General features: G+C 41.0%; 6 protein-coding genes, 1 long non-coding RNA gene and 3 other non-coding genes across 18 annotated transcripts in view; 5 read left to right on the forward strand and 5 right to left on the reverse strand.

Moving 5' to 3' along the window:
* The first annotated feature begins 8,375 nt into the window (after positions 1 to 8,375).
* Positions 8,376 to 11,552, forward strand: LOC122883498. Of its 2 annotated transcripts, none has more exons than XM_044212258.1 (2): positions 8,376 to 8,822; positions 10,936 to 11,552. In XM_044212258.1, the coding sequence occupies exons 1-2, from the start codon at positions 8,744 to 8,746 to the stop codon at positions 11,538 to 11,540; spliced, it is 684 nt and encodes a 227-aa protein (XP_044068193.1). In that variant the 5' UTR covers positions 8,376 to 8,743; the 3' UTR covers positions 11,541 to 11,552. The 2 variants fall into 2 exon arrangements, with proteins under 2 accessions (XP_044068193.1, XP_044068194.1); XM_044212259.1 differs by having other exon boundaries at positions 8,381 to 8,822; positions 10,939 to 11,552.
* Positions 11,553 to 12,623: 1,071 nt separating this feature from the next.
* On the reverse strand, positions 12,624 to 13,868 carry LOC122883499. The gene is made up of 2 exons (XR_006379649.1): positions 13,364 to 13,868; positions 12,624 to 12,959 (listed from the first exon to the last, which is right to left on the reverse strand). It is a non-coding gene; the product is annotated as an uncharacterized LOC122883499 (long non-coding RNA).
* Positions 13,869 to 21,731: 7,863 nt separating this feature from the next.
* Positions 21,732 to 54,016, forward strand: snphb (syntaphilin b). Of its 5 annotated transcripts, none has more exons than XM_044212260.1 (7): positions 21,732 to 21,887; positions 36,544 to 36,675; positions 39,130 to 39,288; positions 43,856 to 44,035; positions 44,669 to 44,776; positions 45,418 to 45,567; positions 45,719 to 54,016. In XM_044212260.1, exons 2-7 carry the CDS (start codon positions 36,626 to 36,628, stop codon positions 47,706 to 47,708), a joined length of 2,637 nt encoding a protein of 878 aa, XP_044068195.1. In that variant the 5' UTR covers positions 21,732 to 21,887; positions 36,544 to 36,625; the 3' UTR covers positions 47,709 to 54,016. The 5 variants fall into 5 exon arrangements, with proteins under 5 accessions (XP_044068195.1, XP_044068197.1, XP_044068200.1 ...); XM_044212261.1 differs by lacking the exon at positions 21,732 to 21,887 and adding an exon at positions 21,960 to 22,330; XM_044212262.1 differs by lacking the exon at positions 39,130 to 39,288 and having other exon boundaries at positions 21,733 to 21,887.
* A 166-nt stretch (positions 54,017 to 54,182) lies between these two features.
* On the reverse strand, positions 54,183 to 73,263 carry sdcbp2 (syndecan binding protein (syntenin) 2). Its single transcript, XM_044212266.1, has 9 exons — positions 73,108 to 73,263; positions 69,207 to 69,258; positions 68,160 to 68,256; positions 62,248 to 62,348; positions 59,997 to 60,161; positions 58,936 to 59,111; positions 56,863 to 57,034; positions 56,218 to 56,309; positions 54,183 to 55,910 (listed from the first exon to the last, which is right to left on the reverse strand). Exons 2-9 carry the CDS (start codon positions 69,255 to 69,257, stop codon positions 55,856 to 55,858), a joined length of 909 nt encoding a protein of 302 aa, XP_044068201.1. The 5' UTR covers position 69,258; positions 73,108 to 73,263; the 3' UTR covers positions 54,183 to 55,855.
* A 2,894-nt stretch (positions 73,264 to 76,157) lies between these two features.
* On the reverse strand, positions 76,158 to 82,493 carry fkbp1ab (FKBP prolyl isomerase 1Ab). The gene is made up of 5 exons (XM_044212268.1): positions 82,341 to 82,493; positions 82,142 to 82,189; positions 78,832 to 78,944; positions 77,889 to 78,052; positions 76,158 to 77,560 (listed from the first exon to the last, which is right to left on the reverse strand). Exons 1-4 carry the CDS (start codon positions 82,375 to 82,377, stop codon positions 77,924 to 77,926), a joined length of 327 nt encoding a protein of 108 aa, XP_044068203.1. The 5' UTR covers positions 82,378 to 82,493; the 3' UTR covers positions 76,158 to 77,560; positions 77,889 to 77,923.
* Positions 82,494 to 85,670: 3,177 nt separating this feature from the next.
* nsfl1c (NSFL1 (p97) cofactor (p47)) lies at positions 85,671 to 103,125 on the reverse strand. Its single transcript, XM_044212267.1, has 10 exons — positions 103,064 to 103,125; positions 98,560 to 98,697; positions 97,636 to 97,736; positions 95,894 to 95,971; positions 93,179 to 93,344; positions 92,848 to 92,943; positions 91,763 to 91,872; positions 90,715 to 90,852; positions 88,782 to 88,952; positions 85,671 to 86,926 (listed from the first exon to the last, which is right to left on the reverse strand). Exons 1-10 carry the CDS (start codon positions 103,097 to 103,099, stop codon positions 86,764 to 86,766), a joined length of 1,197 nt encoding a protein of 398 aa, XP_044068202.1. The 5' UTR covers positions 103,100 to 103,125; the 3' UTR covers positions 85,671 to 86,763.
* Positions 103,126 to 118,801: 15,676 nt separating this feature from the next.
* trnar-ccu lies at positions 118,802 to 118,872 on the forward strand. The gene has a single exon. It is a non-coding gene; the product is annotated as a tRNA-Arg (tRNA).
* Positions 118,873 to 119,490: 618 nt separating this feature from the next.
* On the forward strand, positions 119,491 to 119,561 carry trnag-ccc. The gene has a single exon. It is a non-coding gene; the product is annotated as a tRNA-Gly (tRNA).
* Positions 119,562 to 120,130: 569 nt separating this feature from the next.
* trnag-ccc lies at positions 120,131 to 120,201 on the forward strand. The gene has a single exon. It is a non-coding gene; the product is annotated as a tRNA-Gly (tRNA).
* Positions 120,202 to 137,954: 17,753 nt separating this feature from the next.
* wu:fa11c10 (protein FAM110A) overlaps positions 137,955 to 144,179 on the reverse strand; it is a 23,749-nt gene continuing 17,524 nt past the window's right edge. For all 4 annotated transcript variants that reach the window (XM_044211357.1, XM_044211356.1, XM_044211358.1 and 1 more), the window contains 2 exons: positions 141,455 to 141,864; positions 137,955 to 141,098 (listed from right to left, as the gene is read on the reverse strand). In XM_044211357.1, the coding sequence (XP_044067292.1) occupies positions 139,691 to 141,088 (1,398 nt within the window). In that variant the 5' untranslated portion in view covers positions 141,089 to 141,098; positions 141,455 to 141,864 and the 3' untranslated portion in view covers positions 137,955 to 139,690. The remainder of the gene's footprint in view (positions 141,099 to 141,454; positions 141,865 to 144,179) is intronic.

The following is a 144,179-nucleotide window of genomic DNA, read 5'->3' on the forward strand; positions in this document are numbered from 1 at the left end:
TACACAAATATGTGGATGATGTCTATTTTTTTTCAATTGAGTTGATCTACTCCCCTACCCCCATGGGGTACAAGTACCACCATCTATTGGTTATCATTGTATAAATTAATAATTTATGGTTGAGCATCAAGTAATCACTTGTAGATAGCAGCTGCACAATGTGAAAGTGTTTATGAGTTTATCGATAAAAGAGACGTGTTTGTTTCTTGGGTTGTTTGTTGTTGTGTGGCTTCCCTTAGGGGGGGGTCTGAGGATGGAGGGTGTCGTATGCTGTACGGATTGTAAAGCTCCTTGATTTAAATTTGTGTAATATGGGATATTGGGCTTTACAAATAAAATTGACTTGATTTGACTTCAAAACCTTCTTGCAAACCAGACTAAACAGCCTAAATATCAGCACATAGCTCCTTGGCCAGCTCTAGTTATACCACTGCAGCTCAACACCAAATAATGATTTAATTTATTACAGTAAATGAAGAAGGAAGACATTAGATACAATAATGTCATACTATGATGAGGAGGAGGAGAAAGAAGAGGATCAGTTACAGGCTCAACTTCGTCACCCATATCATTGATTATTATTAGCAATTGGCACTGAGAGTGGATAAACAGGTGACCTTAGGTAAATTAGTTACTTTACAAAAGCAACAAACAACCAATAAACAGATCAGTGATAAAGCTTTCCTAAGCAATGTTGCTTTAAATATAAGTCTGGTGAAATTCTTTTTTTCCCCCTCCTGTTTGAGTAAAGTTTTCTAAAACTACATTGCCCAGCTGTTTTCGTAAATTATTTAGTCTTTTTTTTTTTAAATTAAGTATATATTTCTGGAGCACAGTGGTAGTGGAATGGTTACAGCACGTGCTACAAAACCACAACGTCCATGATTTGATTCCAGCCTGCTGTGTAGCATGTCATACCCCACACCAGGGGGGAGCCCCCCTTTTTTTCTATCTGCCTCTTCACTATGAACTGTCCAATAAAGGTGAAAATGCCAAAACATTATAAATATTTGGGAGCCGTTTTTAAAGATTTACGTCTTCAGAAGGAACCAATAGGCCTGAGCTGAGAGCCACACACAGGGTATGTAAGTCAGAAAGTATTGAAAGACGAAGTAACACAGTGTTGATGTGAGTATTGGCTGAGTGGTGGAGGAACGAGGCAGGAATAATCTTCACCTGGTGTATGATTTATTTGCTCTTTTCACCAGACAATAACAGTACAGAGACAAACCCATGTTGTAGTTAATTTATCCATGCACATAACATTTCTATGCAGAAACAATAAAGACAGTGTCGAAACATTATTCTAACGGAAGTGTCATTAAATGTAGTGGTGAGGTTTGAATGAAGAGGAGGAGTGAAAAAGATAGACCCACTGAAGTTGACAAAAATCATCAGAGACCAGGTAGGGGAAGTAAAATATGCTAGCGTTTAGGAGGGTGGAAACAAGCTAATAGGGTGTAACAGTGAGGCCCATTTTGAAAAAGCACTGAAGATGAGCAGGGTTGACAAAATCAAAGTAACTAAAGTAGTGAGAGTGGGGGAACAGAGGACGGCAGGGTGTAAGGGGTCGATCTATGGAATTTCTCTTTATTAGCTCTTGGCTCTTTATTAGTCATTATAAAGCACTTATTACTGCCTTATTCTGCATGACCATATTCCACAACTACTAGGCCATTAGCTTTCCCACAATAACCTCCTAATTACTGCTTATTGATACTAAGTAAGGAAGTTGTTGTACATGAATTACAATCTTAATATGCTTTGCACAGTTTGGGCCTTATAAGGTGGTAGTACCGCAAGAATAGTCATTCTCCCTTAATAACACTAATAACTATGGTCTATTCTTATGTAAAAAAAAAACAAAAAAAAAACACAAAACTACAAGTGTTGGGTCTCTGTAAATATTATTTACAGGAAAGAGAACATACAGTAGCACAATGCAAATTCAACATAGAGATTTAAAATAATAGTAATGGTAGTGGTAATAATAATAAGAAGAAATACTAATAGAAATAATAATGATAGCAATAATAATAAGACTAATAATAGTAATTGTAGCAGTGGCTGTAGAGCAGGAACATGGGGGCAGTAGATGGCTTGCAATCACAGATCCAGACTCTACAGCTCTGGAGGCAGAAATACCTTCTGAAGGCGACAGAAGGAGAGACGAGAGAGACGAGAAAGCACAAAACTACGGGAGAGAGAAAATGTCAAGTTACAGAGGAAAGATAACACACAGGACAAGTACAATGGCCCATTTACCTTGGGGGAGCTAAAGAGGGCTCTGGCCAAATGCAAGAACTCAACTCCAGGGAAGGATGAAATATGTTATATAATGGATTTTGTAATGGATTTTCTGAATGGTAAAAGTATCCAAGTTAAAATTGGTTCAGAAATTTTCAGTAAATGTGTGGTGGAGAATGGATCTCCCCAAGGGAGTGTAATAAGCCCTGTTTTATTCTCATGCATGACCAATGATATATTTGGAAACATTTAGCCAGGGATTGGGCTGTCGCTCTTTGTGGATGATGGGAGCCGACGGAAAAGAGGGAGAAGTGTAGATTTTATTATGAAGAAAACACAACAAGCGTTCGACCAGGTGGAAGAGTGGGGAGGGAAATGAGGCTTCAAATTCTCTGTAGCGAAGACAAAGGCTGTGTCCGAAATCATCACGCATTCACTAATCCCTATTCAATATCTAGGGAGTTCTATGTAGAAGACCTATGTAGTGAGCTCATCGGCAAAATGAAAAAAACACTTTCGGACACTACTCGGGTCATTTTCTCTGTGGCATGAATTGAGTCATTGCTGTCGCACAATCAAACCAACATTAAATCTAAATTTAGTTTTTCTTTCAGCGCAATGCATGATGGTATATACTGCTTGATTAGTGATCATCGGTTGTACACTACTTTTCACGATGCATTCTGGGATTCTTCCACTATATGGGGTAATAATTCTCACTATACATTTGGACAGCCCTACAAAATGGCGAACTCACTATATAGTGGACTATATAGTTGGACAAAGTTCAAGCTCTTAGAGTATGTGTAGGGGCTGTGCCTGGTCCGGTTGATCTGGCTCAAGGTCCGATGCTCTTTAATCCAAACCCCCGGCTTCCTTTTCCGATGACAACAATGGTGTATTACTGTAATAGGTAATATGTGTTTCAGGAATAAAGTTGAAAAATGAAAAAAAAAAACAGATAAAAAACAAGAATGTAGTTACCAGAGTTTGAAGGAGCTACAGGCTGCAGTCATGGTCAAAATCTTCTGATCCAGTCGATTTCAACAATTTTGGCTTAGCCCTTTAAATCAAATCCAATCAGACATCATTCAATGATGTTTCAGCAATAAAGCCGAAAAAAATAAATAGATTAAAGCAAAATTGTAGCAAAGTTTGATGGAGCTACCGGCCGCTGTGTCTGTATGCAGTAATATACTATTGATGCATGAAGCTAAGTGGATAAATGAGTGCAAATATCAACCTATATTTAAAGAAAAATTACCTCAGCTTATGCAATGCCATTTTTAATGTTAGGGCCTGATGAACACGTTGAAACACTGATAAGGTCGAGGACTGAGAAGCAAGATCTCTTCACAGGAAAGAGGAATGCTGCCGTTAAAAGTTTTGAGGAGTAACACTGGTCTATCTAGGAGGCCAAGTGGCGAGAGGAGTAGGCCAGGTGGCGAGAGGAGGAGGCCAGGTGGCGAGAGGAGGAGGCCAGGTGGAGAGAGGAGAAGGCCCGGAGGAGAGAGGAAGAGGCCCGGAGGAGAGAGGAGGAGGCCCGGAGGAGAGAGGAAGAATTTAGGGCAAGAGAGGAGAGGTGGGAAGAAAGGTTTTTGCTAGATGCACTAGATATTAAGTAGTTTTGTTTTTGTTGTTTTATTGAATTTTAGTTATGTAAGTTTTGTTTAATTTGCTTCAGTTAACATCGTCTAATCAACAGACCTTTAACAGTATTTATGTTGCTCCAATAAATGTTGTTTGACCAGCACGTCATGGAGCGGGTGGGAGACACTGTCCAAGACGGCATGTAGTTTGGCCAGCATCCTCCTCTCTGACACCACCTCCAGAGAGTCCAGCTCCACCCCCACAATGTCACCGGCCTTACGGATCAGTTTGTTGAGTCTTTTAGCGTCCACTACCCTCAACCTGCTGCCCTCAACCTGCTGCTGCCCCAGCATGCAACAGCATACAGGATAGCACCGGCCACCACAGACTCATTAAACATCTTCAGCATTGTCCGGCAGATGTTGAAGGACCTCAGCCTCCTCAGGAAACAGAGGCGGCTCTGGCCCTTCCTGTACAGAGCTTAAACATTGGCATCTTAACATTGGCATCAAGCTTTGGTAAATAAATGATGGGGTATGATACTGTGTGTGTATGTCTCTCTAATGTTGTATGTAATCATGTTCTTGAAGACTATCTGAAGATATTGTGTTAATGTTGAGGAAGTGATAAATATCCATTTTACTTATACTGGAACAAATTAGGTGCATTTATACAAAGTGAATGATTTTATGCTATTCAACTGTCCAAAGTGTCCAAAGTGAGAGAGTTGCTGTGCGCATTTACGCATTTGGCACAATAGTGTTAACTTCATAAATTATTTATTAATTATTAAACAGTCGGGATCTAATGACATTCTGTACTTTTCTGCACTTCAGAGAGGTTAGTTGTCACACACAGATTCCAGTTGTTACATAGCAGCCGTCCTCAGTTTGAGTCCTGAGCTCCATCAGAGCTGTCAGGACATTTTTATTTAACTGTATATGTTATACTCCGGAAAGTCAAAAATATTCTTCTGATCTGTCAAGTTTATTATTACGAGGATTTTTCCGTTTTGCTGCTTAAATTCAAAGTCTCGCAGTATTTTCAGTAGTGGCATTATTCTGCACATGGATGCGTCCCCATATACAGGACTCGACTAAAGTAAATAACAAAATATGGCAACAGGATGTAACAATGAAAACTCATTTTAGATAAACCTTTCATTACGCATGGATAGGATTTAGAAAATCATAAATTCAACTAATAATAAGATTTTGTCAGCAACACAGACACCACATTTGGGGTGATGTATATTAATTATTTGGGGTATTATTGTGTTGTGGGACATGCTTCACAGAGATTAACTTTTTTCCCCTCAAATGCAGCTTCTCTCCTCTCAGGCTATTTAAAGGGTCAGGTCTCCCAAATTACTTCTCAAATTATTATTTTCTTTATAACCTCTAGTAGTATCTCTCCATCCAGATAGTTTGGTTTTTTCTATCCAGGTTTTGTAGGTTTGTAGATGAATGGGATTTCATTTGTGATGCTCACACCATTTAAAAAAGCATTTAAAATTCAACTTCTTTTTTCAGAATCAGTACAATGGAATACAATGAATAGATAATCCACAGAATGAACTGTCTACTATTTTCATGGGAATATTTTCTACTGAAGAAACAGTCTGTCCACAGGGAGGTCTGCTGAAATTTGCATCCCCATTGTATGGACAGAATCTCACTCCAGCTGGTAGTTGAAAGTTGGCAACCCTGCTTGCGGCGTGTCCCAACTACATACTACTTCTAAGCAGGTTTTTAGTACATTTTGTCACTGGAAAAGTGACAAAATTAATTATACTCAAACCAGACAGAATGCATACTAAACATGGCCAAATTTTGAGTGTGCTATTGATGGATGCTTTTCTCCCACATTGTAATGCACAAATGAAATGGAGAAGCTGCTCACAGCTGGAAAAAAATAAATTGTGGGTGGTGATGAAACAGCTCGAGAAAGATCATGGAAAACAAAAATAAGTAATCAATCTTAAGAAAGACATTTTGCTTACTGCTTGGGAGGTTTAACTTGCAGTGACCTTCCGAAGTCGCAGATTGATAAGATGCACGTACTGTATAATTTCCTGTTGGCATAAAGTGGTAAGGTATGTTGATATTTGTGTACACTAAGTAATAAAACAGAATACTATGACAATTAGTAAGCAGTATACACTGTGTAGAATTAGTGCGTAGGATGGATTTGGGTCACAGCTATAGCCTAAGAGGCTCTGGGCTCCACAATACAATTGAAAAGTGGTACAGACCAGGAGAACAAATAATATGTTGCTGGTAATGATGGCTTTCCTGAAGCAATGAGGCTTTGCAGCCAATTGTATTGCCAAAAGATTTATTACTCAAAGCCTCATTTAACACAGTGTTCAGTGTTTATTTATAAACAGAAGTGTCTTCACTGTGTTTGGGCTTTTTTGATATTACATCTCCTGCCGTGGCCTCTCACACAAGGGACAGAGGAGGCTGATGTACACAAAAACTGTATAATGGCTGCTGATGTTAAAATAATTGTACTTTCCATGTTTTTACTAGGTGCCATGTGTACACATTTTTGGGTTTTTTTTTCTTTTCTTAAAATAGATGACAGATTAAATCTGCTTCATTTTGACACTGTAGCACAAGTGTCTCCATGTTGCATGAGATATAAAATAAATAAAACAATATCCACCCAAAAAACAGTTTTCTGTCAGAGAATATAGGACCATTTATTGTATAAAAGGTTGTGTATGTTTATTTGATGGAATATGCTCTTCCCCTCAGGAACCAATGATCCAATCAGCAGTGCATGCACTGGTGAGCGCAATGTACCCCACAAAGGCTACAGAACAGAATCCTACAGACACACATTACTGAGAAAAGAGATACATAAAACCAGAGATGCCATCAGCGTATTGTAATAAGAACACAACAGGGAGGAGCAAATCAGAAGCAGGCAGCATAATGAGTGAGAATGAAAGCTTGTCGGGGTGACTCGTTAGCTGAAACTGATTGCTGACTGTGTCTGTGACGTAACTGCTCTGCCAGAACTAACACTTCTGATTCAGAGTTGTTAATGAGTCAAATTTATGATGTTTGAAATATATGCTTCTTTGCACATTTTACTTTCAGTGACTATTCACTGATTTGCCAGAGGTAACCATTAAAATACATGTGAAAATCTGATGTAAAACAGTGTTGGTGAATGACAACTATGACAGTATGATCATAAAACCAATATATCAGATAGTATTCTGGGAGCTTAAAATTATGCAGCAGACACAGTGAGCAGAGGCAATAACAAAAAGTAATCTCACAAGCACTGGCAGCCCACAGGGGAATTGCATCTAACGTAGCAGGTTATGCAGATAACACAGATCATTGGAACCACCAATTAATTTGCAACCTGGAGTACTATACACCGAACTTACAAATAAAACTTTCACACCTGGCTGGAATAGATACTGTAATTCGCAGAGGAACGATGTTATGATGCTTTCTTTTTAAGCAGCTGAAGCTGGTTTAGTATTGCAAAGGCTTGCAGCCACGAATGAATCAGCATCAACCCAAAATCATCTACAAATTTAAAAAAAAAAAAGAGATATAAAAGCAAATCATTTCAGATTTCACACATGCACCTGCACACCCCTTATATCACTTCTCTCAGTCTCCACTAAATGTCAGAAAAAAGCCAGATAAAAACACTTGCTAATTGGACCTGCCCAAAGATGCCAAATAACTTCACTGCCAAAAATCAGCTGTTCCATATTAAAATGTAACATGCATGAATTTGAGCTAATATTGGTAGTATGGCAGTGGCAGATGTGAATTGTGATTGAATTAAATGCAGCTAAATCACTGATCACATGTTGGATTCAGGCACCTAAAAGGTACACTGAAAGGTGCACTGAAAAAATAATCTGCTGGATTAACATGAAAGATGAAAGTAGATTGATTGCAGATATTAAAATTATGTTTACTTAATATACTGAATTCTTATTTGTTAATCTAGCATGACTTTTTCATGTCAATTTAAAGGTATTTTATTATGTTCAGTATATGAAATTACTGTTATATCTGTTAAAGTAACACTTCTTTATGTATTGTATGCACCATGCTTTCATGTTTAAATCAACATAATCTGCATAAAAGTAGGTCTCATGCCATTGAGTTATAAAGCTTTAACGTTTTGTTTATCAATTCTCTATGATCATTTCTAGAATCTCATTTCTAAAAGAAACACCCACAAGTTTCACTCCAGAAGATCTATATAAATGTAAGCCAATGTTTACCACATACCTTCTGTGCACCTGGTCTTGTAAAATCCTTTTAAGTACACCATTTAGTGCTGTACATGTTTTAAAGCAAAAATATGGCAATAAGCAAAAAACGAATTTCGAGTACAAAAATAACTTGTATTTGGTCGAAGAAAACTGTACAACTTAGGCACTGGACTCCAAATCCACCCAGAGCCTGAATGCAAAACACTACAGTATTCAAACAAGTTTTGGGTCTTTCCCCTCCCCTCCATAGTTGACGATGGAGGTGAAAGAACTTGCACAAGATAATCTATACAAGTTAAGACCTTGTGCGCAATATATGAATATTAAATATTATCTTTCGGGAAAAAATCAACTGTAGAAATAAAAACCGGACAATTAACTTTCTCTCTCTCACACACACACACACACACACGCGTGCGTCAGTAAAAGTCATGGAAACAGAACGGTGACACGCGACAGAGGTCATTTAAGGTCCGCAGGCCTTTTCCACTGTCTCACTTTGCACTTGGGCTTGACACGAGTTGACCTACTGCAGAACCGGAAGGCTGGAAAGCTGAACTCTGAACATCTGAAGCCGTAAAGCATCTGGAGAACTAAACCAGTGAATAACTGATTGAAGAAGGAAAAAAGCTAACTACATGAGAAATGCCTGTTAGCAGAGCACCAATTAAAGAGGAACACCTGCTGATGGGAGGCCAGCGAGACCCGGACAATCATCATGGAGGTACGACAACAAGCGAAATTCATGTTTTTCCTGCGTCTAATTCATGAATTAACCTCCCTGAAAACTTTGAAAGCTTTTCAAGTACAAAAATGAAACTGGCTAACTTGTTGAATTAAAGGTGGACAAGTAACAGAATATTTGATGGCCTGTTTGAAAAACACAAATTGGGACGTTTTCTCGGTGTCAAATTGTTATTAGTTGGTTTGAATGTATTAAAAGTCCCGGGAAATGAGTGGAATATATTAACAATGGTGTAGTGATTTTATTTTGGTTTGAGTGCATCAGTTCTGTCGAATTTAGCATCGAAAGTTTTTGGGGGAAAAGATGGCGACTGGGCCATTTTTTCATAAAATTCATAAAATGTATTTTTTTTGTAACCATGGAAACGATGGAACTATTAGGAGCAAACGTCAGGAACTGTTAGAAGCTGACGTCAGGACGTCAGAACGTGCAGGTGTAAACAAACCTGGGCCTTTTTCTGTGTGGACAGCTGAGTCTACTTGTTTTAAAATGTGTCCAGAGCTGTTGTCGGAGCACTGGGTCCTTTAAAGTTCAAAGTTCATCACATTTGTGAACTAATTTTCAGATCCATGTTGTTATGAGCTTGTTAAAAAGGAGATAGCTAGCTAAACTGAGCTACAAGTGTCTGACTGTGGTTGGAGAAATAAACTGATGTGTTTAGTCATCAGTTCACTATCATTTAGGACCCTTTCACTTGACATATTGTTATTTTCACAACAGAGAAATGTATTTATTGTTCAGAGTGAAAAAGGAGTGGTGGTTTGTCATGAAACTGTGCGTCCTGCATCCAGGATACACCCGTGTGTGTGTGTGTGTTGTATCTTTTGCTTTATTGTCCTGAGATTTTAAGAGGTTGCCCCTAAAGTAGTCTTGGAGAAGTGGAAATAATTTGTGGTGTCTCAACTGAGTATATGCCAATGCTTTCTTATCGTCTGTACACGTGTGTCTGTATTTTTACACACTGATGGTGCAATGCTCTGTGATTGAAAGATGTAGTTTATCCTTTCAGTTGCTGTGTGTAAACAGTCCTCTTGATATCTTCTCATACAAAATATTTTCCAACATTATTTGACTTTTGTTTTGGATGTCACTTTCAGAGGTGGAAGTCCTTCTAACCCCTTTTATGTGTGTATAAGATGGGATGATGTTTCAATCTGTTTGTTTTCTATTATTGTTAGTGACCGATTGCAATCTTTTTTTGCTCGCGTTTAATCATGAGAAAGCATACAGTGGATGTATGTGAATAAAGATCCACATACCTGCGATACAGCCTGCCTTTTTTGGTAAATGTGTATCTTCATCACATGGTTTCATAATCAGAGTTTGGTCCTTTATTATTTGTTGTAATGCCTCTGTTTGGTCCCTTGTACAGTTTTTATTAACATTTCTTGTTTAGTAGGTGTGTGATGTCATCTTGTTTTCGTGGTTTGTCTTGTTCGTGATTCAACTGTCATGTTTGTGCTTATAGTGGGAATTGGCAATGGAAACTTGTTGCCTGGTACCAAATATGTATATTTTTTGTAAGGTAAGGTTAAGATAAGAATTTGTGAAAATCAACATGTTCTTACAAAGTTGTGACAGTGCAAGCTCCATGTCTGGTACCTGCGTTCTCCCCTGTTCTCTGTCGAAGTGTGCGTTGGGATCTGAATCAAGATCTAGAGAGAGAAGAGCCGTTTGATGTGTTTTCTTAATCACCTTCTCATATGAGTGATGTGGTTGTTTGTGGTTATTTCACACGAGAGATATTTTTGTGTGTGTGTTTTGTCTGTGCTCTTCTCACCATTTTGAAGTGGATGGGGCTTTGTTTGAAAAAGGTAATGTTTGGTATTTCTGCTATTCAACAGCATAAGAATCAGAATAATTAGTTGTATGGTTGTTTGTTGAAGCTGCCAGAGAGATGTTACTGTATATCAAATCTGATCGCCACACACACACACACACACCATACTGATAAAGCATAAAGCATTATTTTTAAGCTATTTATAACTTTATAACTAAATACATGTTTTCTAAGTTTAATTTTTATTATTGCTTATTTAGTTGCAAATAATACATTTAATGAAAAGTTTTTCGTGCTTTAACTTTTTCTCAGCAGGTGTCTCCTATATTGTAAATCATCCTGCAGCCGAAGGGATGCCTGAGCTGATCAGGAAGAATGAAGAGGAAGTCGTGGTCATTCCCATACTGTCCTCTGATGAAGACGATGATGAGGCAGTCCTTAGTGAAAATGAAGGTGAAGGCATCCCCCCTCTCTCCACTGATGAGGATGAGGATGAAGAAGGTGTGGGCATCCCCCCTCGTTCCACTGATGATGAGGAAGAAGAGGTTGAGGAAGAAGAAGGTGTGCGTGTTCCTGCACGCCCTCTGATGATGAGGATAATCTTGGGAATGAGAGTGACGAAGAGGGCACTGATGAGGACACCAGCGATGACTGGTCTGAATTTTCTGACTGGACCAGCGATGATTCTGGTTATGACACCATGTCATCCGAGGAGGACGAAGATGATGATGATGACATGGATGATGGTGATGAAGAGGATGAGGATAAAACTGAAGATGGCGAGTCTGGTAACGATGATGACAACTTCAGACCTCCTCGCTTTGAGGATCTCCCACCACCAGAACTTTGGCCGGGCTGGGAAGAATCGGTTCCTCCTGCATTCATTCAGTTTGTGCAACAAGTTTTTCAGCAACTGAACGGCAGAACCTGATCGGCACCAGGAACCTGATCAGCACCAGGAACCTGATCAGCACCAGGAACCTCCAGCGCGCATCAGGAACTTCCTGAGGAAGATCCAGAAGGATGGAGCTCTTTGTCTGAGTCCTGGAGTTGCCTCGTAGACAGCTCTGAAGAGTCGACTCCCTCAACCTCTGGCCCTAGCTCCTCCACAAAGAGAAGCAGAGAGGAGAGCGACGAGGAGCAGGATCCCGTCAAGAGGCAGAGGAAGAGTTGTGAGGACAGCCTCAGAGAGGAGGAAAGCCCTGAAGAGCAGACTCCGTCAACTTCTGGCCTCAGCTCCTCCACAAAGAGCAGCATGGAGAGATACTGGGGGTGATGCCAAAGAAGCCAGGGTGGTATAATGACAGCGACTCAGATTAGGATTGTCAGCCGTGTGTGCAGCAGGACTGACAATCCATCTGCAAACAGTCGAATCTGGTGGATTTTTCTTTGTAGCTTTGAGGGCTGGTCTTGGCGTCTGGCAGAGCTGGTGAAGCCCCAGATAGTCTTGGTGCCTAGCCCCCTAAATATAATATACTGCTGTTATTAATGCTATTATTAATGCCATAATAATATGTAATATAATAATACTGGGAAAAAGGTAAGTACAAGATTCTGACTTTGAAAGAAAGTGACCTACAGTAGTCTATTATATGTAAAGACACAGGAAATAAGTATGCTAGCTTACATATGAAATAACTATTTATTCATTTAATATCACTTATTTACTCGTTTGTACTTTGATATCTTCCCGAGATGAGACATGGGTATGGAAATCATTCATAACATTATCAAGAGTCTTGCAGGTCTTATTAGTAATTCAGTGATTCTTTATCTCACTCACTGCTGTATGTTTTTACACAGGTGCTGATGGCTGGCAGAGGTATGCTCATAATTAGTAACAACATTAACAAAACTCTCCTGCAAATCTGAATAAGTCTATTTAATAGTTCAAAGATGAATTATATCACTTATTCTTCTGTACTTTGATGTTTTTTTTGCAGGTGGCTGTGGCAGGTAAAAGTATGGAAAGAGTTAATAGCATTAACGCTCGTCTCCTGTAATTCTTATTATCGCTTTTAATTAATCATTCACTCTGTTGTAATTTTATGTTCCCTCAGCTGCTGCCACTGGCTGACCCCAAACACCGTCCAGAGGTGAAAAGGGGAGCAGAGTCCTCCTGTAGACTCCAGAGTCTACAGCCGCTCCACCACCAAGACCCCTGCAGTGCCTCCCTGTGGTAACACATGGTAACTGTAGGGGACCTTGGAGCAGCATTGGACCACCAGAGGTGCAGCGTGCAGGCCCACTGGTGAGACCGAGACTCCCGCAGTACATCCAGGGTTTCCCTGACGACAAAGAAGAAATGCTCACTCCCGACCAGATCAGAAGGACGACTGAAGACAGGACAAGATGGAGAGCATGTGGCATTTCAGTCAACAAAGTAAGTAAGCCCTTTATTAAGACTACAAAAGTAGCTATTGTGACATAAAGTTGTGAGAAGCTAAAGTTAACATTACATACTGTATATTGATGATATTTTATAATATTGTATAAAATATTAATGAGTTGTTTTTATGTCAGGGCAGGACTCCTCTGTCTCCTGGGTCACCTGAGAGTGGATGTCAACCAACCGATCATCCCAGGAAGCTCAGCACCACAGCAGTCCACTGAACACACTGAACACCTTTCAGCACCAAACTTTCTACCAGACCGTGTCGGAGGGGTTGGATCCCTAAAGTTAGAAGTAGAAGAAGAACGACAGCCCCAGTCAAGAGGATGAGGAGCGTCCTAAACCCACCTGTGCAGATGAAGTTGTCACTATGTGCTTCCTCTGTGGCGGCAGGTTTGTGAAGCTCCTCACACACACACTGAAGAAGCTCTCATCTCAGCATCTGCTCGCCTCCATGTGCAGAAATCAAGACGCTGAAGAAAGAGACACTGACAGTTCAGACGGAATGAGAAATAAAATGAATTGGAAAAAGTTGAACTCAGCATTGAAATGTTTAAATTGAGTCCCCAATTTATTAGCATTCTTAATTGCATTTAATGTAAAAATAACTAAGTTTATTTCCTAAATCTTACATAGTGATGTCAAGATAATGTAATACTGTTCATATTAACTTTGTCCATATCATCCACCCATATATATGTAAATGAATGGTTATTATGTATAGGCACTATTTTATAATCATTATTTCACCTACAGTTGTTTCCATGTACTTTGGAGCTGTGGAGTGCCTTCCTACATACAATATTTCTCCTTTTTTAAACTTAGTTTGAGCTTGAATTCAATAAAATGGACTATATGTTACATGATCCATTATTCTGAGATCCTTTACCTTGGTGATGTTGTTAACATGAAGCTTCTTAAATACTTGATCCATTGCAGGTGACAGTATTTCTATTGGCTAAAATACAAACAACACTTTTCTATCAACACAAATGTATGTAGAAAGCAATCATGGGTAATAGGAGGTTTAGAAATCACATTTTGGATATATATATATATATATATATATATATATGTAATGTCTGGACTGGATAACAATAGTTTATCAGCATGTATCTGGATTATGATTTTCATGATGCAAACATCACAGATCAAATGCTGCTGCTGAAGAGTCCGATATTTAAAGCAGGGCCATGCTTCTATCACTGCTCTCTGAGCTTTCATCTTGGTCTTCATCTTGAAAGGTAACAAAATCCACCTACCAGCACCTCTAAAGCTCATTAAGTTTAATTTTGCAGATTTTGTTACTATTGGACACAGCAACGCTAGCTGCTTCCCCCACGTTTCCAGTCTCTAGGCTAAACTAAGCTAAGCTAACCGGCTACTTTTTTTTTTTTTTCAACTAAAAAATCTATACAAAGGACAGAGGAATGACCCTCCAGGCAGCATTAATAGATAGCCTGAACTATACTAATCAATCAGTCAACAAAAGGGGAACAAAGGGCAGTCTGACTCACCCTTTAGGCCGCCTGATATTTGTGGACAAGCTACTGTTAAAATGCTGGGTTATGGCCACAGCTGTTCAGGTACTGATCCAGTGAGGTGAGGTCAGGTGAGGTAGCTTTGTCATGAGTTTACAACTCTGCTTAAGACATGTGGAATGCTTTGAGGAAGGCCCTCTGTAGCTGTGTACAATTCTGCTGAAAAAACAGCAGTTTTTTTGCCTTGTTATCTTTTTGTTGTCTCATATCATTTTTCCTGTAAACTTGGACAATAACAGTTTCATCACATTATAGTTTAAAGTAAAATCACAGGACAGGTTAAGGTGTAGGCCAGTTGACGGGTCTTCCTCGCAGCAGACATTTCGACTCGTCGTAGCAGAAAAAGCACAGGTGTTACTAATAACATTAACGATGGCTCAGTTTGTTCCAGATTGTGACAGTGAGCCAGCATGCACACTGCCAGGACTCTAAAAATGAAGCAGCTAAATAGAATTCAGCCATCATTAACAGGTCTTTTACACCTGTGCGTCTCCTTACTGTGACTATCAAAATGTCTAGTGTTAAAAAAAGATCTACTGAATATATGAATCAGCATTTCAGCACATTGCCTTCATCAAGTCTGTCGTCATCTGAGTGACATCTGAGCAATGTAAAAATACTGTATTACAAGTAAAGGTTCTGCATTGACAATGTCACTGTGTAAGTAAAGAAATTAATCAAAGTATCAAAAGTACTCATAATTCAGAAAAATGTCCCTGTGAGTGTTATATATATATATATATATATATTATATTATTGGATAGAATTTAGTTTAGTCTTTGTTTACACTGTTGTTGCAACCTTCGCTCAGTTGCGGGTTGAGCTACTGACTAGCTGTTATGAAGGTAATACCTCAGCACAGCAGGTCCTTGGCCGGTGCCCACTGAGCATTTTATCGGCTTCTTCCTGTTTGAGTAAAAAATAGCTGGGGCTCCTTATGCTGAGACACTCTTTATGACACCATCCATGACTACCTTGTTCAAGCACACATTTTTTAGATGCAATTCATTCCACCGAGGACCACTGCTGCTGCTGATTTATATTTCCATAAAGCAATATGAATATAATGGGTTTATGGCACTGATAGCTTTAGGACCGACAGGAGAAAGACCCACTGCTGACACTGGCAGGGGTGATTTGTAGGGCAAGGCAACGATATGGCATTAGTTTTTACTGTCTTTAACCATTTTGAAATGATGAATTTTTACAATGAGGCCTAAGATTTATGACCATTTGAGGGGATTTTTGTATCCAGAGAAACACCTCAGTGCTATGGGATTTATTCAGAGAAGCAAATGACTGAGTGCACCAACAATGAGTTGCTTACAACTGCATTACTAAATGGCTAAAACTCAAATAACTACACTTGCAAGCAAGTACAACAAGGTCTAAGGCAATCAGGGAGCCGAGATCGACGCTGAATAGGGGCTTGAATAGGTGTTGGAACTCAGGTTTGTACGTTTGGGCAGGCTCACACAAGCTCAAAATAAATGTGACTACATGCAGTGATAATATGCCTTTTCACATTAGTATGACCTCCAGCTGTACATTAATGACTAGTCCTGGGGTGGTTTCCGCTGAACGTGTTGGGCAGCCTCAGCAGGAGATGAAGTAAATGTAAAAAAGAAGATTTTTTTCAAGAAATCAAACTATTTCAGAAAGACATTTAGTATCTGCATTTTCCAGTTTCAACTGAATACATTTAGAATCTCCCTTATGCCTTTACATAAGAATCATATTACTGTTTTGCTTGAAATACAAAGCTTTTTTTCCAGTATTGTTTGAGTGGCTCATTATAATTCACTCTAGGAAATCCAATTTGTTTGTATACATTCTAATTTCATCTTGTATTAACTGAGTACAACTCAAGAATACAAAGTGTAGTAACATGAAGCCGGAAGTATGAACTACTACAACAGAAATGGTCGTTAGTTAGGAACGTTATTGTTCACATTGTGGCAAATTGTTTTTGGCTTCACTTCATAGCGTTAAAACAATACAGGACAGTTGGCGATACAGGAAAAAGATGAGGACAAACAGCAGGGACACAGTATGAACAAACAGCATGATTTAAAATGCATAAATACAGTAAAAATGAAAAACAAAGTACATAAAATAAAATGGGAGAAGGGCTAGTAGGTTATGCATTCAACATCGTATTTGCATTTGGCAAGAAATACTTGCTGTACACACTTTTGGTGGCTCTTACTTGTCTCCAACGCCTCCCTGAGGGTAAAAGCTTAACGTGTGAGTGCAAATGGTGCAAAGGGTGGGAAGGATCTGGAAAGAGTTACTCTTTATATTTAATTCAGATTTCTCACTTGGTCGCATCTGGAGCTTTGCTGTAATTTTACTAGCTATATTTACTGTTCTTTCAGCAATTTCAGTTTATTCCTGACATTCAGATTTCCATACCACATGGCCATGTTGGAGAATAAAATCTCTGTGTGGCTTTCTTAACAATGCAGTCAGTATTCTCTGTGCAGTTAAGGTGGCCATCAATCACTTTTCCAAGATATTTAAAACTGCTGACAACTAATCAAGTTTTTATTTATATATTTAAAAGATGTGTGTCTCAATCAAAGTTGATTAAGTGGACATGATGCAGATCATTTGGAGAAAGTAAAGATGTAGTGACCTCTGCTGGTGAATGTTTAGCATTACAGTCAATGGAATTGAATAATGACTAATGATGTGAACAGTATCTTTGATCTGCAGAACATGTTGTCTCCATACTAGATAGGTAGATCACGGCAAAGCCCCACCCCATCCTAGTTTTTGGATGCAGGATCCGACAGGCAAAGAAATACACAGACACCATTTCTTACTCATCACAACCATTGTGTTTTTCATACTAACATTTCCATCCATTCAGTTATTTATTTATTCTTGTTTACACATATTTCACCACATGTACTGTCCATGACAGAGTGTTTCCTTAATATTTCCACTAGACCGCAGCATTGAGAAGAAAGAGAAGACATCCAGGCTGAGGTATGACATCACACAGTGACAAAGTAAGTGCACCGTTTTACGTCAGTGTTTTTTTAGGCTGTTTCCAGCACGGCCAACTATACTGTAAACTTACTGTTATTGCGCTCTGTAGCTGTAAGCACAAGTGTGCAGGTTAGCCTGTTAATGGTCCCACGTAATTAAAAGCAATGGAAGATTTATTTATTGGATGTCTTTGTTCCTTTGGCCACTAACAACTAAATACTTTTTCTTGTTTCAACTGACCACACATTTTTTTAGAATTTTGAGCCTCTACCAAACAGTTAAGACGTCCATTTACGAAAAAAGTGCACTTTCTGCATAGATGTGTCTCCATTAAAGTGAACTAAAACATTTTTTATGGACAAGAATAATGTGTAAAATCCCCAGAACAAAACATTTTAAATGTAAGATAACTATGAAACTTGATGTCATCCTTGAAGGATGAATCAATAGAAGAATTAGCTAATGGCCATATAAAAACACCAAAAATTCATAACATGCAGTTCCGTCTTTAGAACCACATCAGACTTGCTCATCTGTGTGGCGGTGGAACAGCTCAACAGATTTTTGGGCAATTGATCCTCTTCTGATGGTTTTCTACAAACCAACGTGGGCTTAAATTCAAATTCAAGAAGACTTGACTTTGCTGAATCATTATTACCAGTATCAGCAGTATCACCTTGGAGTATTCTAGTTAGTCACTGTATTTTCATTTAAACAAAATGTCTGAAAAACCATACTTATTACATTGTGTATTTGTTGAAATTATTATGTAACATATCATATTGACAACAATTTTTAGAAAACTGTTATTAGAAAACTTGTATTTCACGGCAATATTCTGTTTTGGTAAAAAAAAAAAAAATTGTTAGCCATACGATCTTTACCATGAATACAGTACAAATTCGTTTGAAACTAGACTACATAAAATTATATGATTACCTTTTATATTTATTTTATTATATGAACTCTTTGAAAACCGCAGTGCACCCTGGGGATTTTTTTTGCAGCCTAACATACTTCAGCAGAGCGCTAGAGATCCTCAGTTACACTGAGTTAAGTACAACAAGATATCACAACTCAAAATGTGCTCTACCAAACAGTAGAGAAACCATTAAACGTAAGTGAGGCTGTGGAGGCTCTGGGATGGCAGAGGAGCTTATGGAATATAAGGTACACACATGTTTTATAGGTATTCCCTTGATCACACTGTTGCCAAATTTAGAGCAAATCATATTGACTATAGTGTGTTTTCTGTGTGTAAAGGCTGCCCTGTCTTCATACAGCTTAGATCAGTTGGAAGATACTTGCTGTGATGTTTAATCGGAAATCAATGTTATAATGATAACTTCATTTACATAGCACTTTTCAAAAAGAAAGTTACAAAGGTTCAGCAAGAATTGCTGTGATGTGGTCACTTCTCTTAGAACGTGTTAAAAGCATGGCAGCATCAGATTTATAAACTGTTATCTTTGGATATATTATATATATTACTCTGAGACCAGAATAAAGTGTGTTACAATAATCAAGTAAGTCACGTGTTCTGTGATTTATGCTTTAAAGCTGTATGCTACACAGTAACTGTGGATAAACTATCTGCAAGTAAAGGTAGCAACACTGTTTTTAGCCATAGCTCTAGGGATGGCAATGTTGGTCTGTCTGTCTGTTGGTCGGTCTGTGGGTCCTCCACTTTGGTCCAGACTGAAACATCTCAACATCTACAAGATGGACTGGCACATAATTGTACAGACATCCGTGGTTCCCGGAGAATAAAGCCTAATGACTTTGATGATCCCCCGACCTTTCCTCTAGCGCCACCATGAGGTTCACATTTGTTTTATTTGTGAAATCCCTCAACAACTATTCCATGACATTTTATACGGACATTTATGGTCCTCCTCAGGATGAACTGTAATCACTTTGTGATTCATCTAGCATTATCATCAGGTCAAAATTTCAATTTGTTCAATACTTTGGTTTATGACCAAATACCTGCTAAATGAATGACCTTCCCATCAGCCTCAGCTGAACTTTGTGTTTAGTGTAATTAGCAATTGATAGCATGCTAAGACGCTAAACTAAGATGGTGGCCGTGGTAAATATTATACCTGCTTAGCATCAGCATGTTAGCTTTGTCACTGTGAGCATGTTAGCATAGTGACGTTAGCCATTAGCTCAAAGCACCGCTGTGTCGACTCAGTCTCAGGGATCTCAAAGAGCGCAGCGGATCCACAAGAGATCTGATGAGGCTGCTTTCTGTTTTCATGGTCCTGGTCTGTGGAACACCCTCCCCCAGGGTCTTAGAACAGCAAACTACCTTGTTATTTTTTTAAAGAAATTAAAGATCTATCTTTTTTGATCTGACTTTTAAATTGGAGAAATCCAACACTGTCATCTTTGCTATTTATATAATTTTGTCCTGGTAGTTTTATTGTTTTGAAAAGTTTACTCACTTATTGTTATTGTAATTTCTATTTTGTAAAGGCTGCATCTTCGCTAAGATGCTATTGAAATTCTATAAGTTATTATTATTATTATTATTATTATTAAGGCTCACAGAGCTGCTAACACGACGTAGTCACCTTTCACCACTGGTTTTCAAAGCTACATAGAATATATAACATAGTTTAAAGAGGCTAAATCATCTGTGCCAGAGACACCGGTGCAAATACTGCATGCTAGTCATGAATCATGACAACACGTGCCACACATTGACAAACTGTATCAAGTACATTTACTCAAGTACTGTACTTAAGTACAGTTTTGAGGTTCTTATACTTTACTTGAGTATTTCCATTTGATGCTACTTCTCTTCCGCTATATTTTAGATTTTTTAGGGAATTGTGGGAAATAAATTGTAAGTTTAACAGCTAAAAGGCCTAATATTGTAACAGTTAATCAAAAAGTACGTACAGTTTACTGTAGATCTTACTGAGTGCTTGCCACATATGTGTGTGCTTTGATGTGGGAGAACGGGGAACAGATATTTGTGTCAGTTTCCACCTTGAGCTGTCTAGATAGCAAAGCACTGTGTGTGTATGTAGTGCCAATTAGAAGTAGTCATGTTGGGAGATTTTGTTTTAGAATTATGCGACAGCCACCAGCTCCCACAGATTATGTAAATTTAGTTTTTCTCCTGGTTTTCATTATAAGAAGGATGGGAAATTCCTGAGGGACAGAGACAACTCAGAAACGGAGTCCTCTCTTGTATTCACAGATACGTTGATTTAGAGTTTTCTACAAAAGAATATTGTACTTTTTACTCCACTACATTTTTCTGACAGCTGTAGTTACTAGGGATTACGATTTTATCATTTTATAAAATATGATGCACTGTCATAGATAAACAATCCAACAATAGGCTATATAAAATAGTTCAAATTAGCTCCACCATGACCAGACTTACATGTTAATGCAGCATTTATAGTAACACAATAAAAAAATAATATAGGCCCTTTATACTAATACAGCAGTCTAGAGGGGTCATTTTGCATTATGAGTACTTTTTATACATTATGCTAAGAATACTTCTGTTCAAAGGTCCAGTGTGTAACATTTAGGAGGATCTATTGGCAGAAATTTAATATAAGTATGTTTTAATTAGTGTAGAAACCGTTGTGTTCTCATTACCTATTTATCTACATAAGGAGCGAGTATAACTGGAGTGTAACTGGATTCCAGCTAGTTTGATGGCACAGAAATGAATGTATGAAATAACTGTGAATTAACACTGATTCATTGATAATCCATTACATAAGTGTTAACCAATCACATAGTCATAGTGACTTAATCATTTGATAATGATAAGCAATAGGAATTCATTTTACATCCATTAATTCAGGCTCTAAATCACCATGAGTCATGTATTAGTTAAGCGTTAATTAAGCACTTGTTTTGTACCCTTATTATACAGTTTTACCATGTTTGCAGTGTTCGTTTAGTTACTTCAAAGTTGAATTCCATCTTCACAAAGTGTTACTGTTTGATCCTGAGTTATACAGTAATACAGTAGGTTCCTGTGCAGGCCAAAGCAGCCATCTTCAACAAACTGAGTGGTGTTTCCCTTTAAAAAAAGAAAATCCGACGTAACGTGACGCAGATGCTTCCATCCATATACCCTTGTGCCTCTCCTCACGCGGCAGCCATCCAGCGCACCTCCTGCATCCCCTGGCCCAGCCTCCCCCCCCCCCTCCTCTCCTCCCCTCCTCCCCGGGTGTGTGAGCCAGGATCACCGCTCCATCCAGCGGAGCTCTTGGCGAAGAACCGCAGGGAAACAATGAAAACCGGGGCGCTGGAACCGCGAAAGGACTAACAGCGCTACGGGAAAGGGGGCACAGGTAAGTGAGGCCTGGCCTTGTCGCTGAAATCATCAGTGCCAGTGGCCGCGGCAGAGCTGTCCTTCTGCGGAGGACGCGCCTGTGGAGTGCGGAGAGTGTGGCGAGCATCAAGGACTAGAAAGAATACATGAAGGAGTAACCGTGCATGTGTGGAGCTTGGTGTTTATTTGAAGCGGTGCGGATTCCGCAAGGCTCAGGCTATTTCCTGCTGTGTCTGTTTATTTTGGTGCAGCTGACGGAGGGGTGCTGCGCAGTGCGCTCCGGCAGATGTTTGCGCGCCTTGTCATCCTGTGCGCCCATGTTTGAGCGTGTTTGGGCGTCACATACATGTTGCCACCGGAACCATAACAGCCTAGATATTTACCGTACTTTTTCTTGGTGAACAGAATCGCAGCTTCCCTGGCTCTGCATGGAGAAACAGCTCACTGTGTCTTAGACCCAAAGTAAGTGACATCCATGTTTATAGGCAGCAGAGTCGTGACAGGTTGCCTGGCGCTGCTGTTTGACCTTGCAGCATTTCTGTTTTTCAGGAACGCACGTCCCACCTGACAGATCACAGAGGCACAGCTTTTTTTTGCATGGCTTTCAAGTGTTGCGGCTGAATTACTCTAATGGTATCAAAGCTTTATCCAATTTCCAGGAGGCTGTTTCGGGTTAGCTCACTGTGGCTCATTTTTCTTCGACATCTTTAAAATAAAAGCCTAGAAGCCTTAACGTAACAACACAGTGCACAGTCCGAAATGAATGCATGTAGTGTAGGGCTGAGTTTGGTTGGATATTCTGTCAGATTTTCCTTAATAACCTTGCCACAAAAACACATGATTTATTCTGACAACTAATACTGACTGAGGGTCTTATAATCTACTTCTCCTGTACACAAAAATGCTTAACTATTGTAAGAATTAAGCATTTGGATACAGCAAAGTGCACCACATACAAACCACTTAAATGAATACATATGAACATGGATGGATTATGAGACAGTGGGCCCCTGGGCACAGACATGTAAAAGGCCCCCCACTCCATTCCAACATAGGAGCAAGACACCCAGACTGAAAGAGACGCTTGGTAGTCTTTAGGAGTCTCCTTGTAGTCGTTTTGACCCCTTTAGCCTTGGGCCTGTGCCTCGTAGGCCTGTTCAGTAATCCTCCCATGCATACGACCCTTTATTTACTTATGAGCCCACATACGGTCTATACAGTGTCTGAAATGCGCGAGTGAGGCGAGCAGAAACCCAACATGCCTTGACTACAGAGGCAAAGCTCTGTGTTGTTTACTGTCCTTTGGTACAGGTCACTTTTGCCCTTTGCAGCATGGCCATCTTGTCAGCAGCAGGCGCCTCCATCCTGTCCCTCAGCAATCAGCCAATGGCAACTCTCTTTCTGCTCACGTTCCACACAAGTAGTGGACTGACCGTTGCCATGGTGACTTGGCAGTCATTTTCACAGCATGGTGTTTGCTCAGATGCACACACATGGTGTGAAAATCTCTAATTCTGCCTTTTTCCTCACGTGATAATTATAACCGCAAACATAATTATTGATCCTTAAGAGTGTAACACCGCAGCAGTGGTCTCACAGGAGTATGTGACACAGTTCATTTCAGTTCTTTATTTTTGCAAAATCTCCAGAGTCTCCTCATTGTTGTTTTTTGTTCCTCTTTAGTGCAGAGCATGTAGCTCTCCGCCTCGTCTGGACTCTAGTTGTAGTGCTAATCACACCATTTAACTACATGGTTTCTCTCGCTGCAGGGGAGGGAACAGCATTTCCATCTAAGTGGTTTTAGCCTGTTTGAGCGGCAAAACACGTCGCTTTCAATCTCAGTTGTTTGCTCTATACGTTAATTGGAGTTGTAATGGTGTTACTAATAGCTGAGTAGCTGTGAGGGGGAAAGGACAGGTGTATGGGTGTACCAGACATTTGAAAATATCAGGAAGCTCAATGAGATGGTTCAGTTATCCTTCATGGTATAGGACAGTGGTTCTAAAACGTTTTGGCTTGTTACTCCTCAGAGAAGCAGTGTCTACTCGTGACCCCTTGTCACAGGTTGTATATGTCTGTGAGTTGTGAGGTCATTCAAAGAGTGGCGTTCCATTCTCAGACGTTTTAATTTGAGGAGTTTGTTGAGGCCTGAGCGGGTCAAACTATACAGTCTTTTACAGTTAAAAAAGATCAGAGAAAATCTGAAAAATTGTGCAGCAGCAGTAGTTTTTTTTCATATTTCCTGTGATCTGCATCACTTGTTTGGGATGCACTGATATTATGATGTTTTGCCCATGCTAGGTTTCTAACACCTTCCCAGCAAAAAATGCAGGAAATGTTTATTCCTGCATTAAAAGATTTGACCTCTTGGGGACAACGGAAACACGCTGTAACTTGTTAGCAAACAGTTTATCACCTTTTATATACTATATATTGATATGAGAACCTGTTAGCCAACAGTTGCCATCCTGCAGATATGAAGCATTCATTTGGAGCCATGTTTCTGGCCACCTGATGAATGTAAGTCCAGTATTCATCTTTTAGCTCTGTTTTTGGTCTCCACCAACTCCTGTCCTAACTGTATCTGTCTGATGCTGAGCAGGTAGTGTACAGTGAAAACAGCTGCCTGCTGCAGCTGAAAACGCTCTTTGAGATCCCTGAGACTGAGTCGAAATATTAAAGTTGCGGGCCAGAAAACCAAAACAATGAGCCGACAGCTGGTATAAAAGGTCTGAAGTGCTGAGGGGAAGTGCAGAGGCAGGTGATGGTTCTCTGTGGGGTTGTCACTATGAGCAGCTCCTTTCACATACAAGTAATCATGTGATCTGTTGTTTATGTAAAAGTGTTGGTTATAGCCGCTTTAAGCATTTTTCACATTTAAACCCCAAATGTCTCTCGGTTTTATTTGGGACTTTTAATGGCCAGATTCAGGACTTTAAATGCTAATGTTGCTCCATGTCTGCTGGATGTGTAGCTGAAATAGGCAACTATTTGCTAACATGTTCGCCATATCATAAGAAGGATATGGTACTAATTTTAACATAAAGAAAAGGATAAAAAAGATCAGTGCATCTTCATCCTGAATGAAGTCTTGTAGACAGAGAGTGAAAGAGATTCATGTGTGTAGTCTTCAGTCTCCTCCCGCATGGTATTAACGTGGTTGTGAATATTGATTTCCTGTTTTTATCAATGCCCTTAATAGTTCACACAGACTATTAGCATGATCACGCGCCATCGCTCTGGCATGCTTTTAATGGCTGCTGCTTGGCTCGGTAATGACGAACCCATAGTGAAAGATATTTTGAGCATTTGACCTGATTAAACGTAGATAGTCCTTCAGTCCTTCCTTCAATTAACGCCATGTGCTTTTTACCCAGAACATGCAGCCAAATGAGAAAATCCAGTGAGATCATGGTGTAATAAAACCCTTTGCTGGGCTTAATTTCAAACTAATAAACAAGAAAATATAGACCTAAACCCTGGCTAATAACTGACATTTAAATTTTAGTAAAAACTGCTATATTAGATTCTCCTCTCTGTTTTCCCTTTCACCCTCTGTGTTGATTGATGGTCCAGTAAGAGCTGTGCTGTAGCTTTATTGCTGTGCTCTGCTGAATCGGAGCTAAGCTAGTCTGCATCCGCTGCAGCAGTAGGGTGACTCTGCACGATTGGCCTGATCTGCGTACACTGTGAAAACCAAACGTTTGTGCTCTTTACTGAACGTTATTTTCAGCCTGTGTTTACTGAGGAGAGATTTGATCACTGTGTGCGTATGCTTGACTCTTCTCCAGCCATCCAGCCTGCTTCACATTAATGCACTTTCATTCTTGGACTACATTTGTGTTGCTGTCCAGTCTGCTTTTGTGGTTTTCCATTAGAAGTGTAGCCACTTTGGTGGCTTTAACAATTGGGTAATTGACAGCATGCATTACGCATGAACTGCTCAAAACCGAACAGTCAGAGTGGCTCAGTGTGGGGAGTGAGTATGTTTATGTGCTTTAGCATGAGTTCTTTATCATGCTTACTGACTGCCAGTGTTTTTGCTTGCTTGATAAATGTGCAAACACAACACGCATACATGCACTGCATATACGACAGCTGAACAATGGCTACTTTTGTGTGGATGGAAAGGGTCAAGCAAACCCCATATTAACTAGCTAACATTGGCAGCGGTGCTATCTGTGTCTCTCTTGTTCTGCTTGGCAGTGATTGTATTTAATTATCTTTGTAAAAGGTTTCAAGCCTTCACATGTCAAACACGAGAACACAGTAAACGTCCACAGTGAAAATCACTGAAATGTTGTGACCGAATGGGCAACTGGAGCTCAAATACTACCAGTCATCTCTACCTGGCAGCTCTTTTTTTGTCATCCTGGCAGGGGACAGGCCTGGCACTGCTGCTGCCAGGCAGGCTAGACACTAGCCCTGTTTGGGACTGTCTTATCCACTGCGTGGGAGACAGCAGTGAAAAGCTACGAGAAGCGGCTCTGCACTGCTCTTTATCAGAGGTGAACCAGAGGTACATTTGCCAAACCAATCAGTTACTGTAGTCTTCATCCTTGAAGACTTCTCACCAAAACATACTGTTTCAAACCCATTCTGATAAAGCGTAAATCTCACCTTTGTGTAGCTTGTCCTACTTTGCGTTTGAGTGTGGGCTCATTAGTTCCCCCTTGTGGCTGATGGGGGTTAAACACCCACCACACTATGGTTTCTCGCTAACCATAATTGCAATGTGCCCTCCGGCCTCAGGGGGCAGTGAAGAGCCTGTTCCGGCTTGGCGAACCACACTGAGCAGAAGAAGACAGCACACTCACAAACGTACTCGGACAAGCGGCACAAAGTTGAAATGTATGCGTTATAGGAAGCGTTTTCAGACTGTATGTTTTGTTTTTACAAAGCTCCAAGGATGAGGACTAACTGGTTGGTTTGACAACCTGGTTACTCACCTCTGATGAATAACTGTTCACATCCGCCTCCCTAAGTTTTTCAATAGGAAGTGTCAAACTGGGCTCGCTACACACAAGCTGGCGTCAAAACTGAATAACTGCTCCCCAGCTGGCTGCTAGCTACTGGCCAGGAGGCAGCACTATCAGTGGCAGCCTGAGCCTCTGCCTCTTCCACATATGTGAATGGTCAAAGGCTGCCAGCTGCTTCAGCGATGCACAGAACACTGACAACTATGGTCAACATAAGACATGCTGCAATTCCTCAAAAAATCAAGGCGGTTAGTAATGTCATTTTTGCTTGGCTGACAGTTGTTTGTTTACTGGCAGTGGTGGAAGAAGTAAGGGCAAACACACTGCAACTTAAGAAAACACATGCAAATAGACAAAACACAAGCAAATAAAAAAAACATTTGACAACACATGCACAGCATTTAGAAAACAAGCTGCAAATACAGAAGCGCGCTGCAAAAACACACAAAACAACCAAATACACCAACGCGCTGCAAATACAAAACGACAACGGAAGTGTTTTCAGACGACACTAAAAAGGTTTGTGACTCATGAAGTCGGTATCACCTGTTCATTGTTTTTCTGTTTTGTTTTGTACTGTTTCTCCACTTTCCCCATGTCTGATCTGCAGCGCGCACTTCCCTCGCGGGAGCACGCAGATTTAAATAAAACGTTTGTGAAGCATTTTTGAAAAATTTGAAAAATTTTTGTAAAACTACTGTTCATCATAATAACCAGGTTCATCAGTGATGACAGACGGACTGTAGCCTGTTATGAACGTTGGAGTGACCAAGCGGCGTTTCCTACAGTCTGCAAGGTTTCCTGCATCAAAGTTTTTAAGCACGGGAGTTTAGACAGTTATCCTGTGCTGCTCTGTGAGGAGACAGTAAAGCTCTTTGATTTGACATGCTCAGGTCGCACAGCGGCGTCAAAGCAGCTTCATTAGTGATTTAATACCTGTAAGATCATTTGGGGATGTCTTTCCAACCCCCCCCCCAAAAAAAAATAAAAGTGATACTGTGTGATGTGTAACTTTTTAAACATCAAAGCTGAGGTCATCTCTTTATCATTACAATGCTTGGCCTCCTGCAGTCTAGACCTCGGGATATTTCTGGTCTAATAATGCCAACATGATTATCATGCAGGCTACAGGTCATCTGTCACCACTGGTGGTAGGACAGTAAAGTATCTGTCATAAACACTAAATCTCCTCACTGATTCCACTTTTTCGCTCTGCAAGGTCTTGTGGGGCACATGCTGAGGTCACTTTCAGCGCATGCGCAGAGAAGATCAGTAGCAGAAGTCAGAAACCCACAACAGAAACATAAACGGATGATACACAGACCCGACTTCAATAACTTCTTGAGTCACAAACCGTGGCAGCAAACTTGACAACAAGCGCGTTCAAGCCGTGTCCAGCACTTGTTATTGTCCTCTGGAAACACTTTGTTTTGTGTCTTTGCAGCGCATTTCTGTATTTGATGTTTTTTAAATTTGCTTGTGTTTTGTTGCAGTGCATTTGCCCTTGTCGGCCACCGTAATTCAGATCCTTTACTTAAGTAAAGGTATGTAAGTATTATCAACAAAATTTACTTAAAGTATCAAAAGTAAAATTACTCATTATCCAGAAAAATGGTCCTGTCAGTGTTTTACTATTATATATGATGTGTTTGGATTAATGTTACTGTTGCATTTTAAATAGTTTATTTAGCTTAAGAAGTAGGAGAATTTTCTCAACCCTCAAAGGATCACTTTAATTTGACTTTTTAGTCTTTATCAGTAAAAATAATTTAAATTCAAAATCCGCACATTTGGAGATACATGGTTTTCACTGGACAGGATGGTATGAAAAATTGTAATCTGCAAAGTAACTAAAGCTGTCAGACAAATGCAGTGGAGTAAAAACTGCAATATTTGCCTCTGAGATGTAGCGGAGTAGAAGTATAAAGTTGCATAAAATAAAAAATACTCAAGTAAAGTACAAGTACCTCGAATTTCTACTTAAGTACAGTACTTAAGTAAATGTACGTAGTTACATTCCACCACTGTTTACTGGAAATTTAAGACAGATAGCACATTTTTGTTCCTATTGTTGTTTTCAGTAAACCATATATTATCTCATATTAAGCATTTAGGCTTAGTATCACTTGACAGTATGAATTATAGACTGATCATTATGCATGCTGCCCAGTAGTGTTGAGAGTCAAACGTAGTGTTTAGGATGATGTCAGTTAGACTGATGTTATGTGTCACAATCATATCTGAGTTTTCACTGGCCTTAAATCAATATGTGAGGAAAAATAAACAGAAGGAGTCTGGGCGAAACGCGCTGCTCTGATCAGTGTTGATAAAAGACCCTTAATCATGCATTCATAAGGGCCGAGTCTGCGGACACTACCACAAACGCTTGTGAGTTGCAATAGACCTTTTTCAGAGAAGACACTTTGACATGTCACAGTAGGAAAAGCACAGGTGTAAATAATAAAATGAATGATGGCTGAATTCCATTTAGCTGCTTCAGTTTCAGGGTCCTCCTGGTATTGCTCACTGTCACACTGTCATGGCTTACTGGGACACTTGAATAGAACAGAGCCATCGTTAATGTTATTAGTAACACCTGTGCTCCTCCTACTATGACAAGTCAAAATGTCTGCAGGGTAAAAGACTTATAATATGTTCGTTTTATCTTGAAATCAACAGCATAAATCCAGTAGTAAGAGAGGAAGATAACATATAGCTATGCTACTGCATGATTCAATGTGTTTTATAGTTTTATAACACTTTAGTTGAATAGAAGCAGTTTTCAACCACAGAGCATCTCATAATCAAATACAGCTGATACAGCTTTTATCTGTAACTTACTGTCGTGTGTGTTGAATAGGAAACAGAGGAGTCCCATGTGTCTTGATTTCTCCCTTTAAAGTTGCCACGGACTACAGGGACCAAACCTGGCTACAGCTAACAAACAAACATGGTCACATACAATTTCTTTTAGTATTATTACAGTAGGCTCCAAAGCTTTTTTATTTGTTTTAATGATCTCCTTTCACATAAACTGTTCACACACCAGATAGTAGTTTACCAAACTAAACAGGATCTTTTGTGAAGGAAAATGTCAGCTTCACAATTAAAATTCCTCATCTTGTTCTCGCACAATTGTGAATATTTATAACACCTAGAGCACCACAAATCACAGTTCTGTGCTTGCCAGGCAGCATGCTAATAGAAACTGCTGATCTATCCAGATAAGAGAATGAGTCATCATCATCATCATCTAGTCAGATAGAGAGACTTTGCCTCCGAGAGATGCAGCGCCGCATTCAGCGCTCAATTTATGGAGTTTGGGACATTGTGTACAGGAATAGCAATGCTACGAGCTTGTTTGTAGTACCAGCTTGCTTAGCTAACCTTTCTTAGACCAAGGGAACACCAGTTGGATATCACTACTTAGGATTTATTACATGAGCTAATGAAGAGGTCGTCCAGTATAGAGTCCAAACATTTTAATCCCAAAGAGGTATTTAACTTTTCACCCATATCATCTAGACCTGGATTTTAAAAAAATTCATAAAATAAGTAAAAAATTGCTTAATTGTTTTAGATTCAACTGTATTTAAATATTTATATGAGGTGTTAAAGGAATAGTTCGACATTTGGGGAAATATTCTTATTCACTTTCTTGCTGGGCGTTAGATGAGAAGATCAATACCACTCGCATATCCGAGCGCTAAATATGAAGCTGGCTCATGCAGCCGTTAGCTTAGTTTAGCATAAAGACTGGAAACAGGGGTAAAGATCTAGCCTGGCTCTGCCCAAAGGAACAAAAATATATAAGGGTTAAACAAATAATAAGTTTGAGAAAAGTCTTTTTGAGTTTACTCAACTTTAGGGCCAGCCAGTTGTGTCAACTCACTTTGATGATTCTGTGTTTCTATGTACAATTACTCTTTCCGTCAGCTGATTTATCACCTGATTTTATAACTTAAAGTTTAAAGTTAACAAGCTTAAGAAATTAAGTTGAGCCAGTTTGAGGCTCAATATCTAATTGTATTTAATTTTCACTGATATAGCAGCTTCAAGTTTGATTCCTCAATGCAACATACTGTCCAATCTGCTAACAGCCACACTCAAATATCAGTGGACCCTGGTTTGAAACCTGCGGCTAAAATGTGTTAGAAAGACAGAGTATGGGGAGTTATCTTCATCGTAGCTTGTATTGTTTTAATTTAGATCAGAGAGAAGACCATGACACATAATAAATCTCCATAATAACTTTCCTCAAATTAGTACAAAGAAGGCTTTCTGGAGAATTTTAACCCAACCACAAAGCATGCTGGGAAGTATGGTATCAATCTAACAGTGTTTCTAAACAGCTTGATTTGATGAGTTGACTGACAGTTCAGTCAACTTGTGCATTGTATAAGTTCAGCAAACTAAACAGCACAAGTTCACAGAACTTTCTCACTTTGTAATAAGTCACAGATAAAGATTCTAAAGTATCAGGACTCACTCACTGACAAGCAGCAAAGGGCCCGGGTTCTGCAGCAAGGACTCAGCCCCGACACATGGCACACGCTCCACCAGGTGAGCCACCGGGACACCCCAGATTAAGCAGATTTTTTAACTTTGGACAGAGCCAGGCCAGCTGTTTCCTCACTGCTTCCAGTCTTTATGCTAAGCTAAGCTAACCACCTGCTGGATCTAGCTTCATATTTCTCATCTAACTCTCAGCAAGAAAGTGAATAAACATATTTTCTAAAATGTCACACTATTCCTTAAAAAAATCTGACAGAAAATATTTTCTGGTTGGATCTGTAATATCAAAAAAAAAAAAAAGAAATTGTAGTTTGTTAGACTAGAAAATGTAACATTATGTCCTCACAGCCCTGCTGATTAGGTTCATTAACATTTTAGAGTGACATTTCTAAAATGTCTTATGGCATTTCTGTTACGTAAAACTGTAAACATTGAATGGTGACAGCAGATAGTCAGCTAGCTACACGATGACAGGACGCTGATGTAAAACTCACCACAGCACCCTGACTCAGCACAATGTTGACCTCTGCATGATATAACGTGAACACAAAGAGGATAGATAATACGCAGTAGGTAAAAAAAATCAGCATTTATCCATGATTCAGTGCATCTCACGGATCTAAACACAGGAAAAGTGTTGAAAAGGACCAGAGGGGCTTCGGATGAGCAACACTCAGCACACAAACACATCCATATACACACAAAACAGCAGTGACTCAGTGTTGCAGACCCCAGGGCTGTCTAACAGTCTGCAAACCTCTGTTTGCCAACATTTGCCTGTTTGTCAGATGGGAATGCACGGGGTACTCAAGGAGACCCTCGAGCGTAGCTCGTGAGTCACGCTTTCCCACACACACATACACACCCTCCCTTCCACACCCTGTCCGACCGAATGCGGTGCATTACCACCGTAGTCTGCTCTGTGCAGATGAGGAGGGGAGCTTTATTACTCCTTTGTGTCTCTGCATCTAAACTCTTTTCTTGCATTTTGTTTTGTTACAACCAATATTTGTGCTCTCAACTCAACTGTTTGTCACTGGTTTATACAGTATATGGACTTTCATGGAAAAAACATGCACGCACGCTCCGACTCTGCAGAACATTTGTTTTAGATATACGGAGATTAGTCAGAGTCACAAGATCATAGATAGCAAGGGCACACTGTTTTTCATGAGAGGAACCGCAGTGTCTCCTCTGCTGCAGTCACAGAGGGGGATGAACAATGGCCGTATGTGTGTGGGTGTGTGTGTGTGTGTAATCATGTATTTCCACAGTTCTGCGTGTGTCCAGATTATCACACTTCACAAAATGGTGCTGTCCATCTTCACTCTACCTAACATCCCTTCCTCATCTACTCCTACTCCACCCGTCTGTCTCCACTTTCTCACCTTCACAAGGTCCCTGACACGTGCCGCCTCCTCCTTTTATCTCATTGGCTTTCCTCTCTCCTCTCCTCCTCTTCCCTACGTTCTCCCTCAAACCCTCTTTCTCCCCTCTCTCACCCCCCAGTGTCTTCTCTCTACCTGCTCTGTGTTTCCGTCTTGTCAGCACAGAAGCTGCTTGCGTGTCATCCTCACTCAGGCTGCCTGTGGCTGGGGGGTGGTGTTACATAACAGGCCTAACCTAATAAATCCTGTATGATGTGCTGTGATGTGGTTTGATCTGTTGTGACAGTGGCCAGTGACTGGAGAACATGCTGCCTTCCTGAGCCTATGTCACACTGTGTAGAGTAAAACTGTAAAATCGCAATTCATGAAAATAAATCTAATACAGGTTACACAATAGACAATAAATATTCATATACTGTTTTTCCAAGTCATGCTAATATAATTTGTACATTTGATCTAGTAATAAATAGACATGACTGTCATTTTAGTCTGTCAGTTCAATTAAATTCTATTCATTTGAGCTTTATTGGCATGGGAAACAGACGTTAACATTGCCAAAGCAAGTGTGAGATAAAAACATATACATGAACAGAAGAAATGTGCTATTCAAATATATACAAGTCTGTCTTTGTCTGGATGCCAATCAGATTTACAGAAAATAATGGCTGCAGGTTTGTCCCTATTCATCTCCCCTGCGTCCTTCCGCTTTCATTCACTCAGTCTGTGATCATGACTATTCAGTTAGTTTGTTACATCATCTTATTATAGACTGATTAAGCAGATTGATAATTGATTGAGAGACATTAATTAAACAGGATTTGGAGGCATTAGGCCCTTTTTACTCTGGATTTAACTTGGTAGAGAACACGTGCAAGCTGGACAAACTGCAGCACTCAAACCTGTCTGACATCTGTGTGTTCATGTGCACATTCATGTGTGTATGTTTCCCCATGCATATTAATGCAAGACCTCGAGGTGGAGCTGCTGTAACAGAGCAAGCAGGGGGTGGGATGTTTGGCTGCTGTCACCCAGAGTGACACCTGCACTGTAACAACCAATCAAAATAACGTTTTTTTTTTGCTTTAAAAATGGTTAAAGTTTTATGAAAACATTGGGTTTTTTTGTCAGTGAGAGTCTTCCAGTCATGTCCGTTGGGATGCATGTGAGGCAGCTTGCTTCACTGTGCATTCACAGAGTGACTGGTCAGTGTTACATTTGTTGTCTGTCTGAAATCTATAACCTGGATTATTGCTAATGTGTTTAAATTAGATTCAACCCAAGTACGCATTAACACGTTGGCCACTTCAGCCCAAAAAACTGTCAAACTGTAGAAAAGTTTCTCTCCATAACAGAAAAAGTCAATTAATGAATCAGGGCATTGAGGATGACTGTGCAGAATGTTGATCATCTGCCTGTGGGCCAAATCCGGCCCTCCAACAAAAATATTTGGCCCCTTGATGAAACCTTGAACTTTCCCTTTCATAGTTTATGTCAAAACTGCGCCTGCAATTTCATCTTTTTTTAACTTTATTGCTGAAACACATATTACCTATGCCAGTAATACATCATCGTTGTCATCGGAAAAGAAAGCCGGGGTTTGGATTAAAGAGCAGCGGACCTTGAGCCAGATCAACTGGACCAGGCCTGACGGCGGCTGCTGTGATCGCCCTGGAGGAGAGGAAAGACAGCCGGGATAGGAGCCAAGCTGGCCCAGCTTGGACTTAAGGCTGCTCCTGGCTAATGTCAGGTCTGGACAAAATGGGACTCAGGCCGGCCAAGACTGTTGTGCCCACATCTTTACAGAGACCTGCTCCACCGAGATCCCGGATCGAGCACTCGACGGGCGGGCCGCGTTCCAACCGCAAGACTCCGGCAAGATGAAAGGAGGAGGACTCTGTGTTTACATCGATGATCCTTGGTGCTCAAATGCAGGCAAAGTGAACGGAACACTGTCTCACAAATGTCGAACTTTTTATGTGAAGATGGAAACCATATCATCATCACTATCTCTATCTGCTGATTACAATCCATCAGACGCAAATTTAAATGCGCTGCAGAATTATTTCCTGGGTGTAATATGTGTAGGCTATGTATATACGTATATAAATAAGTGTATATGTTGTTTTATTTCATTTTATATTATATGTTACACTATTTTAATATTAATTGAATATTAATATTAATTAAATGATCTGTTCTGTGTGTGTAGCAAGAAGGGACTACAAAGTTTCGTTTCATTATACAACCTTGTGTTTTAAAATGATAAATAAATTACCTTGTACCTTGTAGATAACAACATGGCTCATTTAAATCTTAATAAATATGACCTGCCCCATGTGAAGAGAGGAATGCAAACCTGGATACTGTGTCTCGTTCTACACCAGGCTATTTGAACAGCGCATGGTGCTGAAATTAAGTCTTATAAACTCAGAGTCTGATGTATAATAGTATACAATCGTATACAGTAGTGCCTAGACACACACACACAAGCAAACACAGACACACAGTTCCCATCTGGCATCTGGTCATTCTTTAGAATCTAATCAAAGCTGTAATACAGTTAAAATAAAACATGAAATGATAGAAAGCAGAGGAAAGTTGCTAGAGGAATTAAAGCAGAGCTCAGATGTGGATAAAGTTATACAGGAGGTAGCTTTATAGTATTTACAGGATTTGAACGAGTAACCTGTTATTTAAGTGACACAGCAGAGAGATAAGAATGTAAGGCTTTATTTCCATTAATCCACCTAGGTCCTCATTCACTGACTGTAGTGGGAGAGCGTTTTCTGAGTCAGTCGTGGTTGGCAGAGAGACAGCACAGCATGTAGAGGTGTTACAGCAGGAAGGTGACTTACAGCAGGTGCTTTGCATTTACACACATACACAAACCTGACACTCAAGAGCCCACTAAGTTGTGTGTGATGATTATTGACGTGAATAATCCTCCTCCTTTCGCCTACATGTGCTTTTTCCTTCTATCTCTCTTCAGTGTCTCACTCTTGACGTGCCTCTCTATCTCACAATTTGCATTTGGCCTTTCCAGCAACATAAAGCCAGGGGAAGCTTTGTTAGGTCACAGACAGGGGTAATGATTAAATATGTATTAGACGTTCATCTCTCTGCATCCACACAGCCACGTGAGTACTCAAAGAGGCACATTGGGAGCTCTCATACAAAGCCACACACATGAACAAGCACACACCTTACAACACAAACACACACTCACATACAGATGCAGATGCAAATGTCACTTCCCTTTGCTCACTTCTGCCACTCTTTTGGCCTGAGATGAGACAGATGAGTGATGATTGGTTAGTTCTCCCACATGGCTGGGAGGTGATTGGCTCCTGAATCCTTATGTCAGCTAAGTGTAAGCTTGAGTCAGCAGCCCCATGCTGCATGCTGAGGCATCCAGAGCTGAGCGCAGAGGCAGTCAGCGAAACTCATCCCTTATTTGTGTGTGTGCGTGTGTGTGTACTTGTACTTGCTACATAGTGAGGACTGAAACACATTTTTTACCTACAGAGTGAGGACATTTTTGGAAAGTGAGGACATTTTGGCCAGTCCTCACAACTTCAAAGGTCTGTTTGAAGGTTAAGACTTGGTTTTAAGTGTCACAAAGTCCCAAAGATAGAAGTACAAGGATATGTGTGCGTGTGTGTGTGTGTGTATATAACCTCAATAAACCCTGTTTTTTGTTATTTTCTCAGGCTGCTGCTGCTTTTGTTGATCACTCTCTCTTCTTTCTGGGTGCATGTGGTCCCTCACCGGTCATATCTGTGTTTTCCTCCAGGCTCTCAGTGTTGAGCTGAAGAACAGAGAGACAAAGTGAGGACAGAAGAAGCTAAAGGTTGCACAAGAGGCTGCCGGGCCCCATGTCTGCCCCTGCTCCAGCCAATCGGAGGTCTGGGTTGGGCTCTCGCCGGTAGGTAGCCAGTGAGGACCTGTTACCTGTTTTTTTTTATGTCAGTGTTCACTTGTGATATTTGGGGTATTCAGTGCAATGTAAGAGGATTGTAAGAGGAATGTAAGCTCTAGTGAAAAAAGTTTTAACCTCCATCATTGTATATTACAGTGCGAGGGGACCAGGACCTGTATTATCAAGTGTCTCAGAGCAGAAAATCTGTCCTAACTGGCCGTGATGCAATGCAACTTTGGTCCTACTTTTGAGACTAGGAGTAAAACTATTTCAACTCTCTTAACTTTGGAAATGACTTCTATCTCTGCTGATATTCAAGGCAGAAACATGTGCGTGTTCTGTGGGAGGAGAGACATTTATTGATGACATTGAGCTTATTGATAGATAAAGTTGTGGCAAAAAATTAATTGTGCACGATGCAAAAGAGAACACATGCTCTCCGCAAACAAAGAAAGAGAAGAAGAGAGGATTCAATGTTTTCCATGGAGATAAGCGGCACAGCCCACAGTGGCTTTGCAACATCATTGGCACACGTACAATATTTAAATTGGTAAATATCATTATCACATATTTTTGCATATACAACCTAAATAACTTAGTTACCTATATTTGGCCGTACACATAAAGCCTAAACATAAAATGTTGATATTTTCTGCATTTCGAATTGCACCACTGTCTAATATCTCAAACCTCAACTGTCAGAAAACTATAAGACAACATCATCATTTCTACTCTGCGGCTGAGAGTTTTGTAAAACACTCTTAAGTCGCACACTCAAGTAGGAGTTTTTCTGGTCTTAGGTTAACTTTCAGCGTGACTCCTAGGAGTGATTCTGAGACGCTTGATAAATACAGACACAGGTGGAGCTTCACTGATGCTGCAAGTGTATTAATACATCCTAGTTATTCACATTTTCTACATTTTCTCTTCCTTTCATCTGCCTTTGTTGAGTGTCTATCATTTTTCTGTCGCTCGGTTGCTCCTTGTCAAATTAACAAATTAAACCCTGTGACATGACCTTTTCAGTAGTATAATTTTGTGTGTAAAAGCACACTGTGTGTGCTCTGTGTATGTGTGTGTGCAGTATGATTATTTCTAAACTTAACACTTTCTGAGCACAGATTTCCTCCAGTTGAACCAGCTGTTTTAAGAACTCAGTACCACTTTCTAGGGGCCTGTAATAAAGGGATTATGAGTTTTAACCAATGGCTTTATTAATGGTTAACAAATCATTTCCTAAAGCTTTATAGATCAGTTATTAACCATTTATAAGAACACATTTTGGGTTGCCAGGTTTTGAAAAATCTCTCTGGCTGGTGTTTATTCTCCTCCAGCAGGACACTTGCTTTGTCTTTTTACCATTTTAGTTCATCAGGCAGACTGCTCCAGTGCACAGTCTGACCTCTGACCATCTGGAAAAGTGCTGCACAGCATCTGGATCAAAGTTATTAACAACTTATTAACATTAATAATTACAGACAACTTACTATTTTAATGTGGGCTTTACAGAAAGCGAGAAACCTGTGAATCTTAATATTAATGACTTATTAACATCTATAACTGCAGACTTCTTGGCGTATTAGAAAGTCAGATACTCCATACCCTTTATTAATAAATTTATTAATGACTTTAATATTAATGACTCAACAGCCAACCAGGCAACCCAAAAGTTCTTGCAACTAAAGGAATATATATTTTACTGCGATTTGTTTCTGTACTTTTTTCAATTAGCTCTAATGATCCTGATGGAGGAGCGGTGGTATTATTGACAAGAAGATGGGCTTAAAAGAAAGTAGATGTAGTCAGCCACTTCCTACAAACTGACCAGTGAACAGCAAGTGTACTGCAACCTGAACACAGTTTATTGAGTATATCGATGTGTTTTCTCCTACAGCTACTGGACTTCCTTTGCCTGTTTACTGGACACAGGTTAAAGGATAAGACCATGTTATTGAGGTTTCATTGTCTACTGGGACCAGTGACTTTTTCCACATCCATTAATCCGCATCCGACTTGAATGTTCTCACTTTGCAATGCAAATGCTGCAATAATGTTGCATACAGAATGTATGTTTTATACCTAATGTATGCAATATGATTGTTGGGCATTGATTTACTAATGTGGTCCAGTTTTACACAGTCACTACTTAAATACAATGGAGAGCCTTTTTGGCATTATTGGCTGGAGAGCTGAAGAATCACCACCTAAGTAGTTCTACTGCATGTTGCCAAAAATCCACTTATAATAAATAACTGTGTGTCAAATGATTTGAAGTGTTTTAATCAGTAGTCTCATTCAGATGTTGCAAGCCACAGGGTGGGTCACAGACAGATAAATGCCTTCCTAAACTGAAGCCAAGTCGTGTGGTTAGTGGCTGTAGGGGTTTTTGTGGTATATGAAGCTACAGACGGTTCAATCTGTAGCTGTGGTGTCCTCCTCTCTCTCGTCTCTTTTCCTCAGATTCAACCCTTTGAAGGCGCTGCAGCCCAAACGCCGCTTGCAGCAAATACTGGCGTCCTCACCCGTCCCGGTGCCCAAGCCGGTGTCGGGGTCGGGGTCGGGGACGGCTGCGTCAGGTGCCACAGCGCCGGTGGCCATTCCTGTGCCCGCGCCCCCTGCGTGAGACTCACTTTAGTTACAGTCTCAGAGAGCATGCTCCTTAGCTGTAGCTGTAGCTCCGGCATGCATTGTAGCCACTGAAACAAGACCAACAACAGCACACAGCCAACATTTATGCTACCTGTCTTAATTAGACACGGTTTTCCCGCCATTCTCCAATTGTCCGTTTGCTAAGCGCCGCCCGCCTTGGTTACTGTTGCTAAGCTTGTCTAGCTTTACATTCTAGCATGGCACATATGCTGTTTGGCACGATGGCAGATTTTCCATCAAAATGCTCAGCAATTTTTGAAACAAAGGGTTCTTGATTTCCAAAAGAGGCAGGGTACCTATTTCTAGCCACGACGTCAATTTGCCAGCTGAAATGCCGACTGTCACTGGAAAGTTTTATCAGCTGTAGCTAGCAAGCTAATTAAACCTTATCTCCATGAGTTGGTTAAGACTCTATCTCAGGCTGACTGCATGCTAACAAACTGCGGCTAAAGCTACATGTCCCAGGCAAAAAGTAATTACGCATCCTCACAGGTTGATGATTCATGTAGAAGACATGGAAATAAAGAAGCAGCATATTCTTGTAGAGCAGTGAAGAGCTAGTTAGTCCTGATATGCTAAGGATAAATGTAACATCAGAACCCTATTTGGCTGCTTAGCTTACATACTTTTTCTTATTTTCAAAGGCTTTTAGGATGAGGACTAACCAGTGTGTTCGACAAATGTAACACTGTCTCAGTTAGCGTTGGCTGTGGAGTGTAAACTTCCCCAAATACAATAGAGCAGGACAGAGCTGCTAATGTTAGCCTAAACTCTGATAACATCCATGACCGGCTTCCACACAGTGGGAAAATACTTCACAGTGGGTGTGCTGTAACCTGTAACCCCACAGACTGTTGTGGCCTAGTTAACTAGTGATTTGCTCCTTGGCCTTTGAAGTAACACTCAGTTACTAGTGTAAGTATTAAGCTTGCTAGCCAGACATGCTAATCATTGCAGCTTACGTTAAAGCATATAAACACACTGTTAAATCCATTCCCTACACTTTTGCTAGACATGGCCCTCCACTCCAAACTCTTTAAATGCAGAGTATCTTTGTCACTACACAGCCCCATATGCACACCACTTCAACTTGTGGAGAAATCCCAGGCCTGCCATGTCTAGGTACGGTTGCTAAGCTATGATTGGCCAATCGCTGTTCAAGGGCGGGGTTTAGTGAACGGTCAGTTGCTGCAGTGCTGACCTGCCTACCTCATTTAATGAGTTTGAAATGTAACGGATAGCCTTTGCAGTTTGCAGTGAAGTCACAATCCCACTATGATTAATATGAAAATAACACTGAGGTCCCAACTGGAGCTCTCATTGTTCATATTCAACTTAGAAGTTGGCATCAACAACAGCAAACAGCACAGCCTTGTGTGTGTGTGTTGTTGTGTCACATCACCTCTAAGTCTATTGATGTTCTGGCAGGAAAAAACAAGGGAAACCCTGATGAACGGTCATGTACTGACATATGTAGGCTACATTAGCAGAGTCACTAGGTAAATTTGAACACTAGAAATTGGGGATTTGTAACACCAGTTGGTCCTGGTTCCATGTAATTTTTCATAGCATGAAGTTTTGTTTAGCGGCTACATGCACAGTAGAAATAGTGCTAATGTTGGAATGTGGAAGCATACTGTGATCACAAGTGATCACTGGTTCACCACAGCCGCTCAATCAACAGCACCATGTTTTTTTACAAACACTAACCAGTTCAACAGCAGAGAGTTGGTGAGACACCGACATTGCAGGAAATGAGAATGTGCTTTTTGGTTTATTTCGGTTTATTTAAAAATTAGATATGGTTTATCTAAAAGGATTTCAGCTTCATGAGCAAAGTCTCTGTCTCTACCAGACACAAACCACAGCGTAAAGGAATATTTCTGTACTGCACCCACTCACACTAACCAACACCTGACTCCTGGGCAACAGTCAGCTCCTACAGCCCACCTATGACTACCTCCACCAGACTGTCACCCACCACCCACAGTCCAGACACAGCTTCCGGATGGGATAGACTGTCAAACCTGAAACACTGTTGTACTGTGTAGCCTCTGGGATCTCACTGCTTTAGCTGCTTCCCTCTGCCTGTTTCTGTCCTGTCTTGGCTTTTGTCATATATTGATCTTCGAAGAACTACTGAGTAGTCAATATCTGGCCTCCTCCCCTATTGTATCACACAGAACACGTTTACTCAGCACAACTCTTGCTAGAAACCTGGGGAAGTTCGGGTAGCACGAAAAAAAATAGATGTATATGTTTTCACAAAGAAGTGAGAATTACACACCATTGTGTTAGCGTGTCAAATATAGTGACCGTCGTGTAATGTTGAACACTTGCAAACCGTCTCCAGTGAGTTAATAAATATGCCTGGTTTGCCCGTTTGATTGGAATTATGCTTTCAGGAGGTGGTTGTTGCTCAAACATCCAAATACGACTTCAGACTTAAACTGACTTAATGTAACTTTTGCTTTAACAAAATGTAAAAGTAGTAACTGTAATGTCCTTTATACAGCTATAGCTAGCTAAAGTTTGCTGGCATTAGCTAACATTAATAGCCACCATATGCTACTGGTCATACCAGACCATGTGAGGCTGCAAACACCCTGAGTGTATTGAATTAAGCAACAGTGCGTTTTATGGCTTATGAATTGAACTTTTCCTTTGTAAGATTGAGTTATTGTTTCTTTCAAAAGTTACATAGTCTCATATGATTTGGAAAATTTTGTTTCCCTTATTTGTCAGATAATTCTCTTGTTTCTGTTGTGACATGAGACATGAGCTTGCGTGGTGAAAAAGTTCCAGCAGGTTGAAGTTTAAGTATAAATACATTGAGTTGGGTGCAACACTGTGTCCAGGTTTTGGATTTCAGTGAGGTGGCATGGAGTTATCGTGTCCTGTGTGAAAATCCCTCGTGGCTGCTCTGATTGGTCCTGCTTGTCCCCTCCTCCCTCTGTAGAGGCCAGTGATTGGACAACAGTCATGTTCTTTTAAAGTAACAGGTCATTACAACATTCGGTATGTGCCACTCAATATCACTGATTATAAAACCTTACAATATTTATTACAAGCAAGGAATGTCTTAGCAGAAGTTGCCCATCACAGATCACCCTTCCTTTTCCTGGCTACCACTGATATAACTGTACTGTGCTACTCAACAACTTTATTTTCTTTAGCAGTGTAGTAGCAATGGTTGCATTTGAAAATATGTGTATATTTTACTTTTTTCAATATTTATTTTTTAAATGATATATGTGGTTTTACATGGTTTCTAAGATGATTTTGGACTAGTCCATGTCAGACAATGGACAGATTTTTGCAATGTGTCCATTGTCTGACATGGAGATGAGAAGATCGATACCTCTCTCATATTCAGAATATTCCCCAACAACTTTTTTGTTGTAATCTTTACTGTCTAAAACTTCTACAGCGCTCAGACTCTATATTTCTCTCGGGACGCGGTGACATACTGGATTCTCCACTAGTTGTCTGGCAACCTCACTTTGGAGTGAACTAGGTTAGCTATTTCCCCCTGCTTCCAGTCTTTATGCTAAGCTGAGCTCATCGCCTCCTGACTCTAGCTTCACATTTAATGGACAGACATGAGAGAGGTATAGATCTTGGCACAAAAATGAATAAATGAAATGAATCTACCCTCATAGTGCAGGATGAGGTTGTCTATATTATGGGCAGAGGGGGGAGCAGAGAGCAACTTTTTAGTCAAGTTATTTTCAGCAGTGGTTACTCTACAGAAGAAGAAGAAAGACATCTTTTCTGGTGGTGTGTGGAGAGAAAGACTAGCAGGGATGTTGGATAGCCCAAGGGGTTGGATTGGTCTATGATTTCACATGGCTAAATATGACTTCATTTTGACAATTGAATGGACCTGTGTGTCCTTTAATAGTCCATCCAGATTTTAGCAAGCAAATATAACTTGTCCTGATAAGAGAGATGTTGTTCGGTCATGTTCTGACAATCTTTTGGGTTGTAATCAGATGTGTCAGAGGATGAATTTATGTTGTATTTGATGTTTACCTAAAGCTTGTTTGGAGTGAAGTGATCTTGATGATGAGCTGTTGCCACCGCTCCCCTGCTTCTCTAATCATTAGAGTCTCAGAACATTTTATCTCTTGTGAATTATGTTTCAGGATGCAGAGCATTAGCTTGTTGTTCTGTGCCAGTAAAGGCCTCATAGCTGCAAATTACTTCACATAGATGTTTCATATGGGAAGCCAAAGAGAACAGCCTAAACTATTAAAGCAGAGCTATCTGTCTTTCCTTTATGTGAAGCTTTTAGAGAGCCACCTCTCTTGGGGCCCTTCAGTGGTTGAGTGCTTGTTGATATTTAGAATCTGCCTGCCTGCAGCTCAGGCTCTGAATGAATTACCTGAACCCTAAGACATGCTATATGCCAGACAGCTTTATCTCACCTCAATAGTAAAGTGTGCATACACTTGTAGCATGCACATTGTATGGTTCTGGTGTGGTCCCTTGCTGTCCTCTGTGATTTAACACCCTGTTGTCTCTGCCTGGTCAGGTTTGACTACTGCAGGTTTATAGAGCTAGACTACGTTCCCATGGAGACAGGCTATATGGTCTCAATGCGCCCGACTAAAGGCTATGCACCGACCAAGTCGCCGACTAAAGGATACACTGCCACCAAGTCTCCAGATCGCCACAGCCGTTCAACAAACTCTCCCTCAACCCCTCGTTCTCGGTCTGTTCTGACTCCCTCTTCTTTCCACCCCATCAGTGTTGACTCTCTGAAGCATGGGAATGATGAGACCCTTTGCACTGTTGTGAATGTTTCATGTTACATTGTGGAGAACAATGAGAGAAAGAATTGTTTCCATGGCATCATGTCTAGTCTGACCTGTTACTCCCTTCTTCTTTTGTCTTTGTTTGTTCTTTCCTCACTGTATTTCTTTTGATGAATGATTCTTGAAGTTATATCATTGAGTGTCTAATTTGTTTTGATTTTTGGTTTGGTTTTCATCTTTGCAGAGCAAATTCTCTTTTTGAAAAACTACAACATCACTGTCAGTGCCCAAAGGAGTGTGTGTCCTTGTTTCTAAAGCAGAACCGTTGTCTGTTAGCAGTGACTTTAGCCTCTGTATTTGTAATGTGTCTGTGTATAATTGTGCATTTCTGTGGATTCTGTGTACTGGCATGTTCGTGAACCTGGAATGACATTTGTTCCATTCATGTCTATTTTGATTTTTGGTTTTGAACAGTGTCTTGATGGTTTTGCTCAGCAGCTCACAGAATTCACTGTCACCTTGTTGTCTGGAGCGTGGTTTCATGGTGTTACCAGGAACAGGTTAACATGTCTCTTCTTACTTTGGACCAGGCGGACGACGGCCGCGCCCAGTAATAGAGATCCCTATGGCAATGCCTCCATCAGCAGCAGCAGCAACTCAGGCTCTTGTAAAGGCAGTGATTGCAGCCCCACCAAAGGGTAAGACATCAGAAACTGCATGGCCCGTTTAGTAATGGAGATGAAAAGCTTCTCTAACTCAGTCCTCTTTTCTAATATACTCCCTAGAATGATTGATTGCACTTATTTCAAACCAAACATGAAAGTTACAAACAGAAACTGAAACTTTGTATGACTTCCTCACCTCAGTGAAAATCAGAACTTGATATTCCTACATTTATTTCTATTCCCATTCCCTAGCTGTTTCATTAGCCTGATAATCAGACTGAACTGCCATTTCATTTTCACTTCATCATCTAAATCACTGAAAAAGAGATGTGGGCGGCAATTCAGAGGTCTGGAATCAGGCTCCAGTTCTATAGCTTTTTCCTGTTTCTTTTTTAACACAAGCAAAATGATTTACCCCGCTTGATTTCCTCAGTGTCCAAAGTACATTTTCAGTCTTTTAAAGCTGCTCTAATCAATATCTTTATAATAATCGTGGATCAAACAACTGTGTGTTATGTATAAGGTGTTGCTTGTAGTGACAAACCCACAGAGAATTATCTCTTGACTCTGCAGTTCCCCTCAGCTCTATGGGGAGTTTTAGTGTCTTTTAACTCATTGTAACTGCCTAGTTCTAAAGAACTCGGAAAAACACCTTTCATATGCTCGTGTCCTAGACGTCATCAGAAGTACACGTCATGTACAGACAACCATGGAATCCGGCCCCCTCCACCAGAGCAGTACCTCACACCCCTGCAGCAGAAAGAAGTGTGTATCCGACACCTGCGGGCCAGACTAAAGGAAACCATCAACACTCTACAAGACAGGTGAGATACTGGGATAGGAATAGAGATTATCAATATTGGCCAGAAAGTTAGTTCTCATATTGGTCCCTAACCATCACCCTAAGCCTAGTATAGTTTGTCTTTATTTGTTCCTTCCTTCTCCTTTTTCTCTTCTCCATTTTCACCCTCTTAGGGACACAGAGATAGATGCGCTGAGAAGCCAGCTTTACAGGATGCAGGAGGACTGGGTTGAGGAGGAATGTCACCGTGTGGAGGCTCAGCTGGCCCTGAAGGAGGCGCGTCAGGAGATCCAACAGCTCAAACAGGCTGTGGACACTGTTCGTGCCAGTCTCAGTGATGCTGAGGGGCTCAGCGGGGACATAGGGGCCCAGAAGTACTTCCAGGACATCAACGCTCAGAACCACAAGCTTGAGAACCTTTTAATCAACATGGAGCTAGCCCAGGCTGGATTAGCCAAGGAGGGGGAAGCCATACCAGGCTGTCGGACCCGTGTTGGGGGTTCGGCACCAGCATCAGTATCAGGGGAAAGTCCAGGAGGAATACCCAAACTGCCAGTAGGAGGGAGGGGGTCTTGCTCCTGCGATGCTTCCCCAGCCCGTTCTCTGACCCGGAGCTCCACCTACACTAAGCTGAGTGATCAGGCGCTGGCGGACCGGAACGGCAATGGCCCGGACTTTCCTTGTCTGTCAGGTGACGGCACCCAGGACAGCGGCTTTGTGTGCTGTGGGGAGAGCAGCGTCCCCAGCCGGGCCGACCTGCTGCTGGAGGCCGCCTTCCTCTCTGAGGAAACAGCATCTTTACTCAGCTCCTACACGCAGACCTTTTCCCACTCTCTGCCCAACTCTCTGCCCAAGTCTCTGCCTCATACTTTCTCCCATACCTTACCTCATTCTTTCCCTCACAAATTGTCCCACTCTGTGCCCCACACTATTCCGCACTCCTCCACCTATGAGAAGCTGTGCACAGGGGAGCGGCTGGCGCCCTTTCGTTGCGGCCTGGGTGGAGGGGGCTGTATGAGTCATCCCTGCCTGTCGCACCACCACCTCTACCTGCACCCCCTGCGGGAGACGGGCATTCAGACCGAAAGCTGCCCCATCCCTGCAACGGCAGGTTACCCCTCTGATCTGGATACCATTGCGGAGCAACGCACTTTCCGCTCCCAGGCCTGCAGCCCCACCTCCACCTGGATGTCTGATGAGGGGGAGGAGGAGCTGGACTCTATCACCACCACAACTTCAGCAACCACAGCGACGGTCATGAGTATGGCAACAGAGCCGATCCCAGTCTCCAAAACACCGCTGGTCCCTCCCTTACCGCGGTCTGCTACTGTGGCGTGTTCCATGGAAAGTCCTCTGTGTGGGGAGGAAGAGGGTGTGGAGGAAGAGGAAAAGCAGGAGAAAGAGAAGAGAGAGAAGGAAGCTGCGGCAACAGAGAAGCAGGAGGGAGCAACAGTGATCAGACTGGCTGAAGAAGGGCAGCAGATGCAGATGGGCTCAGTGGGAGGAAATGAGGTGGAAGTTCAGGGTGCAGTGGAGGAGGCAGCACCAGGAAAACTGTGCGATTTAGCAGAGACATCAGCAGGGATGCAGGGTGAGCTTAAGTTCGGAGGATGCTGTGGAGAAAGCAGACGGAGTGGGACAACACTGGAAAACCTCAGCGTAGAAGACAGGCAGCAAGGAGTAGGTCTGTCAGCAGGATCAACCCAGGTAGAGACAGCAGAGCTGAGTCCAAGTCGCCCAGGATTATCACCAGGCGTAGAACAGCCTCACACCTCCCAGCCGAGGAGATCTACTTCCCATGAGGAGATAGCTGGTGTCATTGTAGTTGAGGTGCATGATGAGGACGATGATGAAGATGAAACTAAAGAACAAGGCGCCACAGGGGGCGCTACAGCAAAGGAGGGAGATTTGTCTGGCGATGGGACAATTCAGAAAAGCTACTGGAGTCGTCACTTCCTGGTTGATCTGCTAGCAGTGGCCATCCCTGTGGTGCCAACAGTGGCATGGCTCTGCCGTGGTCCAGTCCGTGGTGGACAGCCCATGTATCATATAGGGTCGCTCCTGCGAGGCTGTTGCACTGTGGCGCTGCACTCGCTGCGCAGGGGAGGTGGGTTGAGGCATTACCCCGCAGGCGGGGGAGACCTGGGCGGGTCACTGATATAAGAGGAGAATCTGTTCAGCATCTCTGTCGTGCTTAACCTCGACCTCTCCTGTATGGATCTGGGTCCTTAGCTTGTTGGAAGATACATGTAGTGTGAGGAGAGCAAGATGAAAAACATGTCCTGCATTTCTCATCAAGGTTAATAGCTGAGGGGAGCATCAGGAACAGGAAATGTGCATTTATGACTAAACTCTTTTCTGTTTGGTCCTGCTCCTTATTGTCTCTCACCCACTGGTCCTTGCTGTTGCTACCAAGATGTCTGCTAACACAACTGACTTGTGCAAAACTGAATGAGCTAATTGAAATGAATGATCTATGCTTGGATGTTTAACGCTGATTGGTTTGTTTTTAAATGCAGGAAAATGTTAAAGGATCATTGATCTGTCCAACCTAACAGTCTGACTCAATTCTGACATGTTCAAATGATCACATGTTGGTGACTGTGTACATGAAATATAGTATGTGTATAGAGTGTGTACATGTATAACTAAATGATCTCGTCTGCAGTAGACGAGCTACACTCTGCTCATTGACCAGTGACAGAGGGAAAATGCACCCTAATTCAGAATTCAAGCGTTTCCTATGGTTTGAGACAGTTTGGGCTTTTCTTTAACATCTTTTACATCTTCAGGACTGCAAACATAGAGCTTATCTACTATCAAGAAACAACAAAATAGACACAGAACTACACTGATTCTAAGGGTAGAAACACACCAAAACAAACTGCAGCAAGCCTGCCAAGAACCATAGACACTTCCAATACGCTGTTGGACAGCAGATCAATCGTGGTGTCAAGCCAAACGCTTCCACTGTTATTTCTGTTTATGCCAGGCAGACACTGTGTAAAGCCCAATTTTAACACCAAACTGGTCTCCTCTGACTTATTTTAGAGTCGGGCCGAATATCTATGAGATTGGTTGACGTTTGACGTTCAGTTTGAGGGGGTCACAATGCCATGAAGATAAGATAACATTAGATAATCCTTTATTAATCCCAAAATGGGTAAATTTGCAGTGTTAAGTATAAAGGGATTCGCGCAATAGCAAGAAGCATCAATAAAAAAGCGAGATATAATAAAGAAGTAAACATGCACATTGTTTCACATAGGAAATATTGATATTGCACGAGTAAATGTGTCAGTTTTGGTGTGTGGTCTACTGGGAGCAGTGTTTATTGTAACGTCTGACAGCAGCAGGAAGGATGGACCTGCGGTATCTCTCCTTTACACACGGGTGGAGCAGCCTGTCACTGAAGGAGCTGCCCAGTGCTGTCAGTGTCCTGCATGGAGTGAGACATGTTCTCCATCAGGGATGATAGCTCAGCCATCATTCTACTTTCTCCCACCACCTCCACTGGGTCGAGGGGGCATCCTAGGACAGAGCTGGCCTTCTTAAGCAGTCTGTTAAGTCTCTTCCTGTCAGCAGTCGAGATGCTGCTGCCCCAGCAGACCACTCCATAGAAGATGGCTGATGCCACCACAGAGGCATCAAAAAGGTCCTCAGGAGTGCCCCCCTGCACTCCAAAAGACCAGAGTCTCCTCAGCAGATAGACTGATCTGGCCTTTCTTAAATAGTGCATTTGTATTGTCAGCCCAGTTTATTATTCATATGAACACCCAGGTACCTGTAAGATTTCACCATCTCAATGTCCATTCAATGGATGTTCACTGGTATAGGAGGAGAGTGTATGCACAAGCGGAAGTCCACCACCAGCTCTTTGGTTTTCCCTGCATTGATCTTGACGCGGTTCTGCCGGAACCAACCCACAAAGCCCTGGGTCGGTTCTCTGTACTTCCTGTCGTCCCCATCTGTGATGAGGCCGACGATTGCGGAGTCGTCAGAGAACTTTTGCAGGTAGCAGTTAGCTGAGTTCTGCAGTGTAGAGAATGAAGAGGAAGGGAGCCGAGACTGTTCCCTGCGGGGCCCCCTGTGCTGCCGACAACCATGTCAGACTCACAGTGGGCATTCAGAGCAAAAAACAGCCCTGTATTAAAACAACAGAAGGGGCTGTGTTGTTGGAGGCCTGTTGAGACATGAAATATGATCCAGGAAATCTGGTTTGAGTAACAGATCCATGAGTCTGAAGGCTTATCAAACACTAAAATAATGCACAGTGGTTTATAGTACTCTGAGACAGGATTTTATTACTCTGGAGTTGGCAGCAGTTATTTAATCTTTTGTTGCGATGATCATGAGGTAAACAGTAGAAATATAGCATTCTTGTTAACAAGTCTAAGTCTAATCTACCAGAAATGTGTGCTTGCACGTGTGTGATTGGCCAATGCAGCATGGCAAAAGTTGAGCACCTCAAATTTTTACAAATTATCATGTTACATCTCGCCTGTTTAATCCGTACACAAAAAGAAATGTAGAAACAAGCTGTGGTTTTACAGGAAGTTAGGTGCGGGAACTATTTCTTGTTCTTAAAATTTAGAGGTGCTGGTAGACACCTTAACAAGGATATTTCACTCTTGGCAAAAAAGTGAAAAAGCGCATTACCCAAACTATTCCGTTAATGTTAGTAGTTACTTTACATGTTGTGGCTGGCTGTGGTCTTGACTGAGACTGTGTTGTGATAGAAATAAAACTGAACTTGAAATGAATTACTTAAATCACAGTTGATACACTTGGAAGTAGACCTGTATTGTGCAGGAATTGAATAACTGCCTTAGCAATCAGTTGTTAGTTCTCATATTGGCCAAAGAAAGATTTGATAGAAACACAAAACACTCCTCCATCTGACAATCACTTGAGTTTCTTCTGAATTCCGCTTTCCCAAGGGATACAATCCATTAACATCTCTTTGCAGTAGAATCTGCTCTTTCATGTCCCTCAACCCCAGCATGCCCAGGTACCCAGGATAGCCTGACTTCACAGCCCATCTCCCCAATTCTAAACAAAATAGTCATTAATAAGGTCAGGTCCTGTGAGGGATTCGTTGCTTCTCATAGAAAATGAATGGGAGCTGGTGGCTCCACCCAGCTCACATTGGTGTGTTTCTACCCTGAGAATATATGATTACATCTCCAGAAATCAAACAAAGCTGATTCAGATGCAAGCGTAGAGCGTAATGACAACAACACGGACATTATGTTTTAGGGTGGACTTTTTCCTGCACTCAGTCCTGTGGTCGGTCCTTGTACCCCGAGGCTTGCATTGAAATCAAACTCAGCTGAACTATAGAATTATTGAAAATAATTGAACTCAATTTGGGTTACTTTCATTTCACATAACACACATAGAAAATCTCGATTGGATTCATCAAATCTAACAGGAAAGTCATAAAATGATCAGACACTTTTGTTAGATACTCACTGGCTCAGTTTGACACTTTGATGTAGATCTGAATGAAGTGAGTTGTGCTCAGTCTGTGCTCTGTGCTGTATATTTCCGCTAACTTAATGTCAGTCATTGCAAATATTTCAACTTTATTTGTTTAACAGATCATTCTGCAAAGCATTTCTAGACATGGGGTACTACATGTCAGTTGACACTCAAAATGTAAATCAAGATATCTGGGTTGTAATCACATTTAGGTCAAGGTGTTTCCTTCCTGTGTGAATGTGGCTTCTGATGGCAATTCCTTCTGTTTGCTGATCTTGTGCAGATGTTTAACTTTGTGTGTAATAAGGGCAAATAAGCACCCTGCAACTTTAAAATCAAAATTAATCTGACTGTCAGATTAAGGAGCTAAACGTGGATCGAGAGACACCCCGACACAACCAGCAAAAATCATCTGACACCAACTGAATTGTTTAGTTCTTCGGTGAAGAAATAAGCAGCATGAATCTTTTTTTTTTGTTACTGTTTGGTTGACATATTTTTGCACTATTATTCACTTTATAAATTTTAAGCAATTACTTGAAGTTGAGATTGTATGTGTATCCAAAGTGTTGTATGTCCACTGAGTTCTGACTGATTGTTCTGCAGTGTCAATTAAGTTTGACGTTGTGCTGATAATGTTTAAGGCAAAAATGAAACAGGTGAAGTGTAACTAAGATAATGCAGACATTTCAGGTAGATCCTTAAAAATACTACAATACATGCCATGATTTCTGTGAATACTGTAAAGCAGTTGCCTTTCATCCACGATCAGAGCTATTGAGCTCAGCTCTTTACATTTGACCACAATATGTATCTACAGGCCATACAAAATAATGGACATTTAAGTCTAAATCCTGTTTTAAAAACACACACTGGTATAGAATGAGCAGTGTTTGTGCTACGTGGTCAAATTATGTAATTGTCAGATGTCAGTGACAATCATTACAATCCCTGTCTGTGTTTGGTTTTCACTTCATCGATCTGAAGGATCCACAAAAGCAGCGGCCATTATTGATGCATTGAGATCCATGAAAAGATTGAATGAATGCCTTACAGACACACAGGACTGTCTCTTCTCCACTTAGCCACATTTGCTCATCCATAAGCTTTCCTCATCATCACTTTCATTATCATGAGTTGTGCACTAGTTCTGTTCCCATCTCCTGACTGAATGAACCACTTGGCTAAAGTGGATTAGGAGGCTAAAACAATTTTCATATTTGACAAAAAGCCATATAATCCTGTGAGGTACAGGTGTGAGAATGTGGGAGGCAGCCTCCTCCTCTCAATATTAATGTATTGTGAAACTACATCTCTAATGATGAAAGTCATGTGAAAGATAGCTACTGTATATCAGCAATGTACTTTGATTTCAGTCAATCAAACTCTCCGCTGTCATTAAACACAGGCTATTGTAACCAAGAGGGTGAGAGAGGAAAGGAAAGGGTAGATTTAGTGAACTTGTGATGCTGTGTTAAGAGGTTCAGGTTTAGGAGTTCAAGCTTGTTCTAGGTCGCAGCAATCATCTCAACCCCCTTAATTTACCTCTATGCACAACAGTCTACACTTTAGCTGCATTATGTGGTCATGTATGTGAGTGTCTGATAGGTTTATTACTAGACTGTAGTGCATTGCTATTATTGTATTATGGAGCTCCACAAAGTCCTTAAAGATGATTTTTTTAATCTTGTGCACAAAAGTTATCACTCATTATCTTGTGCCCAGATGTTATCTTGTTCACATAACATAACATTCTTGTGCATCCATGTTCTTGTCCTGTTCGCACAAGACACAGTTATATATCTTGTCAGTTATGTATCTGATGTATCTTGCAAACAGACGATCCACAAGTTATCATTTAATACCTTGTGCACTGGACTTAGGGGCCTCCATATTCAGTAGCTTTTTGTCTTTTGCTTTAATATGTTTGCAGGTGTTTCTAACAGGCTTGCATTACACCTTTGTCTTCACTTCAGAAAAAGGACGTTTTTCCTTGCCACTGTCGCCAAGTGCTTGATCATGGTGGGATTTGTTGGGTCTCTGTAAATAATATTATAAAGAGTGCGGTCTAGACCTGCTCTATAGGAAAAGGGCAATGAGATAACTTCTGTTATGAATTGGCACTATATAAATAAAATTGAATTGAATTGAACTTACTACTCCTAATAGGGTTTGGTGAACATAATCACATCCTTGGAGTGATTTTGCCCCCAACATTTTCCTGTTCAGTGGGTAACGAGCATTATGGCGTGCAGTGTCCTCGTTGAGGATTCTGACTCAACAAGGGTTGACTCATCAGGGTGTGATTGATTTATTCATTAAAAGTTTTATCTGACTTTCCTCCGATCAGTCTTTACCATATAGCACTTCATCAAAACCCATTCCAAGATTATCACAATGCCAAGGAGGCCATTATCCCACGAGTGTCCTACACTGTCTCTGCAAGAACGTCATTGTACCTCACAGTGACCCTGTTTTCTTTTTCTGTCCCATAGTACACCTGAACTTCCTGCTATAGTGTAAGGTTGTGCCAGTGTACTGTTTGTGGGTGGAGGGGGGGGTGACTGAGTGATTATATACTACGTATATCCTTAGACACACATGATGCTGAATATATCTTGGGGAACACATGGGGAGGTGTTTTTTTTTTAATTATTTTTTAGATTTTAATGTGTATTGTCATTATATGCTTTATTCCTTGTCAGATTGTCTGAGTATGTGTTCCATAGCCTATGTAATGATAATTAGCATATAGAGGTTATACCAAGTCCTATAACATCCTACTATTGAGGACATTCAATGCCTTGTAAAGGAATTCAGCTGACATCGCTGATCTACAGATAACTTCATGTAAATTAACTATTTTAATGGCAATAGTAGTGTGTACAGTAAAAGACATCAGTAGGCTACTTCTCCATTCACACTCCCGACACACTGTATAAAGGAAGACCAAAAGCCCCTATATTAAACAGCATGGAGGAAACGTTTCTGTTGTCTTCATCTGTGTGTTTGTCTGAATTTAGTATCTCTGGATGTTTTTCTTGCTTGATATTGTGACAGTGTTGTATTTTTTCCCAACCACACGGATTCTGAAGAACATTATATGTTTGTATGAGATACATGTCCTGAGGGGAGGACAAACACCAACAGGGCTAATGTGAACAGAAAGACTGTTTATTTGTTTTACAATATTATCTTGGTTACATTCTTATATAAACTTTTAGATCTTTCTAATTTTCTTACAGAATGACAGGGATGTTTATCAGATTGCATACCTAGAAAAGTAAAGGAATACATGCATCCAAACATGAACAGCATTAAAAGGAGCAACTTTATATAACAAGTAGAAATTCACAACTGTGAGCTCTGCTCAGTCTCACTGTGGTCATCAATCAAGGCAGGAATATTACAGAGGGACGTCCTCTAACAACACTTTTGCAGAGGAGAGCAAGTTCATTGGCTAAATCCATGATGTGGAATTTAAATGCTTTCAATTTGAGCGGACGATTTTCAGCGCCAAATTTGAGCAGTTTCCTATAGTTAACATACACATGTGTTTTCATGAGTTCTCTCAATAACATGAGGCACCACAGACACAATAATAAAAAAGCACAACTGTTGAATTTAACTGTTGAAATGGATACAGGAAAGACAACCTCTTAAAAGGAAGTGGAAAGTGCACTTAGTGGGTCTGCACAGCACAGACCCTGTCCAAAAAAATACCAACAATTCCTCAAAAATTAGACCATATCCAACAAACACTTTTCAACTGCCCTCCAGATAGCTAATCACACACTGCACTGTGATCTTGCTTACTTGTGCCTTTCATCGTCTAACCCTCTTATGGTGTTTGTGGACAGGGTTAAGTCCCAGCTGCATAGGGCAACAAACACCTACTGCTGCCCCTTTCCCTACACTTTCCCCTGGAATGTGCACAGTGTTCCCAGTACCTAGAAATTCAACACATCAGTCTCACCATGACGTTTGCCTGCAGAGACAGGAAATGTGGTACAATGATACAGCGCCATCTCTTGCAGAAGATGGAAACTGCCTTGGAGTAAGTCTCACTTATATGTTAGAATCCAGGGACCATAAATGTTGGGTATCCACAAAAAACAACACAAATTTTCACCAATATATGGTATAAACTAAAAACAACTTCTTTGCTAAAACCTATTAGTTTTACTGGCAGTAAAAATGACAAAATAAATCTAGAATCAAGTCAGCAAACTTTTTCACATGAGGCCCCAGGTGTTTATTCAGCTCAGATTATTTACGTACACACATTAGGGCCAAGTGCAGGGGCTGGGAGCACAGCCGTGATCTACGTGATAGGGCTCTGATGACTGACCATCGGCTTTTACAGCATTCTGACAAGATGAAACGTCATGTGCCAATGATTCATCTCCACAATAAGGAGGAAGCTCTGGACTCATGATGTGTGCATGGCTTAAAAAAAAAAAACATTTTGTACTGTCCTTGATCTCAAACACAAAACAAGAAAACAAAACATGTAATACTTAGACTATGAGGTTAACATAAAAAGTACTAGACATGTCAACAGAGATGATGAAAATGTAGAAAAGGCAAAGAATATACTGAATGACTGAAGAATAGAAAAAAAGGCATTTTAAGATAACGTTAAAGATGAGAAATGGCGACGATGATGATTGTGACGCAGGAGCTGATTTGGTATGAGGGAGAGAGAGAGAGAGATAAAGAGAGAGAGAGAGACAGATAAAGATATGAGTAAGGAGAGAGAGAGAGAGAGAGAGATATCTCTGTATTGAAGACATCCTGACAGTTTACAGTCCTCCTCCTGGTCTTCAGACCTCTGGGACCGAGTGATCCATGGATGACCGCAGGAGACCGCTCGACATCCTGGAAAAAATAATCACATCCATAAGCATGTCAGTGAAGAGCGTCATGCTTCACACTGGGTTCATTTAAGGTCACTTTCACACTTGTAATTCATTTACACCAAGTCATATGAACCGACATGTAACTCATTGATTGGACAGTTTTGGTGAAGTCATCGTGCATCATGGATCCACGTGAGACAATCTAATTCTGGTGACTGACAGCAGGTCATGCAGCACTTCAATGCGCTGTATGTGTAGTTACTGTGTCAACACCTTATTAATGATAAGGTAATGACACTAGATTAACTAAAATGTTGAAATCTTACCTCTTAATCATGTGTTCATAGATGAACTTGGGCATCATGGTGATGGTCATGGCGGTCGGAGAGGTGGACAGAATGTCCTTGATCTGAGAATCCTGGAATTTTCACACAGGAGCAGTGACATGTGAGGACCTCATGTGGTTAATGAATTATCATCAAACTTAAACATTTAGGCAAAAAACATATTCAACGCATTCATCACAGGGCAGAATGAAACTACATGCCTACGAAAGCAAACACTGGAACAAAAGCAAACTATGGCCACATTACTGATGCAACCTAAACAACGTTTCATTTCACATTTGTACAGACTTAGAGCTGGTGAGTGCCGCACTTACTTAAAAACGCTGCACGTTCCCACGTTATACTAAATTCTGCCAGTATGTATGCAGCCATCCCGATGCAAAATTCAAGTTAGCCACCAAACATTTTATTAGCATCACAGATGTTGTCATGTTCTGTATTTATTCTAATTTTGGATCATTTTTAGTCCATGTTTTTCCACAATGCCACATCAATGGAATTCATCTTGTCTTACAGTGTACACATTACTTCTTCACGTGATGACCTCTTAGTTAACAGTTTATATCCATCAATGACCAAACTATTGGTGATGAAAAGACTCATATACAGAAACAAGTGTCTGACCTTGAGTCCAATTACGTTTTGCCCATTGATTTCACAGATGTAATGATCAGTCAGCAGGCCGTTGCGGGCAGCAGAGCCATCCTTGACCAGTGAGGTGATTTTACCAGACTTGTAGATAAAGCCGACGTGGCCTGAGCTGTCTTTGTGCATGGTGACGGTGCGCTGAAAAGGTCTAGAGACACACACAGACACACAGAAAGGATTAGGAATCCACAGGGTTAGTTTTGTTATAAAAGAGCCGATCCTAAGACTTTTATTGAAAATCACCACGTGCCAGTATGTCTGTAAATTTATAATTATGATCAAGAAAACAGAAAACTCAGAAATAGATGGGAAAATAAAAGATAGTAAAAAAACTCTTTTTGATTATGTTGATCAAAACAAAACTAACAGGAGAGCTGAGCAGCAAATGATGAACTGCCAGCAGAGGGAGCCAAACATTTCAGCTTCTAATGAGAAACCATGAAACTGTTCAGAAAACAGATGACAGACACCTGTTTAAATATTATAGATATACACATATATAGTCATTTACAATCAAAGCTTTTATGCAAATTGGTGATGCCATGTTTATAGCTGAGATCTGCTTGCACGATATGAGTCACGAGGCCCTCGGCTCATCAGGGAGCAGCCTTTTCAAAAGCTGGGAAAGTGGAGTTCAGCAATTAACCAGCCTTTTTCCTTTGAACATGCTGTTGCAGATGTAAGTTCAAAAGTGCCGTGTACATACATCCAAAATCCTGACCATTAGAAGTCAACTCACTATGAAAGGCAAGATAATAAAATACAATACAGGTATGTGTACATTAGACAAATGGATGGAGTAGTTTATAAAGCAATGTAATACCACAATTGCTCCATGTCATGTAAAAGACAAGTCAGAGATGAGGTCTACACATTGGAAAATAATCCCCTGAGGACACATTAATCCTATGTATGTTTCCATTCTACATTTTAACGTACAATATATTGCAATCTGGAGGCTCACAAAGCACATCTGTGAGCACATTCCCAGTACTTGGCTCTCAAAACAATGCAGTGTTATTAAAACTATTAAGAATTAAAGCTTTTGTCCACAACAAAAATGAGACTGAAACTAAATAAAAACATAACCTTTGACAACAAAAACTTAACTCAAATGTGCAACAATTTCATGAACATATGAAAACTAAATGATCATGTAAAAGACAGATTAATAGAAAAACTAACTAATTACGGTTTTAATGCAGGCGTATTCAAAGTCCTGCATGCATCTACGGAATCACATTGTACACTTTTGTCCGTTTTGCCTCTGCCACTAATGTTAGCTAACGTTACTGGTTCTTGGAAGGAAAAAAAAGTAACAAATTTATAGACTAATTGAATCTAAAAATCACACTGAAAATTAAACAAGCGTTAACAAAACAGCTGGGACAAACCACAAAAATAGGCAGGCCTGCACACCGACAGTTTTAAAAAGGTAATGTTAACATTAAAATAACATTATCACAGGATGTTAACGTTACTTTCAGTTGGCTATCTTTGATGTTTATAGGCTATTGGGAGGAGTGAGTGTAGCATTAATGTAGTCTGCCAACTATGTAAATCTCCACCTACAGTGGATATTACTGCGTTAATGTTACTGGATGTTTTAGCTGCTCGTCTCAGGCTAAACCTGGACAGTGAACAGTATTTTAGTGAACAAGCGAGTGAATCCAGCTTCTGAATGATCATGGTGCTCCGCAGTGGAGAGCACAGGTACATGCAACTATCCAAGTGCGAGTGAGCAGGAAACAACAGTGAGTGGCCAGTTTGGGAATTTTAAACTGTATTTAGCTAAGAAGAGTGAGTCTGTTGTATTTCTGCTGAGCAGAGCAGCATGGTCACTGTATGTGTGAACCATTACAGTCTGGTATAAACAAGTTTACCTTTTCCTTTAACACAAGACGAAGACTAAAACTAAATCAAATTCAGGTGCCAAAGTTAACACTGGTACAATGGTCAAACTGGGCCCAACAGAAATACAGTGAGTCCTGATAGGTTTAGGACACACTGTTATAATCGTAAGTCCTCCGTGTATTAAATACTCCTCACCTGTCCCTGACCACGAGCTCAATGCGGGTCTCGGCTGCAGCCTTCAGGGCCTTGTGGGCCTTGTCTACGCTCCAACCGGCACAGTTCTGCCCGTTTATTTGAAGGACCTGGTCTCCAAAACGCAGCCCGGCCAGGGCCGCAGGGGAGTTAGCCTGCACCAGCTGGACAAACACTCCCTGAGAAAGGAAAGATGAAGCATTCAAAATTAGTCCAAGGAATGGAGGAAGAGAGAAGACGGACACTGATAGCAGAGGAGAGAAAATGTTATTGCTAAATATTTGAAACAGTGAAAGGAATTAAACCAAACAGAACGAGCAGATGGCTCATGTCTGAACAACTCTTAAAATAATTAGTTTACTGTTTTACTTGATGTCGATGCACTTTAATGAAATTATTTGATTGGAATGATGTCATTAATTTTGAGGATTCAGCACCCTGTTAAGTCAAGTGTGCTGTGTCATTTCAGCAGTCCATCGCCAATACACTGAATCTTCTGTTTTTACTAACTCATTTCAGTCATGGCTGCCCACTGTGTTAGTGCAACAGTACAAACTGAATAATTACCGACATTCAAGAGCTTACTAGCGCTCGCAAGCTGGTCAAGTATCAAAAGAGATCACTCACTGTTTGTTTGTGTCGCTTGCTCTTAGTACTGGTAATTAACACCACCCAGTCCCTGTTTTAGTTGCCAACTTCAGCAAGTTACCAAAGCACAAGTGTTCCAGAAATATTACATGTCAATAAAAACAGGTCTGTTAGATGCAGATCAGTTTAAGGAGGTATCATCAGAAGCAGATGGGTTCAACCCTAGTGATCAACATGTCGGATCACTTGATGCTCCCGATACAGAGTAAAACAGGTTAAGCATTGAATGTTTACACCAAGTGAAGCAGAGTTTGACCCAGATCTCAACCCTGATCTTGTGTGGAAGATTAGAAGAGGGGGTGTGGATTTCCTCAGTCATCAGTATGCCGTTAAAGGGGTGTTAATGACAGTCAGTCTGGGCGGAATAATTAATGAGAGAACAGGTGCCTGTCAAAGAGTTTGTGATGCTGACTCACGTTGTCGATGGCCCTGAGCCGGAGTCCCACCTTCCCGTCCTGGTCCTTACAGAGGATGACCTCCCGCAGCCCTGGGCGGATCTCTGCCCTCCTGATGCCGACGTCTGCCCCCGTCACCGGCCGCACCATCCCCCCAACACCTGCACTGAAGGGCACTGCCACTTGCTGAGGAAGGGGGACGGAAGCCAGACAGCAAGGAAGGTGAGAAAGTGCAAGAGGGAAATTGAGTGGGGGTGAGAGAGAGGTGAGAGGAAGAAAGGATTAAAGAGACATGTTGCATTAAAATTCAGCTGGAGATAAAAAGGAATGCTGCATAAAATAGGGATATGTGGGAGGATTCAATTTCATCTCCTCCTCCACCAGTGAACGAGATCAGAATTTCAATTCAATTCAGTTTTATTTATATAGTGCCAAATCTTAACAGAAGTTATCTCAGGGCACTTTTAATATAGAGCAGGTCTAGACCGGACTCTTTATTAGAAATGCTTTAGGCACTGCTCTTGAAAACTTCATCATTAATATGCTTTGCACAAGCAATGAAGAAATTAAAAACATTAGAAAAATAACAGTAGAGGTGAAGCCATCGGCAAATGGCAGAGAACACAGATGGTAAAATGCCAGCTGAAAAGCTAGGGTGCTGTGTGAGCCTTGACATCTGCAGAATCCGCATGTACACATACACACACATGCAACTGGAGGGGAGTGAAGAGTTCACACCCTCCCACACACTGCTCCAGGCCTGCGGTGAGTCACTCCGTAATCTCTGGCAACAGAATACTGTAGTGCTCTGATATATCTACTAAAAACAGATTTTGAATCACTGAGGGCTGATGGTTTGAAGTGAGAGGCTTTAATGTGACCTGAAATTTAAGAAGTTGTTTTTTTTAACATGGGTCTTGTTTTATTAATCCAAATTATATAAACAATTATTTTTGGATGGAATGAAAAATCACAGGGGAACTCCACCAATTTTACACATCAAAGTCTGTTCACAGGTGTTGGGGAGTACAACTGCATATGTGAGAAAAGTTGCATAAAACCTTTTGCGGCTCCAGAGGGAGCTGTGTGAAGTCTGATAACTTGTTGCGCGGTTGGGCTACAAGTTTGAAAAGTGATCTGCTTGCATTGTGGGTAATGTAGGCGCCAGGTTTTGACAAGGAAGAAGAATGTATGGAATACAAGATGATATTTCTGATTCGATTTTCATCCTTTTTTTTGGTTTGTTTTTTAACTGTCCACTGACAACGTCAGGAGCACAAAGCGAAATCGGTGGAGTACGCTTTCAGATGTTTGCATGCATTAACACTCATCCCCAAGGACCAGTGTTGGGGATAACTCACTACAAAGTAATGTGTTAGAGGGATGTAACGAGAAGTAATCAGTTATTTAGTTACATTTTCAAATAAGCAACCCGTTACTGTTAAAATTTTACCGGATTACCTTGTTCCTTTTGTTGCCAGAAAAAAGGAAAAAAGAAAATCCAGTACTCGCACTGTTTCTGTGTCTTTCCTCCTTCTTGGAGGGTAGCTGCGTACTAGTGGAAGGTATTCAACCCTACGGTTGTGTCAGTGCTCATGAGTAGCTCAGCTAAGGAAGTGAGATGGCAGAGAGGACAGCCTTTCCGCCGTGGAAGTAAGTAACTAAGCATTGATCTAGTTAACTGGTTGCATGTTGAAACATGATGTACTGTAAGCTATATGAGCCCGTGTTTTATTGTTTTCATGAGGTAGCTGTGCCTAATAAGCCTCTGCCCCGTTTGCTGTCAGATCGTTAGCAGCGAAAAGACTGCACAGGTCCCACCTGTCAGGTACCCTCAGTTTCTATTTACTATAATGTACTTTATTATTTGTACTTTTTTCATTGCAGTTGAAATGCAAAAAAAAATTACATGTTGCATGAACTTGTTAGGTATATGCATTGAGCCCCTGTACCCTACTGATATATACTTGTATATACTTATATCTGTCATTCCTGTTATTAGCCTGCAGAGTTATGGGCTGTAGACTAAGCTATACAATGACAGTAGAGTCAATACATTCAAAGGTAGACGTACAGTAGGCTACGTGCCCTCTGGACAATGTAACTAACATCATTTTTGGTAACGCAAAAGTACTCTAATGAGTTACCTTTCTCAGTAAGTAACGCTGTAACGTAACAAGTTCCTTCTTTTTGGTAGTAATGTGGTAATGTAACAAGTTACTTTGAAAAGTAACGTTACCCAACACTGCCCAGGACGCACACAAACACTTACATTGTCAGCCGCAGGCATCAAGGCCAGGTTCCTCTGGACTTCATCACTGTTGAGGGCCAGACCCATGTAGTCTCCCAGCTCCTCCAGGTTCGGGTACAAGCCTAGGAGAATGGAGAGAGAGGTGGAAGGAGAAGGAGAAGGAGAAGGAGGAGGGTGGGTGAAAAAGGGAGTCGAAGAATGAAACAGTGAGACCGAGCAGGTGGGAGAGGTGGAGAGTGAGAGACAGGTGGTTGGTAGGGTAGAGAGGCCAGAGAAGATAGAGAAAAAAAGGAACATACCAAAAGGTTACATAATGAATAAATGAGTATATATGGTAATATATACAGTCTTGCTTAAACCCCTACCTCTGCTTCCTACCCAGGTTTTCTATTAGCACTTCCCCTAAATTACAGCACTGAAGACAGGCCATTTAGCCCCCATCAGATTCTATATTTAATAATGTTTTGAATTCATAGCTGTGAAAACATTGTTATTTTAGCCACACCTACGTTGCCTTTTCAGGTGATCACATTTTTTTCCTACACTTGTATTTTACAGCATTTTATTCATGCCGTCAGTAGGGTCGTGCTTGAACTACACTGAGCCCTCCATTGGGAGAAAGTTGATAATGAGCACTCTGTGTTGCAATGCAGTAAAACTTTCCTGGCATCAGTATTCAATTCCTTGCTATGATGGAAAGGCCACTCTAATCTCTAAGTGTTAGCTATGGTCTGTGTGTGTGTCCATTCCTCCTATTTGTCTTCCTGTTTTATCTGTTTGAATATTACACAGATATATAAATATAAACACAAAGTTGCTGCCACATAGCGCTGGAATCAGCTGGTCATGTCATTATAGTTAACAGCTAGTCGGAACATGCTGATATTTGTGTTTTAGCCATACCAGCAGCGTAGCTCTAGGGATGGCAATGTCGATCCACCACTTTGGTTCAGACTGAAATAACAATTAGATATTAGATGGATTGCCATATAAAAAAAAAACATGACAGACGTTGTCTGACTGTGGCAATTCAAATGTGTGTTAAGACAATATTTCACTCTTCTTCATCAAAGACATAGAGTGCACAGTGGAGACTCAGTTGGTTTTTAATGTAGTTACACTATTACACTACGCAGGATTTTCATGTGAACTTTTTGTGATCTAATCAAAACTCTTCCTCGCTTGTTTGAGGGAAAACTTGTTTACGTTTATCAGATGTCGGTATGTGCTTCAATAAATCAGATATAAACAAAATCAGTACAGTTCTCCAACAATAGGCAGTATTGTGTAATGAGCTGATTATTCCAAATTATATTATAAATAATATATGTACTATATATGATACAATGAGTGAAACGTTATGTTTATAAATCAGTTTCCAGACCAACAAAAGCAAAAATCAGCTAGTTTAGTGATCGTGACGTATTCCGAAATCATAAATTAGCTTGTGAATCAACAATTAGCCGACTGCACGTAGAGCTGACTCATTGCCGGCAACCAGAAGTTAAGAGACAACGGTGGAAATGGAACAAGGCAATGGTCAATACGCCAGGCAGTATGACAACAGTCAAACACACAGCAACCAACAAGATCTACATACAGTCAGGAGGTAGCTCAGTGATTTTGATCTAAGTCAATACTTATCAATACATTACTCAGTGAGTTTCTTTGTTTCAACAACAATGTACCAGGTGGAGTCAAGTCTAAAGTCAACACGGTTTGAGTAAGTCACTTCAACCACATACACACTCCACCCAAGTACTCAGAAATCACCCACTGTACAGCTAAAGGTGGCAGCTCCGGTCATGGTACAAAAAATGAAGAGAAAAAACACCCACACATTGTTGGCCAAAAATAATACAAAAATGCAGATCATGATTCATCCTGTACTCCTACACTAGGCCATAATAAAAAAAAATATATAAACATGTTTCATAATTTCAGAAAACTGAGAATGCCTAGTCATAACAGTTGCCCTCTCTAGTTTCTTCATTTATATTTTTGCGCTCTCGTGTTTTATCAGCGTCTCTTTCATTCAACTCTCCCACACACTCCTGTTCCACATCCACCCACATAAGCAAATCAAAAAAAAAATTAAAAAAAATAAAAACTTTTGTTGGGTTGGGAATGACCACTGCTCTTGCAATTTACCCCTCGCCTGACCCCTTTCTTCTCAGAAGACTATCTTGAGCTACAGTATTTGTGAAACGGCCCTTGAACTCAAACCCCTATTTCCAAATCAGTCAGTAAATGTGGACCCGGATTTATGTCTCCTGAGAAATTCCACTGGCTGATTATGAATCTGGCTTTACCAGGCAAATGTGTCTTAATGTTGTTATAAAAAGGTAAGGAAGAGTCATATCACAATATAAATTATTTTGCAGCTATGAAAACGCAGATGCAGGCTGTGTATGAATTTTCTTATTATCAGATCAAGCGTTTAGTGTGTGTGTGTGTGTGTGTGTGTGTGTGTGTGTGTGTGTGTGTGTGTGTGTGTGTGTGTGTGTGTGGGCGGCAACTAATGATTATTTTTATTATAAATTAATCCGCCGATTATTTTCTAGATTAATGGATTAATCGCTCGGTCTATAAAATGTCAGAAATTAATGAAAAATGTCCATCCCAGTTTCTCAAAGTCCAAGGTGATGTCTTTAAATGTCTTCTTTTGTCAGTCCAAAACCCAAAGATATTCAGTTTAATATGATATAAAACAGAGAAAAGTAGGAAATCTCCATATTTGAGAGGCTTAAAAAAAGCATTTTCTGCCATTGTTGCATGAAAAATTACTTAAACGATTAATTGATTATCAAAATAGTTGCCAATTATTTTTCTGTCAACAAATCGTTGCAGCTCTAGTGTGTGTGTGTGTGTGTGTGTGTGTGTGTGTGTGTATCTGTCCTAGGGCTGGGCGATCTATAGAATATATTCGATATAATCGAATATTAATTAATGTGTGACATAGCAGATGACTATATTGTCATATTCAAGTTTCTGCTGGTCGCTGCTGAGGAGTAGTTAGGTTACTTCAGTCAGTCATAGTCATCAGTCACAGTCTAACGCAGGTGCAGTTAGACTGTAGGTGTGCTAACCAGAGGTGGAGGAAGTATTCAGGTCCATTACTGAAGTAAAAGTACTAATACCAACCCCACTGTGAAAATACTCCACTACAAGTAAAAGTTCTGCAAGTACTCAGCGTGCCGTAAAATGGTCCCTATTAGTGTTTTACTGTTATATCTGATGTTTCTGGATTAATATTACTGCTGCATTAATGTGTATGTTGCATTTTATTGCTGTAGATGTTTAAGGTTGAGCTACTTTTAACTGCTTTATATACTGTTGGGTAGTTTAATATACAGCAATGCATCATATTCTACAAGAATTTGAGAATGTACAGTATGTTATTTTAGAGACAATGTGTATATCGAGATATATATTGTATATCTCGGCATAGCCTAAATATATTGAGATATTATTTATAAGACATATCGCCCAGCCCTAATCTGTCCACAGCTAATCTCGCATAGTCCTGGACCCATCAGCCTAATATTTTTGTGCACATTTATGACTGTATGCTCAAGAACCTCTCATGGTTGCAGTGATTCACAATATTTGAAAAACGTATAAACTCATTGACTGCTCTGTTTTATACCGCCATTGACTGCTGACTCCTCACTCCCCTTAAGCGGTCGGCGGGGGCCGCAAGTGAACAACTGCTTCAGTTAAACTATGGAATCTTGTTTCCGCTAGGGACAACGTACGTGTTAGAGGAATCTTTCGTTGGCATTTTTACTTTGAATTTGAGTTTTGGAATTCTTAAACAAATTGATATTGAAAGCTTGTCTACTACGATTACATCTTGATAAGGAAAGGACGAAGTCAGGTGACCTTTGTCAAGTAACCTTCGTCGCCTTGGTAACAATGATAAGCATGTGGTTAATGTTGTGAAACAGTGGCAGTTTGGTTAGGTTTAGGAAAAGATCATGGTTTGGGTTAAAATAAGTAAGTTAAGATACGTACATAAGTTACGTACGTGATATAAGTTAAAAGCCGTTGTGATAACACGCGAAATGACTTATGACATTGACATGTTATTCATAAGCCATTTGATACCAGGCCTGGCAGAGATCTGCACTCTACTGAGTTTGTTGTTTTTGTTTGAACCAAAAAATTAAGAAACAGAAAAACCATGTGTCGTTTTTGCTATAAAACCAAAAGGGAAAACAAAGCCATTTTTCCGCCGGCCTGGCACGCTCACAAACCCCGCTGTGAGCGGGCTAGAGCGGAGTACCAGGGGTTGAAGGCTACAGGGCCGAGATCCCTGCATGGGCCTGTGGGGACATGGTTGTGTGAGAACAATGCAGATAACCACAGGTTCCTGTTAATTTGATAAATTTATAATGGACATTTGTGTTGTGATATTTAAACAAACCATCCGTCACCAGGGAAATAAAAACCTCTTGTCTATGACACCGGTCTCTTGAGAGAGCTCCAGCAGCGGGGGCTGTGAGCGCGACTGGCCGGCTGGCTTTAACTAGTGACCCCCGCAGCTTAGGAGCTCTGAAAACAAACTCACATCAGAGATTTCATAATGTTGGCTATTTGGTCTCAAGAGTGACTGTGCTATATACTGTGTGAACACTCTTTCTATCAACACTGAGTTGACTGTATAAGACTGAAACATGGATAGCACAGCTGCTCTAAGGAGATGTGCCAGATCTTTCTTCTCCCTACACACTCCACTGAGTGTGACTCCAGTCTGTATAGTAGACAACAAACACTCCCATTATGTCACACAAGTAAAGAGAATCCATACACATTTGAACAGTTTATTCAACATATATAGCGCATTCATACTTTCAATGGCATTAATAAACATCATATTATGAATTAACATAAATCATGCCCCAGTCCAGGTTTATTTATTTTTCTTCTAACTTCATCCTGGGCACTATCCTCATGGCTTTTATTTTGATGAATTTATTTTCACTTCTGGGTCACATGTCTTACTTTTCTTATTTCTTCAAAACGGAAAAATGAAAATAGGAATTTGTCGTTTTTCGATTCAGACAACAAAAAGGAAAAACGGCTTTCAAAAACTATCAAAACATAAACAGACCCCCCCTCGTCTCTCCTCTAGCTCACTCTTACACCCCTGGGTCTCTCCCTCCTCCCTCTCTCTCTCCTCCCTTTTCAAATCAACTCCTCCTCCTCTCTCTTTCTCCCATGATGCCCTGTCCCAGCACAACTGCCAGAGCCAGTCTCCATGGTGACTCATAGCTAGCTCTGCTGAGGTAAAAACAAAAGACCAAAAGCCCACAGGACTTTGCATCCAAACAGAGAAAAGAGAAACTGAATAAGTGGGAGAATGGGAAGAGGGGGAGAAGTAAGTGAAAATAAGCAGAAAAGTTATGTTCTGTAATCTCTAAAGGGCCCCTTGTCCATCTTTTACCCACTTTCCTCCTTTCTCTCTTTTCTTCCATCTCGGTCTCAGAGTTCATGTCTACTTTCACACAAACTCAGAAAAACATAAACCCCTGAGCAGAAATGCCATGAGAGAGAAAGAAATAGAGTCACAAACAGGGCTGGAATGGGGGGCCCATTTACTCCTGTTATTGTCCAAAGACCCCATAACTCCTCCTACCATCCCTGTCCTCTCACTCCACCCGTCTTTATCCATCGCTAATACTACAGAACTGTTCCATCTCCTAAGAATAGCACAGACTCAGAACCACAGACCCCCCACATAGATACACCAACAAATATCCAGCATAAGAAATGAGGGAAAAAGGAAAGCAGATACAGGTGAAGGTGTTCCTGCTACAACTTAGAGAAAGAAGGGGCTTTGCTGATTTTCCTGAGTGTAGATTGGTTTGTAAAACAATAGAGGGTTAAAATACTTTCTAAAAACGTTCCACAGTATATGTGAGACTCACTTGATCCTGGCATCCCAGCAGTGGCAGGTTGAGGCTGATAGGTTCCCTCAGTGATGGCTGGCATGGGGGCGGCAGTCTGGGCAAACTGGGCCTGTGCCTAGAAAGTAATCAGATGCACCAGTCAACTGGAAGTGTACTTAAAATGGTAAATACTGGATGAAAGGCAACTGTCATCAGTACAAAACAATTGAGAAGAAAGGAGAAATGATTAAAGTAGGGTTGTTAAGGAAAAATGCATATTCATTACAAATGCATGTCCTTTTTAAAAAACGTATTAAGTCTCAAACCCTGAATGAATGGTATGGTGTACCTCCATGCACTTCGAAATTAAACAGCGTATTGTGGGCCTAAGCAATATAACTATTGGTAATCAGATTAAGTGATTGCAGAATACTTCTTCCTCCACAACAGTCTACAAATTACTGCATATCTTCAATGACATGCAAATGTGACGCTAAAATGACAAAGTTAAAGGGTACTCCATGATTTAGTACTCAGTAACTTTCTTCTGAGTTAAAGACAGAATGGTCTAAATCAAAGCAGCAGAGGCCAAGACATCCTGACTTTTGGTACCTAATATGGGTCAAGCTCTAAAAACACTGGTTCCTACATTTCCCATAATGCTACTAGATAGAATCATGTATTAGGCCCCCCTGCATCCTAACTGCTAACTTCTTTCAAATCCCACACCACCAGCAGGCGTGCTGTTAAAACTAACTCTCGAGACCAATCTGATATTTTTGAAACTTTTGAAAGCTCTAGAGCCACAGAAGACATTATACAACTGTTTTCTGTGGCTGTGTGACATTCCTTGTGATGAGTAAACTGAACTTCATGTGTTAAATCAGTGGTGTGCCCCCTTTAATACTAGCGTGTATTTTTGATCCCCCTGCGATTTTGCTATATTTGCTTTTTGCAAACATCTTGCTTACTGCACATATGATCAGGAAGCATAAGCTATTTGTAATCATGCCAAATGGCACTACAGAGCTAATAATCTTCAGATAGATGTCTCTGTCTCAAAATCAATTCCCCCGACACACTTACCTTGATAACCTTGTCGACCTTGAGGTCCTCGAGGGATGGATACAGGGACATCCTAAGGAGAAAATACAAACAGTTGTGAGTGGAGGACCTTGGGAAAGGGAGGATGGCATACCTGTCTGAGATAACATAAACAGCCAGCTAAGCATCACCAGACTACTGACCGGAATAACCTGTTACCTTAATGACATCCATTACCTTTAAACTCCATTAAGCTATATTTTATATTAACATTGAATCAAATGACTGTGATGTGAAAGGGATGCTAGTGCTGCTGATTCCACTGAGGATGAAAAACAACTCTGTACCTGTATGCGGCTTTCAGCCACATCCCGCTTACCTGCCTGGCATGAAATGGCATGGAGATGATATAAATGACTGACTTCTTATCTAATATCTAATGAACTTACAGTGTATGTGCGTATTGACTTTGACGAATATATGGATCACAATACCAGGTGAGAGGAACACAGAGGGTATGCAGGCAGAAGTAGCACAAGAAGTGAGAAGTAAGGTACATTTAACATCTTTCTGTTATATTTTCTATATAAGGTTTTCTGTTGAAGTTCAAACAATGACATTGCACTGAAAAACACACTGAGTAAACATGGGCGGCGGGAAAAACACATGAGAGCACGAAAGCACAGACAGCGGTTAATGGCTCTCAGGGTCCCGTGATGATAATAATGGTGGTCCACTCTAACCAATCTAGACTCAGAAGTATTCAGAAGAACTCATTACCACGGCACATAAACAAAACAGCAGCCTGATGTGGAAAGAGGAAATGAAAGTCAGGTGACTGAGATTATGCACACAGTACAGTATAACAGGCTGAGTCTTGCTGTTGCACAATAGCAGGTAATAAACACAAATATGTCTGAGTCTGATATATGTTTGTGTAAATCCAATTCATTCATTAGTTTGCCTTGATATACACTAATGCTCACATTTCTCCCTGTGCCCTGGTGTCTACAGTGATTTGCAACAAAAAAGAAGGTAGTGGCTGCTTCTCAAGCACACTGACTACATCTAGTGTGAACAATAAAAATGCTAGTGGTCACCCTCTCTCCAACTGTTTTCTGTCTGTCTCTACTGTCAAATAAAGTATGGATGCACTGATTTCTCTCTCCTGGTTAGGGCTTCGACTATTTTCATTATCAATTATCTACTAAATGCAAGAAAAGTGTGAAGGTGACGTCTCTCAAATGTCTTGTCTGACCAAAGTACAACACCCCAAAATACTGGGAGACCTGAAAACCAGATAATATTCACATTTGAGAAGCTGGAAGTCATACATTTGTGCCATTTTTGCTTGTAAAACTACCTAAACGACTACTCGATTAGCATCTAATCACTGCAGCTCTACTCCCGATACAGATTCCAATACATCAACTCAGGGTATATTCTAATACCGAGTAGCGATCCGATACTCTTTTTCCCCAATGCATTTAACTTTATTTTACTCAATATTTGACCTGGATGTTCTCTGTGTTTCTTTTTCTTTTTACCAACAATATACCTGTCTCTCTTTCATGAGAACCCCCCCTCTTTGCTAGTCTTATCTTCTTTAAAAGACTCAGAGATCTGTACAAGGAATCCAATGTGCTTGTACTCTGTACACAAATAAAGTTACCTGAACTTGAAAATCTGCATACCTCACTGCACGGAACCTATTAGGTAATATGACTCCAAACTGATCTGCCACGACTGAATGAATAAGATGATACAGGAAACACTAACTTTAATAATAACAATGACACAGAAACTGTATTTAATGTGGATTGGTCATGTCATCACCACTACACCAACCACTTGATAAGGTCAGTATTGGCACTGTCCAATCCAGTGTATTTGAACAGTGAGTGAGTTCCTAAAGGGGTAAAAATGCCAAAACATTATCTTAAAAAGCAAACTGATTGCACTTTAGTCTTCCCAGTTTTTCTACTTTAATATGAAAAATGTGATAAGGACCGAAGCATAATTTCATAACCATTTTCTTCCCCACACTGTGACAAATGTGTGTCACAATCACAAGACATGTGAACCCATCTCTTGCTCAATAAGGAACACAACAAAGTCAGGAGGATGACAGTATAATGTAAAAAACAACAGACATTATGACCAACCTCCAAACAGACTACGGAAATCCAGAAAGCTACTGATAGACATGATACAAGACACAAAAGACAAAATAACTCATCATAAGAAATGTTTTAAAGAGTACAAAACATCACAAACATGAGAGGCCACACTGATGCCATGTGCATACAGTGGTAGGATATGTGGTCAAACATTCATTTTGACACCAGTAAGGGGAAAATGTGCCCCTAAAATAAGCAAATCATTCTGACCACAATCACATTACTGCAACATCTCACTCTCCCGGCTACTCCAGCCACTACTCTATTCTGTTATTCTCGGTCCTCACAGACAAGTGCATCACTGTGTTAGTGGACACAAAGGGGCATTTTAATACCTTCTAGTGTTTAGGCTCCTTTTCAGCTGTGTTTGCTCGCTTTATATTCCTCCCTCATTCAGACTAGCTGGCTGGAGGCATAAGCGAATAAGCCTGGAAAAAATTAGTGTTTGGTCAGCCCTTGCAATGACATAACCTAATCCTTGAGTCACTTCTGCAACTGCAGTTCAAATGAAGTGGACAAGTGACATTCTTTCAAATGTAAAAAGGACATTTCCTGCATGGTAAATGGTAAATGGACAGCATTTATATAGTGATTTTCTACCTTGACGGACAAAGTGCTTTACAAAGCACCTCTCATTCAGCCATTCACACACACTGATGGCTGCCATGCAAGGCGCTGGGCCTGCCCATCTGGAGCAACTTGGAGTTCAGTGTCTTGCTCAAGGACACTTCGACATGTGGGCAGGAGAAGCCGGGGATCGAACCCCCAACCCTGTCATTAATGGACCATCCACTCTACCACCTGTTTATATACATTTGTATATAAACAAGCCCATAGGTAACAGAGACAGGGGTAAAAAGCTTGGCGAGGATCCCATAAATGTATTGCTTTACTGAGGGCAGTTCAGAAAGAGGCTTGGCATCACTGTTTGCTATGGTGGAAACTGGAAAGGAAAGAGGGCTAACTTCAGTAAGCCTGAACCAATTGGTTATACACAAGAATGTGGTCTTCTGGGCAGCTTATTCCGGTCTATTGACACGGCTGGGAAAGAGACAGAGGGAGTGGGAAGAAGAAGGAGGAGGAGGAGGAGGAGTGACAACGGTTAAGGGAACAGAGGTCTGTATTGCTTTGAACTGACCCACACCCTTTCTACTGTACCCATTAAATGGGCCACATTATAGGAGTTCAGACGTTATAGACAGATAACATACCGTTATTCTTTATAAACAGGCACCATGGGCTACTGTATTAACGCTGTAACAACACAGGAACTGCATTTGGCTCAGAGATAACACGTAGGGCTTAATTGACGTTATCTTAACTAGAATAGATTTCCTTTAACGTTATCTTCTAATATTGAGGCAAACGTCTGTGTATACTTTTTAGTGAGGAACTCCTGTTGTGTTTCAATCATGTGACTGGTTAAGTTACGACTTAAAATGCTGCAAATCAACGTTAGCTAACGTGACGGTGCCTCACTGCACAGTCATTAAAAATTAACCCACCGCACCGCTTGTTAAAGCAGACAGACAGATCTAGTAGTTAGCTGAAATTAGAGCTGGTTTGAAAGGTATATGAATGAAGACAAAACCAGTGTGTCTTTTAGCTGAGCCGCTAAGCAGACCGTCTTTGTTCCGACATAAACAGCAGGGAAGCAAACAGCTAGTTAGCCGTAACGTTAGCTTGTTAAGTAAACGAAACCTGGATGTAACCGTTACCGTTAGAGAGGGTTTGGTACAAACGTTTGGTAGAGACAGTCTCACCTTAATGTCTTGGTTGTAAAATCAGCTTAATCCGGAATCTCAGACAGCAGCAAACTCCTTGCTTTTCTTATTTTTCTGTCTTCGTCGCTCTGGCTCTCTCTTTGATGAAGGGAATTTCTGGAAAGTGATGTCACTGCTGGCTTCCTGGTCGTGCAAACCGTGACGCCGAAAGCCACGCCTCGTATCGGTCACATGACCTTTGACTCACCATGACCATTTGTTTTATACAGTCAATGTTTTATACCTATGAAACAGACCTACAAACCTCATGATAATCACCTTGACCTACCTAACCTAGTTGGACCTAACCAAACGCTATTTTGTGTCGTGTGCTTTGTTTTGCTTCCCTGTGTGTTTGCACTCTGTCAGGTAAAGGTAGAGTAGACCAGGCCTCATCTTTACAAGCTATAACTGCAAACCTTTCCCTAGGGAACAATTATTTATTGTATTTTTCTGACTGCCTGGCAAAAACTGGGACTAAATGTATGGCCCCTAACCAACTCCCAATGGTTATTTTTCATTGATTTGATTGATTCAGTTGATTGACTGAAGTGTCCACCATATGGTACCCAGCCCATATGGGTTTACAAGACACTAGACAGCAATAACAACCACGATGCTCCCATGGCAAATGGTAATGTACAGATCCACAAATTCAAAAACAAACAACACCTCATTGAAAACCCAACCCAACATATTACCTTCAGCCACCAAAATAAATTTAAAAGATTTTTTCAAATAGCGGGCCGCTCAGGTCACTGCACTGTACAAACACAAAATTATATTCATCCTCAACAACACCAAGATCACAAAAACACATAAATGCTGCTCTTCAGGAATGGCTTTATATCTGCCTACCTCAGTCACCAGTGGTATCAGTTCTTGATTGAACACCCAAGGATGTTTGCCTTCTCTGTTAATTATATTTAATATCTAGTTCTGTGTTGTAATCTTGATTTGAACATAATTCCTAAACTTTGGTTTATCCCAGATATCCTCCAATGGAAATTGTGCCTTAGAAATCTTTATTAATGTGTGTTTGATTATATTTAGCCTAGATTACACTTCAAATTGTTCCTGAAAACAAAATGCAAGTCATCTAGAGAAACACTGTAGCACCATCCCTCAACCAAGGATAATTGTGTGCTCTATCCCAGTTAAAGATCTTAAAGGCCAGCCTTTCCTCTGGCAATTGGATGAGTATTTCATATCTCTCCTTGACAAGACATGGCTCCCACCCCCTGTCCCCTTAAATTGCATGCTTTACTTTAAGTGCTTGCACCCTTAGAAAGCACGTCATTGTTTGACTTGTTGTTTGGACAGAAATACTATTGAAGGCACCATTTAAACCCCATACTCCTGCAGCATAAAATTAATTTGATCCTGCCATTGAATCATAAGGTTTTATGGAAAAAGTTGATGAAACAACATCAGGACAACTGATCTCTACAGTACAGAATGCAAATTTCAAGTCCTTTTCCATTATGGAAATCATGTACAGTAGTTCAACTGTGGCTTATTTGGACTTTTGTAACCCCTTTGATCCCATTGTTCCTTTAAGCTGAAATGTCAGGATTTACAGTGACTTATTAAAAACCATATCATTGTAAAGTTTTGATTTTTAAGGGACACCGCAGCGATTCAGTATTGCGCTTCCATAAAGTCGGGTGACTCACAAGAGGCAGATTTTGAAAAAGAATGGCCAAAATCGAAACCACAGAGACGAGATATCCTGATTTTTAGTAACTTTAGTATCTTTAAAATCTGGTTTCTGCATTTCCCATAATGCAACCAATAGCTGATGACATCGTCAGTGTCATTTTCCCAGACTTGACAAAGCTCCCCCAGAGCCACAGAAGACATTACACAACTGTTTTCACAGGCTGAGTAGGCTGTGAGTAGTACTCCTCGTGACGGGTAAACTGACCTGTATGTGTAAAATTGGTGGAGGGCCCCTTTAAGCAATATGATCCCATTTATGTCAAAAGAAAAACAGCGATCATTGTTCACTATTTTGTCGTTGCCAAGGACACGTAGTTTTACAGTTTTAGTGCAAATGCAAGGAGCATGGCTGCAAATCCTGCCTACTGGGCTACTTTGAGAGTCGGCACAGCACTTAGCAGCAGATCTTTTAAAATCAAATGCTTTTAATTAGCGGCGGAGGAAGAGGTACTTAGATTATTGACTTAACTAGATGTAGCTATACCACAAATCAAAAGATTGTGATTGTGTGAATCAAAAGAAAATTGTGCAGAAAGTTTAATACCAACTAAGGTGAGTCCTGGATTAGTATCTCATCTTTGTGGCCCTATCCTTTAGAGGGGCCCTCTGTTTCAAGACTTCATTTTAGTGTCTATTGTGCTCAAATGGTGCATATCCAAAGTTGTGTTTCAAAGTGATTCAAAAACAAATAACTAACCTAAAAACAAAGACACACAAAAAACCTGGGTCCATTTAGTGTTTGGGTTTCCAGGTCCTCAGGCATAATGAAGGAGGGGGTGCAATATGGCCCAACAACAAACTTTTTCCCTGGAGCCCCCTAACAGGAAAATCGGGCCATGCTGTTGGGTATTTTAATCTCTAACAATTCATCAGATTTTATTAGATGATCATGTTTTATATGTTAAATTTGATTTCTGCAAAGTAAGAGTAACTTAAGCTGTCAGATACATGTAATGGAGTAAAAAGTACATTATTTCCCCTTGAAATGTAATGTAATGCATCAAATAAAAATCCCTTTAGTAAATACAAGTACCTCAAAATTGTACTTAAGTTCAGCATTTAAGTAAATGTACTTAGTTACTTTCCACAACTGTTAATTAGCTCGTGGCATGACTGCTTTGTTGTCTACAGTATGTTTTATCCCCATGTAGGCAGGGTGCACGACGATGCATTAAAGCTTCAAAATATTCAAACAATTGCTCAATCAATGTAAAGCAATTCTTTTTAGTAACATGAGTAGCGTTTCAAACTTCAGCGTGGTTTAAAGATCCAAACCACCACCATTCCATGAATGTAAAAGATTAAAAGCATAAATACAAATAGGCAAGTGGAGAGCACTTCTTTTATTTTAAATATCTCATCATTGGTTTAGCCTGCATACAGTAACGTATCAGCAAATAACTACACAGTACAGAGGTGGACTGCTGCCACACCAGTTGCAGCTTGGCCAATATGTAACATCGACAGCCACGGTCAATATCTGACAGCCAGGCAGCATATTCCTTCATTTAAACTCCATTTAAAACTACTTATTTGAGATACAAAACCACTAGGATGCCTGTGTGTCAGCATTTTTTTTTTCTACCACAACACAGACTTCAGTTAGGCAGTGTGGTACTTTACTGACACTGGCAAAACAAACAAAGAAAAAACATTATCTTCCATCATAGGTTACACATTAGCTTTGTTGATTCTCAGAAATAGAAAGTTGGCATCTGAAAAATACATGATTGTAGTTGTTACACAAAATAAGGTTGGGGGAGGCCACAATTTGATTGATTCCTCAACCCCCTTTTGTAAATTTCAAGCATTTCCCCTTTTTTCTAAGAAGAAAATAACAAACTCCAATTCATGTGCATCAACGCAAATCCTGTCTTCGCAGTGTTCAACCTGTGTATGGCTTTAAATGGGGTTTAAAGACTTGGCGAGATGAGAAGGCAATAATAATTTAAATCGGATGCAAAGCTTTCAACATGTACATACTAGGGTTTCCCCTGGGCCTAAAACATGCAGACAGGGCAAGGTAGTAACCACGTGCCTGGAGAGAATATTTAGGCACACATTAGAACTATCTACATGTGATTGGTTCTCCCTTGCGCCAATTACCCCTCTCTAGCTCACACGCCGGTTCACAATTTAAATGAAAAAGAAAACACAGTGGTACTATAGAGAAATGGGCATTTTATGTATCAAACTCCGTTCCTGTGTTGCACCATTAAGGCCTCCCATGACTTCACATTTCACTACAGGTAGCCACTAAATTCAACACTAAGCTTTATCTCTCTAACAGAAACTCATTTCATTTGTTCTGATTTAAAGCTGGATAGGGATACAAATGTGTGCTTTTCATTTTGCTTTTCTACACTTTTTTGTTTCTGTAATAAAACAAGCACCAGCTCTCAAACATTATAATACTAAATGTCGCTGCTAGTGATTCATTGGTATTTTGTACTTCTCAGCGAAACCATGCACAACCAAACACAAAGAAAAGTAAAGAGCAATTCAAAAAAAGATTCAAGATTAAGAACATGGAGGTTTGTAAGGTTATGGCCCATAGTTTTTAGGAGGAAGAATATGATGGAAAAATATAATTCACTCAGTCACAGAGATAAAATAAAACAAACTGTCATAGTTTGATGAAATAAGTTGTGGAACTATAGACTCGAGCCTCTTATAGAATCAAGTGCAGACTCTCCTAGCTTCTCTCCAGGTCACCCAGGTAGGAAGTCACCTGTGAAGACAACAAGAGGGAATATTCTGTGATAAGATTGTGATTTGCTTCACAGAACTGAGCTTATAGAATTAAAAACCAATTTTAACTTTACATTACTAAAAGGTTTGTTGTCATACTTTAACAGCACGGTGCAGAGAAAATGTAAAAACTCAGACCGTTATTGTGACTGACTAGCACTAGCAAGTTCCCAACTTGCTAGCATGTTAGCCGTTAGCTTGCCTGCTACAGTATATCACCACCTATTTCATGCTCATGTCTTTCGCTGTGTCACAGGATAAGCTAGCTAAGACAGACAGCACATTGTAAGTTGTTGCATATTACTTACACAAAACAAAACAAAAAATAGGCAGTGAATTTGTTTCATTCCAGACCCAGCAGCTCAACGTCAAAGATGAGGGTGGCGTTAGGAGGAATGATGCCCGGGTGGCCTTTGTTTCCATAAGCGTAGTCAGGTGAGCAGGTCAGCTTCGCCCTTTGACCAACACTCATCTGGAGACAGACGATACAAACACAGGAGAGAGAAGGAGACAACAGGGGTCATGTGGAACAGCTAGTCTGCAACTTAAGATAATGCAATCTCTGCAGGCCCACTGGATAATAAAACCACAGGGGACAGTGAAAGTGAAGGAGAAAACATCTCTCTTACTAATAATGCTTCATTATTTCTTAACCTAACCCTCCAGTCTTTATTTCAGAATATTTTATGTTACAATCATCAAAAGCTTTTTAAATAGATGCCTTATTAAATATTAAAGACTGATGTTCTAACCCACAAACACAGTATATAGAGAACATGAAGCCACAGGACCTGCACACAGGCAGCACCATTCACCAGCCACCTCATCTAAATGCTGCAGGGCTGAGTGTGTGAGATATAGAGCTGCGTCCGTGCTGTATTGGCCCACTGTTTGCAGTGTTAATGGAAGCCTTGGTCAGTGAAAACTCGATAATGGAACCATGTCAATAAATTAATGTATTTCAGCAGAACTAACGAGCAGCAAAATGCCAAATGCTTTCTTGCAATCCCAATTATTTCTGCCTCTGAATCATGACTGTTGAAGCTGCTCACTTGCATGACGTTTTCCTAAAATCTGTCTGTTCCAGTGGCATTAATAAATACACTGTAACATGTCAAGTATACCCTTCTCTGAGCGGATGAATGAGTGCAACCTGCAGACTTTGTAACAATTCACAAAGCTAACTTGAGACTGACTTAAATGAACGTGCATATCTTATATGTGCAGTATGCTTGCAGTTCTCCAGCCTACCTGCACTACACCCTCTTCCCAGCCTCGGATCACTTCCTGCTTGCCGATCTTGAACCTGAAAGGCTTGTCCCTATCACGAGATGAGTCAAACTTACGTCCGTCTGTCAGGGAGCCTGCGAACAGAGTCAGAAAGAAAGTGGAGCAGCTGCCAAAGCACAACCTGATTCTGTGGGTGAAAAAGTCAGCCATTACCTCTGAACATGCACAACATTACAGGATTTAGCACTAAGAGAATTGCTACTGCAGAACTTGTTTAAACATGTACACACGGGCTCTCTGCGCAGCAACATTCAGCATGAAGAAACTGTATTTATAACATTTCATAAAAACATTGGAAACAAATACATCTTCCAAGCTTGTCTGACATCCATGTTCCCTGCTCTGTGTATACTGAGAGCGCAAATGAAGGGATTCCAAGGATCTCAGAAATAGCCGCTGCAGCTGCCTGCAGGGTGGGTTTCACTGTGACAGTCAGGAAAACGCAAGCATCAATCCGCAGAACAGCATCCCCCCCCCAAGACTATTTACGCCAGCGCTATTACAGTTATTTGCACCAGCAAGGCAGTATGTGTGTGTGATGGTTTGGTGTGATGTGTGTGTGTGTGTGTGTGTGTGGGAGAAGAGGTAACATTGCGCATGTTGTTGGGCACATAAGGGGGCGGTTGGCAAGATGCAGCCTGTAATCCAGGCAGTGGTGTGGGTGTCCTGTCCTCTTCTGGACATCTAGATATCAGCCTAATGGAATTATCTGTAGGAGCTGGAAGGTCCTATCCAAGTATCAAAGCCACTGAGCATCGATACACTACACTTCCCATTTCACCACCAAACAACAGTGTTGACGATTTCTTCTTCTTATGGTGTAAAGTGCTTTGGTCAACTGCGGGTTGTTTTTAAACCGTGCTACATAAATAAACTGACTTGACATGACATTTTCACACACCAACCATTTCCTGCAGAAAGAGCCTTCCAAAAAAAAAAAAAAAGTAAATCCCAGCAAATCCAACTTTTGATCTTCACTTGGACGTCTAGATTTAAAAAGGCTTGTGTAATGGAATATCCTGTTTCATGTCTGATTTCAAGGCTGTTTTGTAGGCTGACAGGAAGGGAGACCACCCAGAGAGGAAATCCTGTAGTTTGTGTGATAGAAACAAAACAAAACAAAAAAGGCTCATGCCTAAAAAGAAATTAAAAAAAAAAATACTTCACTGTGCGAGGCCCAAATTGGGTCTTACTTCAAGTTACATAATATGGAAGCAAACAGGCTTGTATTACACAGTGAGTTATGTCTGTCTTACCAGGCAAGAGGACTGAGACCAGCTTTGCCAAACTAAGAACAGGTGCAGACAAATATACAGTCTAGCATGCTGGGAAGCAAAATCCATCTGAAATCCCATTTTGCTGCTGATGCTACATGTTTCAGTTTTTGTAATGTGTTTAAATTGTTGTCTCTTTCGATACATTTCTAGCCATGCTGGCAGAGTGGCTCTGGCAATGTCTGTCTGTGTGTCGGTCGGTCCACCACTTTAGTCCGGACAGAAATATCTCAACAACTACAACCAGAGGATGAATCCTAATCACTTTGGTGATCCCCTGACCTTTCCTCTAGCGCCATCATCAGGCTAAAATGTGTCTAATACTTTGCTTTATGACTAAATACCTGCAAAATTAATGACATTCCCATCTGCCTCAGCTGTAGTTTGTGCTTAAGGCTAATTAGGAAATGCTATTATGCTAACACGCTAAACTAAGATGGTGAAAATAGGGAAAAACTTTACCTGCTCAGCATAAGCATTAGCATTGTCACTGTGAGCATGTTAGCATGCTGCTGTTAGCATGTAGCTCAAAGCACAGCAGCCCATAGACCTTATATAAAGATGGACGACATGACAGCTCCCCAAAAGTGAAGCCAGAACATCTCGATCGCCCCCTGGTGGCGTGACTGATAAGTTATTAATTAGTTATTTGATGGTATAAAAAGATAAAAATCACGTCATGATTGACAGCCGGCCGGCTGTATGGGCGGGACCTCGATACCGAGGCTCCACCCAGATCACTACTGCGCAGACTCTGGCTCCAAATGACGTCACAGAAAATTAATCGGCAAATGCTTTGATAATTTAAATAATTTCTGAAGCAAAAATGGCAAAATTTCTCCGGTTCCAGCTATTCTAAAATGTGTCCATTTTCTATCCTTGTACTGTGATGCTAACCTGAACTTTGGGTCTTTATAGTCTACGGTTTTGGGCTGTCGGTTGGACAAAACAAGACATTCAAGAAGTCAACTTTGTCTCTGGGAAACTGTAATGGGCTTTGTCTTAATTTGGCATTCTATAGCCCGAATGATTAATTGATTAGCCTAATCGAAACAATCTGTACATTAATCAATCAATGAAATTAATCAATAGTTGCAGCCCCATAATAGGCTACTGTATGTTGGTTCTATAGATATTAATAAGTGATACCATTCCTATAGGTGGTGTAGTGGGAATACTTCAAATATTGTGTGTCTCTGGATAAAATATTATAGGAATAATACAGTGAGTCTGCCATTATTGAAGTCGGCCAGACGGCTTTAATCCGCTCAACTAAACGCCACTAACCCCCAAACTCCAACAAAGACAGAAAAGCGCTGGAAATCAGACGGGATTTAAAACGCTGTCTGGGCCTCTGCGTGAACCCTACGGCGGCCTCCTGTTTTTTTTTTTTTGTGTGTTTTTTTTTTAATTATTATTAATTCTCCAGACAAGACACATTACCACATTATCCATTGGTCTTGATGAGACTGTAACGGACCGCTCGGCCCAAACCGGAGCGCGCATTATTCTGCGCAGTGATGAATCCGGTCCCCGGGACACGCCGCCGCCGCCGCCGCCGCCGCAGCCGCCGCTCCTGCTACAGACATGATCACATCTTCAACACAATTGTGCTTCCAGGGAGCGAAAATGCGGTGAAGGGGTTAAATTTTCACGCAGCCCGGTCGGTGACTGACAGTCATGCTCTCTTTGCCCCACTGAGAAATCACTGCCTGGAAGGTTGGAGGGTAAAACGCGTCCGCTGCGCACAGTGCATCGCACTCCACAGCTTTTAGAAAAGTGCTCTAGTATCACTACAACCGTCTACCTGTGAGGATTTTCAGTTTTTGCCGCGATCCTTACAGCATTACCACGCTTGGCTATTTTTCACACGGGTGTAGGAGACAGTTGCCCACAGCCGTCACTCCATGGGTACAAATAACCAACTGGAGCCGCTAAATGTGCAGAATGTGTGCATGCATGCATGCAGAGTAATAAGTTTCCTATTTAAAACTCACCAACATAATGCACCACACACGTCTGTCCTTTTTTGGGGAAAGTCCTTCCTGTGGAGAAACGAAAGAGGCGCTTAATATAACGGGCATGCTCCGCAATTAAAGGCGGTGTTTCTGCGGCTGTATTACACGCAAACAGACAAGTGCAAACATGCACTTAATAATTAGCACAACACGTTTCCTTTTCGTGCAGTCGCCTTACCGTCGCCCGGGGTTATAGTCTCGATTTCGACTCCCATTTCAGCCGTGTGTCCTGGAGCTGTCCGTGCACCCGGCAACACTCCCGCAGTCTGTCTGTCTGCTCCTCCGGCGGATGTCTCAGCTGTCTCTCTCTCTCTCTCTCTCTCTCTCTCTCTCTCTCTGCAGGGAGACCAGCGTCAACCGCCTTTATTATACAAGAACACTTCCGCCCACTTCCTCCAAAATAAAACCCGTACAGAGGGATACCAGCCGGACAGGACCGGCCCCCCTGGCGGCCATAGCGGAGGTCCACGATAACATGAAGCATTTAGATTACAATTAATGCATTGAAATGATTAAAAAAAATAAAAATCACATGCGGCGAAAACAGCTGCAGTACTCTATAAAACCATCAAACAGGCTGTTTTTTTATTGAACAATATCAACAGATATACACATTCAGCTAGTGCATGGTGCATTGAGTAGGCCAAAAGTGAAAAGTTAATGAAATATTAATCAAAAAACACAATAAGTAAAAGGAAAATAAATAAGTTATAATTGTTCAGGGGACTCACAAAAACAACTCTTCATTAGTCCTTACACGTTTTTTGTTTTCGGTTGCTTGTGCTGAGTCTTAAGGAGTTTATCAAAAACAGATTCATATAAGGGGAAGACTTTTGCTCTGTGTATGCCTACGTCAAATCTACCCATTAAGAGTATGAGATTTACAACCAAACACAAGAGGGTTAATGTTACATTAAGATTTAGTTATAATGTAACAGAACTCCCACTGTACCTAAAAATAAATTCTTTATCTTCTCTTAAAAGCTTGTTTGTGCATTTTGAATCCGTTATTTTTATTCCACCAGCTTTTACACAGGGCTCTGTTGTGTTTACATTTTGGCAGCATGTATCATACTGAAATTAGTTTGTATAATATAATATAAAGAGCTCTGTTCTATTCAAGTGTCCCAGTAATCCATGACAGTGTGACAGCGATGTACAATACCAGGACCCTAAAACTGAAGCAGCTAAATGGAATTCAGCCATCATTCATCATCATTCTTGCTGCATTTCTCAGCCTAATTCAAAACTTTGACATGGCATGGTCACCAGCTTACCACTTCTGGAGCCCTGATAGGAGTTGGGTGAGAAAAATGCTTTTATTTTGAAAGCACATTAAGTACGTTTTTCTTGTATCCGTGACTAACTTGACATACGACAGGCAGTGTGATAACACTGTGCAAAGTGTGTGTGTGATGATGTGTGTTTTTCTGCTCTGAGGTCTATTCCACTGAATAAAAAAAACTCTATTCTCACTGATTCTTGTGTCCCACCTCTGAACCATATTCATAAAATATTCAAAAATACAGTGCACTGACTGTACTTCAGCCCATTCTGGAGAGCACTGCAGTGTAAAACTAATGAAAAGAGAGTGAGTGAAGCGAGCAGCCAGAGAGGGAAGTTGCAGTGAGAGATGGGGCTAATTTAGGTGAAGAGCTCTGAGTCAAAGCATCCTACTGTCCCGGCAGACACTCGGATACACGCTGCTCACATCTCCACAGCCAGTTTGCAACCATAGCAACACTTGCATCTCCCTTCCTGTTGAAACCATTATCAATAACAGCAAGTGCTTCTAATACCCACAGGGACAATTATAAGGTAGCAAGAAATTAACTCTGACATTATGAACCCTATTTATGAATCATATTCTAATCTATTCCAGCTGGCAGAGCAGTGGAATATACTCACTGTTTTAGCTCACGTTTCTTCGTGGCTCATTAAATTGCAGCTGGATAGTTTTCGGGGGTGTTATGCTGAGGTCACAAGAACAGATGATTGGCTCCAAGTGTATGGCCATGGAGTGGCCACATGGCCACAGGGATAGCTCAAAATACAATAAACTGAAACAAGGACTACAGATTACTTTTGTGTTATATTTTGTGCCTGTAGTAATATCACATAGTTAATTACAACATTGGACACAAATACTGTCAGTGAAGTAATCTTAGAAACAGACACAGCACAGTGAGTCACATTTAAAGCCTAAAACTCTGGAGAACTAGAATCAAAAGGAGGGCCAATAGCAACATGTCAGACCAAGACCTCCACATCTGACCAGCACTCAAAGGTTACATAAAGTTTGAAACACACTTGGTCGTCACATGCAGCTAACGTGCAAGTAAAGATGTGTTTTTCGTATTTACAGTAGGTGTAGTGAAGCACTCACATAACGTACATAGTCCTGCATTGAAAATGTTACTTAAGTAAAAGTACATAAGTATAATTACAAAAATGTGCTTGAAGTATTAAAAGTGTACTTTTAATGTGTACTTAATGCAGAAAATGTCCCCTGTTATACAATTATATATCATTAGATTATTATTACTCATGCATTAATGTAAAAGCAGGATTTTACTGTTGTAGTGTATATGGCTCTGCAACTAATGATTATTTTCATTATGGATTAATCATTGAATGTTTTTTTAATTAAGAAAATTGTGAGAAGCCCCGTCGCAATGACCCAGAGCGCAAAGTGACAGATAAATGTAGTGCAGTAAAAAAGTACAATATTTCCATCTGAAATAGTAGTGGAGTAGACGTATAAAGTGGCACGAAAAGGAAATACTCAAGTAAAGTATAAGTAACAAACATGAAAAAGTTTATATCGTCCAATTCCCGACATGATGGATTAAGCATGAATACTAACAAATGTTTGTGTGATTCTTCCTAATGTTCACATTATAAACATGTAACAATTACAAAATGTGCATTTCAAATTATTTTGGCTGGGCTATAAAAGAATTCTGCTGAGTTTCTGAAAGCGCTGCAATGAATATGAAAACAGAAATGACAAATTAATCTTATTCTAAATATACAAACTAGGACCAACTTTAGGACTGTTCTGAGGGCCATTTCTTTCTTCCAAGTTTTCCCTGGTTTCCATGAAAATGTTGTGTGTTGTTGGAATGTAACCCATCTGCTGCTAACAGCCTCTTGGCTGTGTCCTCTCTTCACTCGGTCTTACTTGAATTTCATGGCTCGACTGTACACATATAAAAAAAAAAAAAGATATACCAAGGAATCAGGTTTCCACAGAAGAAAATAAACATTTCTGAAATGTGGCTACTGCCCAAAGTGATCTGATTAGTATAGTTCATGTAAATTCACTGAATAATGAAAAAGGTACACTGGCTGAAATACTGACACAAAGACATTTGGACAGAACTACAATATCACATTTAGAAAACAATCCAAAAAGTTGACATTGTCACTAGAATTCATGTTTCTCACTTTATGAAAGTGATAAATATCCTTTTTCCCACCTATAATAAAAACACGAGACGTTGAGTTCTTTATACATCAACCATAAAATGGATTTATTTTACCAGAGGTCCAAACATATTTTTGTTGCCCCAGGATGCATAGAAGATGTCAGTGTGTCATAGGAATTCCACTTCCACTACTACAAGCCAGTGTTTACAATCTATATGTTCTTTTGCTCAACCATTGGTTTGATAAAGCCATGTGTAACTCTTTTTCATGTTACACAATATCAAAATGCCTCTGTCTAACTGGGACAATCCTACAATCTGTGAAGGAAAAAAGAAAGGGGGGGGGGGGGAAGGCAGTTTAAAAAAATAATTCCATCTTCATTTGAACAAAAGGACAGGTGTGGTTCTGGAGGTGAATAAGGAAGTGTAAGGCTACTGGGTATAGGTTGGTTTGGAGAAAAAAAAAAAAACCCTCAGTGTTTTGTTACATCATTACACTTCTCTCTCCAAGACAAATATGTGGAGAGAAATGGAAACTTGTACAAAACCACACTATCAACATGTACTTTTACCTTAATTAGACTAGTATTCCTTATGTGGTTCTGGTTTGTGCTGTTGAGACAGAAACAAACTAGGAGTCTGCCGCTGCATGAATCTGGTGAGGCCCCAGCACCTAATAGTAAACATAGCTGAAGGGCCAATGGAAGGTTAATGGAAGAGGAAAAGTAGGGAGCAAGTTAATGGAAGTGGTGTAGTGGACACCTCTGCAACCAAACTGCTCTTCAGAAAAGCGGACTGTTACTGTGTGTGTGTGTGTGTTTTTGGGTTAAACCATCTACTGCTGTCAGGTAAACACATCTCCATCAAAACCACAATTCAACAGCATCTGTAGGCCTTCCAACGGCTCTTAAATTAACTCCATTCTGGAAGATTTTTAGTTTCCCCCTCATTACCACCCATCACAGACCACAGGAGGGGGGTGGGTATTAAGAATGAGGGTAAGAGTGGGGATCTGGGGAGCAGAATGTCATGTTTCACTTTAGAAAAACAAAAATCAGAAATTAGAAGTCCATACATAAGTCTGTTTTCTCCTCCCTCAGAAGGGGCAGCAAGTTTCACAAGGCTGCAGTTACTCAGCCACACCACCAGGGGAGTTGCTCTGTCGCCCCCTCACTTTAGCAGCTGGACGATGACAGCGTTGAGGAGGTTGGCCTGCTGCAGCGTCTGGCTGTCGTCCGACAGCTCCTTGTTGGGGAACGTGGTCATGAGAACAAACTCTCTGGCAGCCATGGTGGGCCGGGCCGCCACCACAAATTGGCGCAGGTCAGACACCCTGAGGGATACAACAAGACATCATGACAGGAAATATGGGTTTCAATTATGTTTGTGTGACAGGATAAAATGTGGTCACCCATAGCTGATCCAAACAACAACAACAACAACTACCTGGGGATTGATGTTTTCCACCTTCCTCAATCATTGACATAGCTACATATATATGCTGAAACTATTAGTGCATTATCTGTTTGACGAATCAACAGCAAAAATGTATCAAATGTAATTGGTTATAGCTCCCAAAATGCTAAGAAATGAATGTTTTTCTGTTTTAGGTCATGTAGCGGCTGATTAGAACAGGGGTCTTCAAAGTATTTATGTTAATGTCAAAAAATACATTGATAGTGCAACACGAAAAAAGTTAATGTTTGTTTCCACTCCTATTATTATTCTGTCGTCTTTCTTCATTTTGGGGATAATCATGTTCTAAGTTTTGGAACTTCTTTTAATGCTTTGGGTATGTAAACAGAAGGTAGATTGTATAAATATATGTAAAGCATAATGTTGCCATGGAGTCAGTTTGTTGTGGGCAACAACTTGAGTTTTTAGTCTGTATTTGTTTGCATTTTGGCCAACTGGCACCATCAAACGTATGCCGAATTAGCTATTAGCAGTTCCTGTTTGCAATGTACTGACATACAGACAACTATTCCTGGATTATTCTGATATTGAAGATTACTTAAAAACATGATAATTCTCAGGCAAGTTCTGGAGTTATCAGGAGCATTTTCCCCCCTATGTTTTCTAAACAGATTTATGGACTTTTATTTGCGATGGACATCGAATATAATGATATCCTCAGACATCACCTTTTCACCTTTTATGAAAGAGCAAGAGGACCTACAGTGTTAACTTTGTTACACACGCAACAATTCAATATTATAATAATTGTATTTTTTACCACAGTTGTACCAGCTCCCACAGCCTGCACCACAAACATGGCTGATAGATTTCTGGTAGTATTGGGAAATATTAACAAAGCTAAATATTGTGACTTTTTTAAAATAATACCTCAGTTTTTATATAATAATGTGACAATATTTGGAAATTAGTATTGGTGATTTATTGGTTGTAGTGTCAAACAAAAAAATCGAAAAGCATGTAGTATGAAGTATTAATACTGAGGAGGTAATAATACAGATATTAATTCCCACAGTTCTAACTTGGTCTTGGTTAGTAAGGCTCTGTTTCCTCTGACTCTCTCTATGATCCCTTATAAATAGCTGATCCCACTATGGGGCTGTTGCTGAACTTGCTGGAGTTTAAAAACGCAGCTGCCTGCTAAGTTGGACCTGACTGTCAAAACAAGAACAGGTTCAGCTGAACTGCAGCTAAACTGGATCGATTATGAAAATACTTTATAACGTCCGCCCACACAGGTGATTCAGAGGAACACCATGTAATAGTGCTGTGCGCTCACTAAATGAAATTAAGGAAATTGGTTTCAGATTCCAGCTTTGTGATTTCCTGTTCAGCAACCTCACTAACTGCTGAGTCGTGAGTTCAGAAATAGTCGCACTTTTGATTTTCAATAAATACATAAATTTAAAAATCGTAGAAAAGGTTTCAGTCGTAGTCATCTGGACACTGTTTTCAGAATCAAGACGTTTCGGCTCCCATCCGGAAGTCATTCTCAATTGTGAATAAATTTAAAATTTAAAAAAAATTAATATAAATCATATTGTAAAACATTTTGTCCCTACAATAAGAACTCTGTCTCTTTACACTCTACTGCAGTATCTGTAAACTATATTGGTAAATGTTCACAAGCATAGGTTAAGTGAAATTTTCATATTTAGTTAGTTAGTTACATTTCTCTGCATTTGCAATCAAACAAACAGCTAACCAATCACCTGTGGGTATGGTTGAACCTTTGGATCAGCCTGCTGCCGTCGGCCAGCCGGATCTGAATGTTAGTGACGGGCTGGGAGGGGTCGAGGCTTACAGAGGCGCTGGCTTGGGCCTCGTTGGCAGCCTGGTCCTGCTGGGAGGTGTCTGGAGCTGAAACCAACTCTGGGGTGGCACTAGAGAGGGGAGGAGGAGGAGGGTGGAGGAGAATTTATTCAGACTTCATACTTTGTCAATCTGTGGTCATAATGAAGAATACGTTAGCTGAGGCAATATGTTATATTCAGAATAGGAATGTTAAACTGCGCTTTTGCATTTTTCTGGGGTGAAAAGTACAAGAGTAAAGCTGGCACTTTCCATGCATCTTCATTGTCTAATCATGATTTATCTCATGTACTCCTCTGCCAGCAGCAAAACTCTTTTCCGGCTCCAGCCTGATTTTCTTTTTGTTTCCATTTCAGCCATTTCCTATTACTTCATCCCCATTTTTTTTTTTTGTTGTCAATGTAATTGCTACTGGAGATATTAAAGATTGCAGAATAATACATCACTGAAACAGAGAAGCAGCAGGAAATGGAAGAATGGATTTACCAATTATAAATGATTCATTCAATTAAATTCATTTACTTTTATGCTAACACTGACACTTGCCCATTATAAGACGATGAGCTTCCTAGCTACTGTAGCTGCAGTAGTGACCGTTTGCTACAGGTCTGGTGGTTCTGGCTGAAACTCCACAAAAAAGGAATGAACAGCCTCCTGCAGCACAATCCACTGTCAAAACAATCCCATTTTTAGTTTACAGGTGTAGAGCATGTAACGGCAGCTGACAACCACATACAAAAACATTTTATAACTAACATTAAGCAAGCAAAAGAAAATATTTAAGTAAGTGAAATGTAAGACTTTTTAATACCTTCTAGGGCCCTTTTTTTGAGGAAACTGGATTCAATGCTTTTAAAGACTTCAAGACCTATAGATACCCTATATTCCTGCTTTGAGGGTACATGTGATTAATAATGAGCTGCTCTTAAAGGTCCAGTGTGTAACATTTAGGAGGAGCTATTGGCAGAAATGGAATTTAATATTTCTAAGTATGTTTTCATTAGTGTATAATCACCTGAAAATAAGAATCGCTGTGTTTTCATTACCTTAGACTAAGCAGTTTTTATCTATAGAGGGAGCGGGTCCCCTTCCACAGAGGTCGCCATGTTGCACTACCATGTTTCTACAGTAGCCCAGAATGGACAAACCAATCACTGGATAGGGCCATTGGCGTTTTGCGTAGCCACCGTAGTTTCTCCTACACGCTTGAAAGGGGAGGCTGATGCAAGCGGTATTTAAATGGTTGCAAACTGCAGTTTCACCGCTAGATGCCACTAAATCTGACACACTGGACCTTTAAAGGTTAATCTTCCACTCTGCTGTAAGTAGGAGAAAGTAGCTTGATAAGATTGCTCTAAAGAGCCAACATTTAAGTGTAATTCTTTGAAGTTTGATAAATATGGAGCCTGGCCTGAAAGTGAAAGAAAGGGTTTTACAGATTGGACAGGATTTGTATTCAATCCAAACATTAAAATACTTAATTAAAATAAAATCTGATAATTGAACTGTGATTATGAAGCATGTACAGTGCATGTGTAATTTTAAACGTTATTTTAAGTTTGGTTAAAATCCCCTGATTTTACTTAGAGTAGAGACAACTCTATCCTTAAGTTTTAAATGTGCTTTAACAGTGTCACATGACTAATCAGAAACCAGCCATTTATCTGGAATGAGCCCAGGCAGAAAGTCACTACCCAGACTAAAGATGATTCTCTGGTTTACCAGCTTTTATTTAGACCTTGCATTGAATGCAGCTGCTGCTGCTTTTTGCTCTGAGGAGAAACAATAAGAAACAATGTTAAATAAAACAACAAGACTGCTTGTCAGTCTTACCTTCCCAACTTCTGTCCTTCACCTCCAAAGGCCTTGAAGACCATCCTCACTTTGCTGAAGTCCTCGTCCCTGTGGTCCTCCATGTCTAGGTTGACCTGGCCCCCTCGAGACCGCTGCCTCAACTCCAAGGGAATCTCCCTGCAGGGTGACAATCAACAGGTGTTAGTGAGAACAAAGCAGTGAATAAGAGAAATAAAACGTTACTGATTGTTTCACTGTGGTTACGTTCTAAAGCACAAATAAAATCGCCCACACCTCCGCACAACGGAAGGAACCACATTGCTGGATTTTGTGTGAATTCAGCCGAAGCGCACGCTACGTCCTGTCCCCGGGCCCCTCTGCTCTGCATGTCTGTGTTTCTCAGCTCTGCCCTCGGCCAAACAGACACACACAGACCTGCAGCTCTTTATCCATCCATAGTCTCGCATAGCCGGAGCTATCTCTCCCTTTGTTTTAGCGTAGTGCCAGCGCTGGAGTTACATCCATGACACAGATAGAGAGCAGAGACAGCGATGTAACCTGCTCGTTACATTTTTATAGAGTTCCGACCTCACAGCCGTTGTGAGCGGTTATTAACTGGGGGTTACACACCAAAGGTTGATGCCCAGAAACATCTTGAACACAGCAAACTAATTAGAAACTAAGAAAATACAGGCAGAGGACAGCGTCTCGGCAGATACAGACACCGCCGCACACTTCTAGTGGCTCATAAGTGATGAGAAAATACTTGTTTTTTAAGAAAATCCTACTTATTCTGCCTGTAAGGACAGAGTGTCCTGGACCTATGATGAACCTATATGCAGGGATGCAAACTCATCAGGGGTGAAAAAGGTGACAAAGATGCGAATCCCCTAGGGGGGTCCGGGGACATGTCCCCCCACGTGAAGGCAAATATCAGCTTTAAAATGTGGATTTACAGTCAATTTTAGCTTTAGGATATATAGAAAAAAACTCACCCTAGAATTATGACATTGCTTTATGAATGTCTTGTGTGTGTGTGTGTGTGTGCGTGCGTATAACTTAGAACAGGTAAACAGAATAATCTCACCCCTTCCTGATTGCTTCAAGGAAGTTGGCATTGCCAGGATCGTTGTAGTTTCTGAGTTCACCGTTATCCAGACTGAAACCTGTCTTCCACAGCTTCAGCACCACGTGTACCTAACACACACACACACACACACACACACACACACATTATTCATGTACTTAGAGGTCATGCTTCAATATGGATGTTATTGCCCTACAATTAGTGCAGGTAAAAATTTTATGAATTCATCTTTTCTACTGAGACTTTTTTTAGTCTCGCACTTGGCTTTCATACAGTATATTACTAAACTGCTAGTAATGAAAATCGCAGCATTACAAGCTTTAATGCGAGTATTGTAGTGACAAAGGTTAGCTTGCTTTAAGCAGAGCGGGGGGTGACTGACTTATTTTTCCCCTTGGTTCAGTACTACAAACCTGCAGCAGTTCGCTGCCCTCGACACACCCCATACCTGCCGAACTACTGCCCGTACACTCCGTGATTAGCCTACAACTTAATAATTTGGAAGGATAATGAGGCATAAATTGCTTTACTTCCACTCTATACCGGCACATCCAGTTCGCGTTTCCTGCACAGGGCTTACTACTAGAAAAACTGTATATATTTCGATATACTGTATTTAGAAGTGCCTATAGAAGGATTTCCCTCAGGAGATGCATGTCACATCCAAATGCTTATGCAGGAGGAGGCTGGGGAGAGGGAGGGAGTTAAAACACTACACCACTGACTGACTGAGTAGTACCAGTGAGGTGCAGTGTTGAACTTGCAGAAGGAAAATCTGTTGATATGGACTGCCTAGTTTGTAGTCGCATATGACTGGACAATATAGAACATGACACCTGTGACTGCCTAAACTATCATAAGATTTTAGAAAAACAATGCTATTCCTAATGTGAACAGAAATACACATTTGTTAAAGTTAAATGTCCTCACTCACCGTGAGGACGTGAAGAATAAGCAGTGAATTAGGTTGACTGATCACTTGCTCTATTGACTGAAGAGCTACCTAAACGGCTTGACTAGTGCCAAGGATGCCAGAAGCAAAGGAAGAACTGCAAAAAAGAGGACCCATCAGGAGCTGTACTCACATCCTGCTGGCTGTTGGAGGCATGCCTCACTCCAGACACATAGGCTGACTCCTCCTCAGGAGCTGCGCCTAGCCTGTAGCCTCCACCAAGGAAGGCCTAAGCGATGAAAGGAGACAATAAAAAAAAATAAAATGAGAGACAACAGAATCGCCAAGAGGAAGAAGAATTACAAACACAAAAAGAAGCTGAAGAAATTGCTGACCCGTTCGAGCAATAGCAAATTAAAGCAGACACGCACCACAGAAAATGCCTGATATAGGACAAAAACTGCCAATACAGACTGAGACTGAAAAGAGACAACATTGTTCTTGTGAGTTTCATTTCATTTTACCTTGGCTTTGCTGGGCTCTCCTAGCCCTCTCCCACCCCGGTCCAGAGGCACAGCTCCATGTTCCCTGGCCCCCTTGAACAAATCGTCCACCACTTCATTGGAGCTCTTCTTCTTGGGAGGCCCAACGATCTGCTGCCCACTGCGCTCTGATCCCCCCGCAAAAAACCTGGCAGGGTGTGAATATAACATGGTATGGAATTCTTCCACAATGTAAGTAAAAGAGCAGACACAAAAAGAACAACCCACTAAGGTGCCTATTAGTGGTGTAAGCGGTACGAGTATTCGCCCCCAAACCGTTCGGTACAGGTAGTTCAGTATGCGACTTTGTCGGATCGGTTTGCCCTGTGACCCAAACTATCACTGTCAAAATAGTCTATTTATGTCGATTACTCGCAGGCACGGAACAGAAATTCTAGAGCACGAGTTTTACCTGGAACGTTTTGGCAGAGCACCAGTTGCTGTCTATCAACTGTAGCATGCTAGTTGACTTATCCCGGTTAGCCAGGTTAGCCAAGCTCATGTAGTGTTGCTGCCTGAGAATGGTAAACACAAATGAGAGACCAGAGCTGGACGATCCTCCCGTGCCATTTAGATCCACTGTATGGGAGCATTACGGTTTCACGGTTAGTTACGATGGTCAACTATGAGTGTCACACTGTATGCCGACATTGTTCAACCGAAGTCGGGTATGACTGCGGAAACACATCAAACATGTCATTTACCACGGCATCGCCCGAATGTGTAAAGCAGAACGAAACAAAACCAGACTGGAAGGCGAGTCCTCCTCCCCACAGCGTTCAGGCAGCCTCTCACTGCAGATTCAGACCGTGCCAAATCAATAACTAATGCTACAGGAGTGTTTATCGCTGCAGATATACGACCAAATTCGGTCGTAGAGAATAAAGAATTTAAGCATATGGTCAAAGTGCTTGAGTCCCGCTACAATGTGCCTTCACATGTGCGTAGGCTCCATAGCTGCGCCAGGGGCGCTGTGTGCCTCCTCAAAAATGTAACTACACATTGGGGTTACGGCAGCTATGGAGATAAAAATGTGGGAAACGCAAGAACTGTAATTGGTCAGTTTGGACTGCTTGTATTTTCTCCTACAAGTTTCTGATGCTTGTAGAGATTAGTGTTAATGAATACAACACTGAGAAAGTTGAAAAAAGGCTCGATCTCCTTTTCAGTAACACACATTTAGCAAAGCCACCTCCACTGTAAACCTCATGCTCACTGCGACCCCCACTCTATCACATCAAATGAAACAACTTAACACAGCGACTGCACAGAATACTCTCATATATTACAATGAAACAGAGAGGACCTTCCCTCTATCACTCTGTATCACAAAGTGAATGAAAAAAAATTTTAAACACAGTTACTGTTGGGGAACGTAAGAGCACAATACAGCCTGACCACGTACGATACATTCGTCTAGTTTTGCAACAGTGATGTCACTGGGAAAAATCTGACAACCAACTATAAATCAAAACCTACACGGCATCCACGGCATGAGTCTCGCCAACCTTTTGCGTCGACCATAAATCCGGCTTTAGCAACACTCGGTAGTTTGTAATCCGTAGAGCATGGATGCTTTGACTCTTACTGAACAAACCAAATAGTACATGATGCTAATAAAACACTAAAATCACAGACTCACACTTTGTAGCATTTTTTTAAGTGCAGCTTTTAAGATTTCTGAACTACAGTATGTATGCACTTTAGGGTAATAGCACATTGTTGCATTTGTGCCAGGTCGCCCCCCCATGTCTACAATGTTCCAAGTAGTGTACACGCAGCACAGTTAGAGACATCAGGAAAAACAATGAACAGACTTGAAAATTGCCTGAGCTACATAATCCACCACAATAAACATGAACTTCAATAACAGTGCTGCATTAAGTTACTATGCTTACTGTCAGTCACCTGGCAGGAGGAGATCTAAAAACACAGAGAAATAATGCCTTAATACTACATGCATGTTTGGTGAAAACAAGTAAATATTAAAGCCATTATGCACTGCAAAACGTCTTTAGTTCAGCTTGCTTACTGATGACTGTAATAAAAAAAAAAATGGACTAAAAGGACATTAGCAACCCCACACAGTCCCTTAACAACCAGTCCAACGCACTGCCCCAGCAGCAGAATGTGTTGATGCTGCAGAAAAGCATGAACGACAAGCTCGCAGTGAATGAGGTGAGAGCAAAAATAGTTTGGTGCATTCTGGAATCACCCCAATCACTAGGTGTGACTTTCTACCATCCAAAAACTGTGAGGATGTACAGCTCAGACAGACAGCCATGTCTACAGCCTTGAACAACTGTCACAACCATTTTGGAGGATGAGAAAGACCTCCAAACACTACTGTTACACACACACACAATCAACTGGGCAGTCACTTTATTTATTAACTTGTCTTTGAGTCCACTTTAATCCCTCTATCCCTCTGAAGAGCCCTTGAGCATGACACTCAATCCCTACCAGGCCCATGATCGATTTTTTATAACTAACCTTACCCTGATGTATGAGGTTCTCGAGAAGGAGTAACAGCCAAATATCTCCTGTATGGTGATCAATTAAATCATTTCAGAAAAAAGGCTGGGTGGCTCCCGAATTCAGCCTGAAGACTGCCTTATTTCTTCACCTGGCACTTTTAAATTGAGTGGCACATTCACTAAAGATAGATAAACACACTATACTGGGAATTAAACTTACCTTTGGCCTTCCTCCTCATCACTTTCCTCCTCTGCCTCATGCATCAGATCTCTGAAGGAGGTCACTCTGGGCTGAGTGCTGATGATAGAGAAAAATATAGAGCTGATACACTGATTGATGACATACACTGATTGTATGTTACAGAATTATATTGATGATGGGCAATGAGACAATTCTTTTAAAGTTTACTGATGTCAACACTGTTGCACAGAATTATGGCCCAGGACTGTTTGCTGAACTAGACTGTTGGACTTTACACTGACAAAGAAGCAACCTATAAGTGTGCCAATAAATACAAGTGTGGGTTAACAGGGTATATGCAGGAATCCTAAAGTTACATTTAATACCTTTTTTAAAGACCCTTTCCATACATTTTAAGACCTCATCGCCACTTTGAGTTGAATAAATTGAGTGACTAATGCAAGGTTTATTAAAAAGAGTAATATCAGTAATCAGGCATGTGATTGGCAAAGGACAAAAAAGCAGGAAAATATACAGAGCACTGTAGTGGTTGTGTGTGAAAATGTTGTTATTTGACTAAAAACTATGCATTTTCCCATAATTTTAGACTATTGTCATTACAGTATTTATATAAAAAAAAGACTAACACATTACACTCACCAAATAAATGAAGTAATGAAGAAGTAATCCCTCACATTTTTGTGAGTGGGCGCACTGTGTGCCATAACAAATAATAATCACAATACTGGTTGTGATTTGCTCATCCTCCCAAAGTCAGGGTGAAGCCATAACCAGCTGTAGGGGTGGGTATCGTTAGGATTGTATGTGTATCTTATCCATACTCTTATCGGCCCGGTTATTTATTAATACTCTTACCTGTTCTTATTCATTACTAAAGAATTGGGGTTTTTTTTATTATAATTTTTTTAAAGAATAAATTCAGAACGGGATTAGAATTTATTTGTTTTAAATATAACTAAATATTGTTTCGAGAGCAAGAACAGTAAAGTTCACAAACAGCAAAGTCACTATATACACTCAGTGGTTATTTCAGTGGAAACAAATCTAAAATGTCAGTAAAATAAATAGCCTAATATTCCTGACACCAAAACAATGAGTGAAGTTTAGAAAGAATGAAGAAGTCAAGACATCAGTCAGGAGGAGGACGGACTGATACTGGAGGACCTCCTGGCCTCTGTCCTCCACCCTCTGCTGCAAGCACCGCTTGTAGAGAGAGGAGGGGCAGCAGCTAAGTTTACAAGAATTTGCCAAATTTTAAGATTCGTGGCAAACACAGTTAGGCTACATAGGGATAGCTTTCACTTTAACTTGTTCATAACAGTTAGCTTAATAAGAGCGCTGTGGTTGTAACGACAATTGCGGACAAAGCAGGTGACTTGCCCTCACTTCACCTGGTTCACTGTCTCCACCGCGGCCTCTCCGCTCTGCTGTCCGCAGTGCGTGTGTAGGAGCTGAACCCCGCCCTCAGCCAAACACGCGGAGGAGAGGGCAGAGAAGCGAGTGCAACCATAACCTATTTTGTAACGGATCTGCGTGATTCACGTGGGTCACATTTTCTGTATCCGGTATTCTGGATTGTATTCTGTATCCGGAAAAATCACATCCCCGATACTGAAAACAAGCCACAAAATGTAATAATACCTCTGAAAATGGCGTTTAAGACTTTTTAAGGGCCTTAATTGTAGCTAAATTGATTTATCAACTTTAAGACCCCGCGGACACCCTGATTACCAAAAGCAGTGACAGGCTGTAAACATTACCTTGGCCCTGCAGACCGGGACACCGAGGAGCCTCCCTCAGGTTGAGGAAGCGTTACTATGTCGTCATCAGCTCCATCCTCAAAGAAACTGGCCAATGCAAGCTAGGAGGAGGCAAAATGTACCAACAATGTCACAACAAAATCCTGACAGACGGTTTAACAACCGCAACTAATTAGCTAACAAGTGTTACTTGTATGTACCTTTCAAGCAGTAGTTCATGTAAAAGCTAGATAACTTTTATCTACATACTTCTGGAGTTCCCGACCCTTCTCGCGTCCAAGACCCCCAGCACATAGAAATATTCAGACCACAGGAGCCCAGCTAACACATCATTTTGATGTTTCTCTGATTTAATTGTGCAGGCGCTAGCCGAGTGAGAAAACTAGCATAATCTCATTCAGTTTCATTATCTCTATGTGCTAGACTCCACAAATAAAGAGGGGATAAAAGTTAATCTTCGTGTTCTTTAACTTACGCATCTAACCTTAACGTTAATACTTCAACGAGACAACCGACACTGCAGCATTAACGTTACAACCTGACCAATGTTGATGCTAGATTAAGTTAACATTGACCTAGCTTCCCATCGTTACACGCTAACGCTAGCTAGCACAGTTCAATGGACTCACGGAAGACTGGCGTTAGCAAAAACTTAATGGCAACCTGCTTTGTAATGGGACAACATGAATAGACCTTTTGTAGTTGTGGCTGTGCCAGCTAACTAACTGTTCAACAGCCTCGTTGTTGGTGACAGAAAGCCTTCAGGCCATTGTCAAAGGGTGACTTGCACAAATTACCGGCAACACAGGCTAACGTTAGCCGGGGAGCTATTCGTCTCACACACGTCATGTCACCGCTGTTTCATTTTGATTTCTGATCGTACAGTCCGCCGCAAATCAATGGAAAGATACAGAAAATACGTACCTGCAAATTCCAGCCGGCGGACTCCAGGAAAAACCGGGCCCTCTCCTCATCAACATCAGTAACAGCGACGAACTCCCTCACAGACTCCTCTTGGCTCGCCATTTTGATTTGCTCCTTCAACGACTCGTCCGCCTCCAACTGAGGAAACAAGCAACAGATGATGGTTCCTATCTGGTTTCAACCAGGGACCATAGCGAAAGACACTTAGACAAGCATATTAAAATTAAATAAGTTTGCTAACGTGTGGTTGAAGACACGTTTGTATTTGTTTTTAAAGAATATGCGGCACTCTTTTAATTTTAATAGCCCATAGTTTATTTTTGATAATCACAATTTGTTGCACTGCTAACATTGTTTTCACCACCAGGTGGCAATGTATCCACAGGTTACACAAAACTACAATAACTCATAAGTATTCTCTGTTAAGAACAAAGGTCTTAAACATTGACCCATGGATCATAGAGGAAGACGTGCCAGTATGCCTGGGTGCATAAGACTGCAGAAAATACTTACTTTTCTGTATGTAATTTACAAAAGACATGGTGAAGGGCTTTTTTCACCATCTTTTTATGACAACCAAATTATGTAACAAATGATTACACTGGCTAGCACCTTTGCTTAGGCTATGTACAGTGGATAATGGCTAACATTCTTGATAGTAAAGGATGCCATTGAATATATACTTTATTTATAGTTTTGTCACCTACTTTCACTACGGGGTCTGCTTTCTCTAATACATTTGAATTTCTAGGTTATTTTTCTCGCCGCTTATAGACATTATTAAGGTTTTCATCTCATCTCGTCTCACTTCTCTGATCCCATCCCATCTCATCAAGATGTGACACCTCAGTGTGAGACCACAGAGCTTCTAACACAGCAATCAGATCTTAATCTGCATTTGATCACACTTTTCAGCCCCTATCTCTAGTTTGTCTTCTTGTGCAAGACTACCGTGAAACAGATGCTGATTGAAGCGTGGGACACCTCACCTCTGACAAAACGGTTCCAGTAAACACGTGCCTCTTTCAGTATGATAAGCAGATGGAGAGAATATTCCCATGGGAAATAACTTTGTACCCCCGCTAAGGTGTCGGGCTGGTCAGATGGCATAAAATAATAAGTACTAGACAGATTGGGAGCATCCTAATTGTTTGGGGGAGGGGGGGTTCATGCAGTCGCTGTTGGTTGTTTGATCTTCAAGGCTAATTAATCTGTAGCAAAGTGAAAAAAACCATGTTGTCACCTCACCTCATGAAGCACAACCCCCATCTCTCCTCAGATGCACACAAAGAACAAGATAAAAACAGAAAAATACAGCGCATTACACTGAGGAGGTTTCAGTGGAGGTGAACATATATTGTTTCCCCTTTGGATGTTTTTAGCTTCAGGGTCTGTGTGATGAGGCAACAGCACGCAGATACAGGGCAAGAGAGAGAAAGAGACAAAGAAGACAATGGCGAGAAGAGAAAGATGTTTTAGCCTACAGACTGACACATTACAAACAAGAAAAAGTGTGTATGTGAAAGGAAATTGAGAAAGAAACAAGACAAATAAAGCACTAAAGGCAACAGTGACAAACCAGAAATAAGTATTGTGCAATAACTGTGTAGCCACACCAATACTGTAAGTTAGAAGAAAGGACAAAACACAACAAAAACAGTAAGATTCAGCCATAGCTTGGGTGACAGGTTGACAGCAGTGAATGTCGCCTCAGGAAACCCTGAAGGCATGTGTTTGTCGATGTACAGTATGTGTACGTATGTGCTTTATGTTCCCGTGAGATTTGAGGCTGACGTTGTTGTAGTGTAATGTTACCACCAGTGTACAGTTGCAAAAGGTTAGAAGCCGACAGTTGACACTGACATGTCAGCAGAGGTTAATTCAAAGGACGGGACAAGGAGAGAAGCGTCTGAGGCCCTGAGACACGTCAAAAAACATTACACAGAGAGGTAAAGACATTGCCAGGAACTGATTCAATGAACCTGATGGACAGAAAGTGTATGAATGAGATTAAATATAGTCACCAGGTGTCAGGCAAGTTAGCCAGATATGCTGTCAGACCAGATAGCTTTTTGATTTTGTTTGCTGGTTGAGACTGATAAGCACAGGGCTTTGCATAAACATAAAGCCACTATACTTTAAAAGGAATAGTTTGACATTTTGGGAAATACCCTTTTTCACTTTCCTGCTAAGAGTTAGATGAGAATATCATTGCATCTTGTGTGAAAAGGTTGCGTGGGCATCTCTAACAGTAAGACGTGACAGGCATTGGTTTCTGTTTGACTTGTTCTAGTGATTGGCTAATCCTTCATGTCCTGCATGCAAACACTAAATTTGGGAAAACTGCTTTTAGTTTTTGTGCTGCACACACTTGGAACATTTTACAACACACACTAAACACATTTGTACCTAGGTCAATTTAAAGGCATGATTACAAACCACTCCGCACTTGAATGTAACTGTTTTTAACTGTGTTCTGTTGCTGCCTGTTTGTTTGTTTTCTTCATTATTTTTTGTGTGTATTTATTCTGTTTTGTACTCTCGACATCACTGAAAATGAGGGCATGCCCTCAATGATTCCTCGGGATTTAAATAAAGGTGGAATGGATATCAATACCACTCTCATGTCTGTGCATTAAAGCTAGGGCAGACAATGTATTTCAGAAGCATTTTTTGTTGAAATTCTCTTTACACCCCGACAGCAACCAATAAATAAATGATGGCTCTTTCTATTCAAGAGTACCAGTAAGCCATGACAGTGTGACAGTGAGAAAGTTGCTAGATGACGTTACACCCTGATTTGCATAACATAATGATTTGCGCACAAGATTAAAAGAGGATGGTTAAAAAAATGAAGCTAAACTAAACTAAGTAAACTACTGACTCTAAGCAGCTAACACCTTGTATGAAAGCTGTTGTATAGACTGTGGAACTGAAGTATCTTGAGCCGAGAGGCTCCAGAAACTGAAATAAACAAACTTTTGCGAACTCTTGTAAACTCTGTATTTTGTGAAAACATAAACCCAACTTTAATAGTCAAGTTAAACCCTTAGAACAAAAAACAAAGTAGTTCCCCAGGAAAACAGTGGAGATTAGGCTAGTGATTGGTCATTAATACTGGTACGCACATTTATGGCAAAGCCCCCCAGGAACGGAGCTGGACTGGGAAGCGATTTTGGTGTCGTGGCCGCACACTGACCCAAAAAGCATTTTCCCCATACACAATCAATGGAAAATGAGGGACTGTAAAACAGTGAACACACTGTCACAACCCCCCCGAAATTACTCTTTCTACTATCAGAATTTGATCCATTCGGTCCAATAACATTTGGAAAGTCTAGAGGAGCAGTATGATTACATTATTTTGTCCCATTCCTGTGTGCGGGAGCCAACAGGAAGTCAGCCGGCTCTGCCAGTGGAAATCTCAGACCTGCATGCTCTCAACCAGCTCGGCTAGTGAAGAACTCTAGTGCAAATGCTCTATGGCCCCCAAAACGTGGAAGGCTTTTTTGTTATGTGCACCCAGTGAACAACTTTCATAGGCAGGGTTACGGTGGCATCTTTGAACGCAGTATCCAGTTCTGTTGTAGCATGTTTATAGCTCATTCACGTTTCTATCTGGCAACTGATTGGTCGACTGAATGTGCTGTTGCTCACCCCTACTCACTGAACTCAGTAAATCCTCAGAACCACAGCCATTGTGAACAAAGATGAGAGCATTTTCACTGAAGAATATGTGCAACTCTCTTCAAGGGAGAGGAATTAAGGTCTGCCCAAAAAAGTTGCTAGATTTGTCACTGTCCTCTTTTTTGAAAAAGAAAAGTTGCCAAATCTAGCAAGAACATCACTAAATTGGCAGCACTGAACTGAAGTTTGAGTATGGATTAAACAAACGAGATACAATGTGTTAATTAGTGAGCTTTACAGGTGTTGGTAGGCATATTTTTGAACGTGAGTGAGGCAGGTTAGCTGTTTCCCCCTGCTTCCGGTCTTAATGCTAAGCTAAGCTAAGCTAAGCTAATTGCCTCCTGGCTCCTGCACACATATGAAATGTATCTTTCCCAAAACGTTAGACTATTCCTTTAAAACTATAAGGCTGTGTATTCAAGTGGAAAACAGGCAGTTGAATCATATGCAAACGTTTCTCATTTTAGATTATACATTGTGAACTTTAATAGGTCTGTTAAAATCCCTATTGCAGTACAGTTACCTCATGAAATAGCTAAAGACTATTTGAGAAGCCAACTTGCCATTAGAAGAAAAACACACTCCTGTTTTAAGATACCTCACGCTGCCAAGCACTGTAATTTCACCTTGAGCAACCTGCAGGAGGTCAATGACTAGCAGAGCATCATGAAAGTCAGGTGAAATGACAGCTCATAAACGTGAAGCTGTTGGAGGAGGTTGATTAGGACAAGCATCCATAAACCTGGAGACCCGAGAACATCCCTCCACCTCCCTGTCCCCCACCCCTCTAAATCACATACACAAGTTGTGCAATTACCTTGCTCTTCTTTCCTCCCTCAGGCAATGGCACCATGTCGTAAAGAGAACCACAGCATCGTTTATGACTCTTGGCAGTTAGTTAGTGAAGGCTGGGTCTGACTCCACCCCTGTCATAGCTTGCCAATCTCTGGAAAGCACCTAACCTTTTGACCGAAGGGCACTTCGGAATAATACTTTATGTAGAGCAAAGGGAAGGTGAAGGTGCATATAGGAGCCTCATTAATATAAGACAATCTTATCTCTTGCTTATAAAATTACATTTGTGGAGTTTTTGCTCTTTTTACCACTTTTATCACTACAGCTGTCTGACCTTGATATTGAAAGTGGTTACCTTATACAACTTTTCATTTGGACTTTGCTGTTAGCTTTGGATATTTCACTCCAGTACTATAATTTGTTATCCTCCTCCTCTTGTTTATCCTTCTCCTGCTGCAGGAGTGTCAAGCAGAACAATACATCTCCCTCGCCTCCAGGCAGGCAGTAGCTAATAGTGACAATGCTGTGCGAGGGGTCAAGGCTTTATGTTGACTTAACTACCCTGCAAAAGGTCAACAGTGTCACAAACCATTGGTTCTTTAGAGAGGAATCCCAAAACAAGACTGCACATAATGGATGGACAGCAGACATGGGTGATGCTGGGCTATACGTATAATAGAAAAAGATCTTTGGCACTAACTCCTTATCCAATTGGTTATCTGTGTTGCCTCATAATTGCATGTGTATCATGACCTGTAGTCTTCAGTTTGATTTTCCTTGCACCACAGCTTTGTGAATCTTTCTCCAAAAGTAAATCATCGTATTCATTCCTTCAGTTTACCACATAATTTGCAGTTATGATCTCTTTGTTACGAGGAGCCAGAGGGTTTTTGGACCCTGTGCTATGATACTCATTCTGCTTGTATCAATGTCATCACCAACGGTGGTTTAGTCTGTTGAAACCACTAGTGCATTCACAATGTTACATTGGTATTTCCCTTTAGGATAACTTTTTAGACAACCAGACAGACACCATCATAGAGGTCCTGGTAAAGTCAGCTCCAACAATGGCTGCCCTTAGGGTCACTGTCAATGTGGGACTTTGTTCCCACCCATCAACAGCCTAACCATAATTACAAACTGTCAGACCTATTTCTTGGGATCTGGCTGACATAATACCACTGGAACGTACCTTACATCATTCTGTAATGTGTTAAACATGTGGAAAGTAATAGTAGTAGTATTAGGGACTACGGGGCCCTATAAGAAGCATTTGTGGTGGTTCACCATTCATGAGATGCTATAGACCAGTAATAACTGCAGTAACAAAAGTACTGCCTTCATATAGAGTCGTGAAAACAGATTAGAAACATTATGGGAGAACAAAAGAGCTGCAGGTCATGATTGTTTATTGACTGAGATTAATTCCTGATGCATAAACAGATACACACTTGACTAGATGAGCAGTAGCTATTTGCATTATCTCAAAACAGGATGACATCAGCATACATGGGTGGAAGAAGTACTCCTTTATCTAAGTGAAAGTAGCAACCCCACAGTGTAAATATATTTAGTTACAGCAGGCCCGGCACCAGGATGAAGTGACTGAAGGGGCTGTTAAAAATTGCGAGGGGGCAATTTTTTTTAAATAAAATTCATTGATTTAACTGTGCAATAGCCTCAGAAAGGCTAAATAACAACAACATAAGACTACTGTTTCAAAATCAAAGAATACATTTGTTTATCAGAGCACTCACATTAGAACATATCAGAGTGCTAAATATTTTTTGAATTTATGAACGATTCTCTGTCACATCAGCAGAGGGAGGCGCGGAGAAACAGTTGTTTCCCTTCTGTCTGTGGATTTCTGCTACAATGGGGGGGAAATGGAATTAGGGCCAAAAGTTCTACTTACAACCATGACCAACCATTCTTTGCCTTTGTACAGTTCATTCCTGTGTAGCTTTAGTGGCTTTTTGATTTAAAGTCTCTTTGAACTTGAATTCATAATCCTGGCTGCAACTCGTTTTGGTTCACTCTCACGGCTCTCATCGGTGTCGTTTCCAGACACAGCAGGCAGCTGTTTTCAGTGAAAAACCTCTAATAATCCACTGTACACTACTTCTGGCACCAAACAGCAGCCAGACAAAGTTAGCATGGTGAACATAGTGGAGCATTTAGCACGTAAAGAACCAGATATTTTTCTCAGGAGTTGTTGGAGACCAAAACACAGCTAAAAGAAGAGAAACAGAAACACCACTCCAAATGAATTCTAATGTTACTCTGTATCTGCTAGACCTGTAATTGATAACAGTTTCCTAACAAGTTTGCCATATCAACTTAAAAGGTGCCCTCAAGTGGCCACAAAATTATGCATCTGTTAAGTACAGTACTTTAAGCAAATATACTAATTACTTTCAACCACTGTCAAAATCTTACAGAAAAATAATCCAGCGCTGCTGTAGGTAAATGATATCTACATTCTTAATCATCACAGTGAGATTTCCCTTGGGTTACGCAGGGCAGGGCGGATATCATCTCTAGTTTTCTCTCTGTTTTTCTTAAGATCATGAGGCTGTACAGTATGTGGAAGCGAAACAGCCTGGTATCAACAGGAAGAAGGAAAGAGGAAGGGGCTTATCATTTCTGTAGCCATTATACTGTTTAGCTCGCCCATTAGTTTTGCCTGCATCTCAATAGGTGCTTCTCTGCACGTGCACACACTTGAAAACTGTCTGTCTGCCCGTCTGTCTCCAAAAAACAAAACCAGAGCCAGCCCCATTTCTATCTCCATGGCAGCAGACAATCATCTGATACAGTTGGCAGAACCGGGTCCGTGGGGACCATACAGGAGCCACTGACCTACATATGACAAGAGTATATCCACCGTAAACCACATTGGATCAAATGGTCTGCATATTGTAGCAGATCATAGAGTATATAGATCATCATATAGAGGCAGTGAGGTTGCTCTGATATTGGCTGCAGGCACTACAACACTGTGAAGCGGGCGATTGAAAAGGATCCAATCCATTCTCTTATTACCCCAGCAGGCAGCCATAAATCTGGACATGGCCCTCTCCTCTCTCCACTGCCAAAGAGAGATTTACTACAGTCAGCATGCTGCCTCCCCTCTCCTCTCTATCACCTCTGCTCTTCCTTTATTTTTGCACCGGTGTCTCTTCCTTTCTCCTTTACCACCCTGTTCCTTGCTTTTTAATCTGAACATTTTCTCCCTTCACATACTAGTGTCACTGAGGGTCAAGCACACCCAACCACTCCCTCATTGCAACTGAGGAACACACACTGACGCAGCAGTGAACAAGTTCTAATTAAACCCACAATGATTTACAGCTGACAGAGCAGCTGCAAATAAAGGCAGTGAATGATGTAGAGTAAAAAATCAATGTAGTTTATTAAATAGAAAATGTACTGAATTTGCTGTCTTGTGCACTTTCAAGTCTGAATTCAGGTAATGTGGATATAGGGTCAATCTATGTAATTTGTGTGTAAATGACTTATTTACAGTGGGCAGAGCGGATGTGTGAATTGGTTAATCTAATTTAATTAAGAATATTTTAATCTAATTCGCTCAGGGGCGGTAAAGGATTTCATCAGGTTTATAACATCTTCTGGTGAACGCATTATAGTTCATCTCTCTCAACATCTGAGACACTGTGTTTTAATGTTTTTTTAAAAATGATTTTAGTATTTTTTTAAACATAAAGACAGAAGACAAAATTCTGCCATATTCCCTCCCTAGGTTATAAGATAAGGGTTGCACTACGTTGCCTTCAGTAATACATACAAATATGTTGCACTGATGGTTTTTATTGAAATGTCTCGACAACTACTGCAGTATATATTATATACTATCATGCTACTATATATAACGTGTTAATTAGTGAGCTTTAGAGGTGCTGGTAGGCGGACTTTGTTATCTTTGGACAGAGCCAGGCTAGCTGTTTCCTCCTGTTGTGCTAAGCCATGCTAACTGCTGCTGGCTGTAGCTTCAAATATGAGAGTCATATCAATCTTCTCTCGGCAAGGGAGTGAATAAGTGTATTTCCCAAAATGTCAAACTATTCCTAAAATTGTAAATAGAGAAAGAAAGCTAAACAATACCAAACCAAAAACCAAAACAATATAAACTATTTTTCAGTGTATGAACTTCACTGTGGGAAACCAAAAAGCTTTCCGCCTGCAGTTAAAAGACTATAATTATTGAACAGAGGAAACTGAGAATACTAGTATTTTAGGCACTTCATATTTTTCTGACACAATTGCACCAAATTTAGCCATACCGCTCTTGAAAGGAATATTTGAATACACTGTGCTTAAATGCTTATATTTGTGTTTTGGTGCAGGCAATTACCATCAATAGCCATAAAGAGAGAAACATAGTAAGTGTGCTAAGGGCCACATGTGTCCATTTAAATAGCACCTAATAACACTCAGTGCATCCACACTTGAACTTAAAAAGAAAGTCATTGAGCTTGTGTAATCAGAGCAATAAAGCCCCCAGGCGCTGTGTGCTGCTGTTAATGGCTTCTAAACCTAAATCAAACTCAGATAAAAAAACTGCCTATAAATGAACATTTACCAGCCCCATCTCTTTGTGTGTGTTTTATTACCACACCAGAGCATCTAGACAACCTCCAAGGCCCTTTCAAACCCTTTAAATGTCCGACACTGCCACTGCACACGTACACACACACACACAACACCAGTACACACTCTGTTTGGGGTAATACCACATGACATTCCACTAAATGCCCCCCAGACAATGCCCCCTCTGCAGCTTTCCAGCATTTTTATTGGTGGTGATGGAGAGAGACCAGGGTCACCATGGTAACCACATGCTCAGCTGGATACAGGACCTCATCTGGCTCTGTATAGGCGTCTGTGCCATGCCTGCGAGGAAGCTGCCCCAGATCTCAGCTGACATTTGGCAGCCTTTAGTGTCTGAGTTACTGTACAGTATATGTGTTTGTGGTGGGGGGAGGGGCTGGTGACTTGACTTGTTTATGGTGAATATGAATATATTTATTTTTTTAATGACTTGAGTCCAATGAGAACATTTGGGTGCATCATAACTGGCTCCTGGGAAATGCCTTTCATGTTCTGACACCATTTTTGTTAGTTTTCCACCATATCTAAAGCTGACTTACGGCTGGGAGGAAGAGTCTGGGTAAAATATTAATTTGCCTCATCCAAACTAGGCCTTTTAACACACAACACAGATGCTCTCAAGTGTCTTCTTTTCATCAGAATTAAAGATTCTCTTTTCTTTTTTCTGTCTTTTCATCTTCCCAGTATTTTTGGGGTCTTGGAATTACTGGTTCAGTCATCACGCTTTAAAAAAGATAGTTTCTCTCCTTCTACACATGTGCTTATGTAAGCCACTGACATTGCATTGTTTCAGAAAAGGAAGATAGAGAGCGAGGGAGAAAGACAAAGAGAAAGAGAGACGGAGAGACAAAGCAATGAGCTGGAAAGACTGAGAGCGAGTAACAGGATTATACAGATGCATGACTGTTGCTAAAGCCTGACAAATCACTGTCCTCAATGACGAACAAGTCAGCCTAATAGCTCAATCAATTAATGCCTTAGCAGCTGCAGGATAATCATCTGCAGTGGATCGGTAACTGTTTTACTTCGGTTAAGAGCTTTTGTCATTTTCTGCGACAGCTGATGAACATTTTAGAAAACTCTTCCTTCATCTCTTTGTAAGTGATAAAAACTTGGGGGCTAGTAAACAATTTTGGCAGCACACTGCAAAAAAAAAAAGTCTTTTAATTCATTTGGTGACATACTCTTACAGGTTCGTGTAACATTTAAATCACAGTGATTTTTATGGAACAGCTCATGAGCAAAACAAAGAGTCTCTGTAGAAGAATACACAGTAGCTTCTCTTATTCATTACAACATGCCATTTCAGCCACAGGGCTTCATCAGGTGACCATTGTATGTAATGTATTACACAGTCACCAACCTTTCTCAACCTTTATGCTTTCAAGCTTAGATAGTCAGATCTTCATGTTTTTCAACACTGACTTTCATGTCCTCAATCATTAGGATATTACCATGTAAATTCATTTTCAGGGTAGAAAAAAATCTGCCCCTGCGTTAGATAACTTCACTGATTCATGAGGTTTTTTAAAATATGTAAGTGAAAACATTTTGAATCACGAGATGGATCACTCCTAATAGGCAGTTTGTTCACTTGATTTAAGAGCTCAGTAAAGCCCAAAATATCTTTTTTACAGCAGGTGGAGATTTTTTTTTAAGTGCATAGGCTGACCGCCTACCTTTGATCACTTCAGTTAATAATCAAGTTTATTAGATTATATAACTTGTCTCTTATGCGATTGCGTCTGCTCTAAAACGTCTTATCTAATCCTCACCTCCTCAATTCATTAAAATTTAGGGCTTCATGTATGGTAATGATATTCAAATGCTTACACATGTTTTAAGTCAAAAATAGGAGTAACATTGAACATTTTTCACTTCTCAGACTTATTCAAATGAGGAAGTAGGCTGAGGAAAGCAGGCCAAAGTTGTGCTGCAGACAGTCGGTGTGAGTTACAGATTCAGCCAGCGCAGAGAAAGCGATACCCGGCCTGTGCGTGGAGATAACGAGGAGACAGAGGCACAGCCCCAATCACACATGAAAGGGATTTTTGGAGACTGAGTCGAGGTTCTTTTCCCCTGGAGTCCCTCCACCCTCTATCTCACACACACACACACACACCAGGCATCACACACAGCAGCACACACTTCATCAGTGTCTTTCACTGTCTTTTATACATGTGCATGTAGCTCCTGGCTCCCTCCTCCTCCTCCAGTCTCTGATTCTCACAGAGACAAAACAAGTCCTTGGATCTTGTGACACCGTTGCTGCCATGCTATCTTTGTATGTTTTTCTTGCTGTCTGGGTCTTTTACTGCTGCTCTCTCAAACTGTCTATAATCCCCCCCTCCATGTTATCCTCTCCCATACATACATACACTCTTTCTCAGCCTTTTATCATTTCTGATTTGATCAGACAATTGCATGGCACGTCCCATTATGTCATCGAGAATAACTGAACAATTGGAGTAAGTATATTCTTTTTTAAATGCATAACAGCTTCTTCTCCAGTTCTCTCAAACACTCCTGTTTTTGTTTTAACAACTTGATGCTCCACCTTCCCTTTTCCTCACCTCTGTTTCTTCTGGTGTGATTTCCTCCCGGTCTTCCAGAGATCAGTGTTATCAGACAGGAAGTAGTGGAGAGTGGCTTCCTGTCCCATATACCCAAGGCATAAACATAATGGTACCAATGCAAAAAGAAAAGTCAGACTGTCTATTAAATATTCAGCGGATACAGCCAAGAGCTCACTAGAGCATAACATCAATTTTTAATTAAGGACCTCAAGAGGCGTCCTTTACCATTTTTCTTCTTTCGTATGTTATTTGTGAGTGTGTGTGTGTATGGCTTCAACAGTTATAATTACATCATGCATTTCAGCTGAACCGATCATGTGGGATACGAAATTAAATATTTCTGCCTTAATGCATTCAGCTCCATATCAGCTTGGAGCAACATCATTTTAATTATAGTGAAGGAATATTATTGCATAAAACATGCAGGACTGCAGATGCAGTGAGGCCGACAGTTGCTGGTCTCACCAGCTGTTCGTAAGTTAACCAAACTTAGCCTAGTTATAACGTAAGTGTTTACTAGGTGGAGATTTACGCATCACTAAGTTAAAACATAAGTAGTAGTAGTAGTAGTAGTTCTTGCGTTGAGAATAGCTGTTACTAAATATCTACATCCACTAACTGGCAGGTGTAACTGTAACGTAGCCTTACATGGTCAACATATCTAACCTGACACTTCAATCTGACTCAGGTTAATAGATGTAAAATTGAAATGAAATGAAATTACATTTCACAAAAACAACACAATATACCTAAATTTACAAAATGAAATTCTAATAACGTCAGATTAAATGACCAAATGACATCAGCTAGGTTAGTAAATAAGATATTTTCCACTCATTCTAAACTGTATGAATACTACTAACTCTGAAACACACAGCTTTCTCCATGTACGCACGTATAAATAAAAACTAAATCATAACTACATTTACAAAAGACTGACAGTTAGGTTTAGCTAATATATCATTTGGCCTCAAAACTGTCTGTCTGACTTCCTGTTTACATAGTGGATTTTGAATGGACAGCGCAACAATGTTTCCTAGCAACCAATTTACACACGACTTAAGTCTGTACTAGCTGAGACAAATTTTAATGGTGCAACTAGTTTTAGTAAATCACTAGTTTGAAACTAGCTAGTATAGAGCTTAGGAAGAACTTTACACACAAACTTAGTGATGGATGTACAAATAGCTGGTGCAGCTCAACGCAGATCAGTCAACAACATACTCACAACTTGTTCATTAGGATCACCTCTGTCACTCAGCTCATTTAGAACATATTTAGACCTGTTCTCCACTCTCTGTACTCCTGAAGAGTCATCTGTCAAACACTGAAACATCACAACTATGTGAGCTATGCAGCCCACAGTTCACACTGATTGTGCCACAAATTTTAACAAGCCTATTTAGCATAACATACATACAGAGGAAGACAGAGCAACCGTTAGCCAGATAGAGTGAGGTCTCTGAAGGTTAAACAGACTGAATGACATTTGAAAATAAGAAGTAAAAGAGCAAGCACAGAGAATAGAACACAGAGGAACTTAAAACATTAATGGAAAAATAGGAAGTTTATTGCGTTTTCAGTTGCACATGTGTTGCATTTGTTGTGTGTTTTCTGTCTGGGAATACAGACTTGTTACCTGGGGGAACTGTTTGGCTGAGCATGCACACTGGCACGCTTGTGTTACGGTTGTACATGTAAGAGCATATCTGTACATTTGCGTGAGTGTGTGCAGTTCAGAGTTGACTCCCTTCTGCTGACGTCACAGTGACGGCCACAGGTGATTCAGCCTCTAAGTCGTGTGTGGGAGTGTGTCTTTGTGTGCGTGTGTGTGTTGGAGCGTGATGTGTTATATTTTGATGAAACCTTTTAGAGGGAGAGAGGTGGAAGTGGAGAAGATTTAAAGTAGTTGACAGCTAAGTTAGGATGAAAAGATGAAAAGTGAAAGATGGGAGAGACACCCACTCAAAAAACATCCACCTTGCGAACCCACTTAACCCACATTCTGTTTTAAACTTTTATTTTTTTCTTGCCACTTGACATATTCTTAATACACGCAATGAAGGTCTGTACAGTGGGGGGTGCAAAATAAATTATTTGTCAGTAATGAACAATTCCTAACCAAGAGGCACCTTAAGGTTTCTAGATAAAGAAACTCAACAGAAGTAGTTTTTGTTTTCCTGCAGTTTCACTTGTTTCAGGAATATTCTTCAAACATGTAACAGTGCCTTGAAAATAGACAAAATAAGGCATATCATCCTACTGGTGTCATGAAAATGACACAATTCAAGGAAATTCTTGAAATTAACAGATTACGTTTTGAAATGGTCTCATCCCTTTGGCATATTTGTGCAAATATGGGACAGAACCAAGGCTAGGTTAAATGAATAATTAAGATGATGCATATGCATTAACAGAGAAAACGTCTGAAAATATAATGGGAAGGAGGATAGACAAACTGAATGAGGAAAGATTTTCTTCTGTCAGCCTGTTCGTTTGACGGTTCATTCGTCAACCAGCGGATCAGAGTTTCTCACACTGTTGGCAAACATCCATCCTGCTGATGTGTCATTGAGCAAGAGTCCCTTCCAGCCCCAGGACGGCAGTTCTGAGGCCGAACCTGACCTCTGACCTCCCTGTGGAGGAGGACACGATAAAACTATTTTCCTATGAGAAAAACATTTAGTGTTTCATCAGCTGCAGAGACAACATTTAATCATTTTTGAGAGAAAACTAAAAGATACGGTGGAAAATAGGATGTGTGTGTCTTGGAGCAGTAATGTTTAGCTCTGACACAAACAGCAACTGGATCAGATCTCTTACCTGGCTTTGGTGACGTGGGAATACGATAGAGGGAGCAGAGAGAACAAGGCCCTGCAGTGTGGAGGAGATGACAACATGACAGGCTGTAATAACCTACATTAAGTCCTGGCCGCGAACAGAAACCAATACACTGTGATATTAGCTCTCCTTTGCCTGGAGGTGACCATAAAAGAAGTACAACCGTGTCTCCAATACAGACACACACATATACTAACACACATACTAGCAGTCAGTCACACACACTCCCACATGAGCAGATAGAGACATACACACTCTCGCCAGTGAAATTCCACACCATCCCCCTGTTCTGCCTCAGCTTACATTGTGGTCTATGACTAGCAGTTTTTCCACTGATAGAATTATAAACATTTTCAATTTGCGCATAAAAAAAACTAACATGTGAAAATGTGAAAAAAATCTCGAAATTTCGCAAAAGAGTTTTTACGCTTGGCTGAGGTGGAAAAGTTGGCGTATCGATAAAAGCAAAATGCAACTGGAAACAGACTTTGTGAATAAATCATGACGTACATGAAGCATGTGACTTAAATGTCACTCAAGCTTCCAGTAAGGAGCTGAAAACATCAGATCTGTGCGGAGCGATGAGGAAACGGTAATCTTCCTCACATTAATAGATGAAACAAACACACATGCCATATTTCTATAACTTTTTCTACATTGTTTTTCACCATTTGAGGTTTGACTGGCGCTCATTTAATTACATCATCTTGTTGTGCCCTCTTCTTCTGCTGTTTCATTCATTTGTATCTGGCATCATAATCCCTCTTGCCTCCACTCAAGTCCTCCTAAATTCTTCAGAATAATAAACATTTAAATTTCTTTAGCACAGACATATACTCATGAGGGCTGTTGAATTGTTTTCAATTATCTTTTATCTTAAAAATGAATCAGATCTACTGTATGCTTGCCAGCTGTGCTTGCCAACACATTATTAGACCCAAAGCTATTATCTGCTAAATCTTGAATGTTTAGGTGAGTTTTGCCAGATAAGGATGCAAACTATTCATGGAAGCACTGATGTTAAAACGTTTATACAGAAATTGACTCTGTTATTGATTTTCCTGTGCTTTCTGTAACCGTGGACATGTTAGTTTGAAAAGTACTCACACAGAGAAAATAGTGGGAAGTACTACTGATGATTCACTGTGATGCCAGAATACATCTGTGTGGACATGTCACTATGAGTCAATGGACAGTGTTACAGCATTACATAAAGCGAGGATGTGTAGTGAAGGAGTTAAAGTGTGAATAACAGACATGTGATGAATGTTGTGTGCCGGGCCTCCGTCCCTCCAAGAGGCCTGCTGCCAGGTACATTTCCACTTTGATTACACTTTGCAAACCTAAGCCACCTGCCTCTGAAACACAGATGTTAACAAAATGTACTCCACATGTGGGCAGCTTTACTCCTATAATCTAAGTTAAATCCAAAAAATGTTGGCATCAAATTCATTTCAGCATTGAAATTTCACAAATTAATCCGGTAGTTTAAGCTGCTCTAATCAATGTTTTTGTATAAATAGTGGATCATATAAACAATTTACTCTGCAGTTCCCCTCAGCTCTATGGAGCATTTTAGAATCTTTCAGCTCATTGTTTTGGTTTTACACAGGGCTGCCAACTTTTCAATTTAGTTTGGAGTGAGATTCGGTTTTGGTGAAGTCGGTGCATTTTATGAGTAGGCCTTCTGTGACATCACTCCTCAACCCCCAGGAATTTTGTTTAAAAAGTTCAGCAGCCAAATTCATAATTTTAAAGCATGTATAGATGAAAAGCCAAGTCAATAATCACGGTCAATGATGAATAAGTATGGCTGATACTTGATACCAACTTCCAGATATCATGGCCAGGGTATCTGGGGATCTTCCCCCAGAAAATTAATTTCAGAGACTGTTTTCCTGAATTTATGGAGTAATTTTGTTGCTGAAATGTGGAGTCTGGAGGACCGGGGGGGAAGGGGGCATTGAAAATGGGACTCTCAGGAGACTCTGGAGGGTTAAATATATGAGTGGATATGATTGAATTTTGTTCACATACTGTATGTTGTTAAAGATTGCTATTGGTGATTTGATTTTCAAATATGTAGTACTCACCTCAAGGGTGTAACACTGGTCTAAAAAGTAAGGGGGACACAATGAAGCGGGGGGTCTGGGTGTCCACCTCAAAAAAAAAAGGGTTTGAATACCATTTTCTGCATTTTTACATGTTTTCATCATATTCTCAGCTATAAAAGCTACACATTATGATTAAGATGGCTATCATGCTTAGTTTAATCATTCTGCCAGAAAAGTGGTAAATATACATGAGAAAAAGCCGTCTTACTCTCTGCATGTTTAACCCAGAGCCCTACTGAGCATCACATGCTGCGTTATTCAGTTAGGGATGTGAAAAACGTCAGTTCCTTGAGTATTTCCCCCTTCTTCCAATTTTGATGCTAAACTAAGCTAATAACTCCTGGCTCTAGCTTCATACTAAATGGACACATGAGAGCGGTATCAATCTTCTCATCCAACTCTCAGCAAGAATGCGAATATGGATTTCCCAAAATGTCAAACTATTCCTTTAATTGCTGCATCTCTTTATCTTTTGGTATAACATTTTTACATACGTTGCTGTCTCCAGATTCTATCGGCAAACCAAAAGCTTGATATATGTTTGTGGAGCAAGGTTATAACAGATTGAGAGCCAAAAGTCAGAAGTTAAAAGTCATCACTGTTTCAAAAGACTGTTTCTACGCTAGCATTGATTAGTAGACTTCAGCAAAACGGAACTCTATTCTCACTGCATGCTACAGCAAATGCTTCCAATGAAAGTTTTCCAAATCAATAACTGATGCATGCAGGTTATTCCTCTGAGACTGTACGGACCTGACTGGAAATAAGAGGCCATGGATTAGATGGCTGCAGGTACATGCAAGAGGATTGGTTGTGTGTCCAATAGTCTGTGGGGAAAACAGACAGATGAGCAATCAATGAGCTGTAAGCCTGGAGTCAACAACAGTTTATCATAATCTGCCTTCAACTCTTTCTCCTCCTCAACCAGCTAACTCTGCTTATCTCTTTTTTCCTACGGTGCCTTTCCCTTAAATTCCACCAAAAAGCTCTTTCCAATGAATCATCACAGAATTCCCAGAAATCATTCCTTGTGTGTTTATTCTATATGTTCCATCTTTCTTTGCTCTCTAACCTCTGCTGTTATTCATCTCCTCCATTATCACCCCCTTTCTCTCTCTTTGCACCCCCTCTTCTCATCCTCTTTTTTACCCCGGATCCTCTCACCCATCTTCTCTTATGTTCCCTGCAGACAATATGAAAGAGGTTTACTGTAATCAGTACTCTAATCACCCTTTCCCCTCTGAGTACCCCCATTTCTCTTTTGTATAATGAGGAAAATTGTAGGTCATCAGGCAGAAGCCTCTGTGAGCTGAACCAATCAAAACAGGCGTTCACATACAGAAGCCCCACTCTTAAATCCATAACAGAAAGCACCAGTGCTGATGTTTTGAATTGGAGAAATTGCATGATTTGCCTGGTTCAATAGTCATAATGGTGATATCTTGATGGATTGAGATATGTCCTATTAGTTATGTTCTTATCCAAATGCCAATTTGAATTTAAAAAAGGAAATATGACGTGAATATAGTCTGCTTTCAAGTGCACTGCAGTAAATAAGAAAAATGTCCCTCAAAATGGACTAAAATACCCACACTACCTGGTGTTTTGCTTTGTTGGAAATATAGCAGTCACTTATCAGTTGCTACAAGATGGAACTGAGCTATGTTTAAAATGAAAAAAACTATAATTTAAAAAATGATTTCAAGTAGCCATTAGCATGGCGGCTAATTCTGCCAACAATGAAAACAAGGAAATACAAGAACAAGAGAAAGACTGTATTTTAACACACATAATAATAATAAGGCTTTTCTAGAGGTTGGGTTGGATGAGTATTTTTTCAGGCAAACATCATTATAACTCATTATATTATACTGTAGACATTATACTAAACTGTCTGCCTCTAATGCCTCATTTCCACTGCATGGTACGGCACGGCTCGACTCGACTCACTTGGAGCCGTTCTTTTTTGGTTTTTATTTGGTAAAGTTGTGGATAGTACCTGGTACCTTTTTTGGTATCACCTCGTTCGAGGTTCCAAGCTAGCTGAGCCGATACTAAAAGGTGGAGATAAAACACTGCAGACCACTGATTTATCAGAGAGAATCATCACTAGAATCGTCACTTTCACGACACGGGACATCCTGCACAAACCTGCCATCAATAGTGGCCACAATTGTTTTTTCACTCGACCCAGATTGTTTTTATATGGCAGCCTGCAAAACCACGCCGTGGTCAACTGACGAAGTGCAGATGTTCCTCTATTTGGTTGCCGATGAAAGGATCCACAGAGCGTATTGCGTTGAAGTTGATGTCACAGCAGTTTCACGCGGCGTCGCTGATAACAATCACCTACATTGAGGTGGCATTATCTGCAATGGAAAATTAAATCGAGAAAAGAACCTGGTACCAAGCGAACCTGGCGAGTCGAGTCGAGCCATACCATGCAGTGGAAATTCCTATAGCTCCCTATATTAACACGTTGTATCTCATTTGTTCAATCCTCACACAAACCGAAATGTAGAAACAACAAATTGCGGTTGCATCAGGAGTTGCAACACGGGCTGTGGCTATTTCTTGGCAAGGAACTCGTGTGCTTGGCCACTAGTCGTCAAGAAATTGTTACAGCACGTAACTCCTCGTTTTGCTGTTAGTGTATGGACAAAACAAACAGTACAACAGGGCTATCCCCCTGCTTCCAGTCTTAATGCTAAACTAAGCTAATCGACTGCAGGCTCTAACTACATCTTTAATGCACAGATATGAGCATGGTATCGATTCTCATCTAACTCTCAGCAACAAAGCAAATAAGTGTATTTCTGGAAATGCTTAACTATTCCTTCAGATACCATTATTTTTCTTCTTAGTATGGAGCAAAAATAATTGCCGTTCCAGTTCATGTTTTTTAAATCATGATATTTAAAAAAAAAACGTCTGGTGTGTAAGTATTTGAAGTGACAGCCAGAAGATGAAGGTGGGTCTCATCTCCGCCACAAAGCAAAACACTTGCATCAAGTCACACAGTGAAAAATGTTTCCAATTCAAAGCAGATATGTAGATTGCTGTATTTCAGTTAGAGCCACACTGCTCTCCCCGCAGACTGAAGCTGTATGTTGACATTTAAAGTTGCAGATCTTTTGAATCAGCTCCTCTCTGCATCTGGACACACACACACACACTTGCACAGACATATACAGTACATTACACCCTCCTCCCTGCCTCAAATGTTATGCATGAGCAGACAGATTTCTTGCACGTGTTCTCTCACATTGTCAAAGCTACTCTTTTCATTTTCACAATCATCGCAGTGTTTGGCTAAATCCTTACGTGATGTGGCCACTCCACAATTCACTCAGGCTCAGCTTTCCATTTTCATGTAACAAAGAAATTACAATTCTTAAAAAATCTTTCCACATGGGACCCATGTCTTTTTCCTTTTTCTTTCTTTTTTCTCTCTAATCCTCTCTTCTTTAACTCTCTTTGCCCCCCCTACTCTTTTCCTTTCCCATGTTAATGTCCTCCATTTCATCCTCAGCTTTGTCTCCACCTCCACTTTCTCACCTCTCAGCCTGATCTCCATCAGTGCTTCATGTATTATAGGCACTGCTAGTGTAGTGGTATCATACAAGATTCCTATTCTTGTGACCTGGGTTCGATTCCCGGGCAGTGCACGTGTTATGACAACTTGTGTTTCCCTCTCTCTCGTTAATCAGCTGCGTTTCCACCGCAGGTACTAAGAACCTTTGGAGAAACTCATTATGTTACCCCCCCAAAAAAGTTCCCACTCCGGCAGTAGTATTTTCCAAAAAACAGGAACTTTCAGGGTGGGGTTTGCTGCGCTGAATATTTCTGAATGGTCGAGTTCGACCGGCGGAGCAGAAAGTGGTTTGACCATCTGGATCGATGTGTTGCTGGGTCACAGGCCGGCCTTCTCTGGTGCAGCGGCTCAGCTACTGCGCTGCTGGAAGCCGTGGTGGAAGACAGAAATGGATGACCAGTCAGTTGAAGGTAAATCACATCTCACGTGATGCTTGCTACCCTACCCAAAAGCTAATGTTAGCTACATGCTATGTAACAAAGAAATTACAATTCTTAAAAAATCTTTCCACATGGGACCCATGTTCCCTTTTCTTTCTTTTTTTCACTCTAATCCTCTCTTCTTTATCTCTCTTTGCCCCCCCTACCCTTTTCCTTTCCCATATTAATGTCCTCCATTTCACCCTCAGCTTTGTCTCCACCTCCTTTCTCACCTCTCAGCCTGATCTCCATCACTGCTTCATCTACTATAGGCACTGCTAGTGTAGTGGTATCATACAAGATTCCCATTCTTGTGACCTGGGTTCGATTCCCGGGCAGTGCACATGTTATGACAACTTGTGTTTCCCTCTCTCTTGTTAATCAGCTGCGTTTCCACTGCAGGAACTTTCCCCACAGACTAAGAACCTTTGGAAAAACTCACTGCGTTTCCACTTCAGGGACCAGGGTCTAAATCAAGTTCTGGAGCTACATGCTAACGCCAACTACTTATGGTGTTTGTTAAGTCAAGGTTTAGCTAAATCTATTGTGTTAATGTCGTCCAGGTGTGAACAGCAGACTGGTGTGTTTACTCCTGCGACCAACAGCAGCCCTCATCCCATGCCTCATGCTGAAGCACACAAATGCTGTATTTTGCACATTTATAATGCTGCAGATAAATAAATACTTGTGGAACCAAATGTGTGTATAGTGGCTGTTCTTGTATCTGAAAACAAGGATATACTACTATATATGTAAAAAAAACCCAAAAAAACCCAAAAAACAAACATGTAATGCTAATGCTACCATATTCTAATATTTACAACGCTCAGAGGAAGTAGTGAGGAAGTAGTGGCTCCACCTCCACTTTCTCACCTCTCAGCCTGATCTCCATCAGTGCTTCATGTATTATAGGCACTGCTAGTGTAGTGGTATCATACAAGATTCCCATTCTTGTGACCTGGGTTCGATTCCCGGGCAGTGCACATGTTATGACAACTTGTGTTTCCCTCTCTCTCGTTAATCAGCTGCGTTTCCACTGCAGGATCTTTCCCCACATTCTGAAAACAGTGTCCAGATGACTACAACTGAAACCTTCTCTATGATAGAACACTCCTGGACGAATGAGGGACTACACCGTCTTATTTCCCCACAGACTAAAAACCTTTGGAAAAACTGAACCAGGGACCAGGTTCTAAATTAAGTTCTGGATGCAAACTACTTATGGTGTAGAATTGTAGTGTTTGTTAAGTCAAGGTTTAGCTAAATCTATCGTGTTAATGTCGTCCAGGTGTGAACAGCAGAGTGGTGTGTTTACTCCTGCGACCAACAGCAGCCCTCATCCCATGCCTCATGCTGAAGCACACAAATGCTGTATTTTGCACATTTATATTGCTGCAAATAAATAAATACTTTTTTTTTTTACTTAACCAAATGTGTGTATAGTGGCTGTTCTTGTATCTGAAAACAAGGATATACTACTCTCCTTAATTGTTTCCACCGTAGGAACTTTCCCCAGGGACTAGGAACCTTTGGAGTGCATTTCCACTGCAGGCACCAGGGTCTAAATTAAGTTCTGGGGACATTATGTTACCCCCCCAAAAGGTCCCTGCTCGGGGGGTAGTACTTTCCAAAAGTACAGGAACTTTTGGGGTGGGGCTTGCTACACCGAACATTTCTGATTGGTCGAGCTCCGACCAGCGGAGCAGAAAGTGGTTTGACCATCTGGATTGATGTGTTGCTGGGTCACAGGTCAGCCTTCTCAACGTTAGCAAGATGATTCTAGTATTTAGCTAAAAAAGCGCTGCTGTGTGTAAGAACAGCCTCACAGAGCTGCTAGCGTGGCTGTAGACTCTTAGTCTTGTTAAATTAGTAATCTTGGAAGCTTGATCTACTACTGTACTTACTTACTGTAAATCTTTCCAGATTAAGTGAATCAAACCAATGTAAAACACACACAGAAATAATACAGGCTATAAAAATATATCACTGACTTAGACTAGATTATTCTCATCCTCCTCATGATTTCCAGTGAAGCACATTCTCACCCCACCTTCCCTTAGATGCAGTGCCTTCATTTTCCACCACTTTCATGCATCAGCTGAAATATGAGATGCAAAGTCTGCTCACTCCCAGGCCATTTTATTAACCAGTCCTATTTGAGGCGTCTACTTCTCACATGAACAACCACGAGAATTTGCCTTTTTCTGCTCCTTTTGATTCCACAACCACAGGCAGGGCTATGTGGGAAAACCACACTAATGGGCTACATACTTGTCCCCTCCACCAGTAAATTCCACATAAAAACCATATGCATTTACATGGTTAATGAGCCAAATCTGAACAATTAGTTTCTGTTATATTGTCACAAGAGATGTCTTGACTTTTTCATATTTGGTTTTTCTGGGCTGCAGATTTTAAAATGACAGAACTGCTAACTTCTCAAGGCTAACACTCGCAAGTTAGCAGATTCTACTGAGTGGACGGCCTGTGTATTAATAACTATATCACTGTGTCACAGTGTCAGTCAGGTCAAAGAATGTAAACATGCACAGTTGACCTAAACTATGTTCATCAGCTGTAGCTACAGCTGGTACTCTTCTCTGATAACCTGATCTCAGAAAACCAGTGCCTCTCTATAATTCATCTACACCCTTTGTACACATGCATGCACGCATTACACACGTACACACCCATGTATGCTTGCAGGCGCACATCCACAACTGTCAACACACACACACACACACAAAGGGCCAGGCTTACAACAAAACTGCGTACAGTCTCTGTTTACATATTTCACGAGTTAGACATGCAGGTCTGAGTCTTAATGGAGAAACGCAGCTGAATTATGGGCCCCGGGGTGCCATGTTTTACTGGTCACATGTATATACGAGCTTAAGGAAGATGCTACTGTGACACACTTCCTCACACACACACACTCACAAGCACCAATACTTGCCCTCTGTCTTTCTCCCACACACACACAAATGCAAAGACATAATTGCTTACTGTGTGTCCACACACACACACACACACTCACAGCTGCAGTTTGTGGTCTCTGATCGACAGGAAGATGTTGAAAAGGCTCATGGGATCTCACCTCGTCAAATGTAAAAGCTTCCAAGGTCTGGCACTCAAGTAGGCTATTATCCTCATATTCAAGAGCCCCCTGTCTCACACCATTAGACACACACACACACACACACACACACTCACATTTGTGCCCCCTCCTAACCACCAGCATTAGGGCAGGAAGGGAAAGAGAGGGGACATTTAATGGTGTGACACCTTTTATGGACGGGACAATGTCGATCAGACAAAAACGGATGAAGGTGAGGGGAATACCATTATCATTTTCTTCTACCTCTTACACTCAAGAGGCAGTGGTGCTTTCGAATGCTCATGTACAAGGCCTCAGAGGTTAAAACACGCCCTTATCTGACTGTCAGCCATGATAAGAGTTGTCTGAATTTGTTGATGATGCTGGCAGAGGAACATTCTGTCCTCTTTTCTCACTGTGCCCCTCGCAATTTCACCATTCATCTTACCTTCAACTCTGCCTCAGTTTTACATCAACTCTCAAAACAAACAATAGAAATGCGCCTCTTGAATAAATGAATGCCTTTATGGCATTTTTAAAGCACACAAGCGACATTTAGAAGTGTCTCCCCAGACCCAAATAAATCAAACCAGAAGCATTCACTCAGGCCAAAGCCATTACACCTTAATAATGCACTATTTTAGCTCCCCTTACAAACACAAACTTTCTTTCCTGTCTTGCAAAATTCCTTGGCTCATTCTGGCGACCTAGTTTAGAGCGCTCGCCTCTGAGCCACAGAGAGTTGGTTCCTTTTGAAGATGCACTGAGCAGCACAGCATGACAAGCCCATTATAGAGCCGGAGGAGGAGAAATCGCTCAATTACCAACTGGCAAGTCTAGAGGGGAAAGCAATGTGCACTATTCACTTAACCATATCAGTTTTTATGACTCAATAATAAATATCCTTAGTTGTTAGGTTGCACACAATAATCTATTCTTTCTCAATGTGTAATATACAGCCTCACAGTTTACATGAATGACCATGTGACAGATACCCTCCAGTGTGGAAGCGCTGGTGGATCTACCATATCTGCTGCTGTATCAGATGGATGCTTCTTGTGCCAGTGCTAGGCAGCATACTTGTAATCATCTCTTTTTATTACACTTTTGTAATAGTGATCATTTGTTGCTGTGCTCATAAACACACCTTCACACTATCTGACAAATTTTCCTGGCTCATGGAAAGTTGCACAAGGCGGAATTAGAGTGTAATAAATGTGAGATAATGACTACAAGAGGCATGAAGAAAACCACAGGCTGTTGTGTATAAAGTAATGGTAAAGTCACAAACATGTATTCAGTGCCACCACATATAGCTTAAGTGGCTTTGGAAAGTATTCTGACTTTTTGCACACTTTATTGTATTGTAGATTTAATTTAAAATGGATTAAACTGACTTTTTTTGGCAATTCATTCTACACACAATAACCCTTTACTTCTTATTTACATAAGTATTCAGAGCCTTTATTCAGCACTTTGGAGAAGCACCTTTGGCTGCAAATACAGCTTCAAGTCTTGGGTTAAGGTCTGGTCATGACAGAAAGGGACAGCGCGACATACATTTGTGCGTCTTCGTGAAAGTATGTGGTTCTAGAAGCTTGTTGATGGAGTGACAACTCGCAGGGCTAGTTGGTGAACTACTGTACCTGGAGCGTTAACCGCCAAGCCTCCAGGAAGTGCTCCAGGCTTTGAAGCCAGTTTGACATAGTGGCAATTACAACTTCTGGGTACATCACGTGATGCACACTGGCCCAAAAAGACTTTTATCCATAGACTGACATTGTGAAAGAAGCGGCTGTAAAACAGTGGATACATTTATTTGAGTATCACAACCCCCGCGAAATGACTCGTTTCATCATCAGAATTTGATCCATTCGGTCAGATACCATTTGGAACGTCTAGAAGAGACGCACAATTAAATCATTTTATCCCCATTCAAGTTAGCGGAGGGCTGAACCAGAAGTTAGCTGGCTCGGCGGCGAACCACCTGGCAGTTTCTCCCATTCTTCCTGATTGATCCTCTCAAGCTCAGGCAGATTGGATGGAGAACTTCTGAGAACAGATGTTCTCTGGTGTTGTGGCCGTTTTACCTTACTCCAAATAGGACACTTAAACTGTGAAGTAAGTAGTTTTGACTTGTGTCCCACTGAATTAAATCCATCTTAGTCTTCTCACAAGGCCAGGAGGTAGGGAAAACGTTGAATGCGGGTTTATTTGAAAATAGATTACAACATCACGGCAGATGATTCTTATCCATTACCGACTTGATGTTCTATTCCTACTTACATGACACTAGCTACATGTTGTTACACTCTCACACAGTATGACGCTTTTTCTACCCATGTGCACTACAAACTCCCATATTGCATCACCTGTTGTAAATAACAAATTATCTACCTGTATTCTAACACTTCAAAAAAGAATAATAGCAAATATAACATAACCTTAGCATAGTGCAAATATAACACACTATTCAAAATATACATAAACTGTTGTATGATCTTAAACAACATATTACCAAATACAATTATAAGGATATTCAGAGACTGAAGTCACCCCAGCACTGTCTTGGCTGTATGCTTTGGGTCACTGTCATGCTGGGGGTGAACCTTCTCGCCAGTCTGAGGTCATGTGCACTCTGGAGCAGGTTTTCTTCAAGGACCTCTCTGTATTTGGATGCATTCAGCCTTCCCTCAATTCTGACCAGAAGCCCCACCACGCTTCACAGTAGGGATGTATTAGCCAGGTGATGAGCAGGATCCTCATGATCTTTAAGTGAGTCCTTTAAGTACCCTTTGACAAACTCCAGGGCTGTAGTCATACCCCTTTTACTCAGGAGTGGCTTCTGTCCAGCCATTTTACTTTAACAGCCTGATTGACAAAGTGCTTCTGAGATGGATGTCCTTCTGGCAGGCCCTCCCACCTCAGCAGAGGACTTCTGAAGCTCTGATACAGTGACCATTAGCTTCTTGTTCACCTTCCTGACCAAGGCCCTTCTTGCCTGATTACTGAGCTTACCGTCTATGTGTATAGTACAATATTTGAAGATAACAGTCAGTGTGATTTGTTGTTTGTTCTTGTGCAGTTTATGTACTGTTGCACAGAGGCACGTCTGCAGCGCTTATTCAGCATCAAGAACATATCAGTGATCTTTTGACCTGATAAAGGGATAATGGTTGAGTAAAATAACACAAGTGTGCATGCAAATACACTTGAGCAAACACACCCACACAAGTGCATGAAGGCATTCACAGAAGCAATCAGGCAGTACATGCAGTACAGTAGATGCAACCAGGCTGCACTGATGAATCTGCAAACACACACACACGCACACGCATGCACAGACACAGTTAAGCCTCTGCACATGCACACCTCAATGCACGTATGCACACAAATATGTGATGGACACAAACACTCGCACAAATACACACACACACACACACACACACACACACAAATCCCTTGTACAACAATAGTGAAATATTAATCCAGGCTCACAGGCGGACTCTTCCTCAGTAAGATGAGTGGTGAAGTGGGCCGGCGAGACGAGAAACAACACCCGACAGTAACCTACATATCAGGAGGTTTCCCTGCTGGACCACCAGGTTGTTTCACATTAAAACCGCTCCACTTATTTTACCATATTTCATTGCACTATTATAATTTAGTAACTGTCCTCTGGCTGTTTTTACGCTGTGCAGCCTGGCATGGAAGATGAAAAGAAAGCTGTGTGTTAAAACAGAATAAAATCAGTGTGACAAACTGCCACGACAGCCCTCTAAATCAGTTTATGATCCTGAAAAATAGTCATTTGACAAAGCAGATTCCTGAAGAGAACTGGAAGCACACCAGTCTGTGTTGCTGCGGCACTATCTCATCACACACAGATTCAATGTGACACAATGTTTATACAGTCTGTATGTGATAGGATGCTGCAGCTCAAACTGTGTTTGATTCACCAGAACATCTTTCATTCTCTGTGTATGAGATGTCACTGTTACTGCTTCAATAGCTCTGTCATCATCAGTGGTTTTCAACATCTGCACCATCAGAGAAGTGTTTCATTTACTATAACATGGCATATAAGGGTATAGGGTATGGGCGCGTGATGCATATGTGTTTGATGCAAGAGGGTCCACGTGCATTTGAGATGACTTCAGCATGCAAGAGAAAATGCCTATTTGTTTTGTCTGTGTGGCATATTGCATGCTTAACTGAAACAAAGAAAAGAGATTGAGGAACGCGCAGCCTCATTGTGCAGCCGAGTATAAGCTTCACAGCCTTATGGAGGCAGTTTTACGGACATTAGCTAGAGCCAAAAGTGGGCTACATCGTGCATTTGTAATCAGAGCAGAGTTTTTACTCCCTGAAAAGCTCCTTACCTCAGTGAAGAGGGAGAAAAGACAGAAGAGGATGAAAGCAGAACTGAAATAAGGAAATAAAGGGCTGTCATTGTTTGTGAGAATGTTGCTGTTGTGTGCATTATTTACATGGTCTGAACACCCTGAGTGTGTTTCTGTCTCTGTATCGGTTTGGGCTGCTCCTGGCTCTTCCTGTCTGTCTTTGTTCCAGGCTGTTTTAAGATGGAGGAAGAGATCTGGTCAATTTGTGAAATTGAGGTTTTCTCCATAGGAGGTTTTCAGCCATTTTACCGTCTCAGCGGGGGAATCAGCGCCTGAATCAACTTGAATTCAACTTGACTTGTAAAAGCATCAGGCCTATCTTTATCCTCTGGGAACTGCTCTACTGGGACAGCCATGCTTAGTACAGATGAAGCCATCGAGCAAGTTTTTTCAACACTGTCAAATAAACAAAACAAAACAACTGGCACAAACACACTGTAGCCTACTTGGCTGGTTGTTGTCTCTATTAGATACTTTCCCACATTTCATTTCAAATGACAGCTGCTCATGACCGTTTTACTGTATCGCTGAGTACCAGCTGTGGTCCAACGGTCCACTCTGAGAGACAACTGGCACACACACACACACACACACACACACACACACACACACATTCTCTATGCACATGAGGCCCCGTGACCAATCGTCATAATGACTCTAGTAGCACATGAGGAGGCGATCGAGGCACACGTGGAGATCATCACTATACAGATTTCTCAGAAACAACTCTGCTAAAGGCAACACTTGTAGAGGCCAGCCGTAACTGATTTTTACTTGCAATTCATCTCCTCATCTCTTAAAATTCAACAGAAATTTGAATTCTCTGAATTTTTGTGTAAGGAAATAGAAACTTTAATGAATCAGTTATTGTGCATATTGTTTTCATTTTCAAAAGAGGATAAAACCTGCTTTTCGTTCATGTTATTTCAACACCTGCTGAAATGGTAAATAGCTGCATTTATACAGCACCTATCTTTGAACTCTGCCTTCATTTTGATCTCAACTACACACCTGTAACGTTTCGTGACTGCATCTTGCACGGTTGTGACGCTATCGCGTTGACAAAATCTGTCCACAGACAGACAGACAAACATAGAAACACCCGGCAAAGTACTCAAAACCGCTTCTGTGGTAGTTCCCGCTACAGTAGGTGTCTCCAGGACCACATTTTGCCAAAATGACACACACACAGACTCCTAAGGTGAACACAATAACAGCCACATGCTGACGCAGCTGGTAAATATGAGAACCTGCTAATACGGGAGACAGGGTGGAAAGAAGAAGATGATTACGAATGAAATGAGGCTGATGTTATGACAGGAGAGGACAGGTACAGAGAGGAATGTGCTGGTTCATTATCTGACTCAACAATCAGCAGTTTGTGTGCTTTGATTGGGCTTACGTGTGTGTGTTTTGGACTTCATGAGTAAGTGTTAGTTCCTGGTAGAAGCAGTCACACAAAAGGAAGTAGAATCATGATTCCATGGTATTTTAGTTCTGGTTAAGCCAACACAAAAGGCTGCTGTGGAAACAAATGAACAGAGAAGTGGAGGATAGATCAGGTGGATCAGTCAACACTGAGCTAGTATCGTGGTGCTTTTCACGTAGGGAGAGCTGGTTAATAGGTCACTAGTTTACAGGTCATATGTTCAGCTGTAAAGATCCAATACCACTGTCGGTCCCATCAGCTCCATTGATGTGTCGCGTCTGGCCTCCAGGCTTCTGCCTCATTAGAGCTGCTAAAGGACACAGGATGAAAACACAGTGGTTTTGGATGTTTTTCGCCATTGTAATACAAATCACTTGTCATTTACAACACAACTAACCATTTTACTACTGTAGTTTAGGATGTGCACTCCACTCACAACTCACAACCTAACACACAACGATAACGCAACAAAAATAAATGCAGACTTGATGTTCACTGTAATGGAGTACAAAATACTGTAAATAAATAAATAAATAAATAAAAGAACCGAAGGACAAAAAAAAAGGAACTGTATAGCCTGCACATTGGGTTTTGGTTGAGTTTTAAAATCCCTAAACAAAAACAAATCAAACAAAGAAATAAAGTGAAATAGCAATTATTGTTATATTTATTTCCTTTATGCATTTAGGGTTTAGGGTTAGGGTCATAATTACATAAAAAAAAAATGCTAAAAGGACAATTACTTAACTTTTTGCATTTAATAACATAATTGTTTTTCATTGAAACATCAATTTTCCATGCCATATTACAATCAAATCAAAACACAGAAAACAAAGTGAAGAGATAATTGCACTTCATTGTTGTGCAGCAGCGAGCCGAATAGACTTGCCAAAACTAAATGCAATGCATTCATTTTCATGAAGAAGTCAAAGGAGCTTTTTTTGTCTGTGCCAAAATGAACTTTTTAGCCATATTTCTACAAGATGGACTGGCACAAATTTTGGTACAGGCACTCAAGTTTCCGAGAGGATGAATCGTATTGACTTTGGTGATCCAGTGACTTTTTCTCTAGCGCCACCAGCATGTCAAAATATGACTTTGTTTGGTTTCAAACAAAATACCTGCCCATGTTTTAATGCTAATTAGCAAATGCTAGCCTGCTAATATGCTAAAATAAGTCGGAACCATGGTAAATGTTATACCTGCGAAACATCAGCATTTAGCATTGTCATTGTGAGCATGTTAGCATGCTGGTGTTAGCAAATTAGCTCAAAGCACTGCTGTGCCTGAACACAACCTCACAGAGCCGCTAGCATGCCATACCAGTTTCCACGTGGGTCAGTGGGAAGTAAATGTCCCTTTTTGGAAGTCTTGTTTGCTCTTTTCTTTTCATTATATACATTCACAATTTTTGGAAAGGGACAATGTTTGGTTTTGTTGTCTGTCACCTGGTAATAGTGTTCTTACAAAACATTTAATATTTCATTTCTTCTTTTCTTTCCATGTTTACAATCAAAAATCAGAGGTCATGGATTTGATTCACAAATTGATGTTTATTGTCATAAAGCCTTAAAATAATCAGTATCTATATTATAAGTTATATATAAATACCACAACCGAATCTTCATTTGCGTTATGGTCTGTTATGAATCTGACGTGGCAGGAGACCTGAAAGTTGGAAAAAAACAGCAGCGTGGGAGAATTCCTATATTGTAGTTATGATGTTAGTCAGTCATGATGAGATGGGGATTTTTCATTCAGTCAGAGGTTAGGTAAACATTAAGCCTCTGGAACCCAACTCTCTTTCTCTTTCTCTCTCATACTTGCCAGTCACATTTTGTGTGCGCTTGGCAGCCTTCATAGGCGGGTAAACTCATGTTTACTCACTCACATGTTTCTACTGATTGCTGCTGTGGAGCCGCTGGCCAGAGATTGTGCTTTGGCTGCAGATGGACGTGTGAATTCCCTTCCAAACATAAAAAAAATCCTTCACACTGCTTTTAAGATTTGCTGACGTATATTCGAATCAAATTTTCCTTTCTTCCATTTTGCTTTTTTCCCTTGTTGAATGTCCTGTCAAGAGAGTGCAGTTATTTAGACTCCCGTTTCCACATTCTGTCCTCCCTCACAGGCACTCTCTACTGAATGAAAGAGAATTTACATGAGAGCAAAGGACTGTGGAGGATCCAAACACAGCCTGCGGGGCATGTCTGCTTGGTGTTTGCACGTGGGACTGTTGTCGTGTCAAAGTCCAGCAGATCTGTTCCCAGATTGATTAGTTGAGTCTGAGGCCTTTAAACCCACAGGTCAGTCCACCTCTGGTCTGGAAAGTCTTCACATGAGTCCAGGCACCATGACTGAGTCATAAAAATGTCAGGACAAATTAGTTAGATTTACAGAAAGAGAAATATAAAACAAAAAGAAAATGTTTAAGAAAATACTAAATTTAGTAATGTAGGGAATCGTAAAATGCAGACAAAAACAACTTATTGGGGCAAGCAGTACAAGCCTGCTAGGGCTTCCCAAAAGAAATTTCTATTTCACATAAATAATTACCAACGATTGTCTCTGAGTCCCAAAATAAGCACAGAAATTAGCCCCCTGGATTAGCTATTGTAGCTAAAAACAAAGGGATCTACTTCCAGGGCACCTTGCTGGCTAACGAAACATCAGATGGTTTGGGGTGGTGTTGATTTACGGTGTGTATATGCTGGAGAAGTAGTAGCAAATGAGAAAAGATTGTTTATGTTATTGTCCTCTAATGAAATTCAAGAAAAGTAAGTGCAATGGCTGGTTATCTAGTGTACTGTTAAGGGGACGATCGTGAGTCATTTCACTGTGAAATTTTCCAAACAAAAGTATGCAGACAAGGATCTAAATTCAATAGCTTATAGCTAATGCAGGGGTTTAATTTTTGTGTTTACTTTAAAATGATTTATGTTAAATTTAAGTTTGGAACGCTTCAGGAGGCTTGTGCTCCTACAATATATGCTTTTCCTAGACTCTGCATTTCCCTGTGTGCAAAGTTAGCTGTAGTCCGAATGTCTACAATTATGAGAATAAGAATCAGGTTGAAGATTACTGGAATTTACCTTTAACACTAGTTCTGCTAGTTCTGTTACTTATGTCTAACTGCCACATTTCCTAACCCCGTGGGTGATAGTCCATGAAATAGAAAACATTTCAAGAGTAAGTAATAATTTTCGTTGGTGAGGTTGCACTGTGGTGCTGAGTGTGTCTTTTAGGCTTTTACACACCACTTTATAAGCAAAATAAATTATTGACAATGTCTCTTTGCACTTATCCTCCTTAAAGAGTCTTGATGTGGTTCCTGTGAGGATGTGTGTGTGTGTTTGTGTTTGAGAGTGCGTGTTATAGTTCAAATGCAACTCAAATGTGTGTTTTATGTGCATGTGTGTGTGTGTGTTAAGAAATGTCTTTGCTGTGGTCTGTGTGTACGTCAGTGTTGGGAAACATCCACAGTCCATCTCTTTAAAACTCAGCTTACACACACGCATTTTCACATGCGTAACACTCTTAATCACAACGCCCCCTCATACTTTCCACCTCATCCTCCCACGTTGTCATCTCTTGTGGGGAAACACAGGACTTATATGTGTGCTGGTAGACAGTCAATTTACCAGACATCTTGCACAATGCAGGTACTCTTTTGTGCTTTTACTCTTAGAGGAATTCACACCATCATAATTTTGTGTGTTAGCATGCTAACGTTTGCTAATTAGCACTAAACACAAAGTACAGCTGAGGCTGATGGGAATGTCATGTACTTTTTAAGGTATTTTGGTCATAAACCAAAGTATTTGATCTGATTGTAGCGCTAGATGAAAAGTCTGGGGATTACCAAAGTCAGTAGGATACACTGTCTGTGAACCATGAATGTATCACAAAATTTCATAGCAGTATGCCCAATAGCGGTTGAGATATTTCAATTTGGACCAAAGTGGTGAGTTGACAGATGGACGCTGCCATCCCTAGAGCACGCATGGGTAAAACAACTGTCAACAAGTTAAATAAATCACAGAGAAAGGTTTTAATGCCATAATGTGTGTCATAATGTTGGAATTGGTCAATTAGTTTTAATCAAAAATAGCAAAATGATAACACATAAGGAGGAGGTTGGGGTGCTAGGGGGAACTGCAGCAGCAAGCAGCATTGGCATGAGGGCATCAGCAGAGCAATAGCGAAGGGTCATTATATATATAGTTATATATATTATAGTTGACTAGTCAGCTGACACAGCTGGTGAGTGAGCCAGTGATTGTGTAGCATGAATGAAACACCTGATGTGTTCATAACAGAAGTTATCTCATTGCACTTTTCCTATCGAGCAGGTCTAGCCTGTACTCTTTATAATATTATTTACAGAGACCCAACAAATCCCACCATGAGAATGCACTTGGCGACAGTGGCAAGGAAAAACGTCCTTTAAGGGGGCACAATGCAAATACCACCTAGAATTATTTTTTTTTTTAAATAGTACAATAGTAATTGTAGTGTTAACATTAATAAATTAGTAATAACAGGAATAACAGCTATAGGAAAAATAATGTCAGTATTAGTAACAGAGCCAATAACAACAACTGTAGCAGCAGTTGTCGAGCAGGAACACGGGGGCAGCAGGTGGCCCACAACCACAGATCCAGACTCTGCAGCTCCGGAGGCAGAAACTAACACTATGCTTCATCAAGAGTAAAGGTTGAATGCTGCAAATGAACTGGTTATAAACTGGATTCACACATTGATGTTTGGCTTAGATCCAAAAAAACATGCAGTGAATCATTTGTTCAGAGTCAAGAAAAGCAGCAAGTTGGTCTAAATTAAATTGGATTTACAATTGGTTCCATTGGTTTTTCAACAGTTTTTGACTGGTCTTCATTGCAATTTTTCAACATATTGTCTGTTTAGCGTGCTAGATGGATTGAACCACAGCAGCAACTTAAGTGTCAGCAAAAGTGTGGTTTACAAGGGATGGAAAACATCATTTCATTGTCATTTCTACTCAAATCAAGAGAGATGCATTGGTTTGCCTTGAAAAACATAGAATAGCTTCTCACTGCAGGCTGCAGAGTTGACCAAAAGACTGAAGACAAAGACAATAAGCTCTTCAATTCACTGCTCCACACACTTGGACCACTGCAGCCCAGAAATCTCACAACACCAAAGATTCATCTGTACAGGAAATCAAACCTGTCATTATGTTAGTTTTAATTGCTGCAGAAGAGTTTTGACATTTCACAGTAAAACTTTAATGGCAACAGCTAGATTATTTTAAATTTTTTACACATGGACCTATGTGAATGTGTTTACTGTCACCAGCCACATTTAAAAGCCTGAAATGAGACTGAGGGTATTTGCGGTTTGATCCTGTCTGAGGCTGGCTGGATGGTGTCCAAACGTATAGAGGAGCATAAACAAAACAAGAGTTTGCTGTGTGTTTAGGAATTAGGAAGCATCCAAAAGCTGATATGATTTAGATGAACAGATAAGCGAAGCAACGCAGTGCTCTGCAACAACACGTTAAGCTAACACAGACAACCCAGTTTTGTTTTCCCATGGGATATACGGTAGGTCCCAGTGAAAGACACACACACACGCACACACGCACACACACACACAAATATAGTCAAAAACAGAGATCCCATCTGCCCCAGCGCCTTAATCAGCTTATCACTCCCTGCACTGAGGCCGTTCAGAATGACTATATCAAGCTTTGACATACATTAGTGGTACAACTGGGATCAAGCAATATACAGCTCCTAAGCGAGCACCCCTGTCACACACACACACACACACACACACACACACACACACACATTCACATGTCCAACAGACTAAAGCTGACACACTCCAAACATGCACACAAACCCAAATTTGGACTTAAGTATGCATGCATGCAAACAAAACACACTGCCACACGTGTTTTCATCCCAGAAAGATTGGAAACGTCATCTGCGTGTGAGTACCATGAAAATCATTAAACATGCAAACACACTCAGAGCAGAGCGCTTCCTGCTTAGAAAAACAACACAAACAAGACCAAGACACGCAACAGAGCATGCACAGGCATATACAAACTGTTTGTGTGTGTTGGTGTGTGTTTGTTTGTATTCTGACAGGATGCCAAAGTCCAGCTGATCTCTCAGTAAATATGGACATATGGTCAGCCTCTGTGGGGAGAGACAGAGTATGAGGATGACACAGAGATGGTTCTTGGCGTGTTTTCCTCATCTGTCCACAGGGAGACCGCAGCAGGCGGAGACATCTTATCCTCTCAGGACATGTGTTCCTTTCCCAAAGCTGAAGCGTTTAGCCTTTTTGACTCTTCTCATCACCCCGGGGAACAGGTCAGAGGTGTCCACTCTTGGTTATGTAACGATGAGACTGTTACGAGATGAAAACAAGGGAATTGTCCTGCCAGACTGACTAGTTACTTATGTAAGTTCCACAGAGCAGTTTGAAGGAGTGATGTGAAATGTGTACATCATGTAGTAAGTTGGTCAAAACAAAAACAAAAACTGTGACAGCTTGGAACAAAACCTGGCAGCTACAGACTCTCATCTTTTCATATCTGCGTCAAAACCCTTGATTTTCGCTCTGCTTTGCTACATCAGCGCTCGAGTCAAGTTCACTCGGAAGTTAACAAATGAAGATTTGAAATGCATTTTTAATTGTTATGCGTCCTATTTAGGAAAGACAAGTTTACTTTTCAGCACTATAGAGAATCCAGTCTCGTCTTTTTCCTGTTCATATTTACACTGTAAACAATAAAGGAAAACATAATGCCAAAAACAATCTAAAACTATTTTTTTTCTCAACCAAGGACATATTGATATGTCATTGATTGGTATCAATATATGCCATTCATTTCCCAGCAATAACCATTTAATCAAATGGTGCATATCTCTTTTTGGAATGCTATTTGAATGCATAATGCTAAAAAATATTAGCTCATCATTACTGCGGTGTTAATTTTATCAAAACTATTCTAGCTAAGACAGAAAATATTCAATCAATGACCTTTTCCCAACTAAATGAGACTACAACTAAATATCAAGGACTTTAACTAAATGTATTACAAAACGTATTACAATTGTTTCATTCAATGACCTGCATGTATATATGGAACCACACATTGTATGCTCTTGACTCATAAAACAGTATTCTCCAACTCCAAAACTGTTTGATTTAGCTGCTTGATCTATTGCACTGATAAGCTGGATCTTATTTCAGTAACATTATGTCTCTGCCAGTAGGCCACTGTTAGCTAATGTTACCGCTTCTTGAAAGGAAAAAATGCATGGACTAAATTAATCTATAATCCCACTGAAAATTAGACAAGAAGCAGCAAAAAAAAAAAAACAGCTAGGAAAAAACATGCAGGCCAGCTGGCTGACATTTATAAAAAGGTAAGCTAACGTAACTCTATCAAGGGCTGTGGATGTGGCAGTAACAGCGATGTTAGTTTCAGTCGGCTATCATTCTTGTTTACAGGCCGTCGTTAGGAATGAGTGCAGGATAAATGAAGGCTGTCAACTATCTAATTCTATATGTTTACTAAAGGAAGACACATAATTGCTTTATAATGTTATCGGACCTCTTAGCTGCTCGTCTCAAGCGAAGCCCAGACACTTTCTAATACAGCTTCTGAACGATCATGAGAGCACAGTTAGTTAGTTACGATAATGCTAAGTGTGCAAGAGCAACTGTGAGTGAGCAGCTCATTGAAATTATTTTATTTTTAAGAGCTGCTTGTGCACAACAAAAATAAGAGTACAATTTTGGCGTCTTAAACGAGACTAAAATTAACAAGAATTAAACAAAAACAAATGTGTTTTTGTTCAGAGGAAAAACTGCCTCCTGATTTAATTTCAATGCAAATTAAGAGTCAGTGCAGAGCTGCTGAAGCCCCAGAGATGCACAGCTGCTCCAAGGCTGAGGTTATTTGCTCTTCTAATAAAAGCTGACACATTACTTACCGAAATGCATAAACTCACTTTCACTCTAGCAGCATCCGTCTAGTTGCCCTCAATATCTCTCTGTTCATCCCATTTCTACCTTCAACCAACCTCCTCTCTCGTCCTCCTCCATTTCCGAGCCTTTAAACTGCTGTGATCTGTCCGCATCTCTTTCTCCCCTCAGTGTTGCTGGCTGTTAATCAGAATTGCCTGGGACATCAGGCGGCTGCTGTCATGATGCCCAGCCCTAGGCTCCAGGCAGCAATATCTATCATTTGCAACAACGGGCTCCACTCCACCACATTTCTCCAATCCTCTAGCCACCCACATCCTTAAAACCATTAAATTGCGGGAGCAGTAAATCAAGGCCACGTTCTGGAGATCATGCCTGCGATGATGTCATGATGTGAAGGGACTGTGATTTCTGACAAGCGAGGCCACTGGAGAGTGGTCGCAGGCCTGAAGGAGGCACGAGCCTCAATCCAGCTGTCTGAAGCTCTATGATTTCATAACTCAAATGGAAACCGCCAAATATCCAAAGTGCTCATCAGTGTCTGTGCAGGGAAAACAAGCACAAGAAGGAAAAGTTGGTGGTGATGGTGAATCAGATCCCAGACTGTTCAGACACCCAGGGTGGTTTAGTACTCTTGAGTTGAAAAGATGTGGGTGTTGACCAGGCTCGTAGGGTCTAACAAAAGATGCTATCAAGTTGCATTATGGGAAATGAAGGATCCAGCGTTTCTGGACAATACTAGGGACTAAAAGTCAGGATACCTCGGCCTCAGCTGCTATGATTTTGACTATTTTCTTTTTGATCTTTCTCTCACAAGTACCCTAAGGTTATGGAAGTACACTACGAAACCGCTGGAGTACCTCTTTAAAGAATACACCACTGAATACTCAAATACTCACCACCTGTATGTTTGAAAAAAGTGGCTTTGAAAGGTTTGTAGCTTGTTCTTTGGTGGAGGCAGGCAGATATATCAACTTCTCAAACTACTCCTGCAGCATAATCTACTTCTCTGTCATCAAACATGTGCTACTTGTATCCTTTAATCTTTATCTGTGACCTACAAACTCTCCGAGTCACCTTTTAAACCTACAGGAGGTAAAAACGTGATACTCAAAAGAGATTTTTAGTGGAGTATTTCTTTAATATTCCCAGTGTATTTTTGTGTTTTTGCCTAAACTTACAGTGCTATGAACGCATACATTTTCAGTATGGACAGCTTCAGTAAAATAGCAAGCCAAAGTACACCTTCCATACCCATTCATTTTACACTCCTTGCCCTCCAACTGTGTGTTTAATTGAGCAGTAGCTCTCTTAAAGAGGATCCAGATCTCTGAAAGAAGGTGTGGTGCTGGGAAGAAGTGGGGGGGGGGGGGGGGGGCTCGACAACAGACTTCCAGACTGCAGTCAGTGGGCACACCGTCATATTACAACTTCTGCAATTTCATGTGAGTGACTAAATGAGAGACTACAAGTCCAAGAGTAGAGTGAGAGTTTGTGTGTCCACATTTTGCCATCTAAATAATGTAGCAGTCGGACTCTCATAAGAACACGATCAAAGTAAACAAAAACCATCCAGGGGAGCTCAGTGAAAGTGTGTGTGTCAATTATTGATGCTGAAACAGGCCAAACACCTGCCTCTGCTGAACTGGACCCGCACCAGATTTCAGATTATAAACCAAGGACTTGGCAGCAGCACTTCATGAAGAAATTAGAGGAGTGGCTATTTGTAGCCATATGCTGGAACCAGGTGGGTCCATCACCATTATTTACAGTCAACTTCAAAGACCAGAAAAATAAGAAAAACAGTGAACAAGAACGTACATTAACCTTTTTTTTATTAATTGTTTAGAATACACCACGGTAAAGCATTTTGGATCTCTCACTTGAAGACTCTTTGGGCATCCAGTGCCAGATTCAACAGCACACTTTGTTCACCGTCGCTGCTGTCGTGTTCTCCGGCCCTCTGATCTGACTGCTACTGTACGCTGCTCTTCATCTACCTGTTACGGGTACTGGTACGAAGAGGAAAACCTGGCTGGTGCTCATACTGAATATCCTGAAAAGTTAAAGGAAGTAGATGCAGAGGGTGGAGAACTTGTACAGGAGAGACAGACCTCCTCTCTTGCTCCCACTGCGACATACAGGAAGTCAAATAAATAGACTAGTCTCACTTTCTTTAGTGCTCCCGACAGAGCAGCAGGGCACATGTTACTCGTAGCAGTCCCCTGTTTACAACATTCACACTTATCATGTAACTGGTGCCTGTATTTGCATGTGTTTAAATGTGATCCTACATTTACTGTAATTGTAGTAGATATGATCAGATTGCACTTAAGAGCAAAGACTGAATTCTGTACACAAAGTTGTCCAATATTAAAAAAATACATTAACTTACATTTTCCAAATAAATATTGGTCCATTTTCGTTAGTATGCCAAGTACATCTTCCTGAGACACTTTCAGAACCACAGATCAATTTGTACACCATAGATCTCTTTTTTCTGTCCATGAGTATACTCTTTTCAGTCTTCCTTTTACCGATCCTTTGATTTTCTCTCCATCTCTTTGGAGGCAAAATAACTTTTTCATGCTACACTTACTTCAACCATCCACTTATGAGATCATCCCTTATCATATGACTTGCTCTCTCATCCGTGCCAAGACATACATAGTAAACAGATTTCTCTCACTGCACCAGTGCAGCATAATCCAAGACATGAGGCCATGTTTCTGATGCAAACAAACAACTAGACAATGTTACAGCCAGATATACAGACAGCACTAACTGCAGCTGCTACCATCTTTACTGTAATTGACCTGAATGTACGTCTGTGCCGTGAAGTGATTATCTGTATGAAAGTAATGTGTGTGCTTCGTGGAGATGACAAACCCTAAAATAAATGTATACAAATGTTTCACTGGCATGCTGACAGAAATTTGTATAATAACAGTCTTTCAGCCAAAAGGTTTTTGGAAAATACAAATGTGTTTATGGAAGCTTTTTTGTGAAGTTTCACAGTATCAACGTGGTTCTCTCAACAGTCACTGCACCGTGTAGCATCAGAGTCTCTAGCAGTTTGTAGCCAAAATTCCAGTCTGGCTTTGTGCTGTGGAGATCTCTGGTACACGCACGCACGCACGCACACACACACACACACACACACACACACACACACACACACACACACACAAAGTACCTTTACATGAGGAACCACAATTGCAAACATGCTCTGCCTTCATTCTCACCATCATCATTTACACCGGTCTATTATTGCTTTCAAATACCAATATTGTTATACAAGATCAAGGGAACAAAAAGGGAAATGTATCGTCCGTTTAGTCTTGCAGGGAAGCAGTCCTGACTTGCAGCCCGGATAAAAATCACTGATGTGTAAATTCCAAAACAAGTGTGAGTCTTCACAGGAAACAGTAAAAACAACTACTGGATTATCCTTAAATGTGATGTAAGGCAGCAGAAGATGCTTCCCTTCCTCAGACGTATGTATACATACAAAAAGTACTGCTTCCCTGTTTTTCTTTCAAGTCCTTGTTAGTCTATACGTTAGAGACAGCGTTATTAGCATCCCGCGCTTGACGGATGCCGTATAGCCACTTGATGACTCTAGCGTTCCTCTCGATGACGGAGATGCCATAGGGGACCCGTTCATTGGCTCTAGCTGGTCCGTCCTCGTCATCCTCCTCTCCTCCATCCTCCCTCGCCCGGTCAGCCTCTGAGCTGGGCGTACTGACGCTGCGGAGCTTGGAGACAGATACAATGTCCGAGTTGGCTCTTGTGAAGCGCTCCACTCCGCCCATGCCCTCCACCTCATCCGGGTCGAGCCCGCAGTAGTTGAAGAAGCGCTCCAGGTCGGCTGTGGCACGGGAGTAACGGTCGCTTAGGTCCGATTTGGAGCGGTGCAAGGATGGGTGCTTACGAGCGGACCCCTTGGAGCTGGCGTTTGATATACGGGTGAAAGCGGGGGAGGCTGGTGGGATCATGCCTGCTCGGACCAGCATGGGACTGGGAGGTAGGTAGGCTGGAGGGGGGGGCAGGGATTGAGAGGGGGTGTTGAGCTGAGGTTGGGGTTGGTTATGAGGGGGTGGAGGAGGTGGGACCTGGGGGTGTGCCACTTGGCCCTGGGCAGTTTGTCTGGGCCTGAGCTGGGGCTGCAGCAGGGCCCTCTGAGGCTTCCTTATCTCAGCCTGAGGCCGAACGTCCACCCTGCGCACTGTCACCGAGTTGGGGGAGCTATAGGGCCCTGGAACCCCAATGCGGGGTGCTCGTGCCGGAACAGGGGGCGGGCGGCGAGTAAGTTCTGCTGCAGGGCTCCGGGGGTTGTTGTTGAGTGGAGAGGAAGTGCAGGAGGAGGTGGATGAGGAGTTGATGGTGCTGTGATTCAATGGTTTAAGGTTGTTGAGGAGTCGGTTGCTCCGCTCCTGTTCTGCTGACAGGCTGCTGCTGATGCTCTTAGCTCCTGACGAAGGAGATGATGAGGAGGGGGAGGTGGAGGAAGAGGACTGGGAACAGGGCATTGGTCCATCACATACATCATTGATAAGATTATTCAGAATATCCAAGTTAAGAGGAGGACCTCTTCTCCCTCCAGGTCCCTCTCTCCCTCCTCCATTTTCCACATCAGCTGGGCAGCGGGGAACTTTGCGGGCTGGAGGAGTGCTGATCTGACACTGGAGCATCATCCCTGGAGGAACGAGGGGCTTGCGGATGATTGGCGGTTTGATGGGAGCCTGGCGGGTGAGGGCCACCTGCTGGCTCTTTACGTACTTGGCCTTGTCGGCCTCCAGACGTTCTACAGCACTCAATTTACGGGCCCCAGGCTCAGCCTGACGACGGAAGTAGTCTGGACCCTTGTTAAGTATCCTGAAGGGCATGGCAGAGGTGAAGGGAACCCCAGCCAGACGGCCGTCTGATGGCCGCAGGGTCTCCACCGGCATACTGGAAGAGCTGAGAAAAAAGATTTTCTATCAGTCAAAAGGTTTTTGAAACAAAATTACGTGCAAAGAGTAAATGAGCGAGAGCTGAGAGAACAAGACAATGATTTGCTTTGTATTCATTGTGTTAAATGTAACAAAAAGTGATTTATAGCGAAAACACAGTTTTGTGGACATAAGGAGATACAAGTTAGACTAGAGACAAATAGAAGAACTGACAGAAGGAGAGGAGAATGAGAGGGACACTTTGGAGCTCCCACATGTCCTCTCTAAGCTTAAGAAAATAGCTCTTTTGTACTATCTCTTTTCTTCCCACTCTCCTCCCCCTCCTTCCTCCCTCGCTCCCAGAGCCCCCTTTAACTTCCTTACCGGTCGCTGTGCTGCTGCTCTCACTTCTCTCCTTTTCTTCCTCGTTGCCCCTCTTGCTCTTTTATCCTTCCTTTTTCCCAGTACAGGCTCAGTGAAAAGCTACTTGCGGGACAGGGTCAGTCTGGGTCAAATTCCACATCAGGCCCGGCCGGACCACCTCTATTAGCTCAGCAGTGACCCAGAAGAGGGTAAGGCTGCAGATCGGGGTCACCGGTCAGCCACAGCGCAGCCAAGCTCTTTATCCAAAATGCAGGTCTGGTAGATCCGCCGGCAATGATCCCGGCAACACAACAGGCTTAATGATCCCCTTCACGATCTCTGTCCAACTCGTCTGTCAAGCCCGTCTGCCTGTCCAGCTGTGATCTGACACAAAAAGCAGTCCGGCAACTCAGCTGGAGAGTCCCACAGTCCTGGAGAGGGTTAAAAAGAGATTGAAGTCCAAGTCAGATAATGGCAGAGCTCTCGGTTTATTGTTCACCTCTCATTAACAAAAGCATCCACACACACTGATACACACACACACACTCACGCACACACACACTTCTCCAGCTGACAGACAGGGACTCTCTTCAACACTGAAGTGGAGCAGACGGGACAGGCTTTAATACCACGTCTGGCTCCTCCCAGTCGGCCAATCCCACGTCAGGCCGGTAGCCTCAGTGGGGCACAGGGGGCAGGGTGGGAGGCGGGAGGCGCGCTCGCATTGGTCCACCACGAAGGGGATTCTGACCAATTGGACCCCTCCCCCCTCTGAGCACAACAAAACACTGAAGCAGGGTTTTCATTCAAATGAAAATTCTTTGAAAGGGAGAAAGGGGGGAGAGCAAGGAGAGGAGGACAACGGGCAAAACAGCTGCAATGTTTTACATTGACTTGCATCAAGCTCAGCGGGATGCAATGAAAACATTGTGAAAAACACTGAAAGTCCACACAACTGTTCTTCTTGTTTAGCTCTTTATCTTCATCACTGCAGAAGTAGAGAAAGTGTGTGGACAATAGACACAGTAAACAATGGAGGATTATCTTATTCCAAATCTAATTGTGCTTAAATGTGTATTTTAAACAAACATTTAGCTGGTGCTTGTAAGGCAATGGGCTTAATGTTTACAGTGTCTAAAAACCAGCCTAAAAATGCAACACAAAGACAGACAGCAAAAGTTTTTTTCCCCTGTTTCTACACCTTTACACCACCCAATTACTTCTGTATTATTTCTCTCAGTTTAAGGAGTTCAAAGCATTGCAGATACACACACCGTTCATCAATTTCCCCCTCTTTCTCCAAGCTTAATTTCCCAGAAAAACAATTCTCTCTCCACCCCCCAAACACCCCTTCCACACTTCACCGCTGCTCATCGCTCTCCTGCTTCTTATCGTTTACAACATTACACTCCAGGGTTACATCACACCTAGTTAGTGGACCCATTTCTCTCCCTCCTCCTCCTCCTCCTCCTCACCTCCACCTCCAACATATCTATCCACACATTTTTAATTAGTCTTTTTATAGCTGTCTTCCTACCCACCTCAACATGTGACCCTGTTTCCCCCACATCTCCCTCTCTCGCTCTCATCCCTGAACAGCAGATCAGCAGCCGAGAGAGAAAGAGCAAAAGCGACCATGACAGCTTAGATTTGGACACACACACACACACACACACACACACTTGCTTTCAGGCACTGCAAGAGCTTGAAAACCCCAAGATATGCACACACAGTCAAATACATTGCTTTCAGCTTAAACCGCGTGACAAACCAAAGAAGAGCTAAAATTACAAATACATTTGCATCACAGAAAATAATGATTAAGCTACCAAAAGCCTTTAGGCAGACCTCTGGGGAGTACATTTCGGGGATAGAGCAAAAAATACTATTATGGAAACACTGAACGCAAAATAAAGACAATGATCTCAGTGAGAAGAAAACTTAACTTCTAGTCAAAGAAAGAAGGGATTGTTCAGTTAGTTTCAGTTACAGGAAGTCAGAAACCCATTAGATAAGATGCTCACAAGATGATGACGTCATCACAATTGGGACTTTTGGTCTTCAGAGGGAGACACACACACACACACACACACACACACACACACACACTTCTTCAAATTCTTGAGAATTTAAGAGTTAAGAGTACTCCACTGATTTAGCATTGTTCTTCTATAACATTGTCAGACTCATGATTAACGGCTTATAAAAAAAGGATAAAAATCGATGCAGCAGAACCGTAGATATCGTCTTTTTTATTACACGCCTTCTTCTTCCTTGTCAAAACCTGGCGCCATCATTACCCACAATGCAACTTGACTGCCGACAGTTCAGTCAGAGATTTGAGTGTGTTATGCTAGTAGCGGCTAATGTAGCCAAGTGACATCACTTGAGGCAGTTTCTCAGATTTCACACAGCTCTCTCTGTAGACACAAAAGGCTTTATGCTATATACTTTTTTCACATGTGCAGTAGTACTCCCCAAGCCCCGTAAACAGACTCTCATGCGTAAAATTGGTGGAGTTCTCCTTTAACACACAAATTAATGTAGGTGTCTGTCAACAAGCCAACCACCGATACTTTACACATACAGTATCCAGCCTAGAGAATATTTGAATATATTAACGTATCCATTAAAATAAGCCATTAAAGACAGTCTTTCAAAGCCAGTAAATTTTAAAGTGCAAGCATATACTATGTCAATTTGTTATTACATTTTTGTGATGAAGTGTATTTGGGCATCTTTCTCG

The sequence above is a fragment of the Siniperca chuatsi genome, linkage group LG10 (assembly GCF_020085105.1).
Source record: "Siniperca chuatsi isolate FFG_IHB_CAS linkage group LG10, ASM2008510v1, whole genome shotgun sequence".
Classification (NCBI taxonomy): domain Eukaryota; kingdom Metazoa; phylum Chordata; class Actinopteri; order Centrarchiformes; family Sinipercidae; genus Siniperca; species Siniperca chuatsi.

Bases quoted from the DNA above. Each gene is read 5' to 3' on its own strand.
- nsfl1c (XM_044212267.1), bottom strand. From the start codon at position 103,099: ATGGTGCCATTGCCTGAGGGAGGAAAGAAGAGCAAG. The intron at 97,737-98,559 runs GTACGTATTTTC...GCCTCCTCCTAG, and splicing joins CCGCCGGCTGGAATTTGCAG to CTTGCATTGGCCAGTTTCTT. The intron at 86,927-88,781 runs GTGATTGGTTAG...TGTATCCCTCAG, and splicing joins AGGTTCAACCATACCCACAG to GGTGTCTGACCTGCGCCAAT.
- LOC122883498 (XM_044212258.1), top strand. From the start codon at position 8,744: ATGCCTGTTAGCAGAGCACCAATTAAAGAGGAACACCTGCTGATGGGA. The intron at 8,823-10,935 runs GTACGACAACAA...ACTTTTTCTCAG, and splicing joins CCCGGACAATCATCATGGAG to CAGGTGTCTCCTATATTGTA.
- snphb (XM_044212260.1), top strand. From the start codon at position 36,626: ATGTCTGCCCCTGCTCCAGCCAATCGGAGGTCTGGGTTGGGCTCTCGC. The intron at 36,676-39,129 runs GTAGGTAGCCAG...TCTTTTCCTCAG, and splicing joins TCTGGGTTGGGCTCTCGCCG to ATTCAACCCTTTGAAGGCGC. The intron at 44,777-45,417 runs GTAAGACATCAG...CTCGTGTCCTAG, and splicing joins GATTGCAGCCCCACCAAAGG to ACGTCATCAGAAGTACACGT.
- fkbp1ab (XM_044212268.1), bottom strand. From the start codon at position 82,377: ATGGGAGTCGAAATCGAGACTATAACCCCGGGCGACG. The intron at 78,945-82,141 runs GTGAGTTTTAAA...CTCTGTTCGCAG, and splicing joins GTGTGTGGTGCATTATGTTG to GCTCCCTGACAGACGGACGT. The intron at 78,053-78,831 runs GTAGGCTGGAGA...GTCTGTCTCCAG, and splicing joins GGGAAGAGGGTGTAGTGCAG to ATGAGTGTTGGTCAAAGGGC.
- sdcbp2 (XM_044212266.1), bottom strand. From the start codon at position 69,257: ATGTCCCTGTATCCATCCCTCGAGGACCTCAAGGTCGACAAGGTTATC. The intron at 68,257-69,206 runs GTAAGTGTGTCG...ATTACTTTCTAG, and splicing joins AGGTCGACAAGGTTATCAAG to GCACAGGCCCAGTTTGCCCA. The intron at 57,035-58,935 runs GTGAGGAGTATT...GTGTGTCTCTAG, and splicing joins GAGCTCGTGGTCAGGGACAG to ACCTTTTCAGCGCACCGTCA.